The 144,179-nt window shown below is 42.7% G+C and overlaps 1 protein-coding gene across 3 annotated transcripts; it reads left to right on the top strand.

The window, feature by feature from the left end:
* Window positions 1-25,652: 25,652 nt before the first annotated feature.
* NPAS2 (neuronal PAS domain protein 2) lies at window positions 25,653-143,364 on the top strand. Of its 3 annotated transcripts, none has more exons than XM_068268269.1 (21): window positions 25,653-26,456; window positions 53,700-53,753; window positions 55,812-55,960; window positions 60,843-60,934; window positions 64,028-64,117; window positions 68,139-68,259; window positions 69,391-69,504; window positions 86,945-87,063; window positions 87,860-87,942; window positions 88,520-88,626; window positions 91,210-91,357; window positions 92,309-92,393; window positions 94,632-94,773; window positions 104,579-104,688; window positions 105,375-105,464; window positions 108,284-108,424; window positions 114,169-114,393; window positions 124,882-125,066; window positions 126,936-127,019; window positions 132,891-133,074; window positions 138,747-143,364. In XM_068268269.1, exons 1-21 carry the CDS (start codon window positions 26,221-26,223, stop codon window positions 138,891-138,893), a joined length of 2,706 nt encoding a protein of 901 aa, XP_068124370.1. In that variant the 5' UTR covers window positions 25,653-26,220; the 3' UTR covers window positions 138,894-143,364. The 3 variants fall into 3 exon arrangements, with proteins under 3 accessions (XP_068124370.1, XP_068124372.1, XP_068124371.1); XM_068268270.1 differs by lacking the exon at window positions 25,653-26,456 and adding an exon at window positions 46,384-46,443; XM_068268271.1 differs by lacking the exon at window positions 114,169-114,393.
* Window positions 143,365-144,179: the final 815 nt, after the last annotated feature.

Genomic DNA, 144,179 nt, shown 5'->3' with positions numbered 1-144,179 from the left:
CGAGGTTTAGGCTCATGACTATTGTATACTACAAGTAGTATAATTGGTGTGGATTGTAGGTTAACCAGTGGTTGTTCCCTCCATGTGTCCATTAATCTATATAAGTTTTTCTTTCAGAGAATATGCATTGCTAATGTTTCTACTGTGCTAAAAATCTAAGCCAGCTGAGAATATCGTCAGTCTTTTTAATGCCAATATTTCTTAGCACATTTCATTCTTTAGATAAATCAATATTTCTCATTTTGAATGCTCTGTAACATTCTTTGAACTTCATTACAAAGACATTCTTATGCGGCCAATATATCTCTAAGGAGTATTTGACCTAGTTTGTAGATCTCAGCAGTCTCCTGCTAAAATATAAAACCTGTTTGAAGTTCTGGGAATTTACACAATACGTTGTTATGGAATTGTTCTGTGACTGTATACTTAGTCAGAAAATACACTGTTATGCATCCTCATAATGTCCTTGAAGAAGAGTGAAAAACAACTTACGGTTCAGATTGCGAGTACTCCACATGCTAATAGATGTCTGCAGTGAAGAGCAACTCAAGTTAACATCTATTCATAACAACATCTGTGCACATGGTTTGATGTTTGCAGGTAATACAGCTACAATCCCCTTGTCACTCAGCAAATCATGCCAATGAATTACTGAGTCAGTATGATATTTATTTTTGAATTAATTTTAGAAGTAATAACCTCATTTTCTTGGGACAACCTGGTATTCATCAATTGTATTCTTTAATAATGTGCACCAGCATAAGAGCTCTAAGGATGGATAACAATCAATATGTATTAGTATTGCATACAGAAACTAAGCCTATAGGCAATTAACTTTTAGTCCTGAGTTTTCTCCTAGGTGATGTTTTCACACCTTGTCAATAAAATTCCCTTGAAACCATCAGCAAGCAAGAAAATACTCAAAATAATTTTGGCAGTATTTTTTCATCAACTTTTTAATACTTTTTCAACTGCACAGTGCTGAAAAGTTATTCTAAAGAAAAGATGAAAAATGATCTACTAGGAGAAAATGTTGGAGAACCCAGGCATGGAACCCAGTTTTTAAAGGGGCACTACAGCGAAAAACTGTAAAATTTTAAATATGTGCAAACATACAAATAAGAAGTACATTTTTTCCTGAGTAAATTGAGCTATAAATTACGTTTCTCCTATAATGCTTTCACAGTAGGTAGTAGAAATCTGACAGAAGCGACAAGTTTTGGACTAGTCCAGCTCTTCATAGGGGATTCTCAGCAAGGCTTTTATTCTTTATAAAGATATTCCCTAAAAAGGATTTAAACAATGATGCTGGCCAGCTTCCCTGCTTGCTACACAGTTTTTGGGCAGTTGGACAGAGCAACAGCAATTCACTAAGTGCTTTTGAAAATAAATATATCCCTGAGAATCCCCTATAAAGAGATGGACTAGTCCAAAACCTGTCGCTTCTGTCAGATTTCTACTACCTACTGTAAGTGACAGCAACATAGGAGAGAAGTAATTAATGGCTCATTTTACTCTGGAAAAATGTACTTTTTATTTGTATATGTTTGCACAAATTAAAAATTTTACAGTTTTTCGCTGTAGTGCCCCTAAGCACAGAAGCTCTCACAGTCTAAGAAGTTGACCTTCCCCACTTCCCCACCCCATTTGGTTGAGACTGCTGGTTATCGTAGTTGAGTTCCAGATAATCGGGACTCTACTGTATCTGTTGTTTTATATAAGCTGCAATCATTTTTTTTTTATTTTTTTTGCAACGAGGATGGAGGATATCACTACAGAGCCAGCTGTGCCCTAAATTGTTATTTATCCTAGACTGGTATTCACCTATGACTCTCCAAAATGTGGGAGCAAATGCTGCATAGATTGTTCTATACGGAATATCTTTGGAAGCTGTAAAAATGTGCACTTCTGGTAATGGGTATTTAGATTTATTTTTGCATTGACAAAGATGAGTGCTAAACTTCATCTCCAATTAGCTGTCCTAAATATTGATGTCATGTACAACAATATTATCCCGAACAATCCAAAGCTAAATGGAACTAAAATGTGCATGCACAATAACACACATGAATGCAGACAAATACATAGACATGCACTAATGTACACACATACACTGCTCACATGTAACAATGTTAGTGTACAATAGTCAATCTATTGGGAAAACTAGTATCTGCTCTTATTATACTGAAACTACAAAAGTAAGCAGATAATATTGGTATCTGCAGATAAGACCAGGGGCTTATTTATGAAAACATTGCTTTCATTTACTTGGATATTTGTAACAGCCGTAGTTCATAACAAAGCCTAGTGTAGTAAGAGTTCACTTTAATTCCAGGGCTGTCTCAAAATGAAAACATTTCCAGTGTGTTATAGATAATGTTTCACTTACACTGCACAGAAATAAAATCTAGGTCACTGGGTCAGGGAATGTAAGCAGAAACCTGATTGTTAGCAGCTTCTAAGAGCACGAGAGAAGCAGTGTCAGCATCTCCAGCCAAAGCAACTTATTTATGGTATCCTCATCATGTGACCTGCAGTTACTAATTATCTAAAAGCCCTTATGAATGTGTCCACCGTGGTGAATTATTAACTATTTATTTGCCAGCTAAAATATTTTAATTACTTATTTTTTTCCATGATCAAGTATTGAACTTTATGTTTCACAATAATGTTTTCACCTGTAAATTATTATCTGCAGAATATTAGCTTTCTATGTTTCATTTCTATTTACCAGAATTCAAATGAATCCTGAGTCCGACTTTGCCCCACCTTCTTGCCCCAAACTCACATGATCAGCATGAAGTTGTAGTCCCAGTTAATCCTCCCCTGTAGCATTAGCTTCCAAGGAGACATTTATAGTGCTATGACAGTCTAAAGCTTAGCTTATACTACATTATTTCTACTTTATCAGGTAAACAATATTTCCTGGTATCAACTGTTTACCTGGATTCCCACTCAATCACCTAAAAACAACTTGAGGACCACAGGCTTACACCCTCCTAGTGACCAGGCCATTTTTTACAATTCAGCACTCAACAGTTTATCATTTAGCAGCCAATTGAATCTTACCTCCTTTTCTGCCCACCAACATAGTTTTCTGTTGGTGGGATCTGATTGCAGCTCCGGTTTTTATTATTTTTTTTTAATTAATTTTATTTTATTTTTAAGAGATCCAATCCCGAGATCCAATCACAATGATAGCTTCTCATAGGCATCAGCCTATGAGAGGGATTTGTTTCTGTACCACTCCAGGGGACAACCAAGTGACCGGGCTGTCCCCAGTACAGCACTGCGATAGATCGCAGCGCTGTACAATTTAAATACCGGCTTTTCCCCTAACAGCCTGCCAGCCATGATCGCGGGCTGGCAGGCAGATTACAGAGCTCTACTCCATGTCTCGGCAGAGAATGATTGTGCATGCGTTCCCTGCTAATCTCCACCCCCAGGACGTAACGCAGAGGCGTTAGGCAGTCCTGGGGGAGCCACTCTGCGACCAGCTTGAGGAGGAGTTTTGATTAAATAACAGAGTAACCAAGCAGCTCAGGGTGACCCAAACTACTAGGAATGTATAGGGGGATGAAAGGAACCAAAAAGCCCTCCTACTAAAAAAGCAAAGCTTGGTGTAATTGCCTTCTTAAAACAGAAGGAAATTTGCAATAATTCAGTTATAAATGAACATTTGTGGTTACCCACAATGCACTACTACTAAATATGCAAATTATCCCTTTTCGCCCTTGTTAAGCCAAGCAAGCATCCAGAACCGCTGGTTTATAGCAAGCCTATAGCTTTAAGTTTTACACAGCCATATCAAACCCACATGTAGACAGCCTGTTTCGGACTTTTGGTCCTCATCAGTACATGGCAGGGATTGATAAAGCTGTATGAAATAGGGCTTGGATGAGTACAACAGAGTAACCAAGCAGCTCAGGGTGACCCAGACTACTAGGAATGTATAGGGGGATAAAAGGAACCAAAAAGCCCTCCTACTAAAAAAGCAAAACTTGGTGTAATTGCCTTCTTAAAACAGAAGGAAATTTGCAATAATTCAGTTATAAATGAACATTTGTGGTTACCCACAATGCACTACTACTAAATATGCAAATTATCCCTTTTCGCCCTTGTTAAGCCAAGGAAACATCCAAAACCGCTGGTTTATAGCAAGCCTATAGCTTTAAGTTTTACACAGCCATATCAAACCCACATGTAGACAGCCTGTTTCGGACTTTTGGTCCTCATCAGTACATGGTAGGGATTGATAAAGCTGTATGAAATAGGGCTTGGACGAGTACAACAGACAACCAAGCAGCTCAGGGTGATTAAATAAAAAGTCGAAATAACCATACACAGGTGATACTTACCTCCCGTGTAGTCTACTCATCAATCTCTTTCTCCCCTCCTGCATCCCATTTGTCCACTGTGGTCAATGGAATTCTCCATCCTTCATTTTCAAAATGGCCATTACCCCTAACAGCTTCCTGGTCAACACCCTGTGATATCACCCACTTGAGCCATAGGGAAACATGGACATTACCTTGCACATTCAGTTGTAACCGACAGCTGCTGATATATAACTGACAGCAACTGGTATATTTCAGTTCTGACAAAATATTTTCAGAACTGGAAGGGATCACTGTAAGAAGCAAATGGTGAGCTTCTAAGAGGAACTGCCAGTGAGGTTAGTATGTAATATTCATTTGCAGCTGCGTCATGTGTTTATTTTCAATAATTTTCCTCGCTTCAGGTTCCCTTTAACTGTAAACCCCTAACCACTCCCTGCCCCCAACAACCTTAACCAGTACTAATACTACTAAAAGCAATATTGAGATGGGGAGATATACTGTACATTGAATGGGCATCTGTTTCTACACATTTTAACCGAATTAGCGCTGAGGATTTAACTGCTGAAAATGCGTCAGTGCTACATACATGTATACCATTACTAACAATTATTATAATGTCTGAATATAATAGGTACGTCTTTTAAAACCTCATCACATTGGTCTCTTTGAAATGAAAATGTAGCAGAATGATGGGATTCAAACAGTACTCCAACAAAAACAAGTACCTAGCTCCAAGTGATGTCATTAGTAGGCCCAAAACTCTGTAATTCTGTAAGTGATTGGCATTATTTTACACAAATCACTGAATCAATTACATTTAACCAGCATTTATTTCTTAACTTGAAAAGAACATCAACCCCAAATGTATTCCATTTTAAATAAATCGCTCTAAGCATATTAAGACGATATGGTCACTCTAGATTCCACTAAAAATGACAAGTAGGTTAATTGAAAGAAATGACTATATGACCCTCTCTTCAGAGCCTGATAAGTTTAAGGGCATGAAGTTTAATTTAGTCATTGTACACTGCAAAATTGTGACGAGAGTCACAGCAATAACTGCAGGCTCTTTGTAACAACTGCAGAACAAAGCATTGTGCTGGATTAATTGTGATTAGAAGTGCTCTAAGCATCCTATTTCTGTAGCAGGCCTGTCACTGAACCGAATACACAAATGAGCACATCCCATGCATTGAAAAATGTGAAATTACTACGTTACATCATTGTGAGGCCCTCAAGTCACGTATATTTATGATGGACTTTATGCCTTCTTTTTGCACAAACTTTTGAACTCGCAAAGGGCTAATATTGGTGTGTTTTAATATGCCCACACCCTTTTAGCACATGCTCTTGTTTATTTATGGTTTCTGCAAGATAAGATAAGCATGGTTCCATTTGCGTGTGAGTTGGTGCATAGTCTGTCCGCAGTCTCAGTCACTGCCCTACTATATAGTCTGTTCTGTTAACATGAACAGTTATATACCTTCAGCTTATAACATTCAACCCAGAACTTGTTTTCTCCAAATCCACATAAATGATACCATTTTCTGTTTCTTATTCTGGCCAGCATACATCTAAATAACTTTTTCTGGTGACTTGCCATTGACCACTGTGGTGCACTGTTGGATTAGAGGATGGTGGAAGTGGATCTAGCAACCTAGAAGTGGTTCATAACTGTGACGCTGATTAGGGGGTGAAGTGTTGCTAGACTGAGATGATTACAACTGCTAAAGACAAAACTTAAAGGTGAGCTGTAACCAAGGATTGAACTTTATTGCAATCAGTAGCTGATACCCCTTTCCCATGAGAAATCTTTTCCTTTTCTTGAATAGATCATCAGGGTGGTCTGTATGGCTGATACTGTGGTGAAACCCCTCCCACAGTGTCATGTCAGGACCTAGGTTTCCTGTCTGTGAACCTGTAATGCTGGGGGGCATACTTTGACCACCCAGCGCAACAAGGCTAAGTAGCTGGATAATGGAAGAGACTCCACAGATGGACACAGGAGTAATAAACAAAGGAAGCAAGATTGCCCAGAGCAACTGCAGCTCTGGGCCGCCTATCAGGCTAGATGCTATGTGATACAATACACAACAGACGTAGTTGGTAACAGGCTTGGGTCATACACGTTAATTCAGATGTCAGTCGTATTGGAAGGATTAGGCAGATTCGTAGTCGAGAGGCAGGCAAAGGTTAGTATACAACACAATATTACAATAATACAATACTGACTGACTAGAGTACATATATATCATGCTGATGCGCAATATATGAAATGTAGCTCTCAAGTAACTCACTAGCTAAAGCACAAGTAATGACAATTAACAAGACAGACAACAGACGGAAAGCTCAGCCAATCTAGTCGCTGTTTTAGCGACGGCAACATTCACACTGAGATAGACAAGACTAACAAGTAGGAGTGAACAATGGTAACTGCTGCTATAGTTCGCCCTCAAGAACACGGCAAGAACAAGGCTAGAAGGAGTACTGCCAGTCACCAACGTGGTGCTGGCAGAATCCAAACTATCAGGATCAGAAGGACTTCACTGACCTCCACAGGTCAGCAAACGTCCAGCAGACATGACAGCAGACAGAGCAAGGCATTACAATAACAACTTTCACAGCATAGACCCAATGACAACTCAGAGAGCTGAACGCTATGGCGGGCGGGGTCTGAAATGGGAGGCAGACTTTTATGCTGCCATCAGCCAATGGATGCAGGTATGCCAATTCCCACACAGCTGAATGGTAATCATTCAAGCCTGAGCTGGATTGATTACCATTTGCTAGCTGAAAGACTAACATAACAAATGCATGCAGTACTATGCAACAACATGCATGCATGAAATCCAGGGCTATCTGGCTGGAGTTCAACTGCAGCAAGCCATACGAGGAATCCTGACAGCATCCTGAACTGCTCTGAACTGCAGAGTGACTGCAAATGACAATAAGACTCACTGCGAATGCGCAACCAATTGCAAGCAGACAAGTCAGAACTGCCCATTTGCAGTGACAGAACATGTTACAGGAGAGATCCTGACAGAACCTTGTTGCATTGTAGGAAATAACAGCTGTTTACAACTGCCAAGCTACCAGTATCTCCCTCTGCATATGTATAGCTATAAAAAAAACTTTTTAGCTAACTGTACTGTTAGTGGGTGTGGTTATAAATAATGGCAGTTGGGGCTTTCTAGGTTCTTTTCTTGTCTGCCAGCAGTAAAGATGATGATGTGCAGGCTCCTTGTGGATCAAACAACATGAACAAATTACATGGCGAGAATATCAATCATTTCTTGATCTTTCTTCTATTTTTTAACTTCTCAATTTGCATTGTATTGATTTTTATTTTCTCCTTTTCACTAAAGTACCTTTTTTAAGGTAATTGTACAACAATTTATAGTTTGAACCATCCAGAACTTAGGGCCCAACAGACAATAATATTCTTCTGTTTCAGATCGCTTTTGCCTGTTTCCTGGGTGTGAGGATATTGTTCATAGGTTTGTGATGTATATGAGAAGGTATAATGTTGACATTACTCCTGTCTGTGCTTCCTCTGTGAAGATCCTGTGTGCAGTACACAGTCAGCTAATGTGAAAAAAAAAATGACTTACGACACTAAATTCTGAACATCTTTGGACCTTACTGATTCTTACTGCTGACATTCAACCTCGAGTGTATGATCCTGGTAATGCTGCCCAATCAGCAAGGTAAGTAGTGTTGCCTAGGCAGGTGCTGCCAGGCCCACTGGACAGTGAGCAGTGCAAACAGTGCTGTCATATCAGGAATACAAGAATTCACAGAGATCTGGGCGAAAAATTACTAGATTATTGTTCCAAAATTGATAAAATACAATAATGGGATTATACTATGATTGCTGGTGTCTTACCAACCTGGGTAAATGAAGTATAACAACAACTGGCCATACAGGGTACTTATATTATTTATGATGAAAATAACTGCAGTGCAGGCAGGGACATCGTACTAGTTTGTAAATGTACCAAAACCGATCTGATTTGATAAATTTCAGTTCTGACTGTAAAACCAAAAATATTTTAGGAGTGATCTAGCACATGTGGAATGAAGGTGATATTTGTATAAAGGATTAAGCTTTAGAAAGTTGGGTAATATGCTGACGCTGGACTATAATTTTTAAGTCAAATGTATATCATACCACTATTTCTGTGCACATAAAATTTTATTAGCCTTAAAGTGTACCAGAGACGATTTAAGATAAAAGTTTTATACATACCTGGGGCTTTCTCTAGCCCCATGTGCACGGATTGCTCCCACGCCGCCGTTCTCAGCCTTCTGTGCCTGCAGCTGCCGGAGAGAAACGTAGAGAGCACACTTCTCTTGTGCAGACCCGGTAACGGCGGTACAGAAGGCTGAGGGTGGCGGTGTGGGAGTAATCCGTGTGCATGGGGCTGAAGTATGTATAAAACTTTTATTTTAAATAGTCTCTGGTGTTTCCTTTAAAGCAAACATGTACTAAAAATAGACTTAGGAGAAAATTAATGGTACATGTAGCACTATTAGTATAGTATTACACACTCTGTATTAAACTTTATGCAGTGTCAAAATTCTATTTTAAGTTATGGGTTTAAATATGGTCTTTGGAAGTTTGCATAGAAGCCTTGTCATTGTGATGTAAAATCTGGTTAATGCCGCTACCAGGAAAAATAAACTTTTAGCTGTTTCAGCTCTTTTGTTATCAGCAATATTAGCTCACCCAGATAAAACTAATTTGCTTCTGTTTCTTCTTCCTGGAGAGCTTTGTATTTCACTTGCTGTTGGACTGCTTCATTTGCATATAGAGAACACCACTCTCTTAACCCCTTTTCAGTAAAAACAAGTTTTCCTACTTTGTATTACCCATACAATTATCATATTTGCTTTTCACTGAGAGTAAGAATAGTCAGAACGAAGCAGAATCATACACAGATAATAAACAGTAAATGCACAAATCCTAACACTGTGTGAAATCCTCGGTTTCCTCTCGGATCAAATCGCACCAGTTCTAGGTAAGGTTTGAGCGCTAACACGAAGTGATCGCAACAGCAGACAAGTTGCCACTGAATCCGCCATGCTTAATAAGTGGAGGAGACCCCTGAGGCACGCCCACCGCACTTCAATCAGAAGCGGCGAGCGTGCCCTATGACGTCAGCCGACCAGCCGGTCAGCTGACGCGCCTCCTCCTGGCATAAAGATCCTGACGGTGAGCGCGTGCACGCGCTAATGCAACCGTGTGAGCAGCAGAGACACCCGTCCTCGGGGTTCTAGACGCCTGAGGTGCGGGAAGACTGGCAGCCAGAGTATCAGAAGCAGCTGCGGTGGTAATGCCATTCACCGCCGCTGCCATGTCACTATTCATTACAGTACCCCCCCCCCCCCCTTGAGGCGTGAACTCCGGACACGTACCACACGGCTTTTCAGGATGTAGTTCATGAAACTTCTGCCTTAATTCCTCAGCATGCATGCGATAACCTGGCACCCAGGATCTCTCTTCAGGCCCATACCCCTTCCAATGAACCAGGTACTGTATAGAGTTGCACACCCGACGAGAATCCAAAATCTGCTCAATCTCATACTCAGGCTCACCATCAATCACCACGGGGGGGGGGGGGGGGGGGGGGGAGGAATCCACATGCACAGCTGGCTTCAAAAGTGATACATGAGAAGACTTTCCGCATTTCATATTAGATGGTAGAACGATCACATAGGTCACATCATTAATCTTTTTGCACACATGGTATGGGCCTATAAATCTAGGGCCTAGCTTGGCTAAGGGCTGTTTCAGCGCTAGATGCCAGGTTGAAACCCACACCATATCCCCAGGAACAAATACCCATTCTGCAGATCGCTTCTTATCAGCTTGTCTTTTCTGGGGATATTCTGGGGATTAAAAAAGCCTTTTCCAGATTTCTATTAACCACAGTCCAGATCTCCCTAAAAGATCTCTGCCAATCTTCCATTGCAGGAAGAGAAGAAGACACCACTGGTAATGGGGAACATTTAGGAGATCTCCCCGAGACCACCTGGAAAGGAGAGAATCCTGAAGAGGTACTTTTAAGATTGTTATGAGCAAATTCCGCATATGGTAGGAATTTTGCCCATTCCAACTGAGCATCGGCCACATAGCACCTAAGGAACTGTTTAAGTGACTGATTGACTCTTTCGGTTTGCCCATTGGTCTTTGGGTGATAGCCTGATGAGAATGACAGGTTCATTCCCAGATGATGACAAAATGCTCTCCAGAACCTGACGCGCCTCCTCCTGGCATAAAGATCCTGACGGTAAGCGCGTGCACGCGCTAATGCAACCCTGTGAGCAGCAGAGACACCCGTCCTCGGCGTGCTAGACGCCCGAGGTACGGGAAGACTGGCAGGCAGAGAATCAGAAGCAGCTGCGGTGGTAACGCCATTCACCGCCGCTGCCATGTCACTATTCATTACACTTGGGTCTGCTAGTATATTATAATGTATCTATTATTTGTCTTCTATGTACACGTTCTACTTTTTCTACTTTCTACTCTCAGCTGAAGTACTGCTAGAAATGTTTAATCACTTTATAGTAGTATTACAATAGTGTAATCACTTCAACTTTGGATTCAGAGCCTAGCTTCCCACTGAAGAAGAAAGTGCTGTTCTGCTACCCAATTCCTTTATGGTAGCAAGTTTTATGCTGCAAAGAATCTTTTAGAGCAAAGAAGAAATGCAGAGTTTCATACCACTCTAAGTAGGAGAGGTTCTATATGTACCCATGTTTATCTCACCATGTCACGTCAGTACAGGTATGCTTTAAAATATCAGTGTGACAGCAGGAATAGGGAAGAGTTGAGGTTAGGGATAGTTATTGTTAGGGAACAGTTCGAAGGTCAGGGACAAGCATATCCACTTTCTCCTCCTGGACGTAGGGCTACGTCCAGGAGGCCATGTGCTCTCCCGCGGCCGATCGCGCATGTGCACGCTTCTGGCCGTGGATTGTTAGCCCAGGAATCAATGAATCGGTCCATGGTGCCCGATCACTGATTCCTCTCCCCCGCAGAAAAAGCGACAGCTTCTCTCGGAAGCCTTGCTTTTTCTGCCTCCTACGTCCCCCTCTGTCCCTCTAAGCGTACATGTTACGCTTAGATGACGTCATGTAAACAAACCTAAGGTTACCATCTTGTGGCCAAAAAGTAAAACTACATCTATATAAAAAAATAAAATAAACATATATTTACATTAAAAAAATTACTATTTACATCCTACCCTCCTGAAAATACCCAAATAAAATCTTTCATAATAAAAAAAAAACATTACAAGTAAAAAAAAAAAAAATATTTACCTAAGGGTCTAAAGTTTTTAAATATCTATGTAAAGATGAAATATTTCAATTTTTTTATTAGCTTGTAAATAGTGATGGATGCAAAATGGAAAAAATGCACTTTTATTTCCAAATAAAATATTGTCGCACACATACATTGTGATAGGGACATAATTTAAACGGTATAATAACCGGGACAAATGGGCAAATACAATACGTGGGTTTAAATTATGGAGGCATGTATTATTTTAAAACTATAATGGCCGAAAACTGAGAAATAATGATTTTTTTCAGTTTTTTCTAATTCTACTGTTAAAATGCATTCACAGTAAGGTAGCTCTTAGCAAAATGTACCACCCAAAGAAAGCCTAATTGGTGGCGGAGAAAACAAGCTATAAATCAGTTCATTGTGATAAGTAGTGATAAAGTTATAGGCTAATGAATGGGAGGTGAACATTGCTCGGATGCATAAAGTGAAAACGACTGAGGGCTGAAGTGGATATACACTATCAGAGCAGGCTAGTATTAGCCTATCCTTGGAAAAGGTTGGGCTTGGATGGTATTTTCATGCAACACAAGGAACGTTACGTGCTAAAATAAACTATCCAAAATCATGGTGCCAATACCACCACACTAAAATAAAGTGTGTCACACTCATAGTGACACGGTGTATTTTAAAACCATAACTGTTGTCAGGACTACATTTGGAACTGGATTTAATATATATATATATATATATATATATATATATATATATATATATATATATATATATATATATATCACACACACATGCGACTCATTAGTGTATTTTTATACACTACGTCAAAGTGACGATACATTTCCACTTCTTCAGTTATTCTATTTGACAAAGAACTCCCACAGCAAATAATTGATGTTATTTTATTGGAACAAAGGTTAACAAGGCTCATCATGTTCCCGTAGCCTCAGGAGAAGATGTGGATGAACCAGTTGCACTGCGATGCTACAGTATAATCCAATATCTTCTGGGCCAGTGTAAACGGCACCCTGACGTGCTTCTTCATGCAAGGAAACAGCTTGACGACTGCACGAGTCTGATCTGTTCAGCTGCTTGTGAGAAGGACAGGAAACCCCTGCAGTGACTGAAGGCTAAAGTTAATATTTAGCCAGGCACAGTATGAACGATTTCCCATGTTAAAGTAATTAAAATAAAGGAGATAAATGTTTGGGCACATGGTTTGCTACTTATGAGCATCTACAAGGACACAGCAACTGCACATCACTGTTTTGCTCAAGACAGGCCTGTATTTGGAGGACATGATGTTAACAAAACAAGGATGCAATTAAGGAAGCAAAAACAAATTCAGAGGCAAAATATAAAAAGGTACATAGTGTTCCACAGACAATAAATACATAAATGAAAACAAAAAACTTAAGAACAACTGCAATTCCTTGCAAAATATTTTGAAGTTTATGGTTCAGAGGGCAGGGTTGGAATATTCACCGTTTTTTTTGTTTTTTTGATTACTGTCATTTTTCCAATTTAAAGCCTGAAGATAGCAGATAGCAGAACTGCCCAGTATAGGGGACAGGAACTTGCCTTCATATACTGGAAGCCGCATGAGGGAGGCATTAAAGTGAAGCCAAGATGAGAGGGATATGGAGGATGCCACATTTATTTCCTTTTAAGAAATATCAGTTGCCTGGTTGTCCTGCTGATGCACCACCTCTAATACTTTCAGCCATAGACATAGAACAAGCATGCAGCAGATCAGATGTTTCTGACAATATTGTCAGAACTGAAAAGATTAGCTACATGCTTGTTTCTGGTGTTATTCAGTCAGAGTAATAGACAAGCAGAGCTGCCAGGCGACTGGAATTGTTTAAACACTTCACAGCCAAGGTTTTTTCCCTTAGCCTCCCTGGCGGTGCATTTCTGTCTGGAATTATGAGTCAAAAGCAGTAAATTTTTTTCTAGAATTTTCGGCCTCCAATTCTTAAGTCATAATTTACCAAAATATGACAGAAAAAAAAGCGTGGTAGAAATTCTGCATATAAATAAAAGACTAGAACACACATTTTGTGAATTAATTAAATTTATGAACACACTTAACATTTTTTTGAACTGTACAAATAAGAGAGTAGTCAAAATCAGGGCAGAGGTCGGTGCAGGCGGCAGGCAGAAAGTAGTCAAAGTCAAGGCAAAGATCTGTAACAGTATGGCAGAAGTACTTAACTCAGAAGCAGTTGGGAACCAAATGGCTATATTGTTACCATCCTGTGCTTTCAAATAAGCTTTTCTGCCATCTCTGCCATGGCAGTCAGGTGACACAGGGGAGAAATCAAATTACCACTTGTGATTAGAGACAAATGAGGCTAATGTATGTATGTACATGTATGTATTTATGTGCATGTATGTACATGCATGTACATACTGTAATATTCTGGGGGGTTTAACTCATTGGTAGAGTAGGTCAGCAACATCAAGGGTCACAGCCCGTGAGTCTTTTAGGGTAAAAATAAAACAATTCAGCTTTATTGTCAGTCAAACAATGTCCATAAACAGCAACAAAATAAACCACTCTGGGTATTCAGTAATCACACTGTAGGCACAGCTAGTGTTGGGCGAACATCTAGATGTTCGGGTTCGGGCCGAACAGGCCGAACATGTCCGCGATGTTCGGGTGTTCGACCCGAACTCCGAACATAATGGAAGTCAATGGGGACCCGAACTTTTGTGCTTTGTAAAGCCTCCTTACATGCTACATACCCCAAATTTACAGGGTATGTGCACCTTGGGAGTGGGTACAAGAGGAAAAAAAAATTTAGCAAAAAGAGCTTATAGTTTTTGAGAAAATCGATTTTAAAGTTTCAAAGGGAAAACTGTCTTTTAAATGCGGGAAATGTCTGTTTTCTTTGCACAGGTAACATGCTTTTTGTCGGCATGCAGTCATAAATGTAATACATATAAGAGGTTCCAGGAAAAGGGACCGGTAATGCTAACCCAGCAGCAGCACACGTGATGGAACAGGAGGAGGGTGGCGCAGGAGGAGAAGGCCACGCTTTGAGACACAACAACCCAGGCCTTGCATGAGGACAAGAAGCGTGCGGATAGCATGCTTTGTACCACCATGCAGTCATAAATGTAATAAAGATAAGTGGTTCAATAAACAGGGACCACGCGGCAACGCTAACCCAGCAGCAGCACACGTGATGGAACAGGAGGAGGCGCAGGAGGAGAAGGCCACGCTTTGTGAGACACAACAACCCAGGCCTTGCATGAGGACAAAAAGCGTGCGGAGAGCATGCTTTGTACCGCCATGTAGTCATAAATGTAATAAAGATAAGAGGTTCAATAAACAGGGACCACGCGGCAACGCTAACCCAGCAGCAGCAGCAGCAGCAGCACACGTGATGGAACAGGAGGAGGCGCAGGAGGAGAAGGCCACGCTTTGTGAGACACAACAACCCAGGCCTTGCATGAGGACAAAAAGCGTGCGGATAGCATGCTTTGTACCGCCATGTAGTCATAAATGTAATAAAGATAAGAGGTTCCATAAACAGGGACCGGCAACGGTAACCCAGCAGCAGCAGCAGCAGCAGCAGCACACGTGATGGAACAGGAGGAGGCGCAGGAGGAGAAGGCCACGCTTTGTGAGACACAACAACCCAGGCCTTGCATGAGGACAAAAAGCGTGCGGATAGCATGCTTTGTACCGCCATGTAGTCATAAATGTAATAAAGATAAGAGGTTCAATAAACAGGGACCACGCGGCAACGCTAACCCAGCAGCAGCAGCAGCAGCAGCACACGTGATGGAACAGGAGGAGGCGCAGGAGGAGAAGGCCACGCTTTGTGAGACACAACAACCCAGGCCTTGCATGAGGACAAAAAGCGTGCGGATAGCATGCTTTGTACCGCCATGTAGTCATAAATGTAATAAAGATAAGAGGTTCCATAAACAGGGACCACGCGGCAACGGTAACCCAGCAGCAGCAGCAGCAGCAGCAGCACACGTGATGGAACAGGAGGAGGCGCAGGAGGAGAAGGCCACGCTTTGTGAGACACAACAACCCAGGCCTTGCATGAGGACAAAAAGCGTGCGGATATAGCAGCAATGCTTTTTGCCGCCATGCAGTCATAAATGTAATACAGATGAGAGGTTCAATAAACAGGGACCGGAAACGCTAAACCATCCCAGATGTTCATCGGTCATGTTACTTGGTTGGGGTCCAGGAGTGTTGCGTAGTCGTTTCCAATCCAGGATTGATTCATTTTAATTTGAGTCAGACGGTCTGCATTTTCTGTGGAGAGGCGGATACGCCGATCTGTGATGATGCCTCCGGCAGCACTGAAACAGCGTTCCGACATAACGCTGGCTGCCGGGCAAGCCAGCACCTCTATTGCGTACATTGCCAGTTCGTGCCAGGTGTCTAGCTTCATGCCCGGTTTCAGGTCCAGCGGTGCCAGCCACAAATCCGTCTGTTCCTTTATTCCCCTCCAAATTTCCTCCCCTGTGTGCTGCTTATCCCCAAGGCAGATCAGCTTCAGCAACGCTTGCTGACGCATGCCAACAGCTGTGCTGCACTGCTTCCACGATCCTACTGCTGCTGGTGCTGGGTTAGCATTTCCGGATGAGGTACAGCTTTGAGATGCGTTGGAGGAGAAGGAGTCAGAGAGGTAGGTGCTGCTGTTGTTATCCAGCTGTTTGCGGCGTGGGCAACACCCGCGCCGTAGCAGGTGAGGAATCGCTGCCAGGCTCCACAAGGTTCACCCAGTGCGCGGTAAGGGAGATGTATCGACCCTGGCCGAACGCACTCGTCCAGGTGTCAGTGGTGAGGTGAACCTTGCAGGCAACGGCATTCTTCAAGCTTCGGGTTATTTAGCTGACCACGTGCTCATGCAACTCAGGCACTGCAGAGCGCGCAAAGTGGTAGCGGCTGGGAACAACGTAACGTGGGATGGCCACTGACATCATGCCCTTGAAGCTGTTTGTCTCCACCACTCGATATGGCAGCATTTCGCAGGCCAGAAGCTTGGCTATGCTGGCTGGCTGTTACTGCCACGGCCCGGGGGTCATTTGCTGGCAATTTCCTCTTGTGCTCAAACATCTCAGAGACAGACAACTCAACCGTAGCGCTGCACACCGAAGGGCTGTTGGTTGTTGTGTTTGATGAACACTGGGAGACCTCAAGAGCACTAGTCCGGAAAGTGACAGTGTCAGCATCGTCTGATGTTTGTGAATGTTGTGAACCACGCAATGGCTGGGCTACTGCTGCTGCTGAGGCGGGTCTGGTGGTGAGTCTGGTGAACCCAAGGGAGGCAGTGTTGCTGGTGGTACCCTGTCCTGCCGCGTTTGCCCACAGAGTGGGATGTTTGGATAGAATGTGGCGGCTCATGCTGGTGGTGGAGAGGTTGTTAATACTTTTCCCCCTGCTCAGGCGGGTCTTGCACACCTTGCAAATCGCCATGGTAACATCCTCAGTGCAGTCTTCAAAGAAAGCCCAGACTTTAACTGGCTGAGGACTCGGACCTCGTGCGTGATGTGCTGGTGCTGCTTAACCCACTGCTGGACGCTTGAGAGGTCATCCAAGTAATTATCTGGTCCTGTTCTTTTGGATCTGTGAGGGTTGTTGTCCTGGACAACATGGGCAGTATTGAGTGGGTTTTCTTGGGTGCTCCCCTGTGGCCTGTACGTGAACCGTCAGGGGAAACACCTCTTCCCTTGCCCCTCCCTCTTTCACCGGATTTCTTCCTCATTTCACTTATCCTTAAAGTACACGCTGACTGGCAGCAGTACAGTGGCAGTACAGAAATGCTATACAGTGGTGGGTGAGCGGTGTACCACTATTGTCAGCAGTGACACAGAGCACAATGCTATACAGTGGCGGGTGAGCGGTGTACTACTGTTCCCAGCAGACACAGAGTGGAAGTAAACACAATGCTATATAGTGTGGCTGAGCCGTGTACACAGAGTGGCATTAAACACAATGCTATATAGTCTGCTATATAGTCACCCCGAACAGGGTGATGTTCTGCAGAACCCGAACAGTGGCAAACACTGTTCGCCCAACACTACTGGGAGGGAACGCAGATTTTAGTACCTAAACACACGATACAACATGTTTTCCGGGGTCGGACTCTGAGGCACATACAGATGGTCCCGATCATCATCCTCATCATACAACTCTTCTCCTGAGTCTGACCCACCCACCACCTCTGCCACCCCAACATCCCCAGACACAGACCCCTCATCGTCCTCAACATTAACTTGGGATGCTGGCCTGAGCCAGACCTCCTCCTCCACATCAGGCCCCATCATCTCCTCAATGGCAGCCCTCATTAATCGCTCTGGCGACGGACTGATGGACACAACGTTCTCCTCCGGGGAGGGCTGCTGCTGACCACTGGCTGCTGGGGTGGATGTTATAGCTTGCGTGGGGCGTTGGCTGTTGCTGTTGTTGGGAGTGCTGCTCACAGCGGAGGTCTCTGGGGAACTCATGTTGAGCTCATATAGTGGTTGACGGTGAGTGGAGTATTACTGATCCCAGCAATATACACACTGACTGGCAGAGTACGCAATGCTATATAGTGTGGCTGAGCGGTGTACACAGAGTGGCAGTAAACACAATGCTATATAGTCTGGCTGAGCGAGCGGTGTACTACTGTTCCCAGCAGAATCAGAGTGGCAGTAAACAATGGTATATAGTCTGGCTGAGCGGTGTACACAGAGTGTCAGTAAACAATGGTATATAGTCTGGCTGAGCGAGCGGTGTACTACTGTTCCCAGCAGAATCAGAGTGGCAGTAAACAATGGTATATAGTCTGGCTGAGCGGTGTACACAGAGTGTCAGTAAACAATGGTATATAGTCTGGCTGAGCGAGCGGTGTACTACTGTTCCCAGCAGAATCAGAGTGGCAGTAAACAATGGTATATAGTCTGGCTGAGCGGTGTACACAGAGTGTCAGTAAACAATGGTATATAGTCTGGCTGAGCGAGCGGTGTACTACTGTTCCCAGCAGAATCAGAGTGGCAGTAAACAATGGTATATAGTCTGGCTGAGCGGTGTACACAGAGTGTCAGTAAACAATGGTATATAGTCTGGCTGAGCGGTGTACACACAATGCTATATAGTCTGCAATATAGTGTCAGTAAACAATGGTATATAGTCTGGCTGAGCGAGCGGTGTACTACTGTTCCCAGCAGAATCAGAGTGGCAGTAAACAATGGTATATAGTCTGGCTGAGCGGTGTACACAGAGTTTCAGTAAACAATGGTATATAGTCTGGCTGAGCGGTGTACACAGAGTGTCAGTAAACAATGGTATATAGTCTGGCTGAGCGGTGTACACAGAGTGGCAGTAAACACAATGCTATATAGTCTGGCTGAGCGAGCGGTGTACTACTGTTCCCAGCAGAATCAGAGTGGCAGTAAACAATGGTATATAGTCTGGCTGAGCGGTGTACACAGAGTGTCAGTAAACAATGGTATATAGTCTGGCTGAGCGGTGTACACAGAGTGTCAGTAAACAATGGTATATAGTCTGGCTGAGCGGTGTACACAGAGTGGCAGTAAACACAATGCTATATACTCTGGCTGAGCGAGCGGTGTACTACTGTTCCCAGCAGACACAGAACAGTGAACAGAATGCTATATAGTGTGGCTGAGCGAGCGGTGTACCACTATTCCCAGCAGACACAGAACAGTGAACAGAATGCTATATAGTGTGGCTGAGCGGGCGGTGTACCACTATTCCCAGCAGACACAGAACAGTGAACAGAATGCTATATAGTGTGGATGAGCGAGCGGTGTACCACTATTCCCAGCAGACACAGAACAGTAAACAGAATGCTATATAGTGTGGCTGAGCGAGCGGTGTACCACTATTCCCAGCAGACACAGAACAGTGAACAGAATGCTATATAGTGTGGCTGAGCGGGCGGTGTACCACTATTCCCAGCAGACACAGAACAGTGAACAGAATGCTATATAGTGTGGATGAGCGAGCGGTGTACCACTATTCCCAGCAGACACAGAACAGTAAACAGAATGCTATATAGTGTGGCTGAGCGAGCGGTGTACCACTATTCCAAGCAGACACAGAACAGTGAACAGAATGCTATATAGTGTGGCTGAGCGAGCGGTGTACCACTATTCCCAGCAGACACAGAGTGGCAGTAAACAGAATGCTATATAGTGTGGCTGAGCGAGGTACACAGAGTGGCAGTAAACAGAATGCTATATAGTGTGGCTGAGCAAGCGGTGTACTACTATTCCCAGCAGACACAGAGTGGCAGTAAACAGAATGCTATATAGTGTGGCTGAGCGAGGTACACAGAGTGGCAGTAAACAGAATGCTATATAGTGTGGCTGAGCAAGCGGTGTACTACTGTTCCCAGCAGTGACACAATGACAGGGGGGACCCTGGCTAGCGTGGCTGGAGCGCGAACTACCCTGCCTGCCTACCCAAAGCTAAACCCACAGACAAATGGCGGAGATATGACGTGGTTCGGGTATTTATTTACCCGAACCACGTGACCGTTCGGCCAATCAGAGCGCGTTCGGGTCCGAACCACGTGACCCGTTCGGCCAATCACAGCGCTAGCCGAACGTTCGGGGAACGTTCGGCCATGCGCTCTTAGTTCGGCCATATGGCCGAACGGTTTGGCCGAGCACCGTCAGGTGTTCGGCCGAACTCGAACATCACCCGAACAGGGTGATGTTCTGCAGAACCCGAACAGTGGCGAACACTGTTCGCCCAACACTAGGCACAGCACAAAAATATACAGCCTTCTTCAGCCACACTGGCTTTTCAGTGACACCCTGCCACGGGCTTAATGGCAGTCCTGGTTCCACTCACCGTTTTCCAGGCTTCTCCTGGTTTACCAGTTCTGGAGTCCAATAGGGCTGCTCAAATCCGGATACGGGAGAAACCCGGATAGTTGCTATCCGTATATCTCCCATTAAACCTGTGCGGGCTGGGCGGGGGGGTCAAGCTTACCTGTCTGACGTCTTCTTTGTCCGTCCCTGGCTCCTCCCACGATGCAGCCCACGCGGCGGTCATGTGACTTCCGGGTTGAAGGAGGAAGTGTTTGTAGTCACGTGATGCGCGTGGACCGCCAGGGACGGACGAGGAAGACGTCAGACAGGTAAGCTTGACCCCCCCGCCCAGGTTTACTGGGAGATATCCGGATAGCAACTATCCGGGTTTCTCCCGGATCCGGTTTTGAGCAGCCCTAGAGTCCAACTCCACACCAGCACTTCCGCATCAGCAGCTTCCCTGCTGCTACAAGCCTGGCAGCCCTCTCGGCTACACAGCCTTTCCTAAGCCTGCTTGCTCCACCTACAGCCCACTGCATACTGACTGATGCAGGTACTTATGCAAATTCCCACAGGTGAGTTCATTAACCCTCCGCCTGCCAGACTCAGGCCTGGACTTGGAGGAGTGGCATGTAAGGACCACCCTTCTCCCAATACACACCAGCCCTGGATCCCAAACTAATCTACAGGGAAGCGTTGTTGCAAATGTGCAACAACTATCATTATCCAGGACTTTTCCATCCAAAACCAGACCAGAATCAACCAGACATCTGCTCTGACCATCACAATACAATTTAAAAATTAGCCCCGCCTTTGCCGCGTGAAGTTACGACACCCGCGCCGCGCACTGATTGGGGACTTGGGGATTCTGGTGGCTAAAAAAAATGGAAAAAAAAGATTCAGGGGGAGAAGCCTGGGTCCCGCTGGCAGCGCTGATCGTGCGTGGGACCCAGTTCAGCAGAGCATGCGGAGGATTTTTGACAACCCGACCTGAGCACAGGCTTAATGCTGAGGTTGGGCTTATCGCCAGGGAGGTTAAACACCAAAGCAATAGCGCTCCTTCCACTCATTCACCTATAACTTTATTACTACTTATCACAACGAAACAATCTATATCTTGGTTTTTTTTCGCCACCAATTAGGATTTCTTTGGGTGGTACTTTTTGCTAAGAATTATTTTATTCTAAATGCATTTTAACGGGAATAAAAAGAAAAAATCATTAGTGCCTGTCATGTGCACTAGTGTTTGCATATTTTAAACTTCATTTGCAGCTCCTTATGCAGTTTACTTAGGAGGAAGGCGGATGAGGGAGTTTCCTCATCCGCCTTCCTCCTAAGGGTCATATAGCCCTTGTCTATATGCGACTCAAGCCCTCTCCAACAATTGGCTGAATTGCTCAGCCTCTGCTTAATTAAGTACTGCAGACTAGGTGTAATGTATTTGCCCTTCTTATTGACTGACTGACAGTCTGCAGACTATATAAGTGGCAGAGTGCTGTCTGGGAGTGAGCAATCTTTTTGTGTTTGATAAGTTGAAGGAGTGGTGGGGGTGAGTTCCTGGTGGTGGCAGCTCCGGGGCTCACCTGCACTCTCCTATTCTGTTACATGCTAATTTGTGGGTCCCGAGCAGTGGCAGTGCTCGAGGCCCCTGCCTGTCATGTGCACTAGTGTTTGAAAATTCATTATTTCTCAGTTTTCTGCCATTATAGTTTTAAAATAATACATGCTACCGTAATTAAAACCCACACATTTTATTTGCCCATTTGTCCCGGTTATTGCAACGTTTACAATATTTCCCTAGTACAATGTATGGTGCCAATATTTTATTTGGAAATAAAGGTGCATTTTTTTCAATTTTGCATCATCACCATTTACGAGCCCGTGATTTAAAAAATAACAGTAATATACTCTCTTGACATACATATTAAAAAAAAGTTCAGTCCCTAAGGTAACTATTTATGTTTTTTTAATGTTAATTTTTTTTGTGAGTGTGTGGGAGGGAAAAAGTTAATTTTTTAAATGTAAATGTCTTTTCATAAAAAAAATTGTATGTAGGTGTAACTTTACTATTTGGCCACAAGATGTCCTTGTGCATTCGTTTCTGTTGCGTACTATTACAGGAAGCAATGCATGGACGTGTAAGTATCGGCTTTTGTAAATGACGCGGCATCTAATTGATCGCCGGCGTTCATTCACACAGGGACTTGGATTAATGAATGGGACTTGCATTCCCTTTCATTCATTCCACCCTCTACGGATCGGTGGCAATAACGAGCGAGGGGGCACGAGGGGTGAGCAGGAGTGCACGGCGCAAGGGAGGAGTATCTATGTCCCTGCAAGGTAAAGCAGGGAAGTAGATACTCGTGCCTGGGGAGGGGAAGTGGTTAAAAGGAAATAAACATGGCAGCCTTCATATCACTCTCACATTGGGTTTACTTTAAATAGGATGTTCACAGAGGGGTGGAGCTGAAGATGGGCTACTAGATGCTAAAGGTGGTATATTTTTTTTAATATCTTTTCAATTCAAGAATTGCAATACATTTTTCTGACTGATTGTAGCATTTTAAAAATCTGACCAATGTACCACACACATATGTTCAGTTTTTCCCCAATTATGTAAAAAATGATTGAAAACTCAGAAAAAAAATTGCTTTGTTTCGAACATTAAGTAATTGAGAATCTACCAGACACCACAACATTTTCATAAAAATGTATCAGAAAAATCCAACACTCCTGATCTTCGTTTATCGAACAAAAAATGGGAAAATCAAACAGATTTCTCGAATGAATAAAAAAAAAAAAAATCTTTCAATTTTTGGGGACAAACAATCATAATAATCGAATTGGTGTAAAATTGGATCTATTAATTGTATCGTGTGTAGCCACCGTATATTAGGTGTGGGATTGGGAGCAATTTGTGGCAAACAGTAGAGACTGTGTGATTGATTCATATCTACTAGGACTATGCAGGTGGGTGGGTTTATTATAAATGGGGAGGGTGGGGTAGATAGTGAGGGAAACACATGGGGAGGTTTGTAGATATGGCTTTAGTGCACTGAGCATGGGTACTAGGCTCTATTATACTTGAGACTTATCGGCAGAGGTTAGGTAATTTAGGCAAGGGCACTGAAATCAAAGCAAAGAAAATAAAAGTTATTGGTTAGAGTTAGCTGTCCAAGTGTAAGGGCATAGGGTAAAATGTGATTTTTATGGAAGTTAGAGGTAGCAGGCAGGAAGGGAAATTACCAAATAAAATTGGTTTTGGAAAGAAAAACACATCCTAGGCTGACAAGAGGGTCCTGGGCAGGGGCAGGTGGTTTCAATGAGGACATGGGAAGCCTCTGGAGGAACCAGAGATGCCCCTCTTCCTAAAGTATACCAGAGCCCAACATCTAATGATTAAATAAAATTTGTTGGTGGGAGGGGTTCAGCCTTCATTTACTGCTCCCTCTGTTCAAAGATCTATCCCACCGTTCTCCAATTACAGCCTCCGTTTGTTGCACCCGACCAGCTGTCCACTATTCAAATATTATGTCAAATGCACCTTCTGACATCACTTACAGGTGCGCGCTTTAGTCTTGCTAGCGTCCCAGCATGCCCTCTCCGCAGCCCTCTGCAGTTTATGCTGTGGAGACGGGAGCATGCGCGTGCCTCTAAGTGATGTCAGAAGGCGCCGTATTTGAAAAGTGGACGGCTGGTCGGGAGCCGCAAACGGGGGGGGGGGGGGGGGGGGAGCCATACAGTGCTGTATTTACATTTTACATTTTCATTTAACACCAGGCATTGCATTGCCTAGTGGGCATGTTGCTCACATTTTTTATAAAAGAATTGAGTAATGGTCATGCAATGCACTTCAATGCCCAGCTGTGTTTTTCCCAAACTCTCTGCATGTGCACGCACACAAAAAAATTAATAGATACAAAAATAGATACAAAAGATACAAACACCCTATGAACCTTGTCAACCCTTTATCTTCTTAACAGGCTGGGTGGAGCAAGTAGGTATTGGGCTCTTACCCTGACCAATATTCGCCACCCCTTCTGCAAACCAACCATGACTCAATGTTGAAGCATAAGTACAGTCTGGCATAATATACAAAACCTGTCTCCCAACTCATAATTGACTACGTAGTTATCCTATCAGCCACAACCCAGAGTAGTATCACCTTTGTTAAAACCACAATTTCCTCTTGGCCACAGTAGCTACTGTGGGAACGGCCATTTTGCATAATAATGTGATCTCAATTTCAAAAACATCACCCTGCTATTTTTCAAAAATAGACTGAAGTGCAAATGAGTTAACTCCCCCTCACCCTGTCCATATTTCTAGGTGCTGAAGTGTGATGGGGAAATTCGGATTTCTGAATTTCAATACAGTACCAACAATACCCTTTAATATGAAGTAGTCCCCATATATCCAACCCCTCCCAGGTGAATAAGTAAAAGGGATCATAGAGTAAAAGTGAGGACATGTTTACTATATAGTCCCTTATTCAGTGTACCTCAAGTTTTCTCCTAGGAGACAATTTTTCACCTTTTGTTTAAAATAAATTTTAAGTACTCTGCAATTGAAAAAGTACCAAAAAACTGATTGGATTGCCAAAATTATTATAAGTATTTCCTTGCTTGCTGATGACTAAAAAGGCATTTTATTGATAAGGTTTGAAAATATCACCTAGGAGAAAAAGTGAATTGAATATGTGCCAAAGAGCCAATAAGTTAAAACCCACAGTGAAAAAATATATTTTTTTATAAAATATGTATATATTTTTAATAATTCCTAACATAACAACTGTCAAAACTGTCAGTGCTACATAAATGCATACAAAACAGACTGCAAACTGTTTTGCTCATGGACCTTCATCCATTTGCTTCAAACATTGTAGCAAAATGTTCCCCCTGCATCCTCTGACAGGCTGCTGTCATTGCATCTCAGTGCAGAATATAGTGATGTTGTCCCAGTCAGGCATCGAGACGTTCCTGCATTTAGCAGTGCTGTGCCTTGTCAGAGAGGTTGGAGAGCAGGATCCCCTATTCTCAGCTGATCAGTGTTGCAAAGCATAGGAGAAAGCAGGCTGTTCTCTGCCTGTCACTGGCTCCCTCGCATGGTATCCTCCCCGTCTCCTCCCACACACAGCAGAAAAAAAGGTCACGTATGTTTGGAAAAATATGTAGGTCAGTGGAACATTTCCTGCACTTGTGATTGAGAGCCAGCCAGCTTTCCTTTATCAATCTCCAGCAGAAATCCACCTACACTAACTAGATCCTTATCCATTTCTTTTTCCTCTCGTGCTATGAGAAAGTGCATCTCTTTATTGCAGACACCCCACACCCACCCTGACTGCAACCAACACCCTGGCGAGCTGCCACCTATGTTTCCAATGCCATAGGTGTCATTTTGACAGCCCTAAAGTAAAGGTGGCCACCCAGCTTCACTCTGCAGGGCATCCTTCATGAGTGACTCCTGACTGAGAGAAGCGAGCAGAGATTCCAGGCAGAATCAGAGAAGACCATGGAAGGGGAAGCGCTGGTGTGAGTCTATCATGCCCTTGGCTTTCAGCAGAGGGGCAGGAAGTGTGTGCCCGGCTCGAGATGCAGCCCTTATCTTGGCTCTGTGACTCTCAATACATCGCTAGATTAGAGAGGGCATTGTGGAGAGCTCCTGGATCGTGGCCATTGCTAGCCCTGCCTGAGCGCTCTAGCAGCCCGTCTTCAAGCATCGAGCTGGCACTGTGCAGCCTGCCGAGCCTGGCATGTGGTGCCCTCTCGCACCATGAGATATAGCGGCTCAGGTAGCAGAAGCGATACAGCCAAGGGCTCTCCCTCCAGCAGTGATATCGGGATTCTGCCAGCGGACTGTACTCAGCTGGACAGCCAGAGCGGCACTCGCAGGGATCCTCACTGCTCGCCGCTCACACAGCGCGCTTCAGCGGACAGCAGCAGCACTATAGCGAGTGGCAAGCGACGCGTCCGGAGCACAGCGCTGCCCCAGCGCCGGAGCGCTGCCAGGTAACACACAACTTCCATTATTATAGTACCAACCATATTAGGTGTGCATTGCTGCTGTTTGCACATTAATGTTCTGCATTGTGCCCGCACTGTGCAAACCCCAAGATTTAACAATGATAATAATACAGTGTGCCATATGGTTTTCCAGGCAGACTTACCTGTGGGATGGTCGGTGGTTTGATGTAGGTGTAGGGAAATAAGTGGAAAATTAATTTAGAGGCAGCTTTTCTATCATTGTTTTATATTTACCTAACGCGGGGAATGAACTGTAAGGAATGCCTTTTTCCTGGAAGGTGATCCAGCTGTGACCACATGGTAGATGACAAGTGGCTTAATTGGTGAATCTGCTCATTTTCCAAATTAATTTTTAGGAAAATTTGTGTTTTGGCCCATGGTGAAAGCAACATTATACAGAACACATACCACTTGTATGTAATATGAGGGACTACATAAACTATCCATACACAGTATATTCACTCGGTTTACCTTTTTACTACGTAAATTTGGTTAAGATTGTACAATCAGGATTGTATCATTAATAGGCACCTTTAGGCTTTGTTCACATTGTGTTCCGTCTGCGTGTCCATCCGTGTTGGCCATTTTTTTAAGCTTTTTTTTTTTTTCGATTTCTCTGTGTTGGACAGTTTTCTTAAGCATTTTTCTAAGTGTTTTGCATTCTATGTTTGCTATAGCATATATATACTGTATTTCATAAACTAGCCAGGATGTACTATAGAAGCTCTGTGAGGTAATTGCAGAAGGCTTATCCTCACCAGAGTGATTTTCCTAAGGAGTGTATACTTGTTTTCTATTTTTATGTTGTTTAGGGCTACTAAATGTTTTTCTTATTTGTTTTTTAGTTGACTTTGCTTTGCAATGCATTTTATGAGCACAACATGGCTTATTTGCAAAGAAAGGTGGAAGAGTTGTCCAGAGCATCTAAGCAGGCTACTGAAGTTATCTTGCAGTAAAACTTTGATTGGTTGCTCTTAACAACTGCATAGTTTTTTTTGTTCCAGCTTTCTTACCTCTGCATTGGTCATTCCGCCCCAGTATGTCCCTGTATGGTGTGTCAAGGTCAATAGTCATGCAGTGGAGTCACAAAGGTCAACACATAGTAGATACATTATTATAAGCGCATCTGTAAAATAATTCAATTAAGCTAAAAATATGATTTTTTTTTATGCTACATTAAACTTACTTGTGAGTCCTTCGGAACACTTGGACTTATTTTCATATTAGTGTTTCCATGTAGAGCTCAGGTACATTGCACATATAAAGAGGAGGTGTAGTGAAAATAACTTAAAAGACTTCTGCGGCGACGACTAAAATCTACATTTAATCTCCTGGGGCTTCTCCCAGCCCCTAGCAGTCATTTCAGTCCCTCAATGCAGCCATGTTCCTCCTCAGTGTCCCGCTGGCCACCTGTAATGATCGGCAATCTGCCGGCAGGTTGGCTCTTCTGGCAGAATGTGCCAGATGACCTGGATGCGCGGACACGCGACCGCAGGCACAGAAGAGCTGACCCTCCAGCGGTTCGCCGATCAGATGTACAGAGGGACACTGAGGAAGACTGGGGCTGCAGCGAGGGACTGAAACTGCTGCTAGAGTCTGGAAGAAGCCCCAGGTGAGTAAACATAGATTTTATTCGTCACCTCGGAAGTCCTTTAATGAATAAAATTGCTTATTTTTTTTACAATATACTTGAATAAATTCTTTCGTCAGTGTTTGCCTGTTTTAACCACTTCAGGATTCAGAAGTACGCCCCTGAATCCTGAAGCGGTTTCCATGGAAACTGCCGCGCGTATGAGCGGCCGTTCCATGTCAGTTCACGGACATGCATCTTCCCCGCTTTTTACATACATACAGCGCTGCTGCGCAGCAGCGCCGTAAAAAAGATCAGCGATCCCCGGCCTCTGATTGGCCGGGGATCGCCGGCATCTGATAGGCTGAAGCCTATCTGAGGCGGCGCAGGACGGATTTCCGTCCTGTGCAGCCCATAATGAAGAGGGGAGGGAGTAAAGGAGGCAGAGGGAGGAATAGCGCTGCGGAGAGGGGCTTTGAGGAGCCCCCCCCCCCCCCCCCCGCTAGGCACAGCAGCGCGGCGGCGATCAGACCCCCCCAGCAGGACATCCCCCTAGTGGAGAAAAAAGGGGGGAAGTCTGATCGCCCTGCCTGCTATTTGATCTGTGCTGCGGGCTGAAGAGCCCCCGCAGCACAGATCATGCAAACCACTCAAAACCCGGAAGTGGTTAAAATCTTTCCTCACCCTGATTTACATTTGAAATGTATCACAGGTGACAACAGCTTAAGTCCTGTCAGGCGCAGCTCTGTTGAATGTTTGTTTACTGAGAATTCTGAAGCCAGTGAAAATTATGCCTGGTCTCCCAGTTGCTCTAGGAGTAGAATTCTGCATAACTAATTAGCCTAGGCAAAACACCACTGGGAGGGCAGAGATAACATTAAAATATACAGTATAGTATATACAAATAGATAGTGTTTCTAATGCTGAAACCAGGAACATCACCACAAAAAGTGGGTATCCTGAATACTTTACTGCATCCTATTATTTAAGCATGATCGTGTTAATAACTTGTTGCACGGGGGCAGATACAGGCATACTCGATCGCTCTTATGATCAGATCTAATTGCACATAAGCCTTTTTCATATACATACCCCATGGCAGCAGAAGATGTTCAGTGATGGACACAAGTATTTCACAATCCCTTTAATGATTTTTTCACTCTGTGTATTTTCAGTACTTTGGGAACTGTACGCTTTCAGTACAGCAAACTTGTAGTGGGGGGAATATGGAGGCTGTCATTGCTGAGTCAGTCCCTCTTTAATATGCTCCTTTCTTGGTTGCTGTAATTGCACCATAGCTGCAGTAGTGCCAGACCCACTGGTCAGGAACAAGCATGCAGGCCAGAACCACTGGTCAGGAACAAGCATGCAGGCCAGAACCACTGGTCAGGAACAAACATGCAGGCAGTAGTGTCAGCTTCAAGGCAAACCGTTTGATCTGAACAATACTGCTGACAAGCAACTCTAGAAACTATTAACAGCAAAGAATCTGCATAGCAGCCACGTAACTAGCATTTTTATAAGGAATTTCACAGTTTTCACAAAATGTATTCATGATGAATACAGAAATACAGCGTGCAAAGTGCAGCAATCTACATCAGCCTATATAGAAACCACTCCCTAACTAAGGGTTGCTACAATGTGAAATCAAGTGATTACAATGGGTTAAGGTATGTACGCAGGTTATATTCTACTGTAGAATATAACCTGCGTACATACCTTAACCCTTCTACTTAGCTAAAATAATCCTTCATGATCATCTGAGCTGCAAATCTAAAGTGAGTACTGATGTTCTCCAACGTCACTGAGTGATTGTTGATTGGCATATCGCTTGTGCAGCAACCTTGATTGAACTCTACAGTGGGGCACCTCCTGCTCCTCCCCTCTCCATAGAGCTGCATGGCAGAAAGCTGAACAGCTCTGTCCCCTAAAACTGTTGCAAATAATTTTTACTGGCAATAGAAATTTGCAGTTAGGGATTGATTGGCCCAATAGGCTGCCTTTCATGACATGTCATGACAGGAAGCCTATTGGGCCAATCAAAGTGCAGGGATCACTTCCTTTCAAATTACTGGTTCCGAAGGGGTCCAGGGCAGGATGAATGAAATGCCCGCTATTGGCTAAGCGCTCGCTATGCCGTGAATAGCAAGCGCTCCTCTGACCAAAGCTAATAGTGCACACTATGCTGGCAATAGTGCACGCAGCGTGCATTAAGGTGTGCAAAGTTATATAGCAATGAGTAACAGGAGTTTACTTGCGCTATTTTATTAGTGAATGAACCTCTTTGTGTGCAATTAAACCATAGTTTACACATCTTTACTGTCCTTAAGGGACCACTATCACGCATTTCTAATAAAGCCTTTGCCAAAATCAGCAGCATTTTAGTGTTTTTTTATTTTATTTTATTAGGAATACAGATTTAACTAAAATGCATTCATCATAGGCATTCAGGAACAGCCCATAAAAAGGAATAGGGGTAAACAGTAGGGATAAGCAAGATTTGTAAGTTCGATCTTGCAGCGAAGCGGGCCTTTCTCGGTTACCAAAATTTCTCTCTAAACCATTCACAAGAAAGGCGCTGTGATTCGCCTTTTGACTTTAAAGGAATTCACAAATTTGCTTTGATAAAAATTGTGGTACCACTCAAAGTTCAAGGAGATGTTCATGTGACTGCCAGAGGCATTCCCTCTCATCCTAATGAACAGCAGCTGCAGGAGAAATAGAATTGTTGGATTCTATAAATAGATATTTCAGAGCTTTTTTAAGTGACCTGTGTGGGTGTCTTAACTGAGTTTATTACCTCTGAGCAGTGAATCCCTCGGTAGCCAGTAGAGTGTTAAGCATTGCATTGCTCTCCTCTGGATTCCTCTCTGTATAATTCATACTAAATAATCAGTTGTCAGAAGGCTGTAAAACAACTAGCTGATAAAAAAAAACCAAAGCCAGTGTAATGCTCGGAACACACAATGCAATTTACCATACGATCGATGGGTGATTGGACAGAAAGTTGTAGCGTATGTACATGTCCAAACTGCTCCCTATAGATAAATGTGTTTCCGATGATAACTTCACAAAGTTGTTTCCTTCCTTGATCGGAAACAGATCGGACTGGGAATTTGCATTGTGTGTTCCCAGCATAAGGCTCTGTTCCGACTAGTTCCCACATTTTGTCCGTTCTCCGCTCATCTCTAAACAGACAGTGAACATCTCCTATATTAGAAATTGGAGTCGTTTGAGAAATTGGAGCCGTTCACACTTGTCACGCTGCAACAAATCCGCGGGATCCATTACAGTAAGCAAACTGCACCTCTGCAGTCCTTGTTTATCCCGGGCAGGCGTATGCGTTCCCCCATATAGCTTACACTGTCCGCTCCCGCACCAAGTGGGAACAGAACTCCTTGTTCACTATATGTGTCTGGAAAAAAAAGACAGCAGAATAGCTTCTTTCCTGTTCTGCACATAAAGGAGTTCTCCTTAGCATCTTGGCTGTCACTTCAAGCAGGGAGTGCTGGGCTGATATAAGAAGCAAATATCCCCAGCATAAATATAAAATTATAATCCTGTATCTTAAGGATACTTAAAGGGAACCTTAACTGTAAAAAAAAATGAGTTTTACTTACCTGGGGCATCTACCAGCCCCCTGCAGCCATCCTGTGCCGTCGCAGTCACTCATGGCTCCTCTGGTCCCCCGCTGCCAGCTAGTTTCGTTTTTGCCGACTGGGAGTCGGCCGGCCGCCATGCGTAAGTTTTTACGCATTCCTGCTGGTGCAGGAAGCTATTGCAGACATCAACAAGTACATTTTTACGCGTTACGGGCGTAATACGTAAAATTTACACCCGTAACGCGTAAAAATGTACTTGTTGATGTCTCCAATAGCTTCCTGCACCAGCAGGAATGCGTAAAAACGTACGCATGGTGGCCGGCCGACTCCCAGTCGGCAAAAGCGAAGCTATTTGGCAGCGGGGGACCAGAGGAGCCATGAGTGACTGCGAGGGCACAGGATGGCTGCAGGGGGCTGGTAGATGCCCCAGGTAAGTAAAACTAATTTTTTTTTACAGTTAAGGTTCCCTTTAAAGCAAGAAGAGGAAGGAAAAGCTTTACTCACCTGGGACTTTTTCCAGCCCTTAGAAGTCTATGTGTCCCATGCTGAATTTCCGCTCTGCTTCAGGCCGTGGCTAGTCCCTCTGTAAGATCCTGAGTTGTGGTCTTCAGTGCTTGCGCATGTGTGCCACACGTCTCGCGTGATCGCGCTCCTGTGTCACAAAGGCTTGAATTGAGCAAGCAGTTGAGTGTCGATATATGTTATTTATTTATTTTTTATGAGTGTTGATAAAGGCCCTAACTGTTTGTATGTGCCCTCTCCCCCAGCTATTCCAGCAAACTACACATGGCTATCAACACTAGGAGGAGATAGACATAGTTGTATTTATTTTTTAATGACAGAGAACCCCCAAAATCCCCGGAGACAGCATTTTTTTGTTTGGCAACACTTTCAAGCAAACAACAAGTCCTGGGGCTGCATTTTGCAGGAGATCGCGCGCATGCTGCGCGCACATCTCCTGCTCGGGGTGGAGTTCCGCCCCGCCTTCAGTCTCCGAGCGGCGAAACCGCCGTCTTTACAGTTAGTACAGCGCTGCGATCAGCAGCAGCGCTGTACTGGGAACAGCCGTGTGACACGGCTGTCCCCCTGGGGGACAAGAGAGCAATCAGCTCTCATAGACAGCCGATCGCCAGGATTGGCTGGCTGGGGTGGAGGGAGGGGTTTAGGGGAAAAAAATGACATATAGTAAAAAAAATACACAGCATAAATATTTATTTAAAAAAAAAACACACAGGGGGGGGGGGGGGGGGGAGTGGGGTTGATCATACCCCACCAACAGAGAGCTCTGTTAGTGGGGAGAAAAGGGGGGGGGGGATCACTTGTGTGCTGTGTTGTGTGGCCCTGCAGCTTGGCCTTAAAGCTGCAGAGGCCAATTAACAATAAAAAGGCCTGGTCTTTAGGGGGGTTTAACACTGCGGTCCTCAAGTGGTAAAATGTTTTATAATGATAGTGGGAAATGATTTATGAGATATCTTTTGTGAATCAACTTTATGGGAATTTAATAATTACCAGGACACTTAAAGGGAATCTTAAGGGAAAAATGAGTTTTGGTTTTAATACATGAATATGTATGGTGGAAGCTACCGTATTTGACCTCCTTGGTTGAATAGCTCTTCAGCATGCCTCATGCGTCCCAAGTAGTTACGAAGATGAGCACATCCGTATTGTGCATGCACGAGTCTGAGCTTGCACATGCACAGTGGATGCGCTAGTCTTCAGCAAGGACTTCTGTAGGCTGCAGGATACTTATAAGAAACAGTAGCTCCCACCTGGGACAGTGCAGGAGTGACAGGTCAGACCGAGGAACTGGAATGCTCTGTGGTACCTTTCCTGTACATAGATGTGTATTAGAACTGAAAATACATTTTTGCTTGCTAGCCAACCAGGTCTTCCTTTCAAATAGTGAATATACGATATACTGCAAATTGTGTTTCCCGTTACAGTAATAAATCACATGGTATAAATCTCTTAGTGATGGTGAGTGTATCCAGGCTGATGATGTCACTGCAGGAATATAAATACAACCAGAGACGTGTATAGGCCATAAATATCAGCGATCCATATGCAGAATGGTGCTTACACTATGTATTAATGCCCTGCATATACATGACGTCTTCATCATTAATACAGATTTCACAGGACTATAGCTAAAAAGGATATCATTACATGATGACAAATTACGCTATAAATGGTGTTACATATCAAATAATGTTTAAGTTTGGCAGATTTTTTTTTGCATTTCCCATAAATGATGCTTTAGATAGCAACTAGGTGGTGGCTGGTTGCTCAGCAGTCTTGCAATAGGTATGGTAGTCTTGTATAGATATAGTTATAGGTATAAATATACGCAGCTATGCATTGCTTCTGCAGAAAACACAGCCACATCAAAAAAGAAATTTAAGCAAAAAGTGTATGGGAGGTTTAACTGTGTCATGTGTATTGTTAAAAATGTATTCTTTCATAGATGCACTGCTTTCTGCTCTTTGCAGCTAATAACTCATGCAGGAAAAGGGGAGTTACTGGGGCGTTACTCAGCAGAGTTCATCAACACTCCTTTCACACTATGGGCCTGATGCAGGAAAGTGTGGTTATATTGCCGTACACAGACATCGCATGGCAATATTACCTTTACTACTGGTGCTGTGTACCACGAGTTACACTATTAACGCGACCTGTGGTACTCGACTAGTGTGACCATTGTAAGGTAATGCGCATTACTAACAGTAATTCCCATGCCCATAATAATGGTCCATTTAGGCTACATTTTCACTAGCCGCCGCGCGTCCTATGAGATGCGCCACAGCAGAACGCGAGTACGCAGCCGAATCCTGGTAGCCGCTGCCACTTGCGCGAACACTTGCTGCAATGTCGGCCGAATTGTTATGGCAAGCGACATAGACTGCTGCAGCATTATTCCCTATGGCAGAAGATTCAGGCCCAATTTCCGCACTAGTGGAAACGGGCCCTAAAGGACAGCTGAGCTGGGGGAAAAAGTTGACTTTCACTTATTTGGGCCTTCTTCCGTAGGTTCCTACCATTGTTCAGCTGTCACCCCAATTAACAGTTTATCTCTCAATATTTTTGTAAAATTGGAATAATATCATGAAAATGGGAGACTATAGGGATAGTGTGTTTATAAAGTCTATCTTTGTATCACTTTGGAGTTTGATAAATTTGGTCCCGAGACCTCACCATGAGACAGACACAGTAATGGATTCCTGATCAGAAGATTCAAGAGTATGGAGACATCATTTGTATGATTTTTAATTAAATAATAAAAATTAAAAAAAAAACTGCTTCGAAAAAAAATCCCAAAACATTTGTATTGCAAATTTTGATACAGTCCACACAATATCCACAAAAGAACACTGTTATCTGCTAGCTTCCAATTCCTGCCTATGTTAAATTAGAACGTAGTGAGGGTTGCTGCAAAGTTTGAATTGCCATTAGTGTGACTGTAGTTGTGTGCTGGCACTCACAGTGAGAATTTTTTTTTTTTTTTCAATATATCCAGGCTTCCTGTTCAGGTCTTCAAAATACATGTACTGAATGGACTCATCTGCCATACATGACTGACTGGTCATGTATGGCAGGTCAGTGCTGACTGGTCTTCACAGTTTGTAAATAAACTCTGTAGAGGAGTTCCTGTGTGAGTATCCTGTGTAAGATGAAGGCTCGCCTCCAATCAGTACTAGTCTTTGAGTAAGAGGTAAAGCTGCTTTTGTTGGTAAATAGGATGCACACTGCCTAGAGGTCCTATGGCTCATCACCAACTCTTACATGGTGAGGAAGTTCCAGGTATAGGTCTTCTACATTCATTTGTAGAAAAATAATGATTTACCAGGTATGCATGAATAGCCATTATTTAAATTCTTCATAAAAAAACTGTGACTTATGCCCAGTACATACCTTTGATATTACTTTTCTTTTAAACATGTTTTATTAGTTTTTTCAGAATATTAACAACCCCCAAGCCAGTAATAAAACATTGTTGCAGACAATATAGCAACAGCTCAGGACACCCTCCAACCATCCTAACCCCTACCTCTCCCAACCCATCCCTCCCAGTCACGGTCTTCTACAAGTTAAGGAGTTTGACAAACCTTTAACCAATTTTATGTTTACCCAAAGTCCCAAGCAAATCTTTATTTGCACATCAAGAAGTATACTTGAAGTGATCCATCATAAATATAATTTTCTGTACAAACACACTGCCTGCCTATCGCAATATGCTCTGCTCTATTGGGGGGCAAGGAGGGTACATATGGGCAATAGCGGGCAGCAGTGATGGGCTTGGTTTTCCAGATTGCCTCACAGAACTTTTACTACCTTTTATGCTTTCCCGTAGTCATAAAACTTGCCATAGACATTAGAAAGCAGTCAGGCATGTGACCCATCTTAAACAACTAAAGGGTTTTTCAATAACAATTATCATTTAAAGGTGCAAGTCTAGGCCAATAACGCATGCATACGGTATTTATGCTAAGAGGAGGGAAGGGCAGAACGAGCAAAGGTTTTTCCCATCTGCCTAATTCAGAAGGAAATGAATAGTGTATAAACACCAAACATTATATACCGGAAGTATTAGTGTAATTATAAAGACCTTCAAGTACAGAAGAAAATGCATGCATGTTAAAGACAGTCACACTTACAGTAGCAGTGAGTGCTCTCAATCTTTAATGTTTGGATATGTAAATTTCATAGCAAATGCTATAACATAAAGGTTCCTTGTATTTCTGCTAGAAATATCTTTTCCATTGCATTTTCAATCAAACCATCAGTACTAGATCATCAGTGTCAGCAGGCACAAGGATTTCTAGTAACCATGGTAACATCTATTTTATTGAAACCTACAGATATAAAGCCATTTGGAGCCTTTCAATTCTTAGATATTTACTTGCTGCGTTCTCAATTTAATATACGTTACAAATTAACACAATAACATTCTGGAGCTGCTCTGAAGAATATCATAATTGATGTACCATAAACTTTTTTTGAACTCTATAGCTTTGTGCTTTCATAAAAACAGGCCTTCTGCAGAGCTGCCCACTGTCCCTCTATTGAAGGGACAGTCCCTCTTTTGGTCCCTCAAATTCCTAATTTGTCCCTCTGTCCCTCATCAGGACCAATGTAAAGATCTATATAAATATGTGTATATTTCTAATGAAAATGTATTTACCGTAATTATTCTCTTTTAAATTGATATATTTCTTTCAAATGTTCATATAAAGGAAAGGTAATTATGATAAAAAGGACCAGTGTGGTGTGAATGATAAAATGACATCTTTTGCTAAAGAATTTTTTATGGTATGACTGACTAGGGGTGTAGTGGGAACGTGAGTCTTGGTGTCCCTCAGTGTTGGGAGGTATGCATTTGAATAGTTGCATACATTTCTGTGGCTTCAACAAGTTTGTAAAGTCTACAGGAACAAGTTCATTTGACTTAAAAGACACTGAAGCGGAAAAAAAAAATGATATCATGAATTGGTTGTGTAGTACAGATAATTAATAGAACATTAGTAGCAAATAAATTAGTCTCATATTTTTATTTTCAGTTATATAGCTTTTTTATAACATTGCCTCATTCTCTAATATTTGCAGTTTACACACTACACTCAGCATTCTAAATAATTTCACAGAGCAAGCTAATGACCTTTTGAACCCTTCTCTGCAGAAAAAAAACAAAATACAGTGAGACAGTTGAGATGATAAGCTTCAGAAGACAGAGCTCTCTGCGACTTTAAAAGTCATGAAGCTCAATGAAGCTCTTTTGCACTGATAACAACTGGAGTTTCTTAACTCTTCCTGTACTGGAAACAATATTAGACTCAAATCTCTGCTGCTAATGTTTTATTTCTTAGCTGTGTTACACATACAAATCATTATATCATAAGTTTATTTTCACTTCAGATTCCCTTTAATATTTGAATTGCCTATCTGGAAATATTCATCCAGTACTGCAATGTTTAGATGGTGTGTCAAAAGGTCATTATTATAAGGATATATGGGCTCAAGAAAAGTGAGTAAAATTTCCAGGGATTAGGAAAAATATCATCATTTTACTACAGATACTTATTTGTAAGCTCACAAATATGGAAAACTATTATAGCAGCAGGAGTTGTTGAGGAGTACAGGAATTAGTATTTGATTGCAGTTGTGTGAAGCATCTATAGCAGGATTTATTTATTTTTGAATAAATCTAGGACATCTGGGTTTTGCACTGCAGAGATACATACCTCATGATGATTTATCTCGGGTCTAGTTGGTGCTTGCAATGTTTCCTCTACTGCCATTATTATACACACCCCCACTTCAGTCAACCTACTGAGGGTCCCCATTTGTCTAGGAGTTGTCATTTTTCTTGTGATTTTGATAATCTAATTCATAACAGCTTGGGGTAATTCTGTGAACTTTACCTCTATATTTGCCAAGTGAAAGAAACTATGTTATATGAAGTAATTCTAGTAATGGAGAAGTTATAGGTTCTGTGATTTGTGAAAAAAGGTGGCACTTTTGTCCCTTGAGAAAATATCCAATCTACCGTAACAGGAAGTTACAGTATCTTCTCAGCCGCTGGCTTTTTCTAGAAAAAAAAGTGTACTTTAGTCTCCACAGACAACATAAAACATATAGCTAATAGTCTAGTAGAAGGACAAAAAAGTAAAAACAATAAATAAAAAATATTTGGTATTCTATTGGAGATGCCAATAAAGTTCTCCTGTTGAGTGTGTTTATATTATTGACTAAAATCCTAGTGCTTTACATTTAGTAGGGTAATGTGGCCCCATTAAAACAAAGCTATCGAAGCCATGCATTGTAGTCACCTACCCCCTCACATCTCAAGAAAATACAATCTCTTCTCAGCAGCTTAGACTGTGGAGTTTGAACTTGTTCATGTTGGTTGGGCACCTGAAACCTATAACCTGTTAGTGAGGACCAGGAATAGATTCCCCCACAAGACCAGGATTTTTAATGGACAACTGTAGTGATATGGAGGCTGCCATATTTATTTCCTTTTAAACAACACCAGTTGCCTTGCAGCCCTGCTGCGCTGTTTGGCTGCAGTAGTGTCTGAATAATACCAGAAACATGCATGCAGCTAATGTTATCAGATCCTACAATAATGTCAGAAACACCTGCTCTTCATATGCTTGTTCAGGGTATATGGCTAAAAGTATTAGAGGCAGAGGATCAGCACAATAGCTAGGTAACTAGTATTGCTTAAATGGAAATAAATATGGCAGTTTCCATATCCTCCTTGCTACAGTTGGCTGTTAAGCATACATTGGCCTCAATTCACTAATCTTAACTCCTGTCTTTAATAACTCTTCTGAGCTGTTTTACAGTTATCACCATGGTGATATAATTATGATAACTGTAAAACAGCTCAGAAGAGTTATTAAAGACAGGAGTTAAGGTTAGTGAATTGAGGCCATTGCCTCTGTAAATTGGGGAAAAGTTTTACAACTGATTTTTAAGCATGATTTTTTACCAGGGGAGCCACTACACAATAAACTGGTTTACAACATATCCCTTTATAAAGTTAATAGTAGCTGAGGCATGTTGATAGCCTGTTTAATTCCTGTACTAACCTTGCAAGGACTGCAAGATAAATACTGCTGTAACCCTTGTTCCGCTTGAGTCATTCACCTCATATGCCCTCAAGAAACATGCTTGCTGGGAAAACAAGCGCAGTGGCAGTGCCTGCCAAAAGCCGAATTACCACATACTATCGTAATTCATAAAAGGATTGATGCGATTCTTAGCAAAAATGACCACCTATACTAATATAGTATATCACAGCAAATCAGAATAATCATATTTACAAGGACGTATTAGATTCATCAGGTATGCATATTTTGTCAGCCATGATCACAGCACTTTCCTCAACCAATTTATGTGGCAACACATCATCAATTTATCATTATTCTCAACAAGTGACAGGTTCTCACACACATGGCCAAATTGTGAGATTTCAAAGCATAGACTTTTGATTCTGCCAAGTAATGAACTTTCCACATGGATATCAAAGGCCAAGATGTTAGCCTGTCAGGGAGTTGTACAATGACCGCATGTCCAAACAATTGGCTAACTTGTAAAACGTTCATTTCATACTGGATGTGATTGGAAATTATCACAATCAACACTATGCTTGATTTGGTATTGCAAGATGCAGTACAAAACCACCAATCCTTTGCTCATTTTGCTGCCAAGTCACGGTACACATTTTGTACCCTTTCATGGTACAATTTTTATCAACATTTTTTTTATTTTGATCAATCTGATTGAATTGTATAAAAAAAAAGAATAAGCAATCGCTGACGATAGATTAAAAACGATCATATAGTCGATCGTACATAGCTGGTTTATCAGTTCGCCTAATGGATTTTTTTCTCATCAGATCTGTTCTGATCAAGTTGAAAATTGTCCTGTTGATGAATACGATCTATTAATTTATTTATTTTGATTTTTTTTAAAACAAATTTTTATTAAGGAAGCTTAATTGTTAACTATATATTTCCAACATTAATTAATGTATGTTAAATCAAAGTTTGTCCATATAAAATATGTTTAACTATTTATAGAAAACCTGTGCATTGCACAAAATATCATATGAATATAAATCAAATAGGACCACAATTGCGTTGAAAAAAACGTGTATTCAATACATCTCTTTCACACAAGACAGTCCCGAGCCAGCGTGGATGAGTGTCTCTTAACCGCTCTGGCCGTCACCTCAGAACACCGCTCCAGTCGATACCTTAAACCGATGCGCCGGGCTCTCCAAACGTGGCACCTGCACAGTCTTTCCACGGACAGTGGCTTTGGCTTCCCAGGACCAAAATAGGTATATGCGTTTTACCACTTTCAAGTGGGTTCTTCAGGACTCAGTTAAGAGACACTCCTCCACGCTGGCTCGGGACTGTCTTATACAATGCGGGGACGCCCGCTTACTACCCAGCAATCGACAGATGAGCAGCGCTGTTTAAACCGCAAGGCTGACACAGAACCGTATGCTACATCATGCTGCAACGAATTCCATATACTCCAAGTGCACATGGAGATGGACGGTGAAGCCCAGGATTTTGTTTAAAAGCACCTTATGGACACGTGAGTTTACTGGCCAGTAAAAAGCTGTAACTATGATCTTAAGCAACCCGGGTTGTCTAATCAGTATAAAATCCACATGAGGAGGCTACTGATCTGTTCCATAGACTTGCAGTTAGTTCTATTAATTGAATACAGCCTAATACTTAATGTGTCTTTTAAAGGGAAAGTGCAATAAGAGATTGTTGTGTGTAAAAGGGATGTTTTTCAACGCAATTGTGGTCCCGTTTGATTTATATTCATATAAAATATTTGTCATCAGTTATGATTGACTCTTGTTTTAATAAATATTTGTCTAAATATCCTAATTCACAGCTTACGAGATATGATGAATGATACTATCATTTCTTTGTAGAGATCAGGGGGACAAAATCCTGTTGTTGGCCACTAAGGATCATATCCAATTAATTATTTCCAATTTACAAATCAATCGTTTTTAGAATCTTTCATAAAAATTGTATCGTTAATGGGCACCTTTTGTGTTTGGCAAACAGTATTGATTGCACCCCATTTTCAAAAAAGTGTGTAAAATTTAAATAAAAAATAAATAGGCAGTGATTTGGGAATACAATTTTAAGCCTAATATTTAAATGGAAATAGCACAGACAACATAGTAAATGTGGAAGCTGCCAGAGAAATATTGTTTTTTTGAAAAATGTACGCTTATTTTTTAATTTGAAGGCCGCAAAATTTTTCAAAAAAGATGGGAGAGGAGCATGTTTACCGCTGTGCTATATTACCACTTCCTATAACAACACTGTACATGTTTGGGAACTAAGATTAGTTGCTGAAGTCCAATTTTTGCCTCTTATAGGACTTCAGCTGCTCAAATGCTTGAGGTCACTACTTTCCTATTTCTGTTTCATAATGCACAAAATGTTTTCAGTGGTTGACAGGTTCGGACTGCAGGCAGGACTGTGTACAACTCCTTTTCTACAGAGCCATGTTTTTGTAATATATACACCTACTGCATGGCATAGGCTTGTGTAAATATGCTAGGCCTTCCCTGAAAAATACATTTTCTAAAATTGATGTACATCATTCAGCATATATGATGGCTTGCTAAATGTTCACATCCATGCCACAACAGATGCTGCCTTTTGTATTGTATGCTGATAACAAGCTAGTTGGTCCTTGTTTGTTTTCACCCAGGGGGATGCACGATAAACTATACCATATGTGTCTCTCGGTGCATTACATCTTCTACCTGAAACTACTCCTAGCATTGTTGTATACAGGTAGTCCCCAGTTAACGAACGAGATAGGGACTGTAGGTTCGTTCTTAACCTGAATCTGTTCTTAAGTCGGAACATTGTGGCATCTCTGTCCCCTGTACATCCTCTGTGCCTCCAGTGCCCCCCTCTATGTCACCTTTGCCCTCTGTACCTGCTTATGCTAGTTTAAAAGCCATTTTTTCTTTGAATTTTTGAAAATTGATTTTCTCAAACACTACAAGCCCAATTTGAAAAAAAAAATTTGATTTGCTCCCATGGAAACACAGAATCCATGCCGTTCGTATCGGCGGGTCGTTTGTAAGTCGGGCGTTCATAAGTCAGGGACTACCTGTAAATCATTCAGTACACAAGGATGAAGACCTGCACTAGAGGAACCTTCTTATCTTTGTAGATAAGTGACTGTTATAAACTGGAAATATCTCATAGAGCATAGTGAAAAAAGTAGTTCTGTGTTATTGTTCCAGATTTGTTTGAAAATTCACTTAAATGAAAGCTATATTTTCTTGTTTAAAGAGTTGCAAGTCCAATACAGAAAATATATTTGTAGGTTTCATATCATGTATTTAACGTGTTTTCGGGCAATCTAAAAAATGTGTTTGAAAATATAAAAATGTTTCATTTAAAATATCTGTAAGATGGCCATAGAGACATAACAGTTTGGAAACTTATCCAACTGCAGTGAAACATAGTTTAATGACGTTTGTACAAAGCATGAGTAAGAGGATTTTTTTTACACATAGGTGTGGCCCTAACCATAGCTGGAGCATTAAGTCTATAAGACAATACAAAAACAACTCGATCAGTTCCAGCGTTTGCTAGCTGAGCTCTGGCACTGCTTCAGTGAGTCTACACCCTTTGCAAGATTTTAGTTTTGTGAATATTTTAGATGAACGACCACACGCTTTCAAGAATATGTTTTTTGTTAAAAAGTTTTATGACTGCAACGTTTTTATGTATTTTTTTTTGCAATTTCTGTGGAATATATATTGCAGTGAATAAAGTTTGAAATCCCAGCATTTGCATGAGTGGCGTGCACACAACCAGAATGCTCCCGTCTGCGGCTGTGGTGGCAGCACAGATAAACAGGGAGTGCAGAGTGGGACTGAGCATGTGCTGAAGAAGGAGAGCTCCTTCGGCTTTTGTTTGACTGTCTTCAGTTGGAACCACAAACGAGGGCAGAATGGTGGAAAAGAGGGCAGGCTGGCAAAGCCAGGGGATCTTTAGGATTCAGGACACCATCATAAACACTCTTTCATGTTTATTTTAGTATGGGGGGGGAGGGCAAAAATCTTGTATTCTCAAACTACAGGCTATCAAAAACTATTGGATCAAGTAAATTATCACTATTCACCTGGTATTGATTAGTTACCTCTGTTTGCTGCCTTATACCATTTGATATTAGATCAGATTTGAGCAATGATCTAATCTAATATTGATCTTGCTGCTGCGACTAGCTTTGTACTGCTCCCTTAAGTTGGCCACTAATGACACAATTTGACGAACAATCATTTACGAACAATATGAGCGATCCGAAATGACAGTTTATGACCACTAATGGCCAAAAATCTCCTAATCAATCCAACAGGATTGATCCTAAAATCAAATCGATTTCATTAGTCTGATTAGATTGGTTAGGGGATTTTTTCCCTTAGTGGTCACAAACGATCATTTCAGGTAATTTATACAAAGAATCGTTCATAAACGATCATACAGCAAATTGTATCGTTAGTGGCCACCTTTAGGGAATTTCACCTGGAAGGAGCAGCTGTGAAGCATTGTTTATATATACAGCTATGGGATACTGTAAATATTTTGAAATTACAAATGATGAAGGATGGTGATGATAGGAAGCAAGCTTAAGACACTTGTGAGCAGATTGCATATGGCGTGCTCTGGCCAATGTACAGCAGTCAATTGTAACAAATTAAGGAGAAAAGAAACACAGGCACTGCTAGCAATCAGTTGTAATCTAGCTGAATTGTGCAAAGAACTTGCATGCAATATTAAATTACAGACAGTTCATACCATGCTCAGGTGTACAAAGACGATATCGGTGGGTACTGGGCACAGATGCCTTACAACCATTTTGCGCTATGCCTGCACTTCTACAGAGGCTGTAAACCTCTATAGAAGTGCATAGCGTGAATCGGCCGTCAGGAATGCTGTATTTATTGTAATGGCATTGTGTGTGAATTCAGACATTTCAGTTTACAAGCTGATAAGCCAGGCGTTGTCCAGTTCCAATCTTGTCTGGCATTTTCCTCTGTAATTACAGCAGACTAAATGCTGCACATCATTTAAGTGATTGTTTAAATCAATGTGATGACACAGCACTTCATTTATCTACTTTCTGAACTTTTACTTTTTATCATTTGCAATTTTAGTGAAATAAAAGTGTTGCTTTTAATAAAGATTTTAACCCAGTGGTTAAGATGATCTAAATCTGTGTTAGGGTTTGGATAGTGGCAATACTAAGGTTTTGTAAAGTGGCGACACTAAGGGCCCGTTTCCACTTGTGCGGCGCGATTTCGACTGGAAAATTGCGGCAACTAATCCGCATGCGGTTGCGGTTTCGTTGCCATTTTTATGCGGCTTTTCACACGGAATCGCTCGCAGTTTGTGCAACGTGATTTTAACGATGTCAATGCCGGCAAGCTTTGACATGGGTTTTTAAGCGGAAATGCTGGGAAAACCGCAAGACTAAAATGCTTGCGGTTTTCCTATTTAGTTACATTACCGACGAATCGCGTGCGGGTGTGCGGCGTGCAAATTCTGATGGGTCTGCCGTGCAGATTTTTTCCGCACGACAAACCGCACAGAATCCCGCACAAGTGGAAACAGTCCCATTCACTTGTGTTGTCTATGTGAATCTGCATGCAGGAAACACATGCAGATTCACCCTAGTGAAAACGGGCCCTAAGGGTTTGGAAAGTGTCAATAGTAATGGGTAGGCCAACACTTCCATAGGAGCAAACTGGGCAATTGCAGTGCGAAGAGTCAGGAAGTGGGCACCATCAGTCTGTAAAGTTTCAGACAGTGGTGCATATAGGTGAGTAATGTGTATACACTGATGTCACCGTGCCACATACATGTATATGACAGGGTGACATTGGTGTATATGCATCACTGGACCTATATGTACCACTGTCTGGAACTTTGCTGAATGTCCAATAAGCTCCCCTCCCATCATCTGCTTCCCACTCTGTCAATGCCCGCACTTGTTTCTGGTGCACTTTAGATCAAAACTGAAACTACACGGTTTCTCCTGCAGATGACTTTCTGACTCGTGGCCTGCCTATATCTCATATGTTATCTCATACATGGAAACAACTGAAAGAGCTTCCTGTGCTTCTCCTGTCATCTTCAAATGTCTTCTTACACATAAGCATCTATTACTACTATGCATCTGCTGCTATGCTTCTCTAGGTCTGCCCCTTTTCAGTGGAATTTCCTTATCTTACAAGGCTTGAACCGATTAACTTTTAAGGGGAAAAAAATTATTTCCAACTCCAGGTGGCAGTCAGATAACATCCTTGGATCAACTCTGTTGGGAGCTACCTAGTAGTTACAGCCATGGATGTCATTCAATGCAAGGAAAGCATCCAAACCAGGTAGTTTCCATCACTACCGACTGCTGGTGTTTCTCTTGCTTGTTATAGGCAGAGTTCTCTCACATGACGTGAATGGGATAGGGTCCTTTTCCCCTTCTGTGTCAAGTTTTTTTGATTGTTTATTTTATGTTTTTAAACTGTACCCCTAATTCACTGGCTTGCAAACTGTTAAGCAGGCGTCAGCTGTTAGATTTTTGTGCCCAAAATAGATGCAAAATACATTTTTATACCATATTTTAGGTTGGCCAAGACTTATGTTTTTGCAATGTAAATCGGCAGCAGTGTAGCATAGATGATGCTTAAGTGTCATCTGAGAGAAGATGTGTGAGGCACTGGTCTAAAAAAAGGATCTGGATAGTTGAGGCATAGTGCACTGCTGGGTCATAAACAGTGACAGGATTTTCTGTCGTCCCATGTTTTTTTTCTATTCCTCAGCCTTTTGTACTGGAGCTCACTGATGTAGTTGATAATGGATTTTCCCTACATGTAATGAATGTTAAAGTTGTGATATGCACACCCCCTGGTTTGGTTGAAGGTGCAGAGAAGAGCTGTCATTGATTCGCTGTATGCTAATTGGTATATTGGCTATAAATTATGATTGCCAGCAGACTACTGCAATCACATCATCACTGAGCAACAATGTTTTTAAACTGACCTACTTTTGCTGTTAGCTGAGAGCAGGCTAATCCAGTTTAGCATGGCAAAAGGAGGATGGGCACACCAGAAATATTTCTGATGTAAGGAACTCAAAATGTTCCATGAGATGACATTCAACACTCTCTTCTGTGTGGTGATCAGAGGAGACTGAAACATGGTGGCTCTCCTCTTCTGGACAGGGTATCAAAGGTTTGTAGCATTTCTGACAGTTATCCATAATCAGCAGAATCAGATCACTAGCACTTCACAAACACATACCTGTGTACAAGACTAATAGAGAATAGTCACTGCTGTGGAACTAGTGTGTGGGTGTTTGAGTCAGGGAATGGCAGATTCCCAGGAGCCAGCTCCCAACTATGCTGAAACATGGTTAGGTTCAGGAGAAATTGACATACTTTGTCATCCACATATTTTACTACTGCACTTCTCACCAGTATAATGGGGGTGTGATGGCTCAGAGATGATGGACATCACCATTTGGATCATAAGCTAAGGTATAGGCAATTCAGATTTAATGTTTCAGGGACATGGAGGACCCCTTTCTCAAGGAAAACCTTACACATTAACGCAAACCTGAAGCAAACCCCCCCCCCCCACAAAAAAAAAGATTGATATGATGAATTGTATGATTAGTACGAATAGTTAATAGTACATTAGTATCAAAAACAGAGTCTCATATTTTTATTTTCAGTCATATAGTTTATTTTTTTAGAACATTGCATCATTCTGTCACATTTGCAGGTTTTAAACCACACTATGGCCCATATGCAATTCACTCAGGGGCGTATCTGGGTGACATAGCGCCTATGGCAAACACTGAAATTGCGCCCCCCCCTCCCCCATCAGACCACCTTGTCCCATAATAACAGCTTCTTTTCTTGCAATGATACAAGTCTCCCCAGTATAGGTTGCTAGAGTTAACCCCCAAGTAAAAGTAACCAGAGGTAGCACCCTAGTATAGATAGCCAGAGGTAGTTTACTCAGTATAAATAGACCCATGTTTACGTTGCCCTCCCAGTATATGTAGTTAGAGATGTCTCCCCAGTATAAGTAGCCTTCTTTAGCATAAGTGGCAAGAAGTATCGCCCCAATATAAGTAGTCCCCCAGTATAGGTAATGAGAGGTTTTCCTCAGTATAAGTAACCCGCTCCAGTATAGATTTGGCAGGTGTCCCCCAGTATAAGTAGACCCCCCCCCCCCCCCGCATAGGGAGTGAGAGTTGTCCTCCAGTACAAGAGTGGGTACAAATGCCTGAGAGGCATCCTTCAGTATGGTGGTGAAGCATGAGGGAGGAGGAGGCAGCCATGGCGCCCATGGTGCTGTGGCGCCCATGGCACAAGCCATGCATGCACCCCTCTAGATACGCTTCTGAATTCACTTTTTCACCTGAGTTTTCTCCTAGGTGAAGTTTTCAAACTTGTCAATAATATGCATTTTAAACCACCAACAAGCAAATAAATACTGAAAATAATTTTGATAGTACTTTTTCAAGTACTTTTTTGTACTTTTTCATTTGCAAAGTGCTAAAAAGTTATTATAAATCGAAGGTGTAAAATTATCTCCCGGAAGAAAAAAGTGAATTGCATATGGGCCTATGTCTTTTAAGAAATACAACAAAGCAGAAATAATGACCCTTTAAACTTTCCTGCAGTAAAATCTTATCTGAAGTTGTCTCTCACGACTTCTTGGCCGTTTAAGTGCTTCAGAAAACAGGACTGTATTTGACCCAAGTTGGGGCGAACAGTTTAGAGAAGCTCTTTTGCATAGATAACAACTGACGTTTTTTTTTAACTCTTCCTGTACTGTAAAACAATAGGAGACTCCTTTCTTTGCTACTAATGTTTTATTTCTTAGCTATACTACACATAGTTACAGTTCATTATCTCATAAGTTTATTTTCACTTCAGGTTTGCTTTAAGGCTGCTTTCACAGTGGGACGTTACAGGTGCACGTTAGTGCCGCCTGTAACGCTCCCCCAACGCACAACAATGTAACACAAGTGGACTGTTCACACTGCCCACGTTGCGTTACATGTAACGCTGCACGTTGTAGTGAAAGTGCAGCATGCTGTGCGTTCTAGCGGCTTTAGCCACGTAAGACTGTTTGCACATGCTCAGTGGGGGGCGGAGAGGAGGCGGGGAGATGCCGCTACAGTAGCCGCGCACATGGCTACTTAATATGCACTGCACTGGCGGTCGCTGATTGGCCGGCGGGACCACGTGATGCGGAGTGTCTCGTTTCGCATCACGTGGTCCCGCCGGCCAATCAGCGCCACTCTGGGAGACCTTATGCGGATAGAGCCGCCTGATGCGGCTCACTCTAGCGTCCTCTCCCGCACCACCATATGTTGCGTTAGGTGCACGTTATACGACCTTAACGTAGCATCTAACGCAACGTCTTAGTGTGTAAGTAGCCTAAGCCATGGGCCCTATGGCACTGCTGCAGCCTATACCTGGGCCCAATATTACTGTATACAGAGAGATTTGCCTATTTTCCCCTGCAATATCCATTAGGATAAAATTCTCTCATATCTCTTGTTTGATGTGAAAGGGGCTACATGAAAAATGCTCCTTTGACAGCATTAGACAGCGTTTGTTGCTCAGTGCAGTTTGAAGTCTTTAAAAGCTTATTTACACAGAAAGAATTGTACTTGCAATTAGACTTGAGGGCTATTTCCTATTATTCATGCTATCATACACAAGCTGTATATTCTCTTATAATATAATTTATTGTATTGTTTATTTATTTAAGTATTTATATAGTGCTGGCATATTATGCAGCGCTATACACAGGGCCGGATTTCTGGCAAGGCCACATAGGCCATGGCCTAGGGCACCAGAAATTTAGGGGCGGCTCAGTGAGGGACAGTAAAGCTGTTGCATGTAGCCATCCCTATCTACAAGGACAGCTTTAACCTTTGAACTCTCTGTCCTGTACTTGTGTCTTCCCTGCAAGACCTGTAAGCTCTATCCTGCAGTTATACTTCAGCCTAACTCTCATGGTGGCACAATGGGTCCATCATTAATGAGATGGCAAACATAACGTAAAAGTTCTTAAGGAAAATATAACTTATAATTTATACGCGTATTACTGAAATAGTTATTGTCTGTGACATCCAATAATGTAAGTAGGATTCTCATTGGGGCACAAGGAGATAACAACCATACAGACAGTATAATTGGCCTTGGGCGGTAAAAAGTACAAATCCGGCCCTGGCTATACAGAGTATATTGTCTTGTTACTATAAACACAATAAACATCACATCTAACAAAAATATGTAAATCCAAAAACAAGGGCACGTTGCTCAATGTTCCTTCAATTTATTGACTGAACTTTGATCTGACATGTCCATTTCTTTTTGCATTGCAAATGCCGGGGCCGCCAGGGAGAGCACAGGATAGTGGCAGCAGGAGATTGAAGTTCTGATACTTTTGCACTGCATTGTGCTCTCTCACTAATGCAAGTACTGATGTACTAATCTCATCAACTTGCATTCACCATTCCTACTGAAAATATCTGGGTGATGTCAGTTGTGGCAAAAAAATTCAAACTCAGCCAAGCTGAATTTTTATCTTCCATGGTTTAGGCCCAACTTTAGGTCCTACCAAATCTACTATTATTTCAAATGTTAGAGGAGGGAAGAACCAAGAAAAACATACAAACACATGCAGAACATATAGACACCATGCACATCAATTCTTCATCTGAGACACTCAGGTGCGGTAAAACAAGTATGTGTTTTTGAATGGATCTTAGAAAAGTAAGATTGTGCATGTAGGAGTTACAGTAACATCCATGAATCTGGGACATGGCTTATTCAAGGCTTTAGAAGTCAACTGATAGAACTTTAATGGATTCCCCATTTTTTTGGCAACCAAACTATGCTTAAAGAGGAACTTCAGCCTAAACAAACATACTGTCATTAAGTTACATTAGTTATGTTAATTAAAATAAGTAGGTAATATAATCTCTTACCCACCCTGTTTTAAAAGAACAGGCAAATGTTTTTGATTTCATGGGGGCAGCCATCTTTTTGGTTGAAAGGAGGTGACAAGGAGCATGAGACACAGTTCCAAGTGTCCTGTGTCCTGATCACCCATCCCAGCTGCGCGCGCAATGGCTTCAAATCTCAAATTCAAAATAAAATAAAAAAACGTTGCGCCAAAACAACAGAAGGAGGACAACAACATCAGAAATTCCATCATGCTTTGCACAGCCTCAGGGGAGAAATGCCCGGGCAGACTTGATGGGGCAGAACTTAGCTTCTGTGCAACTAAAAATGAGGGTTGGGTAAAAAAAAAACAAAGTTCTGATGCTGTGAAACTGTTAAAGAAACACCAAGCCTTTTCAGTGCTGCTGAGTAGATTTTTAGTCTGGAGGTTCACTTTCAGTGTGAATGAGAGCAGGAGGGCAAAGGGGAAACCTGGTCAGAGCATCATTGAGAGGGCGGCACAGACCAGTGTAGTATGCAAAGTGCTGAGTTCCTTTTTTACAAAAACAAATGTAGATTGCAAAAACAAGTTATTATTATCATTACTTATATGAAGAATAAATGCAGCACTACAGATATTTCACTGTTTCTCTTGCAGCATTGGTGATTTATTCTCTTGCAGCATTGGTGATTCCGTATGCTGGATCACTTATTTTCTCCACTGGTATTCCGTTCAGGGGAGCCTTAGGGCTCGTTTCCACTAGGGGTGATTTGCAGTGATTTCCTGCTGACAAATTCTGACTCTTAAAATTAAAAGGCTGCTTCTAACCTCACATGTTAGGAAAAAACCTGCACTGCTTCAGATTTTTGTACAACACATCTGAATCACATGCATGGCACGGCTAGAGGGATTCAGATGTGTAATAACAGAGCACAAGCACCATTGTCTATTTTGGAAAAACGCCCTTAGTAAGTCAACATCAGTATATTGCCACATTGCCATGCCAACATTATCAGATAAGGTGGTGTCACTTGTGTAGCTGTGCAGTGCAACACGGTTCTGGCAGTCAAAATGGTGACTAGACAGGATTACAAATCCTTTATCGGGTAAAAAAAAGTGCACATAAACTGTATTTCAGCATTTTGTTTACCTGTTGGGGTGGGGTTGTAGTTTTTATGGTATTGCTTTATAAATGCATGTTTTTAGAAGAGGAACTGAACTTAAGACGAACACAGCCGATGCTAGTAACAAGTAATTAAAAGTCTGACTTGATTTTGATAAAATTTACCCATTATACTGTATATATGCTTTGTTAAGATTCTGTATACTCCTGGGTGTTTTAATGTAGGCATAAATAGCGTATGTATAAGTATAAATGATAATTCAGCAGTAATGAATATTAAAAAGAGCAAATAGAGAGTGTATATTGTATGGGATAGATCATACATTGTAATGTACAAAGTTTTATGCATTTTTACATAAACCATTTTGAATTATGCATTTGCAGCACTGGCTTCCTATGCTAATAATCCCATTCTGCATGCTGTCCAAACCCCTCCCCCTATCTAAACATCACCCATATGGCATGTAGTCAGGGAGTATCTGGGAGGGGCCATCAGCACACAGCTGTTTACATGGCCACACACATTTCCTCCCACTGCTGCTGACAGATTAACACTTTTTGGTCAGCATTGCAGCTACAGCTTTGCAGAGTTCTATTTTCCATGCTCAGTGTGTAATGAAAAATTTAACCTTTTCTACTCTTTCCCTTCTGTCTTTCTCAATGGTTAAATAAAAGAGTAGTGAGGAATATCTTTTTTATTGGAGGCGGATCAAAGTGAGGTACACGTGGCTTTTTAAAACATGTATAAATATATTGGGGAGGGTATAGGAAGGGTTAAATGATTTAGTACTGCATGAACAAAAAGGAATAGAGCAAAACAGTTATGAGACTCTGCTTAGCTGTAGGTGCACTATTGGTCTAGAGGGTGAGATTACCTCATTTGTGGTTGAAAAAAGCCAGATAGTAAGAGCTAATGAAGAAAACGGAGGAACAGTCATGTCCTCTCTATTTGTTAGTATTTGTTAGGGATGAGACTATTGTTTCCTTTGTAAAAAGCTCCCAAGTAATCTTTAGGAAATTCAATAAAGGTATAAAGGTCCTCACACACCTTATGAAAGTCAGTTGAGGCGGACGATAAGGACCGCCACTGCCGAGAATTCAGCGTGTATACGGCAGCCTCCAATGCCACCCGAGCACTCGGTCAGTGGTCCGTCCTGACAAATCACTTTAGGCGAGCAACAACAGATTGTATCGTTCTCCCCACTTACCCCGCCAACCATGACACCTCACTCCTGCACCCCCCTTCCCCACCCCACTCGACGCTGATTTGCACCCCGTTACCCACAGCAACAATCCTATTACAAATTGTCAAAACACAGTACCCCCAGCCTTATTATGGGCATTATTAATATCAGTTATAAATATGACAAACCCCATAAATGCAATTTACAAAGTATTTATGTACTTTCCTCTTCAAGAGAAACTTTGTGGTGGGATGTTTATTTTCCACATTTTGGATTGTTTGTACACCAGGGGTGCCTGCTGGTACAGTTCCAAGCACCATGCAATTTGCAACAACATTTCCATCATGCTGAAAAAATTATCATTATATTGATCATTCCTACTCCTGCAGTATAGTGGGTGTTTCTTCACAGTCTCACAAGAAGACCCTTCGATTACATATGGTAGGCCTCCCAAGCTTGCAAAGAAGAACATGTTAACCTTCCTGACAGCTTTTGCAATTCCCAGTTGGCTACAGACTAAAGTGGAAAATAAACTTTAAACAAAATTAAACTGCAAAAAAGAATAGTGCAGCTGTGGCCTGTATTTACGGCAATTTTAAAGTGGAAACTCCCTTTAAAGAGATTATCATTTGCATGTTTGGGAGTCTTGACTAGATTTGTTTTTTTGAAGAGTGGTGCTATTACTATTTGACCCAGCCTTTCTGATTTCTTAATAGTGTGGTATACTGTTCCATTAGGTAGTGAGGCACAGAATGTTTGTTTGCTCCCCTAAGCAACAACTAATACATTTGCTTTAAAACTGACAGCTGAAACCTGACTACTTGTCAAAAATGTATGGTTTCTTTGTCAGTAATCACAGTTTGAGTGGTACTTTGTAATTCAAATGTTAGTAACCTAATTCTCCTCTCCTGGCGATTTATTTTGCTTTTTAGTATGTTAAGAACATTCACATCAGTAAAAACTTTGAAAATGCCTCTTGTCATAAAATAAAAAATCCTCCCAGGGCTAGCCTTCATTTTTCATTTAGTGGTAACTTCCACAGCCAATTTTCCATAAAAATGGGCGCCCAAGGTATACTATGAGAAATGGAATGGATTGCGAGGGAATCTAGTTCCAGTAATGCAATGACTCATTTTAAATTACACAAAAAAACAAAGTCTGAGTGTTTTTCTCATGTAAGCTGCATCTCCTGTCTCTCTCCACAGGAGTAGCTGCTTAGAGAAGCTAATGGATGGAGATGAGAAGGATAAAGCAAAGAGGTAAGGCAAACATACTTCATAGTGTGTATTTGGTTCTTCACAGTCATTAGTCCCCTAGCTACAGTGATACAATGTAAAATGAAATGAGTTGGAATTGTACTAAAACTCATTTATCAGGTTGTTTGAAAAAAGATTTTTGTTTTGCTCTCAAAAATATGCCCAAATATTTTTTGTGTTTCGAGTTACAAGCAACATATAAACGGCTGATCAGACAGATGCACTTTAGCAAGAGTGGAGCAGTTGTCAAGGCAACCAATGAGTTAAGCAGTTAAATAGGAACTTTACTGTAAGGTAGTAGTAAGGGGGGAAAATAAATCAATACATTGCAAAGTTAGAAGTTAAAAAATAGAAGATAGATCAAGAAAGGAATGATACTCGCTGTGTAATTTGGTAATGTTGTTTGCACCACAGTGAGTGTGTGGTAAATCATCTTTACTGCTGTCAGACAAGAAAAAAATCAAACAGCACCAACTGACATTATGCAACAAGGTTCACAGACAGCAATCTGTCATGACATCACACCGTGGAGGGGTTTCACCACAATAAAGGGTGTTTCTGCTACTGATTGGGATGACGTTCAATGCAAGGTTTAGGTTCCTCTTTAAGTGAAACAAGGATTGTGACTGGTTGCTCTCGCCTACAGCTCCAGTTTACTTTACACCAGAGTTATTTATTCAAAGATAATGATAAACAAGGTCATGTTTTGAGGTAATGTCTTAATGGGATAAAACTCTTGACGTAACATTCAATAAAAACGTGTTTTCCTACTTTTTATTACCCATACAGTTATCATATTTGTTTTTGTGCTAAAGTAATATCGTTCATTAACAAATTACAAGTTTTAAAAGTACAGTTTATCTGCTCTGAAAGCTGCATTTTATTGCATAGCTGCTGTATTTATATGTTACAAAGTATCTAGTGATCGTTTGTCTCCCTTTTTCCTGCTTCTGCTTAAGGCCCCGTTCACACTTGCGGTTTTGTAAAAACCGGAACGGATGTCCGGACAGCACCGGATCCGGACCGGACCTAATCCGTACGGTTCCTATCCGGATCAGGTCCGGATCCGGTCCGTTTGCATCCGTTTTCCGTGCGGTATAAACACGGTTGCGGTCCGGATCCGGTTTCTTAAAGAGATAACAACCTGTAAATACCTGGGGTCTGGGAGGTCAGCAGAAGCTCTGGGGTCATTGTTGGAGACAGGTGGACGTGTGGAGACCATCCGTGGATACAGAGACTGCAGTTGGGACCATGGATCCAGTCATTTTTTTACTCGTACCTGGGAATTCTCTCCTTCCTGTTGTTCACCTACTACTATGTGGGAAGAAGGCCTCACCTCCTCGTTATCAGACATATCATCAGACATGTTGCTGCTAAAGAGCTCCAGCATGAAATCCCTGCTGCTCCACTCTGTGAACGCTGGGCCCATGTGGTCCCCATCCAAAATGGCCACTAGAAAAAGCATAGGAAGTGGGGTAGAACGTCCGGTTTTTATAGCCAGTGTGTTGTGCGCTCTCCGGTTCTCATTGGTTTGTATTGGCCGGATGCAACAGTCCGGCTCCACTCCGGATACGTCTGCCGGAGGAGCCGGACCAAAAAATAGAGCATGTTGGATCTTATGCCAGAGTCCGGATCCGGTCCGGCTCCGGTCCGGACGAAACGGACGCATGTGAACGGACGCATAGACTTTCATTGCTATGCCGTGCGTCCGTTCCGTCCGTTCCGCATGCGGCCTGGCTCCGGCACGGCGATTCCGGACGGCGACCGCTAATGTGAACCGGGCCTAACTGCAACTGAATTTTAGCACAGCTAGCTAATGCTTACTAATTGTTGCTGATAAATGTTGCTGATAAATAAAATTGTAATCACCACTTAAGCATTGGTGCTAAGCTTCCCACTGAAGAAGAAAGTGCTATGTTTAACAGTTTGAAGGCTGTTCTGCTACCGATTTTTTTTTCTGGTAGTTAGTTGTATGCTATAAAAACCTTTACACCAAAGAAGAAATGCTGAGTTTCATACCCCTTTAATCTTATAGTTTCCTCCCACCATTTCTACCTACAGGGCTTCACGTAACAAATCTGAGAAAAAGAGACGGGACCAGTTCAATGTCCTTATCAAAGAGCTCAGCACCATGCTGCCTGGGAACACCCGCAAGATGGACAAAACCACCGTGCTGGAGAAGGTTATTGGCTTGCTGCAAAAGCACAATGGTAAATTTACTCAATTCTAAGTTGCCTGATTTTTTTCTATACCTGGTCGGCTGACGTGCCTGTCTTTGATAATAGTGCTTTAGTTCACTTACATTGAGCCTAAACATTATTGTGAATATTGATGTAAGAGTGCACCACTGACAAATGGCATATAGCAGTTCTGCGATAGACTGCTTTGAAATTATCCACATGGTAGCTTTTCCTAGAAGTGCTCTTTACAGTATAAACTTAATCACAGAAGAGGAATAGTACTGCTTTCAGTTGAGCCAGGCTGGAATCCAGTAGCATATAATTTCACTATTATAATTTAGTTCCATTAAATTGTGCTATTGTAGTTCACAAACTATTGTACAGATTTCCTGACTTCTGCTGCGTGACTTTGTTTCCTGCATGAATACCATGGAATTACTGTTAATAGTTAATGAGATATGTTGTTTGAGTAAGTTTACATAACTGCTTACTTTGCAAAGGCCTTCAACACTGTTCCACAAAAAAGTCTGGTGCAAAAGTTGAGGATGCAAGGACTGGGGAAGAGTCTGTGTGCATGGATAGGGAACGGGCTAATGGACAGAAAACAAAGAGTTGTGGTCAATGGATAATACTCAAAATGGGAGAGTGTTAGCAGTGGGGTCCCACAGGGGTCTGTACTGGGTCCAGTGCTCTTCAATTTATTTATTAATTACCTAGTAGATGCAGTAGTAAGCAATGTTGCTATTTTTGCAGATGATACAAAATTGTGCAGAATCATCAACTCTCAGGAAGATAGTGACATATTGCAACAGGATCTGGATAGGATGGCTATATGGGCACATAAATGGCAGATGAAATTCAATGTTGAAAAATGTAAAGTCATGCATTTTGGTCGTACCAGTGGTCTAGCACCATACAAAATACTGTAAATGGGACACAGTTGGGGACATCAAACTTGGAGAAGGACTTAGGAGTACTCATCGAAGGGGTGCTTTCCTTGCGTTGAAAGATATACATGGCTACAATTACTAGGTAATGTCCAATGATGTTGATCCAGGGATTTTATCTGATTGCCATCTGGAGTCGGGAAGGAATTTTTTCCCTTTTGGGGCTAATCGGACCATGCCTTGTAAGGGTTTTTCGACCTTCCTCTGGATCAACAGGGATAAGTGAGGAAGCAGGCTGGTACTTCGTTCTCTGGTTGAACTCGATGGACGTATGTCTTTTTTTCAACCCAAATAACTATGTAATTATGCTATAAAACTTCCTTGTTAAAAAGAAAAGATTGCATAACTTTTTGAATGGGACAGCGAGATAAGGGCAAAAATCAGTATATGGGAATTCTGAAAAATGTGAGATGTGAGAGGACCATCTCAATCAGAATCTTTTGTGAGTTCTGTTCAGGTCACATAACAGGGATCTGAGACCACAAAAAAGAAAAGGAGTTTGAACTTTGAATAGTGTTTTGTTCTTTAGATATGCTCTATTTCTCTTATGCAGGAGGAAGGAAGGGGACTTATAGAACTAGGCTTCATAGCGCTCATGTTAAATAATATATGGTAGGTTTTCTCCCTATATGCGTCATTATTAATGTATGTGCATGACTAATGACTTATATGACGTACATGGCAGACAAATCAGACATTATTTTCACATCTGAAGCACTGTGTGGGAGTTTCATTATTTTAGAAAATAAAAACACTATCTCTGAGTCATATTTTACAGGCTGTAAATAATGTATTTATCCTTACAGATAATTTAGATATCTCTGCAACTGGGCTATTTTAAGATTTCCAACATTAAATCAAGCACTTTATGCAGTGCAGGAGAATTTCATTGGAAAATCTAAGTTTAAAACAAAAGGGGGGGGGGGGGGTGGATTCGGAGATTCTTTGCCAGCCAAAGCTCCACTCTTAGTACAATGCAGGTCTGCATGTTGTCCAATCCTTGAAGTATATTAATCATTGTCATAACCATAATATCTTTCCCAAGTTTGGTTTGGGATACCAGAGGTATCATACCTATACATAATATCAGTATTCATATATCATATCTATACATAGCAGTAGTACATTATACTTACATTATTGTATTAGAATATGTTTTCTAGTAACACAAAGACCATTCTATCCAACACTGTAGAGAGAGTAGTAGATCGGCGCAAGATGCTAGGCAGACCTTCAGGGGGGTATATGGTCACTCACTGTGCCTCCGGATTAGTAGTCACATTCAACGTAGAGAGAGGAAGATATCCAGGCACCAGATGAGTTGCAAAGCACACCACTCTTTATTTCATCCCACCATCACAGACACAGCAAATGGCGGCCTGACAGCCGTTTCGCAAGAAAACTTGCTTCCTCTGAGGAAGCTGTTCTTGCGAAACGGCTGTCAGGCCGCCATTTGCTGTAGCTGTGTCTGTTATGGTGGGATGAAATAAAGTGTGGTGTGCTTTGCAACTCAACTGGTGCCCGGATATCTTCCTCTCTCTACGTTGAAAGACCATTCTATGATGGTTGAACACTTTTGATTCTCACCATGAAATAAAACAAAATTAAACAGCTAACAGTCAAGCAATGTTTTTAAACTTTCCCACTTTTTTCATCCGGATTGCTTTTTTAAAAATCATCTCATTTCTAAACATTTTTTCAATTCAAAAAGGAAAAAAAAGCAAACATTTATTTGAAAAAAATGTTATTTGTTTTTTTGAAATAATTTATTTTGTTGACTGCATGTAATAAAATGTTTGGCATAGAAAAAGGCCCATTTGTATAAAAAAAAAATACCAAAATTTGTATATACAGCAGAGTCCCAGTTATTAGGAATTAACTAACCAGCAATCTCAACTAACCAGCACAAATCATCAGCAGTACTCACAGGGCTCAAGGTCAACTGTTAGGCCCTTTGTGGTATCTGCAGTGCGTAAAGACAGTTCCACGGCTCCCAAAATGTTAATATACACTGAGTGGCCAAAAAATTATAGACACCACGTATTTGAAAGTAAACCAGTCCATTTAAGTGACTTTGAGGGATGATCGTTACTCTGCCAGGGGGCTAAACAAACGGAAAACTTCAGATGTAGGAACTTTCTATTTAGTATTAGTTGTTTTTCTCATCAGTTTATGTTTACTTCAGGTTCACTTTAAACAAATGAACTCATAGAGTAAAAATGAATAATGTAACAGTCATGTGAGAGGCCACATTGTCCCTGAGGCACTAAAGCCATTTACACAACTTAACATTTTTCTTGGCGAAAATGATTGTGATCACTTTGGTCAGAAATCTAAACTGTGTACAGATGTTCCCCTGTGTTGCTCTGTCCCCTGTAGCCATCTGTCCACTTGGCTCTTGGAGCCCCCCTCCAGCAGTACAGGGAGCAAAATAATTGTCTATTTACTGCTTTTGTTTCAAAACTTCCATCTGAAATTATTTGTACAAATCATTTTGGGCGACAATGATTTAGAGTGTCTAGATAGCTTTAGCTTTTCTCATGAGTTCTCTCACCTTATTGTTTTTTTCACCTGCACTATATAATAATGCCCATACATGGTACATTTTGTTTTATCCAATCTTACCATTTCTATGTAAAATAAGGGAACTGCCTAAATTATCCTTTCAGTATATTCACTTAATTTACCTTTTTTCTACATAGAAATGGTAAGATTGGATAAAAAAAATTGTACCATGTATGCGCACCATCAAGGTCTAGAAGCCCTAACAGACAATAGAAGCATTGGTTAGGAAAAATTAATTTGCCTGGGATCATGCACATTTTCTGTAGAATTTATTTTACTGAGCTAAAAGTTGTTACTAACTTTCCTTGTGTAACTTAGATCTATATTATTTCGGACCAGGGGGACTTGTGGTATGATTTAGCAGACATCACAAGGCCCGTGGCAGTCTGCCGTAACCCATTAAAGAGTAACTGTCAGGCTGCAAAAGCTAATTTAAACCTCTATTCTCCTGTGTTAAACAGTTTAGAAGGAAGCCAAAAAGACAATACTGCAGTTAAAAATCTCTCTTACTTTAGATGTTTGCTGACAGCAAGGCTTCGTATTCCCAGGCTCCTAAGGAGGACGCAAGCCGAATAACAGATACTGCAAAGCATTCTGGGGCCCTCCCCTGGCTGCTAGTGAGGCTCAAGTTTCAACAGCATGTAACAGTCTAGCTCACAGCACTAATAAATCTCGGGCAGAGTACACTGCAGGAGTCCGCTATTGTTCCTAGCCACATGGCTAATTAATATTCACTGCACAGTAGTGTTATTCATTACCAGCGTTTGTGAGAGTGGAATCATCAGGAAGCAGGCAGGACATGACGACACATTTGGCTTCATAGGAGACAGACAAACATGGAACCTGCCATGAGCTGTCAGGAGCATCATTCTCTGCAAATACTATATAAAAATTATGTGAAGTACAAACATGGACAGTGAAATGCATATGTAATGTAAGTACAGCCAATCTTTAGCTACTGATATATGTGTTTATTTTCTCTGAGACCTTATACCTAACAGCTCCTCTTTAAAGCAATATGGAAATCCACTGATCTGACTTCAGTGAAAACAAATCTGGTTGTTATGGGTTATGCAGAGGACAGTGTTACGCATCTTAGTGGAGAAACGCTAATATTGTAAGCTGCTCTACAATAAGGAAAGCACAATCGAGAAGTGGTCCAGGGTGTAGCAATATGCAGCAATAAGGAATGTGAAAACAGGTTGTGATATACAAGCCTGTATACAAGCCTGTTCTCCTCTCAGTGGATATTGCTGCATTTCTAAGTACACTTCTAACTTTGAAAAGCAGTTTACGTACTTATGTAAATTATTCTGAATATTTGTGGATATAAGCAAGACATTTAAGCATTGTAGCAACACACTGTAAGAAGCGATTACAATTCTATTCATTTTTAACAGAAGTTACAGCACAGACAGAGATTGGCGATATTCACCCGGACTGGAAGCCTTCATTCCTCAGTAATGAAGAATTCACCCAACTAATGTTGGAGGTAAGCAACCATGTAGCATATACTTGCTCCATTATTCCTTACTTGTGTGCAAATTGTATCCTGTTATGCAGTGTACTCATTATGGCCCTGATTCACAATACTACAGTAAGATTGCCATGTGTGGGGAGCACATGGTGATTTTACTGTTAACACCATAGTGCACGTTGCCTAATTAATGCAGCCCATGTCCCTAAGTAACCCGTGAGTGTTGCTAGGGTAACGTGGTACAACTATGGGAAATGCAAGTATAGCTAATTAGGCAATGTGCATTATGCTGCCATCGATAGTGACTGTAAAATTGACGTGCGCTGCCTGCGCACATTGTCTGTGTTGCACAATGTATGTGTTATATTGTCGAAAGGACACTGACTGCGCACGTTATAAAACATGCCAAATTTCAAAGCCTGGTGAATGTCAATGCAGTGTGCCCATATTCACGCGTTATCCAAACACACTGCATACACGGTGTTAGAATAACGCAGTCCCTTACAACCTATAATATAGCAGTTTCCAGATACAGTAAATTGGCCAACCTTCTAAGAGATGCAAAAGAAAAAGCAAATGAGGAATTTAGGGCCACAAAGTATATAAAGAATAACACGTAGCTTTTAATTATAATTTAAGATCATCTTTCAGATATGGTACACAATGTAAAAGTCCATATGTCACCTTATCCTGGCATGATTAGCTTAATGCACGTTTCACAGCCCTAACAATGTCCACTTCTTAGAGGAACAGGAAATTCCTCTATGCACTTTTGTGCATACTTAGCTAAAGCTAAAGACTGAAAGAAATTCTGATCAACTGCTTTTCAGCTTATCCTATTGAATTCATACCTAATAGGAGTTTATCTGCTAACCATTCTAGGATGACTTCAATAATTAGTTATCTACTTCAACAAAATTCCTTATTTTTAATTAAAGCTGTGATTTTAAAACGTGACCTGATTTGCAGTGTATGTTTTGCATGTACTGACAGATCCACTAGTAGAGTAATTAGCTTTTTTTGCTATGCGATTCAACTACTTAATCCATAAAGTCGTAACTATTGGTGGGAATAAGGACAGATCTGGGAAACCTGTTATTATATCTATTATATTCAGTGATGCATTATTATATCTATATCTACAGTATATATTATAGTAAGTGATGTCACAGATGTGGCAGTTTGCAGAGTTCATATTGAAAGTCTATATAAATTTGGCACAAAATCAACCATATGCATTTAAAGGGAGTCTGAAGTGAAAAAAAAATGCAGATACTTACATAAGGAGAGGGTCCTGAGTCCTATAGAACCTTCCCATTCCTCTCACGGTCCCCTTGTTCCAGCGGTGGCTCCCCCATTCAAATCTCTCATTGTGGAAGCCTTCAGAAGTCTTCGGGAGCCTGAGTACAGTGTGTTATAATGAACAAAAACACAGCAATGCATTGCAATGATCCCACAATGGGCCCATTTACATAAGCAAGTTGGCTCCGCAGTGTATTGGTTTCCATCATAAATATGCGTGCCGAGCTATCGGCCACCAAACAACATGCAAGTTACAAATGATTGGCAACAAGATAACGTTTGTTGAAACGCATGCATTACTGGGAGACGCCAATTTTGAAATCTGTTGCTATGTGCTGTGGTTCACCACAACTCACAAGATGTGCACTGCTTATACAACTGTATGGGCAGTGCGTTTACATGCAGCAGCACAGAGCAACATTAATTGTAGCGTAAATACACTCTTATGCTAGGTACACACTATGAGATTTTCTGTCAGATTTACTGTCAGACTGATTATTTCCAACATGTCCGATCGGATTTCCGATAGTTTTCTGCACGTTTTCTGTTCACATCAATAGTAAATCGATTGGGAAACGATTGGAAATAGATCGGAAATCAGATTGGACATGTTGGAAATAATCGATCTGGCAATAAATCTGCCAGAAAATCTCATAGTGTGTTCCTAGCATTAGAGAAACTCTGATACCCGTGCTAACAACAATTTTTTATCATTGGATGGTCAATGAGATGTAAATAATTCTTGATGCATTATGCAAATTTACGCAGCTTGAAAATAACCCAAATAAATCTCACCTTGGCTTTATTCGATTGGTCCATGTGACAATAAATTGCATATAATTTCCACAATGCTGCATCAACTCAAGATTATTTGCATCTCATTGACCATGTCTATGGCTTAGGCCCCATACACACATCAGACCATAGTCTTTTGAAAATGAAAGATCACAGACCAATCTTACCACCCTTCCTGTAGTATGAGAGCCATACTCTACACAGTCTATTCTATGGAGCTGAACTCCACATCAGAAAAAAATCTTTGCAAGATGCTGCACACACAGGTGCTGTACAGACACAAAAGATCAGTATCTGCAAAAGATCTGTTCCTGCCAAAAATCCATTCCTGCAAATTGCAATGATAGTCTATGAGATCTGCAGATCATCATACACACATGATTTAACTGACATTCATCTGCAGATTAGATCCACCAGGATGGATTTTCAGATCTGCAGATGATTGCTTGATCTGCAGATGAATGTCAGTTAAATCATGTGTGTATGATGATCTGCAGATCTCATAGACTATCATTGCAATTTGCAGGAATGGATTTTTGGCAGGAACAGATCTGTTGCAGATACTGATCTTTTGTGTCTGTACAGCATCTGTGTGTGCAGCATCTTGCAAAGATTTCTGTCTGATGTGGAGTTCAGCTCCATAGAATAGACTGTGTAGAGTATGGCTCTCATACTACAAGAAGAGTGGTAAGATTGGTCTGTGATCTTTCAGTTTCCAAAGACTATAGTCTGATGTGTGTATGAGCCTTTAGTTTTCAAACACATTTGGATTTAATACCTTTTCTGCTAAACACCTCTTACAATCCTAAAGCCAGGTAAAAGCTATGTAAATGAAATCATTGCACTAATATATTTCAGATTTATATTAACTGAAGATGCTGTAATTTTTTATTTATATTGCTCACATCCTTATGTAAAAGTGATAAATGAGCTAAACACCAAACTCACAAAATGAATGTACAGTAGAAGTAAACTGTATTCTTGTGAAGTAATTCTTAGCTATTTTAATAGGCTCTTGATGGCTTTATTATTGCGGTGACCACAGATGGAAGTATTATCTATGTGTCTGACAGTGTCACACCACTTCTTGGGCATTTACCTGTAAGTAAGCATCACATTTTGTACGGTCTACTTCTGTCTCGTTTTAGCAATCTCATCGTGCTAAAATTATGAATGTTCTCCTACTGAGGTTTGCACAACGCATAACCTATAAACATGGTACCCAATAAAAATAGCGCCAGAGTAGAAGATCAGTACAATTACCATAGTAAAATATTGGTAATGTTTACCGATACTTTACTATGTCCTAACCTAACCCTGCTCTCGCACAGAACCCTCCCTCTACCTATGCCTAACCCTAAACCTAGCCCCCCCCCCCCCCCCCCCCGGTGCTGCCAGTAGTGATTGACAGCGCCGCTCGCGCAGGCGCAGTACAGGCCGACCACCAGGTTGGCCTGACGTCATCGCCAGGGCTTGGGAGGGAGTTGCGACGAATGGATGCGGGGAGAGCTGCGTCAAGGGACATGCTGGGAGTTTGGAGCTGGAGGAAGCCCCCGGTAAGTAGCACTTATTTTATCCATGTTTCCCTGATGACTCCCATTCCCCTGGCTGTCTAAAGGTGGACACACACGATACAATAAAATGATCCGATTTTACGGCAATTCGATAAATATGATCATATCTCCCGAAAAAAATCAAAAGCTTTTTTTCATTCGACTGCAAAATCCGATCGGATTTCACGTTTTTTTCGATTTTTATCGAACTGGAATGCCAGATATTTTTCTTCAATCTTTCTAAAGATTGTATGGTGTGTGTTAGATTGTCAATTTAATAATATACACACCCTAGGAATTTTTTCTGATTTTCCAATCATTTTTATCATAATTGGGGACAAAACTGAACATACCGTATATACCGACGTATAAGACGACTTTTTAACCCTTAAAAATCTTCTGCAAAGTGGGGGGTCGTCTTATACGCCGAGTATCAGTCTGGAGGTAGCGTCAGTAGTTGGAGGTGTCAGGCTGTGGTGAAATTACCTGTCGTGCAGTCTTCCTGTGAATAGAAAAGTAGATTGCGCTCTGTGTTTAAAGAAAAGACTTGCTGTAATAGTTTCTTGCGAGCAGCCGCTCGCGCGGGTATCAGTGCGGCTTCCGGGGTCACCTGACTGGTGACTGACTGGTGACGTGTGCGCTCCACAATACAGCCCAGAAATCTCATCAGTAGAGCGCACACGTCACTACTTTTCGATTCACAGGAAGACTGCACGATTAGGTAATTTCACCACAGCCTGACACTGGGGTAGTCTTATACGGCGAGTATACGCCAACCTCTATATTTTAACTGGAAAGTTGGGGGGTCGTCTTATACGCCCAGTCGCCTTATAGGCCGGTATATACGGTATGTGTGTGGTACATTGGTCATATTTTTGAAATGTTACAATCAGTCAGAAACATTTATTGCAGTTCTAAAATTGAACAGATATTTTAAAAATGGTATGGTGTGTGGCCACCTTAACTTTAAGCAAACCCCCTGGTGTCTTATCTTAACCACCCCTGTGCCTAACCCTAATCCACCCTCACCCCCGCGTCTAGCCTTAACTTGTAAACTACCCCGCCGCCACCATAGGCCGCAATAGTGGCAATGAACAATAATTATGGCACCTGATAAATAGTAGGCGCTGGGTGTTCATTGTGATCACAGCTTTTACTATTGCCGCCTCCTGCGTTATTTTACCTGATCCATTGCAGCAAGGCCATCAACATTCATAGTATTAATCATTATTAATTGTTATTAATGAACATATGATTTTGATCACTGGTACATATCATAGAACACTTTATCCTTCTTCGATAAATAAAACCGTACACAGTTTTGGTAAATCATAACAGTCTAGTGCTCTTTGGAAAAGTAAGGCCGACCACCTACATATGAAGGAGTATAGACTAATGATGAGTAATTTCTAACTGTAAAAATGGCAGTGTCAGATCAGTATCTTAAAGAGAAACTCCAACCAAGAATTGAACTTTATCCCAATCAGTAGCTGATACCCCCTTTTACATGAGAATTCTATTCCTTTTCACAAACAGACCATCAGGGGGCGCTGTATAACTAATATTGTGGTGAAACCCCTCCCACAAGAAACAAGAAAAGTTCGTACTCTTGGCAGTTTTCTGTCTGTGAACCTTGCTACATTGTGGGAAATAGCTGTTTACAGCTGTTTCCAACTGCCAAAAAAAACATGCAGCAGCTACATCACCTGCCAACAGTAAAAATGTTCACTGGAGTTCCTCTTTAAAAGAGGGTTAGAATTTTAACCACAAGAGAGTGTAAGTACTATTTAACCTGAGGTTTAGAATTTTTTTAAGGGTTTTGGTATCATTTTTGTGTCCACAGTAAAAAAAAATAAAGGGCAACCAAGGTGACATGTGACATGATGAGTTAGACATGTGTATGCACATTGCCAAGCGCACAAATAACCAGGCTGTTTCCTTTTTTCTTTCTCTGCCTGAAAAAGTTAAACATCAGGTATGCAGGTGACAGTTTCTGTCCGGGTCAGACTGGGTCAGACTATAGCATAACACTCACTGATAAAGATTTCTGAGAGCAGGAAAGAGATAAAAAGGGGCAATAATTCATAGATTTGAGCTCTGCCATATTTCAATGAAGGTGTCATTGAGCTGAGACAATGACAAGTAAAAACTTAAAAACTAGACTTAAATATAAATAAAAACTGTGGGATAACTAAAAAAAAAAGTAATTTTTAGGAGAAGGAGGATAGATACAATTGTTTTTCTCATCAGTTTAGTTTTACCTCAGAAGTCCTTTAAGTAAATTGTAGACCTTATAAAATCACAAATTATTAGGTACAATACATGACAAATGTGATGCTCTGTAAGGGCCCATTCACACTAGAAGCGCTTCTCTGAGCATTTTGTGATTGATTAGCGGTTTTTAAAATCGATCTCATTCACTTTCATTAATATCGCGGTAAAAATCACGGAAAATCGCTGGGATTGCGTATGCAAAAATCTCAACGATTTTTCTGCAATTTTTTACCACGATTTTAATGAAAGTGAATGGGAGCGATTGAAAAAAAAACACTAATCAATCGCAAAACGCTCAAAAAAACGCTTCTAGTGTGAATGGCCCTAAAGCTTTTTAAAGTGAATCTGAAGTGAAAATAAACCTATGATATAATAGTTTATATGTGTAGTACATCTAAGAAATAGAACATTAGTAGCACAGTTATGTGTCTCATATTGTTTCCAGTACAGGAAGAGTTAAGCACAGACACAAGGAAAACATAACAGAAATGCACACTGTATGCATTTAAAGAGTTTAGCCTGTGTAATTCTCCCTCATTTGTGTCTAATCACTAGTTGTAATTTGATCTCTCCCCTGTGTCACCTGACTGCCTATGACAGATAAGCAGATAAGCCCATTTGAAAGTACAGGCTGTAAACAATATGTCTTCTTCCATGAATCAGGAAGTAGACACTGTGCAGATTTATTTTAGGATTGTATCAGCTGTAACTAAGAAATGTTTTTTGTTTTTGTTTTGTTTAAAGATTATTATGCTGTTGTGTATCTTTTAGAGCAGAGAAGAATTCTGAGTTCAGGTCCACTTTAAGAAACTTCATCTATGCAAAAAGCTTCTCTGAACTCTCCGACCAAGCTTGGTCGGCTAGTGATGTTTTCTGAAGCACTTATATCAACCTGTCTCTCGACCTTGTGTAAGGTTTTACTGCAGGAAGGTTCAAAGGGTCTTTAGCTCTGCTCTGTTTCATAGTTTAAAATACAGAGTGTAGTTTTTAAACTACAAATATTAGAGAATTGTGCAATGTTATAAAAAAAGCTATATAACTGAAAATAAAAATGAGAATCTTCTTTGCTGCTAATGTTCTATGAATTACCCGTACTACACATACAATTCATTATACCATAATTTTTGTTTGTTTGTTGCTTCAGTGTCACTTTAATACCCATATTATAAAAGAGAGAGCCCAGGAAATGCTCTGTTTCACCAAAACAATCATTTAAGAGGTTTACATTGTGGCAGAGGATGATGAGTGTCACATCCATTGTTCATGTTCCTGTCTGTGTTCTTTCTCCTGAACAGTCTGATATCATGGATCAAAACTTGTTGAATTTTCTGCCAGAACAAGAACATTCGGATATCTATAAAATCCTGTCATCGCATATGCTTGTAACAGATTCTGCAGCTCTCAGCTACTTGGGCTGTAAGTTATTTCTGGATTTGTTTTAACCTGTTGGAGGATGGGCTGTCATTAAAAAATAATAGTTTTGTGTATGTATTAAAGGAGAAGTCTAAAAAGTTTTATTGACTTGATATTTTAATAACAAAAACATAAAATGATAGTAATATGAAAACATTTTGGTCAAACTGGATGGACATTGCAATTGGTCAGACATGCTGAAGAAGTGATTTCTGGCAGATTCAAATAGAGGGATCCAATCTGCCAGAAATCAACTGGAGAATCCATACACAAGTACTGTAGCTATTGGGGGGATCAATAAGCATGTATGTGCTCACTATGTGCTCACACTCACGTGTTATGTTACACTACTGTATGTAAACTCACTGCCCATGCAATTGTATGAGCATGTTCACATCTCCGCATTGAGAAGGTTGTGTTATCCTATTTCACTGTGTGCAATGATTTTCTGAATAATGTGTCCCAGTATGTGCACATTGCATAGACATTGACTTGGCTCTGAAATAACGTGCACAGCACAGTGTGCAGTGCAGTACACGCACATTATTATACAACAGGGACCTTAGCCCGTTTCATAACGGGCTCTAGATCTGTCACTGCCGCCACCTATCAGCGCGCATGCCCGCCCGGCTGGTCCCCTGCCTGTCCTGCTCCTGTCCCAACAACGGCTGTCCCTGCAGCACACGCGCTGAAGCGCAGACGCAGGGACACATACACACGGACATGGGACGCAGAGACACAGGTTTTTTTATTAGGTAGGATGCACACATTGTACATCTAATTTATTCTGCGCTTTACAGAAAATGTTTTATCTGTTGCTGCTGTTTCTGCTCTTGTGACAGAGATGCAAGCATTTCCTTTCAGCGTAAATACTCCCAGATCTCCGAAGACAGGGACAGCTAAAACAGAACAAAATAAAAAACTAGTGCTTATCCTCTATTTCCAAGAGAAACTCTGTTAATAAATCCTGTGTGTATCTGGCTATAAATAGTAAAACTGACAATCTGCTCTATTGCATATAGTGTCTGTGAATGATGTGAAAGCAGCAGCAGTGTATTAAACAAATGCTGCTGTCATTTCAAGTTTTAATAGTCTTTTTATATTTCTTTTTCTGCTTTTCTTTCTCTTTTTAAGCCGACAATGACTTGGAATTTTGCTGTCATCTTCTCAGAGGCGCTTTAAACCCCAAAGAATACCCAACCTATGAATACATTAAATTTGTAGGAAACTTTCGCTCATGCAGCAATGGTAAGAATCTGGTAAAATATGTATCTTTGCTTGTACTGCAATTTTATGTTCAGTCTCAAAGCATGCCACATTGTTCCTGTGTTAATATTAAAAGTGGTTTTGAAGAATCAATGAACTTTGCCTGCCATGAGGTAAGTTCACATTGGATCCTTTGATGTATATTTTAAGGGTAAGTTCACATTGGCTTATACCCCCCTAGTGACCAGGCTATTTGTTACAATTCGGCACTTCATAAAGTTAACTGTTTATTGCTCGGTCATACAACTAAGCACCCCAATTAATTTTACCTCCTTTTCTTCTCACTAATAGAGCTTTCTTTTGGTGGTATTTGATTGCTGCTGCGATTTTTTTAAAAAAAGATTTATTCAAAAAGATCTTTTTTTTGAAAAAAAACCCCTATTTTTTTATCCCCCCTCCTCCCCCGTAAATTGGCCCTCGACAAAGATATATACACTACACTAAACATACATAGACATATGCCTATGATAGGGATTAGATTGTGAGGCCCTCCGAGGGACAGTTAAGTAACAAGGTATCCTCTGTGCAGCGCTGCGCAAGATGTCAGCGCTATATAAATATATTTTATTATATAGATAAAAAAAATTAGCCTGCCAGCACCGATCGCTGGCAGGCTGATCGCTGAGGCCTCCTGTGTACAGTGATGGAAGCTCGCGCTCGTGCGAGCTCCCATCAAATCACGCTCCTCACGAGATGACACCATATGGTGATGAAGATGAACAACAGAGCCACTCTGCCACTGCCAATCTGCGTTAGGTGGTCAGCGAGTGGTTAAGGGTAAGTTCACATTGAATCCGTTGCAATATGCATGTGGCACATTGCAGTGCATTTTAGTATCAGTGGTTTCTGGTAACGTGTGTTGCAACACACACTACGTTGTCGCCATAGATTTATAATGCCGGTGCAACGTTCACATTGGTAGTGCACAGCTCATCTCACATTATTATGATGGACCCCGATGCAGTGTGGAGCACCAAATTCTATAGGCACATTGTGGGGCCATTGTAGCACATTGCTGTGCGATTACATCTTACATTAACTGCTATATTAAAAAATAGGTCCTGGTATGACAATAATGATCCATTAAATTGGTGCAGGGTAATGCAAAAATGTGGCATTTTAGAGAAGAACATAGAGGCAACTGGAGCACAAATAGTGCAGGTTTGGGGAGAGAGAGTGTGAATGCCATTCACAAGATAAAATTGCTGATGGAAGCAACTAACCAGTCAAGGCAAGTGGAGATTATAAGCCCATCTCCACTCGGGTGCTTGGTCTTCATTAAGTACCTCTTTGGCTCCTCTGTGTCCTCTTCAGTCATTGTATGCTCGCCCCAAATGAAGTGGGGGGTGAGGTATTATAGAGCACGGTATTATAGAGGGTACTGCATAAAGAAACACTAAATTGGAGATCAGAAAAATAAGAAGCAATAGAATAGGGAGGTAGTATAAGAAGCAGCACCATAATAAGGGATAGTATAATAAAGAGTACTGTTATAGGGTAGAACTACAATTATGGGGTCTATAGCAAGAAATACAGACACACTACTATAATAGGAAGCAATGTAAGCAGGAAATGTAGAATGGGGCTAAACAACAAGGATGTTACAATGAACAAACACACCCACTTTTAAAGACCATGCATCCTGCAAAATAAATCCCCACTCCCCCCACTAATGCAGGAGTTTCTTGAGATACAAAAATTATTTAAAGTGTTCCTCCTTTGTTAAAAAGGTTGAAATAGGCTGATTTAGACAATGGCTGGTGTCGCGTTTCATGGGCTCTTGCCCACTATCTCAAAAGGCCAATATTCATGCCAGAGTAATAATAAGACCAAGCTCTGAGCATTAACCCCCCCTGCCCCCTTCCCACGGGCACACATACAGACACACACACTTGTGTGATAATAAATGGCTTCATGCAACCATTAATTACACATGAAAGAGAAACTTACTGTTTTTGTTAGTCTCCCTAATACAATATTTAGGATACTTTGGCTTTGGCTGTATGGCTGTATAACAAGTTTAATGAACCAGTATTTTCTCTATTCAGAACACTTATAATACACAACCATTAACAGATGGAAGTATAAAATGCGGCTCATGTAGAGTGACTCATGATGCATTTCTGCTTTTTGTGATATTACTAACATATTCATAGATATTCATAGATTACATAATATCAATTAATTAAAATCTAGTCACTGTGCAATATTATTAAACTAAACAGACAAACTATGGCAAAAAAAATCACTGTTACAAATAAAGCTGTCTTACAGAATTGAAGATCTTGGGGCTACTGTACAAACATGATTATAGTTAACATTGAGAGTTTGCCATCAGTTCATGTCTCAGCTATATTATTGACTGCTTCTTATGAACTTTAGCTGCTACTTACATAAATAAAGGGATGGCAAGCAGAGGGGTAACCAAAAGCCAAGGGCCACCCTAGCAAAATGTAGGAAAATAAGAGTCCATTTTAACCATAATACTCTTGCATTACGTAGCAAAGAGAGAAGAAAATGTGAGCCTTGCTTCAAAAGCAATCTATGCGAACAGTTAAAGGACCACTATGGTGAAAATTTTAAAATTTAAAATACATGTAAACATGCACAAATAAGAAGTACATTTTCTTCCAGAGTAAAATGAGCCATAAATTACTTTTCTCCTATCTTGCTGTCACTTTTAGTAGGTAGTATAAATCTGACAGAACCGACAGGTTTTGGACTAGCCCATCTACTCATGGGGGATTCCTGGAATATTTTTTTATTTTCAAAAGCACTTAGTGAATGGCAGTTGCTCCGTCCAACTGCTAAAAAAAAGTGTGCAGGGAGGCTGGTCAGCATCTTTGTATAAATCCTTTTCAAGGGGTATCTTTATAAAGAATAAAGGCCATGCTGAGAATTCCCAATGAAGAGATGGACCAGACCAAAACCTGTCAGAATTCCACTACCTACTGTAAATGCCAGCAACATAGGATAGAAGTAATGTATTGCTCATTTTAATCTGGAAGAAACGTTCTTATTTGTATGTGTTTACATTTGTTTGAAATTTTACTAATTTTTGTGGTAGTGGTCCTTTAAATATTGTTTACAAAAGAGAGTAATCTGTAATCTGGCACATATCACATACTTGTGGGGGTAAAAATGTCCAAAATGCTCAACCAATGGTGCTTTTAATGCTTAAAGAGGAACTGTTCAGTGTGGTGAACATCAGATGCTCAGTGCTGCGGTCGCACTGAGCAACCATTGTGTCTTGTTTATTGTGGCGGTTATCAGAAGCTGGCAAGCATTCCGTCTGTCTGTCGGTTGTCTGTCTTTGTTATTCAGTGTGGTGGACATCAGATGCTCAGTGCTGCGGTCGCACTTAGCAACCATTGTGTCTTGTTTATTGTGGCGGATATCGGAAGATCAGAGCTGCGGTCGCTCTGAGCACTCTTGCTCCCTTGTTCATAGCTCCTGGTGTGAACTGTGTAATCTCCTTCACAAGTGCATCCACTCTATTACATAATATCACCCAGCTGCATAGTCTTGCTTGCTCTGGTGGTACTCTGGTTTTATTGGCCTCAGTTGCTATACCTTGCACGTTAAGACCTGGGGGCAACCAAAGTCAGGAGACATATTCAATGCCCTGTTCAAGCGGGGGCTTGTCTATAGGTGAAGACTGTGTGCCGAGCTCAGAGCTACGGCACTAGATTGGGGTATAGTGGCTGAAGAAAAACGAGATCTGCCAGGCATTACAATTAGATACTGAAACCTTAGTGTAAAATGTAAGTTGGTGAATATGAGATACCACAATAAATTTAGGAGGTAATCATATTGGTAGAAATGACAGCATGGTTCATTACGTGGGAATCTAGTGAGAACATATATTAGTTGACAGTCAATAAAATGATGGTGATGAATGTTTTCATCCCTTTTCAGGTTTCTTATAACTTCATTATTTCCGTCCATCTTTTTTTCACCATATTTCTAATTTGTGGTGGTGGTGACTGTTTGCTGATATTTCACTGTGGAAGTAAGACAAATGCAGAAGTAGTGAAAAGGTGACAAACAGCAATCAGAAAGTAGTGTTTGTGAAGACTTTTGCAGTCTCTACTGGGGCTAGGGATATCTTGAAACACTTTACACTTTTTGTCCAAAGGAGTCCTGGGGAGGGGAAGTTCCACAAGCCAGCATGCTGCTTACAGTAACATTTCTTATTTTCCTAACTGGTCGCCCTTCAAAGAAGAACCAGGCAGCCAGAATAACACAAGTACAAACTAACTCTTGCTGGTAGACGTCCCTATGATGACCCTACCTTTGGCTGGTTGTAGGTCCAACTCCAAGAGATGCAGAAGGTTGTGGCCCCAGAGAATCCCGCAGTGAATCTGCATTAAAGCAAACCTGAACTGAAAATAAATGTACAAGATAATGAATTGAATGTGTATTAGTAGTATAAGTAAATAGGACTTTCCTGCAGTCTTACATTCATACTTTGAGTTTAAAGGTACACTGAGCATAGGCGCTGGGTATGCTTTTAGGCATAAATGAGGAGGGGTATACACTCACCAGCCCCTCCCTCTCTCACTAGTCCCGGTCTAAATTCTATTGAAACCACGACTCCTACAGAAGGTCACGATGTGACCCGGAAAATGACGTCTGCACAGGCTCCGTCTCCTCTAATTTCTTCCTCCCCTCTGCCGCACGGTATGCTTCATAGTTCTGTGCACAGAACTATGATGCGCGGCAGAGTGGAGCCCCTGCTCAGTGTCTCTTTAAGTGCTGCAGCTCAGACATGAAGTGTAAACAGCAGCCATGACTGTGTGAGTTAGAGTCTGGTCCGTTCTCCCACACAGAGAGAATTTATAACCATTTGAACATTTCAGCACTATGTTGTTATCAGAAGCCTTTGTGCAGACTGATAAAAGTGTTTTGTCTTTTATTTACATTTCAGGGGAGCCGTGACTGAATCTGACTGCTGTTTGACTGCCTCAATTGCATGTATAAAAGTACTGGTCTAATAAGTCTTGCAATGCAAAAAAATAGAAAGAGAACACAGGCAAGCACTAATTAGGATAGTTACTGCATGTGCCCATGTTCATCTTATCATGACACATGTCAGTTCAGGTACGTTTTAAGCCAGCAGATGTATGTTATTATTTATAAAGCACCATTTGCTGGTGAGAAAACATATCCACACTCTGGGGTAGAGCATTGGCTTCCTAACCTCTGCTGATTATCTGTGGCTGTGATGGATCAAAAAAAAACCTGAACTCTGCACACAATAAACTGGCTCATCAGTATGTCAATTTTTGGTTATTCTAATGCCAGAAGTTATGCACTGATCAGGATAGGTTACAGTTAAGTGCTCTGGCAAGAGAGCTTAGTGTTACTATATGGCTCTTAAAGTGTACCAAAGCTCCTGTAAATAAAAAGTTTTATACATACCTGGGTCTTCCTCCAGCCCCAGCCGGTCTGATCGCAATACGTAGAGGGCGCACTTCTCCTGTGTATATTGGCCCCGAATGGCTGAAGTGACGGAACCTGGTACCGGAGCTGCAGACATCGGAGGATGGCGGCGTGGGAGCGATCTGAGCTTATGGTGCTGGAGGAAGCCCCAGGTATGTATAAAACTTTTTATTACAGGAGCTCTGGTTTCCTTTAAAGTGACTCAGAGATGAAAAATCAAAAATATTTTATACATGCCTGGAGCTTCCTCCAGCCCCATCCGCCTGGATGGCTCTCACGCCACTGTCCTCCGATGCCCGCAGCTACGAAAACCGGGTCCCTGCACTTCCATCAGTCAGAAACAGTCTAGCATAAGCGAAGTGTGCTGTTTGCTTATCTCTCCAGCAGCCACACAGTTATGCGCTGATCAGGATAGATTACAGTTAAGCGCTCTGGCAAGAGAGCTTAGTGTTACTATATGGCTCTTAAAGTGTACCAAAGCTCCTGTAAATAAAAAGTTTTATACATACCTGGGGCTTCCTCCAGCCCCAGCCGCTCGAATCGCGATACGTAGAGGGCGCACTTCTCCTGCGTAGGCTGGCTCCAGTGACGTCAGTGACGGGACCCGGTTCTGGTAGCTGCGGGCAGCAGAGGACGGCGGCATAGGAGCGATCCAGGCAGATGGGGCTGTAGGAAGCCCCAGGTATGTATAAAAACTTTTTGATTTTTCATCTCTGGTACCCTTTAAGGGTAGGTGGGGTGGCATACATTGGAAAAGGATGCTTGTTGAAGCCACTTGTAGAATATTGGTAAAATTACTGATATTCTACTATTGGGCACTGGCTGTTGACAAGCTAATTTGGATGAATCACAGTCTTATTTTTTAATATTCACTGTTCAGGAAAACAGAAAGAGACTTTAGACAATGTCTTAGGGCTAGTACTATATGTACCTATGTTTATCTCATTTCTCTTGTCAGGTATGATTTAAGGTTAGGCATCAATTGAAGTTCGGGTACAAAATTATATACTTACCTAATGAGAGGGAAGTTTTAGGATCCTATTGAGGCTTCCCTCAGTGCTCAGAGCATGGCCCCAATCTGGAGAGGAGCCAGACTCAGCGACGGGGGACATTGGATCACCAAGGGAAGCCTCAGTAGGATCCTGAGGCTTCCCTCTCTTCAGGTTAATATCTTATTTTGATCCAGAGCTTCGGCTTGGGATCACTTTAAAGAGTTAAGGTTGGGTTAGGGTTATTTGGTGGATAAAGTCAAAAAATTACTTTGGTTAAGGTTCCATACAAGTGAGGGTTAGGTAAAGTGTGTAATTGTTAGGCTAGATAACAAGATTTAGGACTGGTTAAGGACCTCACATGGCCATTAAAACCTGTTATTGGGAGAAATCTTGGCTTTAGAACTCAGCACCTACTTTTTAATGTATTGGCGCCACAGTCTTGTGTACACAGTTCCACCAGTTCCATCTCTGGTGAAAGTTAGTGAGGACTGATTAAGTATACCCAAAGTACATGTGACATGATGAGACAGATATGTGCATGTACAGTTGCAAACATACTCTTCTTCTTTTTCTTCTTTTTTATGTGTGAAAGCGTTAACTATTCAGTTATGCAAATGCCAGTTTCTCTCTAGTCTGGACCTTTTCTAACTTTACAAAAATAGAAAATGGCACAGGTCCCAGATATGTGTACCAGATAATCAAACCATTTATTGAAAAAAAAATTTGGGGGGAATTTAGCATAATCTTCACTTTAGCCATAACTGTAGCCATAAAATTCTTGTCTGGCAAAAAACAGCTTCAGAGTGCAGGGGATATATAAAAAAAAGGTCAATAGGGCATATATTTTTTGCTGTAGGATACTGAGCCTGTGCGAAAAACTGTATCATTCATATGAGACAGTACAACACTAAAACTATGTTTTTAGCTTCAAAAAAGAAAATTAAACTGTGGGATTCTAAAAATAAATAAATTTAGAATTAGGAGGATAGATACAATTGTTAATTCACCTTGTTTTTTTTAAATTCAGAAATTTTGCTTAGAAGGATCAAATTGTTATTTACTTTGTAAACAGCACTTCAACTTTCTAAACACATTTGTAAAACACATTATTGGCATATCAGTGCTTACATCAGTTTATAAATAAGATGAATTTTGAGAAGTCACAAACCCGTTTTAGAGTTCAGCCATTGAAGAGAAGCTAAAACATTGGTCAGTTTTTCAGTTGTAGCAAATTTTAAAATGATGAAATCGTTGTCTGCTGTAGAGAAAACTCATATTTAACTATTTATAAATAGCAATGGAAAACAAACAAATGAGTATGTTTACAGTTTGTATTCTAGAAAATGTTACAGCAACTTTAGGGAATCCAAACTAAACAGGTTCAGCAACATTGATCTTTATTGCGGTATTAAAAAAAAGGTTTGGTTAAAGTTTTTACAATTTTTTACAGCTCTTTATTAGGCTTCTTTTAGAGTGAATGTATTAACAAAAGTTACAAGTTAGTGAAAACACGCACAAGACTGTCTGCACTTTATTTGCCTTCTTTATTCCAGAGACTAGCTATTGAAATGCTGCTGGTGTCTTTCCAAATAGGTCATCCTCAGCAGAAATTCCTCAGCCTGCCTTCCAGAAACCACACTGCGTTTCGTTCACATCCCTTACAGGCAGTGTGACTCAGTGCCCTTATTTCACCTCGGAGGCCCAAAGCATGTTTATAACATGTAGAAAACAGATCGGGGAGGGACGTACATAATTGTGTACTGACTTCACATGCCAAATGTATTTTAAAACACTTTTTGGTATGAAGGATTCAGAGGAACGCCAAGCCCTATTGCAGTTTATTGCCATTTACTTGGTTTTGATTCCCGTAAGAGTGGCTGAGGTTTTTTTTCTGTGTGACTAATTGTTTGAGACAATACAAATGACAGTGGGTTATTTGTACCTAAAAATACTATGATCAAGTATTTTATAAAGAATGTAAAAACTTTGTAAAGCCACAATTATCCCATATTATTATAGGAAATTTGTATCTATACACGTGTTATTACTTAGCAACATGAACTGAGACCCCTGGTAAAACACAAGTAACAGACATTTATTAGTGTTATATCTTGTATGTTGTTTTTACTTACTATAAAGCAGGAAACATTTTTAATAGATGGAAAAACTGTTTTTATTCCAAAATGTTATGAATTATTTTTCTAATGGTGCCCATACACTACAATTCAAATTTTCGATTTTCCTGTTTATTTCATCAAAACAATCGAATAGAGTGAACATTTAAAAGAATCCTTTTTTTTCAAACAAGAAAAAACGAACCATTCAATTTTTTCTATAAAAATCTAATCAAACATGTTGGAAAAATCTGGGTGATTGTTTGTGAAATTGTACTGTGTATGGTAGGTTGTATAAGAAAATGCTGGAAGATAAACCAACTTTTTAATTATATTCGATCAAACAAAATGAAAAATTGTACCATGTATGGGCACCATTAGAATGTTACTACTGTTTTATAAAAGCCCTTTGTGAAGGGAACCCATATACTTTGTTTGCAAAAGTGCTCCTGACTTCAAGTACACTTTAAGCAAAGATTTGTACAGTAAAAAACAGACTACTTTCATAGGCCAAATACTGGAAATTCAAGGATCGTCAGTCAGTAAAAATTAACCACTTCAGCCTTTAGGGTTGTTGCGACTTTATGCATCTGCAGTTGTCACATTTCTGTGTTCCTCCCATTCATTTGCCATTATCTTTATTACTGCTTATCGTACCTGGATGATCTACCCTATATCTTGTTTTTTTTTTCTGCCAAAAATTAGGATTTTGGGGGTGATGGTTTTTATTAATTATTTTATTCTCTATGCATTTTAAGGGGGGAGGGGGTGTGTGTGTGAAAAATACTCTATTTTCCATTTCCATTCACTATAGTTTTAAAATAAACAATGCTACCATAGATAACACCCACACATTTTATTTGTTCATTTATTCTGATTAACCCAACATTTAGATTATGTCGCTAGTGCAATGTATGGGTATAATATATTATTTAGAATTAAAGGTGTATTTTTTCTATATTGTGTTTTAGTAAATACCCTTGCAGCATACGTATTTAAAAAGCTGAGTCCCTAAGGTAACAATGTATGTATTATATTTAAAATTCTGTCACTATGTTTTCCTTTTTCTTTTAACAAGCTTTTTAGTTTGGTAAAGAATACATGAAAACAACATTTTATTGATTTTGATTTAATTTGTCATAGTTTGTCACTAAAAGAATTTACAAGACATAGGCCTCAGCCCTGAAACACCTTAAAATGTATTCTACAACTTATCACAGCTAAGATCATACCATATGTCTCTCAGTTGATAGCTAGTTTGGCATCTGGATTGAGTTTGTCCCCACCTAATTTTTATATGACCGGTGTCAAAGCTATTAGACACATCATATATGTAATAAACTCAATGCACAGCAGCCCAATATTCTCAAGGTGCGCCTAGGGCCTTTTTGCAGGCCTTTTTCTTTTTTTCGTACTCATTACATCGCCATTCTTTGTTTACATAGCCACAGAAGAGTCAGAACATTAGAAAACGGCCACAAATGTCACCATTAAGTAAGTGTAACAACTGTGTAACGATCGGTGTCAGCACACAGAGAGAATCTGATCATTGGTGATCTGCAGTATCACCAAGAATACAGATATATACCTCATTATTGATGATCTGCAGAATCACCAATAATACAGATATAGTACTAACCTCTGGACACCTGTATATTTCGTGAGTGTTTGGTGCAACAGTACTAACTTTAAGTAAACCACCTGATGAGCAGGTGGTCCTAGGCAGTATGGGAAATACTGCTCTTTAGAGAAGCACAAGAACCTTCCAGCAGCCTGAGACCTTCCAAGGGGTGGAGTCTCAGGCTGAAGTTAGGAAGGGCCAGTGAGTGAGTAACACCTGAAGGTGGATGTCACTAGCTGATCTGGAGACTATCTCCTAAAGGGGAGAGATAGCTCTCGAGGTCGGGCAAGCCAGGTCGGCAACACACGGACAGATAAAGTACAAAGACAGAAGGCTGATTCGGTATCCAAGGCAGGCAGGGTTGGCAACGGATAATCAGATATGCGTGGTACCGAATCAAATACCGGAGGGATAGTCAGGAAAGCTATAGGTCATAACAGATATCAAACAATGCCTAGTCTTGGGTGTGAGGTCCGTGGTCTCTACACCCTGGAACTAGTCTGAAGTAACACAGAATGATAACACAAGTTCCCTATTCTTGGGTGTAAGGTCCGTGGTCTCTACATCCTGGAACTAGTCTGAAGTATAACAGAATGATAACACAAGTAATCTGGCTCAGTGTGAATTCCCAGGTCCTCCTGGTTCAAACACACTGTTGGATCTGACTAAGGTCTGAGTGCTTCCACGTAGTGTTCGCAACGGCAGACAACTTGTGACTGGCCAGCAGCATCTATATATAGAGCAGCGCTCTTTGGCACCACCCTTAAGTGATAGACCAATAGTTACTAGCTCCGAGGTCAGCTGACCAGCCTGGTCAGCTGATCCCCCCTTGGCCGTCATAAAAGTTCTGCCTCTCAACGTATTCCTGAATCTGTGTGATCTAACAGACCCAGCCACACCAGACGCATGCTGCTGCGTGCAAACCACCACACTGGACGCGGAACCAGACGCCTTGCTATCAGTACATGCGGCGGCTTTTCCGCGTTCTCTCACAGTACCAGACGCATGCTCCTGCGTGCAAACCGCCGCGCTGGACGCGGAATCAGCCGCCTTGCTATCAGTACACGCGGCGGTTTTTCCGCGTTTCCTTACAGTGCACCCCCCCCCCCGAGGAGTGGACTCCGGACACTTCCCACCAGGCTTTCCAGGGTGCAAGTTATGGAATTCCTTTTTTAATTCCTCTGCGTGCATACGACAGTCTGGCACCCAAGTTCTCTCCTCTATGCCATACCCCTTCCAGTGAACCAAATACTGCGCAGAGTTCTGCACAAGCCGTGAGTCCAGAATCTTTTCAATTTCATACTCTGGTTGGTCATCAATCAACACGGGGGGGGGGGGGGGGGAGCGGAATCCACGTGTTCTGCCGGCTTGAGCAAGGACACATGAAATGATCTCACACCTTGCATGCTGGTAGGGAGATCAATGGCATAAGTGACATTATTGATCTTTCTGGTCACTGGAAAAGGACCCACAAATCTGGGACCTAACTTGGGTGACAGTTGCTTTAGAGCCAAATGTCGTGTGGACACCCAGACCAAGTCTCCTGGAAGAAATTCCCATTCTAAGGAACGTCTCCTGTCAGCCTGTTTCTTCTGGTTCTGAAAAGCCCTCCCCAGATTTCCTTTAACCATTCCCCACATCTGTTTCAAAGACCTCTGCCAATTCTCCAGGGCTGGAAACGGAGTAGAAGCCACTGGCAATGGGGTGAACTTAGGTGACCTTCCTGTCACCACCTGAAATGGGGAAAATCCTGAAGAGGAACTTTTCAGGTTGTTGTGTGCAAATTCTGCAAACGGCAAAAATTTGACCCAGTCGGTTTGTGCATCTGCAACATAACATCTCAGAAACTGTTCCAGGGACTGATTGCTTCTTTCGGTCTGGCCATTGGTCTGTGGGTGGTAGCCTGATGAGAAAGAAAGCTCCATGTCTAACTGATGGCAGAATGCCCTCCAAAACTTGGATACAAATTGGACTCCCCGATCTGACACTATATTTTCCGGAATGCCATGCAGCCGGAAAATGTGCTGGATGAAGAGATCAGCTAATTCCTGGGCCGAGGGGAGTCCTTTCAGGGGGACAAAATGAGCCATCTTACTGAATTGATCGACTGCCACCCAAATGACTGTCATGCCCTCAGACCTGGGGAGTTCGCCCACAAAATCCATGGACAAATTGGTCCACGGTTCACTCGGAACTGGTAAAGGCTGCAATGTTCCAACAGGTGCCTGACGGGAGGGTTTGCTCCTAGCACACACTGCACACTCTCTCACATACTCCTTACAGTCTGTTGCCAATGACGGCCACCAAGCACATCTAGCAATGAGATCCTGAGTTCTGGTGGCCCCAGGATGCCCAGCATTCTTGTGGGAATGGAACAGCTGCAACAGTTGTAGGCGAAAAGGCAATGGTACAAACATGACCCCCTCAGGCTTCCCCTCTGGAACATCTTGTTGGAACGGACTTAAAGTGACAGCCCAGTCTTTCCAGGTCTCAGTGGCTGCCAGGACCACTTTCTGAGGGACAATGGTCTCTGGGTCTGAGGGCTGTGTTGTCTCGGGCTCAAAACACCTGGATAAGGCATCAGCCTTGATGTTCTTATTACCAGGGGTATACGTGATTACAAATCTGAATCTTGAGAAAAATAACAACCACCGGGCCTGTCGGGGGCTAAGTCTCTTAGCACCCTCAATGTACTCCAAATTCTTGTGGTCAGTGTAAACAGTAATGGTATGTTCTGCCCCTTCTAGCCAACATCGCCATTCCTCAAAGGCCACTTTGATGGCTAGAAGTTTCCTATTGCCTATATCGTAGTTTTTCTCTGCGGGTGAAAACCTACGGGAGAAATAGGCACAAGGATGCAGTTTTCCCTGCAACCTGGAACGCTGAGACAGCACAGCTCCTACCCCTACCTCTGAGGCATCTACCTCCACAATAAAGGGAAAGGTGACGTCAACATGTCTCAGTATGGGTGCAGAACAGAACAATTTCTTCAGAGTGGAGAAAGCAGCATGGGCCTCTGGGGACCAGTGGTGAGTATCTGCCCCTTTCTTGGTGAGACCGGTGAGAGGTGAAATCACCGTAGAGTACCCCTTTATGAACCTCCTGTAGTAGTTGGCAACCCAGGAATCTCTGGAGAGCTTTCAGTCCTACGGGTTGAGACCACTCCAATACAGCTGAAACCTTTCCAGGGTCCATAGAGAGGCCAGAGTTTGAGATTATGTACCCCAGAAATGCGACAGAGGTCACTTCGAAAATGCACTTTTCCAACTTAGCATACAACATATTTTGTCTTAACTTCCGAAACACAAAGCCAACATGTTTCCTGTGTTCTGAGAGGTTGGATGAGAAAATTAGTATGTCGTCTAAGTACACTAAGACGAATTTGCCCAACACCTCTCTGAAGACCTCATTAATCAGCTCTTGGAAGACGGCCAGGGCGTTACACAACCCAAAGGGCATCACTAGGTACTCGTAATGCCCGTCGGGTGTGTTAAAGGCCGTCTTCCATTCATCACCGTCCCTGATACGCACAAAGTTGTATGCACCCCTTAAATCCAGCTTCGAGAAAATCTTAGCATTGGTGACCTGGGTAAACAAATCGTCTATTAAGGGCAGAAGATAACGATTTTTTACTGTAATTTTATTTAAGCCCCGATAATCAATGCATGGACGGAGGCCTCCATCCTTCTTTTTCACAAAAAAGAATCCTGCCCCTGCTGATGACCGAGAGGGACGAATAAAGCCTTTAGCTAAATTTTCTCGGATGTATTCTTGCATAGCTAATTTCTCTGGTCCAGACAAATTATAGAGATGACCTCTACCGGGTATACAACCAGACCTGAGATCAATGGGACAATCAAAAGGACGGTGCGGAGGAAGTTTATCTGCTGACTTGGGACAAAACACGTCCGCAAATTCTGAATACTGGTCTGGCAACCCTTCCATGTGAATCTTGGTTTTACCCAATGTTACCTTCGCTAGACAATGATGATAACAATGGTTAGACCAGCTCATTAGCTGACCTGAAGCCCAATTGATCTGAGGAGAGTGAAGTGGTAACCATGGCATACCAAGAATGATCGTGGAGGTTTTCATCCGTAAGACCAGAACTGTAAATTCTCTTTATATAACACCCCCACCGTAACCCTTAACTCTGGGGTCTGAGACAGAGGGTGTTTACTCTGCAGAGGAGAATCATCCACTGCTGTGAACAGAATCCGTTGATGCAACGGAAAAATGGGGATCCCCAATTTCTTAGCAAATTCGTAATCCATAAAATTGGCTGCTGAGCCAGAGTCAATGAAGGCCTCAGTGGTCTCTGTCCTATCTTTCCAAGATATAGTACAAGGGAGGAGCAAACATTTTATCATCTAGAGGTAACGACTGCGCGCCTAGGGTATTACCTCCGACTACACCTAGGCGGCAGCGTTTCCCGACTTCTTGGGACAATTCTGTACTCTATGACCTACCTCTGTACAGTACAGACAGAGCTGCTCTGTTTCTCTGTGTCTCCGCTCCACCCGGGATAATCTCGACCGACCAATCTGCATTGGTTCTGGTGGAGGTGAAATGGGTGGGGATGAAATAGATGGAGGCGCGGCGTAGGAAACATATTTCACATTGTTCCCACTTCGAGTCTGTCTTTGATAACGTAGGCGACGATCAATTCTGATTGCTAACGAAATGGCTTCATCAATAGACTTCAGCTCAGGATGACCCAGCATCAGATCAGAGACCGCATCTGACAACCCTGACAAAAAACAGTCTAGCCATGCGATGAGTCCCATGTAGTTGAAACTGCCCATTTCCTGAACTCCGCTGCCTAATTCTCCACCGGACCTTTGCCCTGCCGTAGTGTCTTGAGCTTCCGCTCCGCGGTAGAGGCAATGTCCGGATCATCATAAAGTATAGCCATAGCTTTAAAGAATTCCTCCACTGAGGTTAGAGCCTGATGCCCCGTCTGCAGACTATATGCCCAGGTCTGGGAATCCCCTGACAACAGAGTTTTAATGAATGTAACTCTCTGTGCCACGGTTCCTGATGCATTAGGCCTTAACTCAAAGTATGACAACTCTTTATTTCTAAAATTCTGGAAGTCAGATCTGTGACCAGAAAACCTTTCGGGTACAGGCATACGTATGTCTGTGCTAGGAGGAGATCGCACTGTATTCACAGCCGTCTGAAAGACTTGTATAGTCCCAGACAAAGCGTTGATCTGGGTCTGGTGACTGTCCAGCACTCGGATGTAATTCTCCACCGAAGTGGTGAGTGCATCAAGACGGCTGTTGAGTGTGTCCATTTGGTTTTGGTCTGTCGTTCTGTAACGATCGGTGTCAGCACACAGAGAGAATCTGATCATTGGTGATCTGCAGTATCACCAAGAATACAGATATATACCTGATTATTGATGATCTGCAGAATCACCAATAATACAGATATAGTACTAACCTCTGGACACCTGTATATATTGTGAGTGTTTGGTGCAACAGTAATAACTTTGAGTAAACCACCTGTTGAGCAGGTGGTCCTAGGCACCTATGGGAAATACTGCTCTTTAGAGAAGCACAAGAACCTTCCAGCAGCCTGAGACCTTTCAAGGGGTGGAGTCTCAGACTGAAGGTAGGAAGGGCCAGTGAGTAAGTGACACTTGAAGGTGGATGTCACTAGCTGATCTGGAGACTATCTCCTAAAGGGGAGAGATAGCTCTCGAGTTCGGGCAAGCCAGGTCGGCAACACACGGACAGATAAAGTACAAAGACAGAAGGCTGATTCGGTATCCAAGGCAGGCAGGGTTGGCAACGGATAATCAGATATGCGTGGTACCGATAGCGGAGGGATAGTCAGGAAAGCAATAGGTCATAACAGATATCAAACAATACCTAGTCTTGGGTGTGAGGTCCGTGGTCTCTACACCCTGGAACTAGTCTGAAGTAACACAGAATGATAACACAAGTTTCCTAATCTTGGGTGTGAGGTCCGTGGTCTCTACACCCTGGAACTAGTCTGAAGTATAACAGAATGATAACACAAGTTCCCTAATCTTGGGTGTGAGGTCCGTGGTCTCGACACCCTGGAACTAGTCTGAAGTATAACAGAATGATAACACAAGTTCCCTAATCTTGGGTGTGAGGTCCGTGGTCTCGACACCCTGGAACTAGTCTGAAGTATTATTATTATTATTATTATTTATTTATAAAGCGCCAACATATTCCGTGGCGCTGTACAATGTAAGAAAACAAACAAGGGATACATAACGATACAGACAATGATCTACATCAAATATGAACACTGATACAAAATACAGCACTGCTGATTACAATTTGATTTAACATGATGACTAAAATGTATAAATGTCTAACAGTGTGCAAGCAATTAAATTAATAACAGTCCATGACACAAAAGGATGAGAGCCCTGCCCTTGCGAGCTTACAATCTAAAGGAATGGGGTGAAGTATAACAGAATGATAACACAAGTTCCCTAATCTTGGGTGTGAGGTCCGTGGTCTCTACACCCTGGAACTAGTCTGAAGTATAACAGAATGATAACACAAGTAATCTGGCTCAGTGTGAATTCCCAGGTCCTCCTCGTTCAAACACACTGTTGGATCTGACTAAGGTCTGAGTGCTTCCACGTAGTGTTCGCAACGGCAGACAACTTGTGACTGGCCAGCAGCAACTATATATAGAGCAACGCTCTCTGACGCCACCCTTAAGTGATAGACCAATAGTTACTAGCTCCGAGGTCAGCTGACCAGCCTGGTCAGCTGATCCCCCCTTGGCCGTCATAAAAGTTCTGCCTCTCAACGCGCGCGCGCGTATTCCTGAATCTGTGTGATCTAACAGACCCAGCCACACCAGACGCATGCTGCTGCGTGCAAACCGCCGCACTGGACGCGGAACCAGCCGCCTTGCTATCAGTACATGCGGCGGCTTTTCCGCGTTTCCTTACAAACTGTAACAACTTTTCCCCCCAATTTATAATAACCTTTTTTTGCACTTATTGCCTGCTTTGATCTGACTACACAGACACTTGTTATACTTTTGAAAGACACATTTTTTTCTTCTCATTCAGAACTCAGTCTACTTAAACTTTATGACATTCTTTAATAGGCTTTGATCAGAGCCACAAATCATATAATACTGTGAAAATATATGTTACATCTTACCATATATATTGTGCCAATCATACTTCTTGAATATGATATACTGTAATTCCCTGCAATGAAATGACAGTGACTTTATCATTGTAGTGCCCATGCCTTCATGTAATGGCTATGAAGGCGCTGTTTCAAGAACATACAGATCTCAGCTCAACAAGCAGGTTTGCTTTATCGCTACAGTCCGGCTAGCGACACCACAATTTTTAAAGGTAAGTACAGACGCCTTTCTGTTATTTGCTTTAGGCCTCTTGCACGCTATATGCGATTCTGATTTTTTTATACGATCTGATTTTTGATTCCGATTAAGAAACACGGCAGCATGCGGTACTTTTTTTAATCGGAGTCAAAAATTGGATCGCATAAAAAAATCGGAATCGTATGTAGTGTGCAAGAGGCCTCAATAAGCTTTCTGTAAGATATTTGCAACAATAGATTTGTGTTTTCTGTTATTATAGTAATTCTACATTAATTATCAATGCGCTCAAGATTTTGAGCATTGCACAGCTGTACCTTCTGCAAGATATATATTTTAAATAGTTGGCTGCTGGTATTTATTACTTAATTTCCTTTTGAGATGACAGTGCAATTTTATTCGAGACAGTTGCCCAAGTTCCTTCCCTACCCCATCAACACCCCCATGAGGTAGTCAGGGAGGAGCTGGAAGCTGTACCAAGCAGTCTTTTTCTGTCATCACATATCATCTGACCTTGTCCTCCTCCTAACTAAAGGCTGTTATCTCCCAGTTCCTACTTGCTGTCTGTAAGTCCATTCAATTACATCATGACTGAAATCACAGCTTATAGGAATTTCTATTGCTCTACAGACAATGAATTTAATGTTCAGCTTATTCTAGCTCAGCTAAAACTTGCTCAGGGTGCTGGCCAGTCAAAAGAGACCCCCCTACATGCAAGTAGGCAGGCAATGCGTTTTGTTACAGTTTATGTCTTGTGGCACATTAAAACATGTAGGAATTCTTTAAAATGTTTCTAATGTTTGCATTTGCAGGAAATGTGTATTGTTGATGAGTCTTTTGAAGAATTCACATCACGACATAGTCTGGAATGGAAATTCCTATCTCTAGATCACAGGTATGGAAAAAGTATATCATGAGTATCACTGTGATTAAAGTGTACCAGCAAACCATTGCAAATGAATTATAATGAATAGTCAATGTCTTAATGTAGGCCGTAATGTTCCAATTCACAATATTGGGGGAGGTGCCTTGTCTGGGGCACCAAAATGGCCAAAAAATGGCCATGGTAGTCATTGAGATCTATAAAAAACAGATTCCCTTATCTTGATCTACTTCTGCTTTCCATGACAACAATAACCAGTCATTTAAAAGGAAGACTGTATTGTGAGCAGCAAAGGCTGATTGCTGTTGGGTGAACAATGGAATAGTGGTTTTGTACTCTGCTGGGAATTAAAGTTATTTTTTTCAGCAAAAGTATTGATTGATTCTGAAGCTTTGTAGTAGCTTTGTACTGTGCATCGATTGTTATTTTACCATCAGGTATACTAATTTGTTTATATAAATCCTGACATTCTCTGTCCATTCTCAATAAATGCATAGTCACTTATACCTGTAGATCATCTATTAGTTCTCTTCTTTCACATGGATTCTGAAATTGCATAAACAATGACTGTGTTGTTTTATTAATGCAGAGCTCCACCAATAATTGGATACTTGCCATTTGAAGTTCTTGGTACCTCTGGATATGACTACTATCATGTAGATGACCTTGAGATTATAGCCAGGTGCCATGAACACTGTAAGTACTCAAATTAATTGTGTAAAGTAGCAAAACTAGTACAGTTTTACTTTGGACTACCCAAAGACAAACGATAGAGGACTGAACAGCTATGATCATTCTAGCCTTTAAAGAGAAACTCCGACCAAGAATTGAACTTTATCCCAATCAGTAGCTGATACCCACTTTTACATGAAAAATATAATGATTTTTACAAACAGACCATCAGGGGGCGCTGTATGACTGATTTTGTGCTGAAACCCCTCCCACAAGAGGCTCTGGTACCGTACGGTACTCTGGGCAAACTGCCACAATGTAACAATGACACACACAGGAAATGGCTGTTTATAGCTGTCTGTTAAAGCCAGAACAGCTACATAATCTGCCCACAGTAACAATGTCACCATGTAATACATGTCAGAATGTGAATCAGGGAGAGGAAAGATTTTACAATGAGCAAACTCTGACTAAATCATGTATACATAATTATTGTAAAAATTAAGCACCTTTTTATATTAAATTATTTTCACTGGAGTTCCTCTTTAAGGTGTTGTTTAGGTATTAGCTTTTTACTAAGGCTTTTCAAATTTGGTATATTATTAAGGTATACAGCTATTCATTGACGCTGATATTGAGTGCAATAGGACTCCTGTGGAATTGCAATCATGCTGCCTGTTGCATTTCCTCTGTGATTGTGTTTCTGTGCCATTTAGTACAATTATGCATTTTGCAGTCGCAGTCATACCAAAAATGGCTTAGTAAACCCAGAGTAAATACAACTGCATTTTTTCCTCTGTGTTTTGTGATTTGCGGTGGTAAAAAGGCCCCAAGGCATTCCTTATTAGCAGTGATGAGCAAGAGATGCTCCTAACATGCAAATCACTAAGGAAGCAATTAAGGGCCCTTTTCCAAGGGTGGCTGAAATGCACTCTCAGTAAGCAGTTACTAAGCAGTAGTGGGCAGTTACAAGGCAGCAGCAGGCAGTTACCAGGCAGCAGTAAACAGTTGTGAGAGTTTGAGAGTCTTTTCACTGCCTATCAGCTGCCCGTGGAAAAGGGCCCTAAATGTAAATCAAAGCATTGAGCTGATGGATAATTAATAAGCTACCTAACAAGCACATTTGGCTAGCTTTACCAGGGAGGGGGTGGGGCTACCTAATACTGGGGGGACATCTGGCTACCTATACTGGAGTGGGCACAATTGGGGGGGAACGTCACATTTTGGAAACCTTGCCTCTGGTTTTGGAGAAACTTGGCCACCTGCATTCTATAGTGGAAACAAAGATGCCTTAATAAAAAGTAAAAGCAATACAGTATTTACTGAAAATACATAAAGTGGTCTGAAAGTCATAATTTCTACATAGCTCTAAAATATTCCTTACAGCTTTAAAGCTACTATCTCAGAAAAAAATCTAGCAGAACATCACTGATATGATTAAACAGAGCACTTTGTCCTTCTATTCAGCTTCAAATCCGCATCCAAACTTATCTTTTTTACTTGTTAAACACAAATGTATCAACACTGGAATGTAAACAAACACTCTGAGAAACTGTCTCTGCTTCAGGCACACACAGAGTTCAGAATAGCTCATTAGAAGATTTTAAAGAGACACTGAAGCGAAAAAAATATATGATATAATGAATTGGTTGTGTACTATGAATAATTACTAGAAGATTAGCAGCAAAGAAAATATTCTCATACTTTTATTTTCAGGTATATAGTGTTTTTTCTAACATTGCATTATTCTATAATATGTGCAGATTACACAACACTCACCATTCAAAATGAGTCTTTCAGAGCAGCCTGTGAAGTAATGAACTCTCCTCTAGCAGAGAGACAGTAAACAGTTCACTTACAGTTGAGATAATAAAAGTCAGATAACAGCCCTCTCCACGACTAAGTTAGTTGGAGAGCTTAATAGCTTTTTTGCATAGAGATAACAACTGGAGTTTCTCAACTCTTCCTGTACTGGAAACAATTAAACTGATGTATCTGATCTTAATGTTTTATTTCTTAGCTGTACTACACATACAAATCATAATATCATCTTTTTTTTTGCTTCAGTGTCTCTTTAATATATAATAAAAAGCAGTTATATTAGAAAAAGAATAAAATGCAATGACAGCTTTTAGGGCAATAAAAATGACACTTTGGAAACTTGTAATTTGTAAACAGACAATATTTCTTGTGGACAAAAGCAAATGTGATAATTGTATGAGTAATACAAAGTAGGAAAACACATTTTTATTGAATGTTATGTTTTTATTGAATGGTACAGTTTAGAGGTTTTTTTTAACTTTAGGTCTTTATCTAGTGTTGCAACACTCACTGTTCCCTCATAGAGTGACTTCGGAGGGGGATTTACTAAAGAAATGTAAAGGTGCAATTGCACATTTACAAAGCAAAAATTGAGCACTTGATGTTGGTTGCTTAATATCTCGATGGAAAATCGAGTAATGTATAGCGCCTTTATTTATGACTCCCGGTTTGTCTTCAAATTTGCAGGAGGTGGGCATTGTGTTAATAATCAGATTGCACTCCATTATAATTAACCCCCTTCATAAAAAATGTTATGCTATAACAGTTTGTTCTTTTGTTTAACAGTAATGCAGTTTGGAAAGGGAAAGTCTTGCTGCTATCGGTTTCTAACCAAAGGTCAACAATGGATCTGGCTACAGACTCATTACTATATCACATATCATCAGTGGAACTCCAAGCCAGAGTTTATTGTATGCACACACTCTGTTGTAAGGTTTGTCATGGTCCTCTGTTTCTGTGCATAGTTGTGTCTGCCTGCAGTACTTTTATTCTGAACTTACATGCCAGCAAATGATTTATTTAGTGCTGAAAATAGTGAGCACTAACTAGATATGAGGAATCTTTTTTTTCTTCATCTCCTCTCATTATTGTGTCTTGTGTACGACACAGCACATGACATGAAAAGTGAATGACAGCTGTCCTGCATGTGACAAAGGCACAAAATATGCCTCAAAATTCTTGTAAAATTTGTGCAAATAATTTGAAGTATGGTCTGGTGTTTGTGGAGCAGATATGCTGACAAAACCAACAAATGTTGATTTGGGTAATACCTGTGCTGTATAATGCCTGAAGAAAAAACGTAACGTTTCGAAAGCTTGTAATAAATCATGTACAGTTAGTCATTAAAGGTATTACCGGAATCAGCATTTGTTGGTTTGATATCAGGATATCTGCAAATCATTAAGTATTTTAAAATGCTTATGTACGAAAATTAATTAAACGTTGTTTCACGACGCAGGCCACCCGCGACAGTTGTTTGTTTTACAACAACCGCCATGTTGGACTCTATAGCGGAGGATCGTTCCAATCCCTGTTGACTTTTGCAGTAATTTGCTGCAATTGTGTAAAAGATTCATTTACACAATCATTCCTTTCCATGGTTGCTAACGGCGCTGGCAAATTCAGCCAAATAGAATGGCGGAAGGAACGTTCGTTGACAGTGATCCCCAATCCATCTGGTCATCAGTAGATAGTTTTAGTCTCACTATTTATTTCAAAATGTTTTCAAATCCCTTGCACATATTTGACAAGCATTTTGTAACATTTCCATTTACTTATACGGACACTTATATGGACCTTCCCACTGCTCTAAAAAATGTTTGAAAGCATCGTCTTATGCTTTACCATGTCCTGTTTTTCATCTCTTTTCTTTTCCTATTATTAGTTATGCAGATGTGAGAGTGGAGAGGAGGCAGGACTCTGGTTTAAATGAAACCTCAGCAGAAGCAATTGTCACATCTGCACTAAAGGTAAACCATATTTATATTTGAAATGTTATTTTTATTTACAGTGACCTTAGGTTGTATCTGTGTTTTGGGTAGAAAAACAGTTTGCCAGGATTATTTATATTCATATCTTACACTAGACAAAACAGAGCCAGAGGGCACTAAAAGCTTACTTTATTACCAACTGTTTGGTATTTATAGGGTACTTGAAGTAACAACAAACTGAGTTATACCTTCCCTATCCTACAGAGAAGAAGCCTGTAATTTTTGCACAGTAAGGGTTAAGAATTTAGGTCTCTGTATTATATTTTGACTACAGTTGGAAATATGTAATTTTCACAGGTTGCAAAACTTCTGTGTGTGCCTGAAAAGACAACATCTGAGTACTTAAAGAAGATATAAACTTTAAACATTTGAAAAATTATGTTGAAAAAAAAACTTCTTGTATGGGAACTGACTACACAGTATTATTCACCTAAGCCAGTCAAAATTTTAACTTCTTAAATCAAAAGAAGAATATGGCATGTCAGTCCTATGTAGGAATAGGACTATAGATGATGTTTATTTCATTAGTTTCTTTTCACTTCAGGTTTGCTTTAAATAGTAGCTTGTTAGTATATTAACATAACAGAAGGCACATAGTGTGCTTTGCTAGGCTGAGATGTGTTGGGTGTGCAGAAAATAGAAATTACTTGATTTTGCTTAAACTATTCTGACACCATTGGCTGTCTTTGATTATCCTTGTGCTTTTCCTGTGCATAGTGTGGTGATCCTGTCTTCTAGCATTGGCCATCAATTGTCTCTACAGGCACTGATGATAAATACAGAGATCAGCTAATTTCACATCCTTGTATAAAAAGCTGATTTATACACTTTATTTCACAATACAGCAGTAGTAAAGACGAGCAAAACTCGTGCTTTTTGTTTCACCGCTGTTTTTGAGAAAACAGAAACATTTTTACTAACCAGCTGGGCGTTACGGACGAGCTCAGCTCGTCCAGTGCCGCCGCGCTGGATTGCTCAGGCCTTGGTGAGCCGATTTGCATAATGATCATCGCTGCCAATCCGCCGCTACCCGCCGCGAAAGAGGGCCCCCCCCCCGCAGACCCCTTGTGCAGCCTGGCCAATCACCGCCAGGCTGCGCTATGGGGTGGATCGGGACTCCCCCTGACATCAGTCCGATCGTCGCCATGGTGACGGGGGAAGCCTATACAGGAAATCCCGTTCAGAACGGGATTTCCTGTTGGGTATTTGCGCCGGCGGTGATCGGAGGGGTGGGTGGGATAGCGAAGCGAGGGGGGAAGCATGTAGCTAGCGCTAGGCTAGCTACATGTTAAAAAAAAATTAGCCAAAAAAAACCCTACCTCGTCCGTGTGCCGCATATAATCAGAACGCTAGGGAGGCTAAAATGCATATTTATTTCTGCAAATGCAAAATGCATTGATCTCTGCAAGAGAGCATAAATCCCTAATCAAGGACCACCACATGGGGTCACCACCACCTTTAAATATACCACAAAATATAGGTGAGGAAAGAACAGGTTTTTTTTTTCACATTTATAACCACAAAATCTGGAGGCCTTAAAGAGAATCTGTATTGTTAAAATCGCACAAAAGTAAACATACCAGTGCGTTAGGGGACATCTCCTATTACCCTCTGTCACAATTTCGCCGCTCCCCGCCGCATTAAAAGTGGTTAAAAACAGTTTTAAAAAGTTTGTTTATAAACAAACAAAATGGCCACCAAACAGGAAGTAGGTTAATGTACAGTATGTCCACACATAGAAAATACATCCATACACAAGCAGGCTGTATACAGACTTCCTTTTGAATCTCAAGAGATCATTTGTGTGTTTCTTTCCCCCCTGAGGGGGGAGTGCATAGCAGAACCACAACACTGAAGAACTTGGCAGCCTTCCAGACACAGGCTGACAAGTCTGACAGGGGAAAGATACATTGATTTATTACAGAGACTGTGATAGTAGAAAGTGCTGCAGTTAGCCAGAACACATTAGAATAGCTTTTGGAACTTGTAGGATGATAAAAAACAGGATGCAATTTTTGTTACGGAGTCTCTTTAAGGGGGGCACTGAGTATGCTATCAAAGCAGCTGGCAAAAAACTGCAGAAAGCACTGCCTCCAATTCCTTATTTGTATGAACATGAACAATGGAAAACAAGTTGTTTATTTTCTTTATTTTTTAATAATTACATGTTTTATGTAGCAGTGTGTTCTGAACATCCCTTCCCTTGTGTGCATCTAGGACAAGGACATGAGTGTGGACAGCGATCAGCACTACAATGTGCTAGAAGTTAGTGCCTCTCTTCTCAGTCCCAGCCGTTCTCCATCAGTCTCTTCAAGGAGTTCACATAAATCATCTCAGACCCCAGTCTCAGAACCTGCCGGTGAGTACTCATATGCTCTTCACGCCTGACTTACAACATGACTTCTGATCTTGCAAACAATGATCTCCTGGCTGGAAATATGTTGGAGAGTATCACTTATTCTAGTGGTATCAAGTTACCTCAGAAACATCAAAATAATAAAATTTTGTACTACAGAGAAATGGTTTGATAAGGATAGTTTTATTTATTTTATAATGGTTTTCTCCAATGTCTTAGAAAAATACTGGTAAGTTAATTGGCTTATGACTATGGAAGGAATTAGATCAGAAAATGCATGAAACAATATCTAAAAGGAAATTAACATATAACAAATATGATTTTTTTTTCACTGGAATATGATTGTGATTGCTACTATCAAACGCAATGCAATGTCCCCTACTGCTTTCATAGCTCCTTCCTGCCAGACTGCTTCCTGATGGTGTGTGGCAGGTGAACTGCAGTGGTGCTCAGCAGAGCTCGAATATTCGAGTAGTTCGAATATTCGAGCTCTTTTTCAGCTATTCGAGCTCGGTATTCGAGCTCCGAATAGCTGGAGCTATTCGAATGGGCTATCCGAGTACACTCGAATAGCCTATTCACTATTCGAGCTATTCGAGCCACCCGGCGCTATTCGAGCTCGGTACCGAGCTCGAATAGCGTCATAGCCCAGATTGATGTCCTTAGAGCCAATCAGAGGGCTCCCAGGCCCTCTGACGACAGCCAATCACAGAGGGGGACCCTGGCCAGCCCCTACCCTATAAATAGCGGCCGCCATGTTAGGTTTTTCCATGCTTGCCTGAGACTTGTACAGAGAGAGAGTTGCTCCTTTGTGCTTTGGCTTAGCAAGTGCTCTATTGTGGTCATTTACCTAGCGTTTTTGCTCACCTACACCTGCCATATACACCTATATTGTTGTTAGTTAGATAGACATTGTATTTTAGTTAGTAGCTTGTGTGTTACATTAGAGAACTGCAGGCAGCTGCTGCAAGCTTACAGGTTTAGGCCTCAGGGGGGCCTTGCCTCTGTGGGCAGCTGTCCTCTGTTTATTTCTCTCATATTCTATACCAGTATTTCTGCTGTCCTTTACTAATAGTATTGTAGTTATACTGTACTAGGAGTAGGACACTCACTGACTGTCACTGTTTATAGGCTACTAGCTAGCTCCTGCGTGTGTGCACTCACTCACTGTCTGTGTGTACACACACTCTATTTCCTTCTCATTACTGTTTGATTATTGTTAGTTGTACTTACTTACTACTTACTCTTACTGTACCCGTAGGGACACTCACTGTCACTGTTCATATAGGCTACTACTACCTCCTGCGTGTGCGCACTCACTGTCTGAGTGTACACACACAACACACACTCTATTTCCTTCTGATCGCTGATTGATTATTGTAATTAGTTAGTTCTACTTACTGTTACTACTTGTACTTACTCACTCTTACTGTACTAGGAGTCTAGGACACTGAGTCACTGTGTTCATAGGCTACTAGCTCCTGCCTGCGTGCACTCACTGTCTGAGTGTACACACACCCACACTCCATTTCCTTCTGATCGCTGATTGATTATTGTAATTAGTTAGTTCTACTTACTGGTGTTACTACTTACTCTTACTGTACTAGGAGTCTAGGACACTCAGTCACTGTGTTCATAGGCTACTAGCTCCTGCCTGCGTGCACTCACTGTCTGAGTGTTCACACACCCACACTCCATTTCCTTCTGATCGCTGATTGATTATTGTAATTAGTTAGTTCTTCTTACTGTTACTACTTACTCTTACTGTACTAGGAGTCTAGGACACTCAGTCACTGTGTTCATAGGCTACTAGCTCCTGCGTGCGTGCACTCACTGTCTGAGTGTACACACACCCACACTCCATTTCCTTCTGATCGCTGATTGATTATTGTAATTAGTTAGTTCTACTTACTGTTATTACTTACTCTTACTGTACTAGGAGTCTAGGACACTCAGTCACTGTGTTCATAGGCTACTAGCTGCTGCGTGCGTGCACTCACTGTCTGAGTGTACACACACCCACACTCCATTTCCTTCTGATCGCTAATTGATTATTGTAATTAGTTAGTTCTTCTTACTGTTACTACTTACTCTTACTGTACTAGGAGTCTAGGACACTCAGTCACTGTGTTCATAGGCTACTAGCTCCTGCGTGCGTGCACTCACTGTCTGAGTGTACACACACCCACACTCCATTTCCTTCTGATCGCTGATTGATTATTGTAATTATTTAGTTCTACTTACTGTTATTACTTACTCTTACTGTACTAGGAGTCTAGGACACTCAGTCACTGTGTTCATAGGCTACTAGCTCCTGCGTGCGTGCACTCACTGTCTGAGTGTACACACACCCACACTCCATTTCCTTCTGATCGCTGATTGATTATTGTAATTAGTTAGTTCTACTTACTGTTATTACTTACTCTTACTGTACTAGGAGTCTAGGACACTCAGTCACTGTGTTCATAGGCTACTAGCTCCTGCGTGCGTGCACTCAGTGTCTGAGTGTACACACACCCACACTCCATTTCCTTCTGATCGCTGATTGATTATTGTAATTAGTTAGTTCTTCTTACTGTTACTACTTACTCTTACTGTACTAGGAGTCTAGGACACTCAGTCACTGTGTTCATAGGCTACTAGCTCCTGCGTGCGTGCACTCACTGTCTGAGTGTACACACACCCACACTCCATTTCCTTCTGATCGCTGATTGATTATTGTAATTAGTTAGTTCTACTTACTGTTATTACTTACTCTTACTGTACTAGGAGTCTAGGACACTCAGTCACTGTGTTCATAGGCTACTAGCTGCTGCGTGCGTGCACTCACTGTCTGAGTGTACACACACCCACACTCCATTTCCTTCTGATCGCTGATTGATTATTGTAATTAGTTAGTTCTACTTACTGTTATTACTTACTCTTACTGTACTAGGAGTCTAGGACACTCAGTCACTGTGTTCATAGGCTACTAGCTCCTGCGTGCGTGCACTCAGTGTCTGAGTGTACACACACCCACACTCCATTTCCTTCTGATCGCTGATTGATTATTGTAATTAGTTAGTTCTTCTTACTGCTACTACTTACTCTTACTGTACTAGGAGTCTAGGACACTCAGTCACTGTGTTCATAGGCTACTAGCTCCTGCCTGCGTGCACTCACTGTCTGAGTGTACACACACTAAATTTACTTGTGATTACTACTGATTATTGTAACTGCTAGTTGTACTTCCTGACTGTTACTACTTACTTACTGTACTAGGGGACACTCACTCAGTCACCTCACCAACCAACCCACTCCATTAAAGTACCCCACTTTTCACCCGCCCTTTTAAAAAACTTTTGTCTATACGCCCAAAACATTGAAGATGTCTGGAAGTGGCAGCCAGCGCGGTTTGGGCAAGGGGAAGGGCAGCAAGGGAATCAGGAGGAGAGGGAGCAGCATTGTGGCAAGCCGCGGCCGCGGGCGCGCCACCATGCACAGTTCCGCAGCAGCAGCAGCAGCGTCAGTGGCTAACATTCCTCCCATAGCCACTGGCCGTGGACGCCTTGGGCGCCGCCCAGCAGGAGCATCTGCAACTCACGCTGCAGAGACACAGCAGCAGCAGCGTGTAGCACCTGCTCCGATTTTCCTCCAGCCGGGTCGGAAACGTCCCATTGAGGAAAAGGATGCAGACACTGTGGTGCAACTCATGACGGAGGATGAGCAGCCCGCCATCAGCTCTGCATCCGAGGCCTCCACCCTCACCACCACCACCACCACCACCCCTGTTCGCAGCAGCCGCCCAGCAGGGTCTGGGGAGGAGGCCAGTTCACCGTCAGTCGCCGACCTCTCATTCAGCACTCTTTTGACCCCAGGCATGATGAGTCAATTGTCTGCTGTTGTTGGCGATTTTGAGGAGGAGATGCTGATGGGCACTTTGGGGGATGAGGGATTGGACAGCAAGACTGTGGCGACAGTCAAGCAGCCCATCCATGCATCAGGAGAGGAGTTTGGGGGGTCATCATCCCAGCAGGACATGTTTGAGGAGGGGGAGGATGATGTTGATGACCCGGTGACAGACAGAGACTGGGTGCCACCACCTCCAGGGGATGTCGTCCTCAGCAGCTCGGAGGAGGAGGAGGATGCGCTTGTGGGCCTTGCAAGGAGGCGCATCATTGCAAGCATTGGCAGCGACCCACAGCCTGCTGGTGTCTCAGGCTCAGCAGCAGCAGCAGCAGCATCAGCCAGTACCACCACCAGCCGCACCCAAGCCCCCCCCCCAACCACCACAGGGAGACAGGCAGCAGCGCTTCCATGCCGTAGGGGGATGTTTCTGTCACCAATCTGGCGCTTTTTCACCATGCCCACTGTGTACAGCAAGTACGCCACTTGCAACCACTGTCAGCGGAAGTTGAGCAGAGGTGCAGACCCCTTAAAGTTCAGCACCAGCTCGCTGATCAACCACCTTGCGGCTAAACATTTCCACCAGCATGAGGAGTTCCAGAGGCTGAAGGCATCTGGTGCTGGCAGTGGCACCACACCCATCACTGCACAGCCTTCAGCAGCAGCAACAGCAGCCACCCGCCCTCCTGCTCCTCCAGCAGCACCAGCAGGAGTGCGGAAACGCACTGCTCCTCCCCCCTCTGCAACTCCTGCCGCCGACACTGAGGCCTGTTCTGGCAGCCAGTCCTCAGTGGCCTCCTCCGCTGTGTCTGGTGATTCCCGTGTCAGCAAAAGGCCACGCCAGAGCCTTTTGAGCGAGTCCTTCCAGGGGGTGGTTAGGGCTCTGCCTCCCAGCAGCCGTCGCGTGCGGCAGCTGAACGGCTTGCTGGCACGGGCCATGTGCTCCCAACTCCTGCCGTACACGCTCGTGCAGGAGGGGAGCGACATGCGGGCGCTGCTTGCTTGTGCAGCCCCAGACTGGCAGCTCCCCAGCAGACACTTTTTCTCCCGCAAGGCCATTCCAGCACTGCACCGCTTTGTGATGGCCAATGTGGAGCGAGGGCTGGAGCACGCGGTTGGTGAAAGGGTCCACGTCACCATGGACTCCTGGAGCAGCCGCTTCGGGACAGGCCGCTACCTGTCCTTCACTGTCCACTGGGTCAGCTTGGTGGAAGGGGGTGAGGATGGGAGAGCAGCAGCGGGCACAGCAGCAGCAGCAGCAGCAACACAGTGGGTGGTGCCACCCCGCAGGGTCAGGGGAACTGCAGCGGGTTCCTCCGATCCTCTGCCATCCTCCGCCACACCTGGCCAAACCCCCCGCCTCAGCAGCAGCGTGAAGGCCCGCCACTGCCAAGCGCTGCTGCACTTGGTCAGCCTTGGCAAGACCAAGCTGACGGCAGCCCACGTGTTGGCCAAACTCCAGGAGCAGGAGAGGATTTGGCTGACCCCCAGAGGCCTCAGAGTCGGAGAGGTGGTGTCCGACAATGGGGCCAATCTGGTTGCTGCCATAGACAGGGGAAACCTGACCCACATCCCCTGTCTTGCCCACGTGCTGAACCTGGTGGTGCAGAAGTTCCTGCGCACCTACCAGGGGATGGGCGAACTGCTGGAAACGGCAAGGAATGTTGTGCGTCACTTCCGGCGCTCGGCTGCAGCCTGTGCGAGCCTGGAAGACGTGCAAAAGGAGCTGGATCTGCCACGCCATCGGCTGATCATTGACGTTCCGACTCGCTGGAACTCCACCCTGGCGATGTTGGAGCGTCTGGTTGAACAGAGGCACGCTGTCAACCAGTACCTTGCCCTGGCCACTGTTTCCGCAGCTCGGAGAAGGGACAAGACCAGCAACATCCCGTCCATCGTCCCCGATGATGACTGGAGGCACATGCAGCAGGTGTGCTTTGTGCTGGCTCCCTTCCTGCAGGCCACAAACATGGTGAGCAGGGACCATGCTATGGTCTGCGAGTGGGTGCCCCTGGTTTCTCTGCTGAACAGGGCCCTCGATGGTTTGCTGGAACAGGGAGCGGCAGCCTTGGACCAGCAGGAGCGGCAACCAGCTGCGCAGTCCACCTCTGAGGGGGAGGAGGAGGAGGACTTGGTGGAGGTCCCTGACCTGGCTGCTGATGAGGGGGATCAGCACAGCGCAGCTGAGTTGGTGCGGGGGTGGAGAGAGGATGAGGCGGCAGAGGAGGAGGATGAGGACAGCACTGACGTCGATGTGCCAGCAGACGTGGCCCGCCTCTTCCCAATGGCAGCGCACATGCTGGCGTGCCTGCGCAGGGACCCCAGGGTGATCCAGATGAAGCAGAGGGAGGACATCTGGATCAGCATGATGTTGGACCCACGCCTCAAGGGGAAGTTGAGCCAGTTCCTGCCGCCTGCAGGAGGAGACCCAGCGCAACAAATAAGGAGCTTGCAGCAGGCCCTTGTTGAGCGCTTGGAGGAAGCCTTCCCCCAGCCTTCCACCCCCACTGTCCAGCAGCCAGCACAGAGGCAGCAGCAGGTGCCTGCATCCAGCAGCAGCAAGCGCCCCACAGACCTGCTGTCTCTCAGCCACGAGCTCTACAGGACTGTAGAGGCTCCGGCAGCAGTGACTAGAGAGGAGATGCATGCAGCAGCATCCTCCTCCGGTCACAGCCAGCGCCTGACCCGCATGGTGGCTGACTACATGGGGTCGTACAGCGGGCTTGACAGCGATGCCCCTGTTGATCCCATGGAGTATTAGGTCAAGCGCATGGAGATCTGGAGCGAGCTAGCGCAGTACGCCCTGGAAGTGCTGTCCTGCCCCCCTTCCAGCGTGCTGTCCGAGCGCTGCTTCAGTGCAGCTGGTGGCGTGGTCACCGAGAAACGCTCACGTCTGTCTCACAAGTCTGTGGACAGACTGACGTTTCTCAAGATGAACCAGGCGTGGGTGGAAGGCGAGTTCCTGGCCCCTGTTGTCGGCGAGAGGGGGACATGAACTGGCTGCCGGAACCATCGTTAATGTGCCTTACCACCCTTTACCACCTCCTGGCTCCTGCTCACTAAGCCAGCCTGGTTCACTTTGACTATTACGTCGCCTGCAGCCACACATTTTACACCTACAGTGGGCTGCTGTGTACTGCCCTTCTGCTGTCTGTCTGTGTTTCCCACTGCCAGGGTACACAGAATGACCTTCTTCTGCTGCCACTCTGCCACCAGCTATTACGTCAAACAATAGCTATATTGGTTGCAAAACCGAAACCAAACAAACCATTAAAAAAAAAAAAGGTTTAATTTTTCTGAGGTGCCCGGGTTGAAAACTGTGTTGTTCCAGTTGTGTATTGGACACAATGTGGGCTGCACGACCGCTGTCTGGGACCTCCTGTTGTGTTTATTTACGGCCCTGGTATCACCGCTAGGTACCAGGGCTATTATGTCACGCTGCCTACCTGCTGCCACACTCACACTGCTCCTCCATACCTCCTCCTGCTGCTGCTGCTGCTGTCTGTCTGTGTTTCCCACTGCCAGGGTACACAGATGATTTACCTTCTGCTGCCACTCTGCCACCAGCTATTACGTCAAACAATAGCTGCTCGCCTACTCCTCCATTCCTCCTCCTGCTGCTGCTGTCTGTCTGTGTTTCCCACTGCCAGGGTACACAGAATTACCTTCTTCTGCTGCCACTCTGCCACCAGCTATTACGTCCAAAAATAGCTAAATTGGTTGTAAAACCAAAAACCAAAAAACCATTAAAAAAAAAAAAAGGTTTAATTTTTCTGAGGTGCCCGGGTTGAAAACTGTGTTGTCCCAGTTGTGTATTGGACACAATGTGGGCTGCACGACCGCTGTCTGGGACCTCCTGTTGTGTTTATTTACGGCCCTGGTATCACCGCTAGGTACCAGGGCTATTATGTCACGCTGCCTACCTGCTGCCACACTCACACTACTCCTCCATTCCTCCTGCTGCTGCTGTCTGTCTGTGTTTCCCACTGCCAGGGTACACAGAATTACCTTCTGCTGCCACACTGCCACCAGCTATTACGTCAAACAATAGCTGCTCACATAATTACTCTCCTCCATTCCTCCTCCTGCTGCTGCTGCTGTCTGTCTGTGTTTCCCACCGCCAGGGTACACAGATTTACCTTCTGCTGCCACTCTGCCACCAGCTATTACGTCAAAAAATAGCTATATATCTGTGTAATTGGTTGTAAAACCAAAACTACAAAACCATTACAAAAAAAGGTTTAATTTTTCTGAGGTGCCCGGGTTGAAAACTGTGTTGTCCCAGTTGTGTATTGGACACAATGTGGGCTGCACGACCGCTGTCTGGGACCTCCTGTTGTGTTTATTTACAGCCATGGTATCACCGCTAGGTACCAGGGCTATTATGTCACGCTGCCTGCCTCATTGACTGCATGCTGCCACACACTCATCCTCCTCCTCCTGCTGCTAAATTTACCTCCTGCTGTCTGTGTGTTTCCACTGCCAGGGAGCACATACAATGGCGCTTCCAACATGCGTGCGCCACCAGCTATTTGTTGTTACGCTCAAAAATAGCTGCATTTCTTTAAAAAAAAAAAAAATGAAAAGAGAAATAAGTGACGAAGAAGACGATATAGAAGAAGATGAAGATGAAGAAGATGAAGAAGAAGAAGAAGAAGATGAAGAAGATGAATAAGAAGAAGAAGAAGAAGATGAAGAAGATGAAGAAGAAGATGAAGAAGATGAAGATGAAGAAGATGAAGAAGAAGATGAAGAAGATGAAGAAGAAGATGAAGAAGAAGAAGAAGAAGAAGAAGAAGAAGAAGAAGATGAAGAAGATGAAGATGAAGAAGATGAAGAAGAAGATGAAGAAGATGAAGATGAAGAAGATGAAGAAGATGAAGAAGAAGATGAAGAAGATGAAGATGAAGAAGATGAAGAAGATGAAGATGAAGAAGATGAAGATGAAGAAGATGAAGAAGATGAAGAAGAAGATGAAGAAGATGAAGATGAAGAAGATGAAGAAGATGAAGATGAAGAAGATGAAGATGAAGAAGATGAAGAAGAAGAAGAAGAAGATGAAGAAGAAGAAGAAGATATAGAAGAAGAAGAAGATATAGAAGATAAAGAAGAAGAAGAAGAAGAAGTATATACAGTACTGAACAAAATTCTGGACACAACTTCTCTTTTCACCTTTTTTTTTTTTTAAAGGAACATCCCCACATAATCACTTGCTGTTGTCACTTGGAAAAAAATATGTTTCTTGCATCATTAACCCTCAAAACAAGTGTTGGGAAGCTATTTAAGGCCAATTCGAATAGTCAGCTCGAATAATGAGCTCGAATACCGACTCGAATAGTGAGCTCGAAGTCCGAGGTCGAATCGAATAGTAAAATTTATTCGACTCGAATATTCGACTGACCTCGAATAATTTACTATTCGAATTCGACCAAACTCGAATTTTAAAAAGGGGTATTTGAGCACCACTAGTGAACTGTTCTGTGCAGGGTTGTGGAGTCGGTACAAAAATCATCCGACTCCTCAGTTTATGAAACCACAGACTCCAGGAACCCTAAATTGCTCCAACTCCTCGACTCTTTAGTCTAATACCAGGACAGTCGAGTTGGTAAAAAAATCATCCAACTCCGACTCCTCAGTTTATGAAACCGCAGACACCGACTCCAGGTACTCAAAAATAGTTTTGACTCCTCTACTCGGACCCCACAGTCCTGGATCTGTGGCTTAACGCCATCATCAGCTTTATGGCTAATGTCTTTCAGATAAATCATGAAAAAAACCCTTTTTCTATCACTGGCTTTAACTAAAATCACTATGCTCTTTATTAATGATGTTCACAGAAGATTGCTTACTTTCATAGTTGTCCTTTAAGAATGCAATCTTGTACAATCAAACTTTATGATAATTTAATCATATTTTTTTTCAGCTGCCCCCATGAAACTGACTGCAGACTCGAATCCTCAGTCCCTACAAAGCGTTCCCAGTAGACCACCTGACTTGTCATTGCAATTAATGAATCAACCAAGCTCAACACAGGTATGAAGTCCCAAATATCTATAATTCTAACATTCAAAATTAAATACAACTTTGCCAATAAAAATATGTTTCTGTCAGCTCAGCTTATTAACAAGAAAAAGGGTTTGCTTGTGAGTCAGTGAGTGTTGAGGGTTTTGGGGTGTATAGAGTAGATGTATTACCAGCAGCAGTCAGTAGTAGTGCAAATTATTTTTTGTTATGCTATACAAAATTACTTGCTACTAAGTGCCTGTTTCCACTAGCGCTGTGGATACGAGGCGATCGCCACATCACCACGCATCTTTCCGCAGGTACTTCCAGTTGTCGTCCGTACAACCGGATACGGCGTCATGCGGCTTCCCATCGGTGGCTATTGGGAATTGGATGCGTGCTGCGGAAAACTGCAGCATGCTATCCATAAATTCCCCCGCGTCGCATCGTGCATGATCACGTAGGTCAATTTGCGTCAATGGAAACTACTTCATTGACATGAATTGGTTGCAGTTTCTTTGTGTTACGATGCGGTGCGGTTTCCGCATAGCAACGCGTGTAGTGGAAACGGGCCCTAAGGCTTTTGCCTTTACCTTTCCCACCTACTAGAGCCCAAATTATTAGATCTGATACCACTTAATAACCTGCTGTATGACATATCTCCTTATTCTGTGATTTATGTGTAGAATTGATGTCAATGTTTTGAATATGTGTAGGTTACAGCACAGTCACAGCAGTGTGAAATCATTCAGCAACAGTTTGTACCACAAAATCAGCTACAAAATGAGCCTTCATCTATGAACCAGGTAGGTCTTCATCCACTGACATCATGATCACGATGATGAGCCATTCTGCAGAATAATCAACACTGTAATTTATGGGGTTTTTTTTGTTTGTTTTGTGTGTGTGGCTGGGGTCATTTTTCTTATTTTTGAGGTTCGTAAAAGTGACACTGAAGTGAAAAAAAATAAATGATATTATGAATTGTATGTCTACTACGGATAATTGATAGAACATTAGTAGCAAAGAAAAGAATATCATTTTTTTTCTAGTTATATAGCTTTTTTTTATAACATTGCATCATTCTCTAATATTTGCAGTTTACAAACTACACTCTGCATTTTAAACTATGCCAGAGCTACTAACAGAGCAGAGCTAATGACTCTTTGAACTCCTCTGCAGTAAAATCTTATCTACATCTGTCTCTGTTTCTTTGATGTACAAGTGTTTCAGAAAATATAAGTGAAAGCAAGTCGGTGGAGGCGCCCAGGACTATTAGTATATGCAATATTATATTAATAATAAAGGAGGTCTCTTACCTCCAAAGAAGACTCACGTGGGTGGAAAAATGGAGTCTTTATTAAAACTTAGCCCGCTTCCTCAGGTCAATAAAACAGATAACCTTAACTAACAGCCGTGCAGTACGGGGGCGTTTGGTCTATGTGCCCCCGCACTGCACGGCTGTTAGTTAAGGTTATCTGTTTTATTGACCTGAGGAAGCGGGCTAAGTCCCATGAAACGCATTGTCTACAGTATAACCGTTTTCGTTTTTTTAATAAAGACTCCTTTTTTCCACCCATGTGAGTCTTCTTTGGCGGTAAGAGACCACTTTTATTATTAATATAATATTGCCTATACTAATACTCCTGGGCACCTCCACTGACTTACTTTCACTTGTGTACCCCACACCTCTTTGAGATACCATCCTCACCACTGGGCAGCTTCGTCAACCAGTGGACAGGACCATAGGACGAGAGCGACCACCCAGCTCCAGAGGGATTCCGGGTTACCGAGCGGAAACGGGTGTTTTTCTGCATGCACCTGCGGTGGTTGCAGAATTGCAACCCATCTTTGTGAGTATAATTACCCACATTAATGTCCTCATAATTATCCAAACGATACTGCACCATAAGGGCTCCCGGTCTCACCCTCTCTATAGGCCAAGGACGATCCTGTCCCTTGTGAAGAGATCACATGTAACCTGCACAGATACACTTCAGAAAATATGACTGTCTCCAACCCAAGTTGAGTTGGAGAGCTCACAGAAGCTATTTTGCATAGATAACAACTGAAGTTTCTTAACGCTTCTTGTACTGGAAACAATATGAGACTCATATCTGTGCTATTAATGTCCTATTTCTTAGCTATACTACACATACAAGTCATTATATCATAAGTTTATTTTCACTTCAGATTCCCTTTAACAACTTGAGTGGGAGATGGCTCTTTTTATATTGATATATAACAAAACATGAAAACAAATTTGTAATATGGGAGTTACCAGTTCTGGCTACCTGGCCTTAGTGTATACTGTGGTATGAAACATTAAAAATTGGTGATAAATGATTTTGCTGCTGTGGTAAATTGGGTGCTCAAATCTATTGTTTCCATGAACCTAATTAGGTATTACAATGTTGAAGGGTAAGTAATGCCATGGAAAGTTACATTTAGGTGACTTTAATGTGAAGCTTTTCAGTGAGCTTTAGAGGACGGTCTTTGGTTAAGCTAAGGTCAAAGCAACACACAGCGTGATGTAATGCACATAGTGCGAACTCACCCTTAAAGCCCTTCTACAAATTGCTGTAATTGGCGGATTGCAAGGCCACTGCGATTAACATGATAATCACGGTGTCCCTACTCTACCAGTGCGTTTAGATTTTTTGCTGATTTAAAAGGCGCTGCACGCTGCATTTTCTGTGCAATTGTGAACAGCCTTATCAGGTTTTAAAATAGCCATTACTAATTGCTGGTAAAAACACACAAAGTTGATAAATCGTGCGCTGTCAATTGAGATTTTTGGACACCAAACAAAATGGACAAGCACCATCAATTGTCCATAAGGCTAATTAGCATAATGGGTATTAATGCTTATAGTGTGCAGAATGGGCCAATAGGTACAAAAGTCATTAAGCAGGAGAAAAAGAACTGGCCCCCAATGAACCACTCCACAACAAAAATAGCAATATAACTAAGCCTTTATTAAATCCATAACATATTTGAAACCATAAAAACAATTGCACAATGATGTACGGCCCAATGTTAAACATGATTAATACAATCTCCATATCAATAAATATGAACATGTAAATAAATGAAACAAAGTCCTATAATTCCTGGAAGGCACTAGAGTGTAGTGCAATGAGAGACGCCCACTGGGGGCTGCAATAAACGTGCATAAGTACCCTGCATGAAGGTATGTATGGGTATAGGAAAGAGTGCACGGGTGCAGAGGAAGGAAATATGAAAGATGGTAGTGTGTGGTGACTGGTGCTCCGCACCATAAAAAGAGCCACAGAGATGGAAAAAGGAAGTGTGGAAGGGCATGAACGCCGGTGAGGCGCAGTGAGTGATAGAGACCCGACCAGAGCAAGACTCCAACCTAAATAGAGAAACACCGCGGCAGATGCCAGTGAGTGGAAGTGGCTTACCAGGAGCGGTCTGTGAACAGGGCACGAGCGTGCAAAGCCGTCGTGACTCGCCGCAACTGTGGATGCCCGGAAGAAGCCGCCGCAATAGCTTTTCAGTGATTAAGTAATAGTTTCTTCCATGCAGTATATTGTATTGTGACAGATAAAATCAAGGGAACCTCCTCAAATCTTACTTCCATCCATGTCCCTTTTATTAGTTTTCTGCACACATGTTCCAAACCTTCAGGGATCAGCTGGAGCAACGGAGACTTGACATCCAAGCCAACATTATATGGCAGCAGAAAGAACTACAAAAGATCCAGGAGACACTCAACATGGTCCAGGATTCCAGTCTACAGGTGAGCTAGCTGTGGTCAATGAAGTAAAAATACCCATAGATACACCATTTCATAAGCTGAAATAGCTGGTGGCTTTTTGTCTGACCATCTGCTGCAAAAAATCTATTTTATTATAAGCTCCAGCACAGTGTTTTATACTCTTGGTACTATAGTTTAATTTTCTGGTGAATACTCTACAGCATCTACAGCATCATCACCCTTCCAGTTCGTTACAGCAGAGATAGTTCTTCAAAGGCTGTGGGCTAGCCTGCAGATGGTAGATCAGCAATAGCTGCTTGCCAACCTACCATCTGCGGTTAACATTTTACGTCTTTAGGCACTTTACTTATAGTGAATACAGTGGTTCATTTGTCATTTAGGAATGGCAGATAGCTTCATATGTAGTATTTTTTCAATAGTGCATGCCCTGCCTCATTGAATCGCAGTTTAGCATGCTATAACAAGGTGATGTGCAGGGAGAGGGACAGTGGAATAGTAAATGTGAAGTATGCCACTTTGTCTTGAGTGTATACGTTTTGGTAGCTACAGTTTAAAAATCACAGAGCAACGTAGTCACGCTGTATGTAGCTTGAGTGTCAGAGAAATGCATGAGTCTTGCAAACCTGTGATGTTTGCTACAGGGATATTGGAATATTTACCTTGGGAGGGTGAAGCCTCTGGAGAGCTCAAGAGATTGCTCAAGTGGCTTCCCCTGCTCTCCTCAGCCAAGCCGATTCAGTGATGGGACTCCCGTAGCGAACTTAGCACGGCTTTACCCGCTGGGAGCCCGAATGCTAGTGTGCATGTGCAAGCTGTCGACAAGCAGCTTTTCAGGAGTCCCAGCACTGGAATGGGACAGAATCTAGAGGCTTCCCCCAACTGAGGTGAGTACCCCATAGGGGCACTTGTTTTCCCTACAGGTACACTTTAATAAAGAACACATCTAGACAATGTGTACATCTTAGGATCTAACACTCAAGTAGTTCATGCATGACCCACATAGATAAAGCTGTCCCTCTCAGTAACACTTCCCAGTGCATATGCTGCACCTGAAGGGAGACCGGTGGTGGCAGGGTTGGTTGGAAAAGACAAAAAAAGTCCATTGTGCAGTAAGTGCATTACAGAGAGGCTAGTGACTGTTGCAGGAGTAGGTGGTAGTAGTCTGTGTACTATGGGGGGGGGGGTTTGAGGTTCGTTGAGAAAGTGTACTGTCTCTGTTCTGCACTCCTCTCTGCATTGACCCTAATATAATCCAGGATTTCATATGAAGCCATTGTTTGGGACAAAATAATTTCTTTGAGTGTACACAATGTGTGTGGGTGTAAATATTTGTAAAGAAATGTAATAATAAGACTGAATAACGGAGGCAGACTTGTACAGGGTAGCACAGTTATAACAAACAGCTGCAGACATTATAACAAGCATCAGCTGTAGAAATACTGAAGCTAAGGCAGCTGTGGATCTCCAGCATGGTAGCAAAGACTACCTGTCTATTCCAGGAATCTGTGGTTGTGAACTGCCACTGACAAATGGGACTACAAAGCTTGTTTAATTTAATCTTTTGAGTTAGCCAATACATTGTAGCATTCTTTCTACAACATTGTTTTTATATCTTAGCTGAAAACATACAAGTTTTAGTAAAAGAGTTCTGTGCAAGGCAATCCACAGAGTCAGAGATGGCCATTTTAGATATATTATTCTTCTGTGTGGTGCACTGAAATCACTGTGCTCATTTCAAATATAAAGAAAGTATCAAGGCCATTTCTGTCCATTTTGGCACCCCAGACAAGGCACCTTTTGTTCGCGCTTCCCAAGTCTAATGCTGAGAATACACAATGAGTTTTTTCCTGCACATTTACTGGTCGATCGATTTTCTGATAGTTTTTCTGATAGATTTCCATTCACTTGAGAAAATTGATCAGAAAAACTATCAAAATCAGATCAGATCTGTCAGAAGTTATCTATCGAGCCATCTATCTGCCCAAAAAAAAAAAACGCATGGTGGATTCCCAGCATAAAAGTACACCTGAACTGAGAGGGATATGGTGATGGCTATATTTATTTTCTTTTAATCAATATCAGTTGCCTGGCTGTCTTTCTGAACTCGTTGGCTGCAGTAGTCTCTAAATTACACACCTGAAACAAGATGAAACAAGCATCCAGCTAATCTTATTAGACTTTAGTCAGAAATACCTGATCTGCTTGCTTGTTCAGGGTCTCTGGCTAAGTATGCTTAGCAGGAGAGCCAGGCAATCTGTATTTTTAAAAGAAAACTATAATGTCGGCCTCTATATCCCTCTCAGTTCAGGTGTGTTTTAACCTCCCTGGCAGTCTATTAAAACCGCCAGGGGACAGCGCAGCACTTACGTTTTTTTTCTTTCAAATCATGTAGCTAGCCTAGCGTTAGCTACATGATAGCCGCTTTGCAGCGGCATCCCCCTACCCCTTCCGATCGCCTCCGGCGATCAGAGCAAACAGGGAATCCCGTTCAGAACGGGATTTCCTGTTTGGCTTCACCCGTCGCCATGGCGATGATCGGGATGACGTCACCGACGTCATCGACGTTGTGGCGTCAGAGGGAGTCCCGATCCACCCCTCAGCGCTGCCTGGCACTGATTGGCCAGGCTGCATACGGGGTCGGGGGGGGCCCATCTAACGCGGCGGGTAGCGGCGAATCGGCGGTGAGCGGCGGCGATCGAGTTATGCATGCAGCTAGCAAAGTGCTAGCTGCGTGCAACAAAAATAAAGTGTGCAAATTGGCTCACCAGGGCCTGAGCAATCCTCCTCGGCGGCTTTGCCCATGCTCAGCACGGGCTTACCGCTAGGGAGGTTAATGTGTTTAATATGTTTTGCAGGCAGGTACCAATAGCAAATTGATAGCTTACATAGAGAAGTTATTTTGTTACTCAAAATAAGTTACTAATGTACAGTATGTACAGCGCTAAGATGTTGGCACTATATAAATAATAAATAAAAATAATAATAATAAAGGATGCACACATTATTACCTGGTCAGATGCACCTAAATGGCCAAACACTCACTACACCTATATAACAAACCCTTCTGATCATTCTTATCAGGGGAGTGTAGCCACTTTATTGTTCTAAAAATACAGAAGAGTTGCAATCACTAGAGACGTAACAAGACAATTACAGTTTAATAAGCAAATTAATAGCAACTGCCATATCTTTGTTATGCTATTCAGGTATCCTTTGTTATGGCAATCAGCAGGACCTAGTAAGGTGCTAAATTTACCATCCTTGCCTTGATACTCAGGGTTTTCTTTGTTTTCAACTGCATTTCCTGAACAGCAGTTTAACAGCCAAAGTAGTAAGATACCAGCCAGTCTCCCTACTAACTTGCACGTTATTTTGTCAGTTTGCAACTGCTGTTCGGGAAATGCTGTTAAAAACAAAGCTTAGAATCCCCCATGAAGAGATGGACTAGTCCAAAACCTGTCGGTTCTGTCAGATTTTAACTCCCTACTTTTTTCGTGATAGTGGTCCTTTAAGGGCAACGTTACCTGAGCTTGTGTTCATAGATTCAAACCTTGAAGGTACATCTGATCAGCAACAGGTGGAGGATGGAACCTAATATGTGGTCATACTACAAGAGACCTAAAGTCATTGGTACGCACATTTAACATTTGTGGAGCTCCTTTCTATAACAATTTTTATTTCAAAAGTAGGCTTGAGCTTCTTAAAACGAAATACATATTTTAGAAGTCACTTTGGAGAGCTGAAGCATCCCCAGGTCCTAACTAGTTGCAGGGCAATAACATCACCAGCAGTGACATGATCATGGGTTAGGCAACACTCTACTAGCCTGGAAAAGAGTATATACCCTGTGAGCCAGAGGCTTTTGAGATTTGGTTTCTTTTTAAAGAGAATCTGTATTGTTAAAATCGCACAAAAGTAAACATACCAGTGTGTTAGGGGACATCTCCTATTCCCCTCTGTCACAATTTCGCCGCTCCCCGCCGCATTAAAAGTAGTCAAAAACAGTTTTAAAAAGTTGGTTTATAAATAAACAAAATGGCCACCAAAACAGGAAGTAGGTTGATGTACAGTATATCCACACATAGAAAATACATCCATACACAAGCAGGCTGTATACAGCCTTCCTTTTGAATCTCAAGAGATCATTTGTGTGTTTACCTTCTGTCCCCTGCAGCTCTCACACACTGAAGTGACAGGCTTCCAGCAGACAGCTCTGCCTGTGCCTGTGTTTGTAATTCCACAGTATGTGTCAGCCAGCTCCTTTCACAGCCTAACAGAGGAGGATTTTTATCCAGCTCTCTTTCACTGATAAGCAGAGACGCTGCTGGCTTATGTAAATAACACACACACTGGAGTGTGCATAGAGAGGCCGGGAGGGGGCATGCATAGCAGAACCACAACACTGAAGAACTTGGCAGCCTTCCAGACACAGGACGACAAGTCCGACAGGGGAAAGATAAGCTGATTTATTACAGAGATGGTGATAGTAGAAAGTGCTGCAGTAAGCCAGAGTACATTAGAATAGGTTTAGGAACTTGTAGGATGGTAGAACAAAGCATGAAATTTTTGTTACAGAGTCTCTTTAAATACAGACACAAAGAGACCTATATAGCGTTAAAGAGTAACTGTCGGGCATAAAATAAAAAATCAATTCTTTATTTTTATCTGGTAAACAAGTAATAAGGATGCTAACCAGGCAATCCAAAAGTTAAAATCTCTATTAATTTTCTTTTTGATAAATTATCATTCCCCAGTTTACATGACTTTTATTTGGTACACAGACAATTTGGTACACAAAAGAGAAGTTGCAGGGCATGCTGGGTTTACTTTTTTTGCTTCTCTACTTCCCCCTCAGACTTAACTAATGCAGCCTGATTGGCTGAAGCCTCTTTCCCTCCTGCTTTCCCCTCCCACACTTCTGTTCCTCTCTGATTGGCCAATATTTCTCATGCTGAGACAATGCACTTTCTATAGTGAAGGGCGGACAAATCAGACAGAGGAGACTAAGGGCGGATATTACATCACGACTGGCTTCAAGATAGCCACAGTAAATATGGAAACTGTCTAGAATAGGATTCTCTACTCTTCCTTTATAAAATTCACAGGAATCATAACGTGGAGAGTGCAATACATATGTTATGTAAGTAGAGCAAGTATTTATTTACTTATATATTTGTTTCTTTTTCCTGAGATAGTATGGCTGACAGCTCCTCTTTAAAGGATACCCGAGGTGACATGTGACATGATGAGATAGACATGGATATGTACAGTGCCTAGCACACAAATAACTATGCTGTGTTCCTTTTTTTTCTTTCTCTGTCTGAAAGAGTTAAATATCAGGTATGTAAGTAGCTGACTCAGGCCTGACTCAGACAGGAAGTGACTACAGTGTGACCCTCACTGATAAGAAATTCCAACTATAAAACACTTTCCTAGCAGAAAATGGCTTCTGAGAGCAGGAAAGAGATAAAAATGGTCAATAGTTCATAGATTTTAGCTCTGGCATACTTCAATGAATGTGTCATTGAGCAAAAACAATAAAACACTTAATACTTAAAAAAGTAGATTTAAACATAAAATAAAACTGTGGAATATCTTAAAAAGTCATTTTAGGAGAATAAAGATAGATACAATAGTTTTTTTCATTCGTTTATTTTCGCCTCGGTTGTCCTTTAACATATCATTTACCTTATATTTTATAGAAAGTTTCTTTATTTCTAATTTGTACTTAACTTGTTATTTGGATTTTCTTTTAATTTGACCAGATGTTTTACCAGCCCCAGATTGTTTCCATGAGCTTTAACAATGTGCAGCAAACAGAGCCTCAGCAGCTGCAGCAAGTGCCCAAACATTCTGCCACGCTTTCCCAGCAACAACCGATGATATCTAGTTCTTCAGCTCAAGGACAAATGACACCTTCCCAAACTGCAAGCCAGCCTCCAGTATCATCTGCACCAGTACGCAGAGACACCAATGCCATGTCCAACAAGGTATGACTCCTTATGGAGCTGTTACCTGCAGCATTGAGTGGCTTAGAGCAAACATGCTCTTTTAAGGATAAAACAGCCTGTCCTGCAACTTTACTGGGCTCATTTTCATAAATGAGGCTGTAGAGATATTTTGTAGTCTTCACATGTACTTCCTGGCAAAGGAGTGCAGCCATGGCCCCACCCGCCCTCCTGGCCATACATCAGCTATGCACTGGAGCATGGGCTGGCTTATTGTCAGATGGCTGAAAAGAAGCATACATTTTTTTAAAAAAGATGCAGCGGTAATTTGGCCACTTGAGAAAGCTGCTAGTGGAATATCTGTAAAATAACTGATAATCCACTACTTAATTCCAGTAGTAAAATATTGGTAATCTTTAACAATATTTTTCTATGGCCTAAAATAACCTTACTTTTAAGCGAGCCCTCCCTCTCAATGCCTAACCATAACTAATCCCTCCACCCATGCCTAAAGGTGGCCACACACGATACAATAAAATGATCCTGTTTTACAGTAATTCGATAAAAACGATCGTATCTCTCGAAAAAAATCGAAAGATTTTTTTTCATTCGACTGAAAAATCCGATCGGATTTCCCGGTTTTTTTTTTTATTTAAATTGATCCAGAATGCCAGCTATTTCCCTTCAATTTCTACTAAAGATTGTATGGTGTGTGTTGGATTGTTAATTTATTAATATACACACCCTAGCAATTTTCTCTGAGTTTCCAATCATTTTTATCATAATTGAGGAAAAAAATTGAACATAGGTGTGTGGTACATTGGTCATATTTTTGAAATGTCACAATCAGTCAGAAAAATTGATTGCAATTCTTAAATTGAACAGATATTTAAAAAATTGTATGGTGTGTGGCCACCTTAACTCTAAGATTCCCCCGCCAATGCCTTTACCTATCTGCGGATAAAATGGGCACTGCCATAAGCACCTATGTTAATAGCCGCAATTAGCATGCACATGACTATAAGCCAGCCTCAGCTCCAATGCAGAGCCAGTGTATGGTCACATGGGGGAGAGTATATGTGCCCGCGGTCACGTTAGTGGTCAGACACCATTGTCAGGAAGTGCTTACTGTGGAGTGGCTTCCACATCTATTCACAGTGCTTGTCTTTCCAAATGGGCACTAGAGGGAGAAAAGCAAAGTTTTATGCAATACGGCCTTACCCTTAGTGACCACTATATCAGGTTTGATGTGGCTTATATCCCAAGAGAAGCCTTTGCTGACCTCCCTTTAAAGGACTCTCGAGGCGAACAATCTACTCTATCTTTACCTACCCGAGGCTTCTTCCAGCCCCTAGAAGTCATTTTGGTCCCTCACCGCAGCTCCAGTTCTCCTCGGTGTCCCGCTGGCCGCCCACAAATCATGTGGTAGATTCTGTGCACACACATCCATGTCACTGGGCGTGGACTGCACCTGCGCAGTAGTACTGCTGGGAGTGGATGCTTGTGCAACCGCGCTTGCGGAGAACTGCTGATGAGGAGGACCACAGCTGTGGGGAGGCAACAAAATGACTTCTAGGGGCTGGAAGAAGCCCCAGGTAAGTAAAGATAGATTAGATTGTTCGCCTCGGGAGTCCTATAAACTTGCTACCATAGTAGCCTGGTTGTAATACACACTCTTCCAGAGTCTTACTTGCAGGCAAACAGCATTACAGTTACACAATCACCATTACAGTCCAAAACTTTGTTTCTGAAGATCAGCAATGATAGTTTATATATTTCCATCATGAAAGCTAATCAGTGAACGTATAGTTCAAGAATATATAGTATCTCATAAAGCATGGGTTAATAGTGGAATATATTTCATTTAGTTTTGGATAGAATAGTGAATGGTTAGAACCATGTGGATGTGAGGACCCCTCAGATACTCTACCAAAAGTCACAGGCAGATGCAATCAAAAGAGAGGAGAGCGGGCACACACATCCAATGCAAAAAAATTCAATTTATTCCACCATTAAATTCAATTGGTTACAGTACCGTTGTGCTGGAGAGGAGTACAAGTCAGTGAGGGAATGGTCAACAGCTGTTTCACGCCTATAGTGTGTGGCGCATCATCAGGACATTTGAACAAATGCATATCCCCCTCTTATTTACGTAATTACATCATTGATTAGGTGAATCAAACAATCAGAGCAATTACCTTGTGATTACAGTTCATGCTACAAGTGACTGTCCTCCAATCAAAACTCCCCGTTGTACCCTTTGAGCCAATAGGACAGAGAATAGGCACGAGAATGGCCCCATCCCTCCAAACGCGAGCGGCAAACCCACTTACTTCCGCATGTCTGAACCAAGTGCGACCAACCGGTCGCAAGTATCAGTAAACTTACGTCACTTCCCGTCTGTACCGGAAGTGATGAGTATCCTTGCATGGAACGCAGTAGGAAGGAAGATTCCTATTATACGGCTGAAAGAGCGTCACTATATGCTAATTAGCAGGAAGTGACCTCACTGCCTATTTCCGTAAGGCTCACTAGTGCAGAATCAGGGCATTTATGTAAAAGACATAGATCCAAAGGGCAGTGGTCATGCCAAGTCAGCCGTGAATTGTACCATAGAGTATGACAGCTATATTTAAGGTGAAAGGAAAGGTACCAACCATGACACAGTTCCAAATTCAAATTGGCAGGGACAGCCATCTGCACTTATGATTAACCAAATCAAATGTCACTATAATACTAAAGGAATTAGGAAAATACATTAAAAACATATCAAGGGGAGAATTTGACAATAAAGCTGCAGTTTTGAGATCTACAAAAATACTGATAGATTATTCTTTTCATTGAGACCCAAAGGTGCAGTCGCATCAAAGAAGGAGATCCAATAGGATTCTCTATGAAGCATTTTTTTATGCCAATCACCTCCTCGTCTGTCCCTATTCACTAATTCTAACCCAAAAAAGCGTAAACAGGTGACATCGCCATGGTGTACGGATCGCAAATGCTCGATAACTCGGGGGCTCCCTACACCACTATGGACAGATCTGCAGTGAGCTTGGTAGCTGTCTTTTAGAGGTCTAGTAGTCTCACCCTAATTCTGTCACACGGACAGGTGAGAGCATAGACTTTGATTGACTTTGATTGACAGTTAATGAACTGTCTAAACCTGCGAATTTTTCAAAATCTAGTGAAGGAGCTACCCCTGGTAATAAAATTGCAACACGAGCATCGACCACAACGGTAATTACCCACCGGGCGATTGCCACCTAACCATGATAGGGTCTGGGGGCTGACAAATTCGCTGCGAGTCAATTTGTCCTTTAAATTTGGGCTACGTCTATAAGAGGCACAGGGTAGCAAATCACAGGCAGAGGAACAGGATGTGAGGACCCCTCAGGTACTTTGCCAACAGTCACAGGCAGAGGGACATAATGTGAGGACCCCTCAGATACGCTATCAAAAGTCACAGGCAGAGGGACAGGATGTGAGGACCCCTCAGACACCCTACCAGCAGTCACAAGCAGAGAAACAGGATGTGAGGACCCCTCATATACCCAACCAGCAGTCACAGCAGAGAGACAGGATGTGAGGACCCCTCAGATACTCTACCAACAGTCACAGGCAGAGAGACAGAGTGTGAGGACCCCTCAGATACCCTACCAGCAGTCACAGGCAGAGAGACAGGATAAGGACACCTCAGATATTTTACCAACAGTCACAGGCAGAGGGATAGGCTGTGAGGACCCCACAGATAACCCACCAACAGTCACAGGCAGAGGGATAGGCTGTAAGGAACCCACAGACAGTGGCGTAGCTAAAGAGCTGTGGGCCCCGGTGCAAGTTTTACATGGGGCCCCCCCAAGCACTCTATACATAACAATTGATACGGCGCACCAAAACCTGCCAAAGACAACCCCAGTGTCAGAGGTGCAAGAAGGGGTTGGGGAACAGTGTGTTAAGGATTACTACTATTCAAAGCATCTGTAGAAGTGATTATTACCAGCACAGGACCAATAGAGAGCTAATACTGTGATAGAGGGTGGACCCTTCGGGGCCCCTCTGGCCCAAGGGCCCCGATGCGGTCGCTACCTCTGCACCCCCTATTGCTACGCCCCTGCCCACAGATAACCTACCAACAGTCACAGGCAGTGGGACATGATGTGAGGACCCCTCAGATACCCTACCAGCAGTCACAGGCAGAGGAACAGGATTTGAGGATCCCCTCAGATACTCTACCAAAAGTCACAGGCAGAGGGACAGGATGTGAAGACCCCTCAGATACCCAACCAGCAGTCACAGGCAGAGGGAAAGGATGTGAGGACCCCACAGATACTCTACCAACAGTCACAGGCAGAGAGACAGGGTGTGAGGACCCCTCAGATACTCTACCAACAGTCACAGGCAGAGAGACAGGGTGTGAGGACCCCCCAGATACTCTACCAACAGTCACAGGCAGAGAGACATGGTGTGAGGACCCCTCAGATACTCTACCAAAAGTCACAGGCAGAGAGACAGGGTGTGAGGACCCTTCAGATACTCTACCAAAAGTCACAGGCAGAGAGACAGGGTGTGAGGACCCCTCAGATACCCTACCAGCAGTCACAGGCAGAGAGACAGGATATAAGAACACCTCAGATATTCTACCAACAGTCACTGGCAGAGGGATAGGCTGTGAGGACCCCACAGATAACCTACCAACAGTCACAGGCAGAGGGACATGATGTGAGGACCCCTCAGATACCCTACCAGCAGTCACAGGCAGAGGAACAGGATGTGAGGACTCCCTCAGATACTCTACCAAAAGTCACAGGCAGAGGGACAGGATGTGAAGACCCCTCAGATACCCAACCAGCAGTCACAGGCAGAGGGACAGGATGTGAGGGCCCCACAGATACTCTACCAACAGTCACAGGCAGAGAGACAGGGTGTGAGGACCCCTCAGATACTCTACCAACAGTCACAGGCAGAGAGGCAGGGTGTGAGGACCCCCCAGATACTCTACCAACAGTCACAGGCAGAGGGACAGGATGTGAAGACCCCTCAGATACCCAACCAGCAGTCACAGGCAGAGGGACAGGATGTGAGGACCCCACAGATACTCTACCAACAGTCACAGGCAGAGAGACAGGGTGTGAGGACCCTTCAGATACTCTACCAAAAGTCACAGGCAGAGAGACAGGGTGTGAGGACCCCTCAGATACCCTACCAGCAGTCACAGGCAGAGAGACAGGATATAAGGACACCTCAGATATTCTACCAACAGTCACAGGCAGAGGGATAGGCTGTGAGGACCCCACAGATAACCTACCAACAGTCACAGGCAGAGGGACATGATGTGAGGACCCCTCAGATACCCTACCAGCAGTCACAGGCAGAGGAACAGGATGTGAGGACTCCCTCAGATACTCTACCAAAAGTCACAGGCAGTGGGACAGGATGTGAAGACCCCTCAGATACCCAACCAGCAGTCACAGGCAGAGGGACAGGATGTGAGGACCCCACAGATACTCTACCAACAGTCACAGGCAGAGAGACAGGGTGTGAGGACCCCTCAGATACCCTACCAGCAGTCACAGGCAGAGAGACAGGATATAAGAACACCTCAGATATTCTACCAACAGTCACTGGCAGAGGGATAGGCTGTGAGGACCCCACAGATAACCTACCAACAGTCACAGGCAGAGGGACATGATGTGAGGACCCCTCAGATACCCTACCAGCAGTCACAGGCAGAGGAACAGGATGTGAGGACTCCCTCAGATACTCTACCAAAAGTCACAGGCAGAGGGACAGGATGTGAAGACCCCTCAGATACCCAACCAGCAGTCACAGGCAGAGGGACAGGATGTGAGGGCCCCACAGATACTCTACCAACAGTCACAGGCAGAGAGACAGGGTGTGAGGACCCCTCAGATACTCTACCAACAGTCACAGGCAGAGAGGCAGGGTGTGAGGACCCCCCAGATACTCTACCAACAGTCACAGGCAGAGGGACAGGATGTGAAGACCCCTCAGATACCCAACCAGCAGTCACAGGCAGAGGGACAGGATGTGAGGACCCCACAGATACTCTACCAACAGTCACAGGCAGAGAGACAGGGTGTGAGGACCCTTCAGATACTCTACCAAAAGTCACAGGCAGAGAGACAGGGTGTGAGGACCCCTCAGATACCCTACCAGCAGTCACAGGCAGAGAGACAGGATATAAGGACACCTCAGATATTCTACCAACAGTCACAGGCAGAGGGATAGGCTGTGAGGACCCCACAGATAACCTACCAACAGTCACAGGCAGAGGGACATGATGTGAGGACCCCTCAGATACCCTACCCGCAGTCACAGGCAGAGGAACAGGATGTGAGGACTCCCTCAGATACTCTACCAAAAGTCACAGGCAGAGGGACAGGATGTGAAGACCCCTCAGATACCCAACCAGCAGTCACAGGCAGAGGGACAGGATGTGAGGACCCCACAGATACTCTACCAACAGTCACAGGCAGAGAGACAGGGTGTGAGGACCCCTCAGATACTCTACCAACAGTCACAGGCAGAGAGGCAGGGTGTGAGGACCCCCCAGATACTCTACCAACAGTCACAGGCAGAGAGACAGGGTGTGAGGACCCCTCAGATACTCTACCAACAGTCACAGGCAGAGAGACAGGGTGTGAGGACCCCCCAGATACTCTACCAACAGTCACAGGCAGAGAGACATGGTGTGAGGACCCCTCAGATACTCTACCAAAAGTCACAGGCAGAGAGACAGGGTGTGAGGACCCCTCAGATACCCTACCAGCAGTCACAGGCAGAGAGACAGGGTGTGAGGACCCCTCAGATACCCTACCAACAGTCACAGGCAGAGGAATAGGCTGTGAGGACCCCACATATAACCTACCAACAGTCACAGGCAGAGGGACATGATGTGAGGACCCCTCAGATACTCTACCAGCAGTCACAGGCAGAGAGACAGGGTGTGAGGATCCTTCAGATACTCTACCAGCAATCACAAGCAGAGAGAAAGGATGTGACAATCCTTCAGATACACTACCAGCAGTCACAGGCAGAGAGACAGGATGTGAGGACCCCTCAGATACGCTACCAGCAGTCACATGCAGAGGGACATGATGTGAGGACCCTCAGATACGCTACCAACAGTCACATGCAGAAAGACAGGATGTGAGGACCCCTCAGATACTCTGCCAACAGTCACAGGCAGAGGGACAGGATGTAAGGACCCCTCAAATACCCTGACAACAGTCACAGGCAGAGGGACAGGATGTAAGGACCCCTCAAATACCCTGACAACAGTCACAGGCAGAGGGACAGGATGTGAGGACCCCTCAGATACCCTACCAGCAGTCACAGGCAGAGAGACAGGGTGTGAGGACCCCTCAGATACCCTACCAGCAGTTACAGGCAGAGGGACAGGATGTGAGGACCCCTCAGATACCCTGCAAACAGTTACAGGCAGAGGGACAGGATGTGAGGACCTCTCAGATACTCTACCAGCAGTCACAGGCCGAGGGACAGGTTGTGAGGACCCCTCAGATACCTTATCAGCAGTCACAGGCAGAGAGACAGGTTGTGAGGACCCCTCAGATACCTTATCAGCAGTCACAGGCAGAGAGACAGGTTGTGAGGACCCCTCAGATACTCTACCAACAGTCACAGGCAGAGAGACAGGGTGTGATGACCCCTCAGATACCCTACTAACAGTCACAGGCAGAGAGACAGGGTGTGAGGACCCCTCAGATACCCTATCAGCAGCCATAGGCAGAGAGACAGGGTGTGAGGACCCCTCAGATACGCTACCAACAGTCACAGGCAGAGGGACAGGATGTGAGGACCTCTTCAGATAAGCTACCAGAAGTCACAGGCAGAGGGACAGGGTGTGAGGACCCCTCAGATACCCTACCAGCAGTCACAAGCAGAGAGACAGGGTGTGAGGACCCCTCAGATACTCTGCCAACAGTTACAGGCAGAGGGATAGGATGTGAAGACCCCACAGACACCCTACCAGCAGTCACAGGCAGAGAGACCGGGTGTGAGGACCCCTCAGATACCTCTACCAGCAGTCACAGGCAGAGGAACAGGATGTTAGGATCCCTCAGATACCCTGCCAACAATTACAGGCAGAGAAACAGGATTTGAGGACCCCGCAGATACTCTACCAACAGTTACAGGCAGAGGGACAGGATGTGAGGACCCCTCAGATACCCTGCCAACAGTCACAGGCAGAGGGACAGGATGTGAGGACCCCTCAGATGCCCTACCAGCAGTCACAGGCAGAGGGACAGGATGTGAGGACCCCTCAGATACCCTGCAAATAGTTACAGGCAGAGAAACAGGATGTGAGGACCCCTCAGATACTCTACCAGCAGTCACAGGCAGAGAGACAGGTTTTGAGGACCCCTCAGATACCTTATCAGCAGTCACAGGCAGAGAGACAGGGTGTGAGGACCCCTCAGATACTCTACCAATAGTCACAGGCAGAAAGACAGGGTGTGAGGACCTCTTCAGATACCCTACCAGCAGTCACAGGCAGAGGGACAGGGTGTGAGGACCCCTCAGATACCCTACCAGCAGTCACAAGCAGAAGGACAGGGTGTAAGGACCCCTCAGATACTCTGCCAACAGTTACAGGCAGAGGGACAGGATGTTAGGATCCCTCAGATACCCTGCCAACAATTACAGGCAGAGAAACAGGATGTGAGGACCCCGCAGATACTCTACCAACAGTTACAGGCAGAGGGACAGGATGTGAGGACCCCTCAGATACCCTGCCAACAGTCACAGGCAGAGGGACAGGATGTGAGGACCCCTCAGATACCCTACCAGCAGTCACAAGCAGAAGGACAGGGTGTAAGGACCCCTCAGATACTCTGCCAACAGTTACAGGCAGAGGGACAGGATGTTAGGATCCCTCAGATACCCTGCCAACAATTACAGGCAGAGAAACAGGATGTGAGGACCCCTCAGATACCCTGCAAACAGTTACAGGCAGAGGGACAGGATGTGAGGACCCCTCAGATACTCTACCAGCAGTCACAGGCAGAGAGACAGTTTGTGAGGACCCCTCAGATACTCTACCAACAGTCACAGGCAGAGAGACAGGGTGTGAGGACCCCTCAGATACTCTACCAACAGTCACAGGCAGAGAGACAGGGTGTGAGGACCCCTCAGATACTCTACCAACAGTCACAGGCAGAGAGACAGAGTGTGAGGACCATACAGATACCCTATCAGCAGTCATAGGCAGAGAGACAGGGTGTGAGGACCCCTCAGATACTCTACCAACAGTCACAGGGACAGGATGTGAGGACCTCTTCAGATACTCTACCAGCAGTCACAAGCAGAGAGACAGGGTGTAAGGACCCCTCAGATACTCTGCCAACAGTTACAGGCAGAGGGATGGGATGTGAAGACCCCACAGACACCCTGCCAGCAGTCACAGGCAGAGAGACCGGGTGTGAGGACCCCTCAGATACCTCTACCAGCAGTCACAGGCAGAGGAACAGGATGTGAGGATCCCTCAGATACCCTGCCAACAATTACAGGCAAAGAAACTGGATTTGAGGACCCCTCAGATACTCTACCAACAGTTACAGGCAGAGGGACAGGATGTGAGGACCCCTCAGATACCCTGCCAACAGTCACAGGCAGAGGGACAGGATGTGAGGACCCCTCAGATACCCTACCAGCAGTCACAAACAGAGGGACAGGGTGTGAGGACCCCTCAGATACCCAACCAGCAGTCACAGGCAGAGGGACAGGATGTGAGGACCCCACAGATACTCTACCAACAGTCACAGGCAGAGAGACGAGGTGTGAGGACCCCTCAGATACTCTACCAACAGTCACAGGCAGAGAGGCAGGGTGTGAGGACCCCCCAGATACTCTACCAACAGTCACAGGCAGAGAGACAGGGTGTGAGGACCCCTCAGATACTCTACCAACAGTTACAGGCAGAGGGACAGGATGTGAGGACCCCTCAGATACCCTGCCAACAGTCACAGGCAGAGGGACAGGATGTGAGGACCCCTCAGATACCCTACCAGCAGTCACAAACAGAGGGACAGGGTGTGAGGACCCTCTCAGATACTCTGCCAACAGTCACAGGCAGAGGGATAGGATGTGAAGACCCCACAGACACCCTACCAGCAGTCACAGGCAGAATGACAGGGTGAGAGGACTCCTCAGATACATAGATAAAAGAAAACTAGTGAACAGAGGCTGTAAACCTTCTCCATGCTATCCAAAACTAAAACATATTTTTATTGTTTCTATACATACATTCCATGGACTACTCTTGTAATTGCGCCAAATATTCCTTTATACAGTATGACAAGAATTTTGAAGGTGACTCTGATGCATTGTGCGGTGCATGATCTCCAGTAGACCGCACTGACCAATGAGGTTATTACTTTCAAAAAACAAAGAGGTTGCAAACAACCATTTGGAAAGTATTTTAGAATCTACAAATTTAATTTTGTACAGTCTTTTTAAAGAGATTTACATTCCTGGGTTGTGTTTTAGAGACAGAAACCTATGAGTGGCATGCAAGGAATAGCAAACAGAAGCCACGCAACCAGTGGTGCCTCTCAGCTCAGCAGTTCTATAGGCTTATCACAAGATATGAGACCGGCTTCTTCTGGTGACTCACAGCAACATGCCATGCAGTGCCAAAGTTCTCCTGATTTCACACATGACAGGCAATTAAGGTAAGAGTTGTAATATAACTAGCATGTCATTTGAATTGTGTTTTTTTTTAATACTATTTACATACCGGTATATTTAGGTGATCTGTGTAAAATTTGGTGACCTGTGTAAAAGAGTGCAGTACTTGTGTAATTATCTTGCAGTATAATTGGACACCAGCACTCAGCTAGAACCAGGTTTTTGATTGTAGGAGGCAAGATCAAGCACTGGCACTTAGCTACAGGCTGCTTTTGATTATAGGTGCAAAGATTAAGCAAAGAGACTGGAGCCGAAATGAGAAATGAAAGATAAGTATTGGTTAGGGTTAGGCATAGATTAGGAGGGTTTGTGTCAGATGACGAAGGAAGGTTAGCTTTAATTGCTATAGTTATAAGGGTAGAGTTAAACATGAGCAGGGGATAATGTTGAAGGAGGAGGTTATGGGTAGACATTAAGAAGAGGTTAACATTAGGGGGAGAATAGGATTAAAAGTCAGGAAGGGGTTAGCATTAAGGGGGGATGTTAGGGATAGGCATCAGGAAAGGGTTAATAAGGGGAAGGTTAATGTTAGGCATCAGGAGGGGGGTTTACACACTAAGAGGAGGTTAAACGTAGGCATTTAAGCATGTTGGGGAACTGGATACGGTTAGACAGTGTAGAACCATAAAAATCAGCAGCAAACTTCAGACGTACAAGACAGTATCCAATCAAGTTGTTTATACCTGGCAGCGGTGGCCAAACCATAATTAAAACATGTATACAGCTGGAAAACTGATGACATAAGGAAAAGAAGGAGTGGTGTTTCCAGAATTGCTGTATTTCTGCATCATATATCGGGAAAGTCATATTAAAAGGTGCTTTTGGCTCCTGAGAATAAGTGGTCTCTTTGACCTACATAAATTCTTCTAGAAGATAATACATAGAGAAGCATGTTATTGATTTGATAATGTGTATCACTGGTCACAACCATGTGATCATGTTTTATGCTGGGAACACATGATGCAACTTCTAGTCCGATCGACGAGAATCAGACGATTATTTCCGACCTGTCTGATCTAATTCTGATCAATAAAGGGATCGATTTTGTGAAGTTACAGTCGTAAAATCAATCCTTTTATTGATCAGGAGCAGTTTGGACATGTAAACACGATACAACTTCCTGTCCGATAGCCTGCAGATTGGACGAGAAATTGCATCACGTGTCCCCAGCATTACATCAGTTTCCTGTTTTAGCATTCACAAAGGGCAGAAGTGATAAATGATTGCAGCCAGCCAAATAATCACACATGGGGCCTGATTCACAAAGTGGTGCTAACTCTTAGCACGTCCGGTTTTGCGCGAATTTTCACGCCAAACGAAAACGTTTTTGTGCGCAAACTCGAATTTTTGTGCGAAAACGATATCGATTTCCCACGAAAATGCGCGTTTGCGCACGAAAATGTTATTGTTTCACGTGAAAATTTGCGAAAACCGCCGTGCTAAGGGTTAGCACTGCTTTGTGAATCAGGCCCATGCTCTTTGATGTATTATCCTTCAGGGATGTATGTAGGAAATGGAGACTATCTCTGCTGCTGAGGCACATAGACTTTTCGTGGGACCACTGTGGTGTTGAACTGGGGATGGGGGAATTTTGTGAGCTCCTGTTGAGCTGAGCAAAGGAAACCCTGAAATTTCCAGGAACAGTCTACTGCTGAGCCAACAAGTATTTTTTTTCAGAGGCTCTGTAGTGTTGACAAGAAAAATATATAGGAAAGAAAAAATAAAAGTTTTTAGTCCACTTTTTTTCTCTTCTGTTTTACACAGCTTACAGAACAGGCACAGATCTGCTAGTTTAAACCTGAATATACTTAGCTGTACCACAGTATGTAAAAATATATGTTCTTATTTAATAGACTTCTGCTCAGCCAACCTATCCAGCCAATGATGCCAAGCCCATGTAGCGCAAGGCGGTACTCTGACAGTGGACATCAGCTCAAGTATGTCAAAATATTTTTTAGATCTCTGTTTTCATGTTGTGTCTTCGTAATGAGATGTGCATTCCAGCTAATCCTACTGACAAATATTCTCTAAGGAAAGAGATGGCAAAAATATGGGAGCTATACATCAGAGACATCATATATGATATTTGAAAGAAAAATCGCTTGCGATGAAATTGTAATAGAAATGGCTGTAAGAAAATGAGTAGTTATGCAGCAACATTTAATTATTTGTATGTATGTACAAACTACAGTGGGGACCACAAGCACATATCACACACATCCAACACAAGCACAAAATACATACAGTATCTCACTAAAGTGAGTACACCTCTCACATTTTTTATACACATTTTGATACGGAGGGCAACTGAATTCAGGACTGAAGGGAGACTACAATGGGCTCTATTCATAAAAAAGTTGTGGCGAAAAAACTCCTGGAGGGAAAATACCGCAGCGGTATTTTACACTTCTGGGTGGTCATTCAAAAAAATCTTGCCAGCTGCGATGCAAGAGCGGAAATCTCCCGCTGAAAGCTGGCGGTAAGCTGTCGGAAGGCATGCGGAAACACTTCAGCCGGCAGAGTCCCTCTGTGCACTGCTCTCTCTGGGAGGTCTGTCCCATTCACTTGTATGTAATCCGCAAAATCAGAGGAAGCGGTATTTCCCGTCCACATACCGCTTCCTCTAAACTTCATGAATGGCCATTTTGTTACTTTTTTCTAGATAAATCTAGAAAAACACTGGAGAGGGCGGAAATTTCTCGCTCTGCTGGGGGATTGTAGATTTTCATGCGGGAACAGCTTTTATGAATGCCCACTTTGCTAAATGGACGTGAAAATCCGCTGTTTTGAGCGGAAAACTTGCGGTAAGGTTTTATGAATAGAGCCCAATGTAGCAGTCTCAGGGTCTTGTTGTCCCAGGATCAGTGTAGGAGGAGTGGTAAAAGGTTGCAGTATTTCCTATTTGTGATCAAGGTTGCTATTTCCTATGCAAGAAAATACAGCACAGCGCTAGGGGAGATGGAGACAAAAAAAAGAACACATTGTGAAAGTTACAAGGTGGTGGTCCAAGAGACAGGGCCGGGTCTCTCATGAAGCAAGGTGAAACACTGGCATCTAGTGTAGGGATTACAGGGGCAGCATGCTTGTACTGTGTGCTTACACTTACAGCATGCAGTCAGAGTAGGAGGAGAAGTGAGAGGAGACAGTCCGTTTAAAATTAGTGGCCGTGGGTGGGAGGGCCGCCATGCTGGAGGGGGTAGCAGGCAGGAAGGGGGGCAGCGGGCACAGCAGAGGGGAGGGGGTCACCCCCCCTCACCTGGGACCCCCTTCCCTGCTCCTCTCCAGCTAGTTTCTTTTAAAACGTATCTAGCAGTGAGCTGGGAACTCACTCACTTCCTTGCGTTCCACCGCTCGCCGCGTAACTTCCTGCAATGCCGCCCTCTGTACTTCAGATTTCAAAAGCGGATCCCCGGATCGCCACACGGATCCATTTTTGGAGTGGGTGAAGACGGCCCCTATTTTTAACATTTTTATCTGTGGCTCTGGTTTTGGTCCGGGCCCAAAAACGGAGCCACGGATACGTTTTTAAAAAATATATGAAACGTGCCTAAAGGAGAGGTGGTGTTATATTTAACAGAAGCTGAGCAGGTTTTTGTGAGTAGATAAATAAGAGTACTCAAGACTAGAAAAAAGGAAAGCTGATAAGTGAGTGAGTGAGTGAGTGAGTGAGTGAGTGAGTGAGTGAGTGAGTGAGTAATGTAAATAGAGTTGTTGATAGTGTGTGTAGTGTTTAGTGGAAGTGAAGAGTGTTATCTATCTTAAAGGGAACCTAAACTGAGAAGGATATGGATTTTACTTTTAAAATAATACCAGTTGCCTGGCAGTCCTGCTGATCCTCTGCCTCTAATACTTTTATCTACAGCCCTGAACAAGCATGCAGATCAGGTGCTCTGACTGAAGTCAGACTGGATTAGCTGCATGCATGTTTCAGGTGTGTGATTCAGCCACTGCTGCAACTATTGACATTAGCAGGAGAGTCAGGCAACTGGTATTGTTTAAATGCAAACAGCCATATCCCTCTCAGTTTAGGTTCCCTTTAAGCATAAAGGATAAAGAATAAATGGCTGCGAGGAGACCAAACATTGTAGTGGAGATAGATGTAATATCAGTAAACCTCAAAGCTTGATGAGCAAGAAGAGTATTATGGTAATTTCCCCGGGTTCTCATTCATCACTAACTTTACACCTATGAGATGTACTACAGACCATGGTGGCACTCTGACCTCCCAAGCTAGCAGTGCAAAGTATGGGGTGGATTCTTAACACAGCTGGGAGCTTGGAACAGATGAATGTAAACCAATAAATGGAACAAAATAATCAAGCAGGCTCAGAAAGCTGATTCCTAGAAAATATAAATTTAGCAGATAATAGACCAGTAATTTGCACACAACACACAGCAATGTTACTGGTCCTAACATCAGGGGTGCACCGCCCCGTTACAGTATTAGTGCCAAGTGTGTTGCTATGGTAATACATGTTACACCGCACATTACTATAGCAACGTGCACATTATCCCAGTATGGTGCTTCCATGCCGTTGAGACTGGTAAAATTGCCATGCGCTGGCTATACATGGCAAAATGACCAGACTTTCATGCATCAGGCCCTAGGTCACACCTGGTTGATTCATTCTCTATCATAATCCACAGAGGTGAGCAAGTAAGTTGTAGTACAGTGACAAAACACAACTAGTTCATGGGACAGGTATTCTGTCCACCACTTTGCTTAATACACGGTTTTGTTTTGAGTTGACTTACCATAATGATTTCTAATATAATTTGCCTGGTTTGATTCTGGGTTTAATAGATAAAATAGATTGCTTCAGAGTACTTTCACACTATATCAATATGGTAAGGTAAGGTAAGGTTGCCAAAAAAGTGACTCACCAGATTGCAATGTAAAGCAGAAATTTGCCTTCTTAAAACACAAGGTATTTGTGATTATTAAGGTTCCCTGAAAGCTAGACACACCTCCAGAACCGCCTAAATGCAATGATGTCAGCTTGTTAATTTGTACAGAGCCACAACAATCCAACATGCATACAGACTGTTTCAGACAGGTTGGTCCTCATCAGTGCATGGCATGGATTAATATGGTTCTATGTGGTAGGACTTCAAACACCCAGAGTTACAGATTTCCCAGCAAGCTCATGGTGAAATAGAACATCTAAGAGTGTGTGCGGGACTAACCCCCCTTACACACTTTGGAAAGTGGGTGATAACCTTACTGAAAATGCCATGCAAAACAGAATTTTGCCTTCTTAAAAACACAATGTATTTGTAATAATTCAGCTTGGAGTGATCAAATGAGGTTTCCTACAATGCATCACTGCTGAATATGCAAATGATCCCTTTGTTGTCCCTGAAAGTTAAACACACTTTCAGAACTGTTAGAATACAATGATGTGTCAGCTTGTTATTTGTATAGAGCCATTCTAGACCTACAGATTGCAATGCCTATCATTGGGTTAAAAAGCATTCCTGAAATCATTTATTGATAGGATTAAGAATCTATACAAAAAACAAAATGCCCAAGTCATAACCAATTCTCATATAGGAAACGTGTTTCCTATATCTAATGGGGTAAGACAGGGCTGTCCCCTGTCACCGGGACTTTTCAACATATGCCTTGAGCCTCTGATTCAAAAGATTCACAATGAAGGTTTAATAAAGGGAATACAGACAGGGGAAGAGGATATAAAAATCCTGGCATATGCAGATGACACACTACTGACATTAAGAGAACCTATAACTTCACTGCAAAAATGTCAGGAGATTATGGATAAATTTGGAGCCTGTTCAGATTTCAAAATAAATAAAGAAAAAAGCATAATCTTAGATTTAGGCTGTTCGACCGAAACTAAGGAAAAAATTAAAGATCTTAGTAATTTCAGATTGAAACATGTGGTTAAATATCTAGGTATCCACCTAAGTCAAGAAATAAACTATCTGTTTGTTCTGAATTTTAAGAATATGATTAAGGAAAGCAAGGGAAAATTGAATGGGTGGGACCGTCCATATTTTAGCCCTTTGGGAAGGGTGGCCATTATAAAAATGTTAATACTGCCAAAAATTTTGTTTGTTATGCAGTGCCTCCCTATTATCCTTCCTAGCACATGGTTTAAAGACTGGCATAGGCTGTTCCAAGAATTCATCTGGGCAAAATCCAACCGTAGGATTAGTTACAAAACCATTAGTAGAGACAAAAAAAGAGGAGGTGTGTCTGCTCCGGATATTTTGGATTACTATAAAAGCATACTACTATCTAGAGTTTTAGACTGGAAAATAGAAATATCTTCAAAAATAAGAAATAAAGTTTGGCCCCTACTAGAAAAGGAGGAAATTGACCTGGAGATGTTTTTTTCCTGGCACCCGACAAATATAAATAATCTGATTCACTCTACGACTCACCCTCTCATAAAGCCTACATTAAAAACCTTATATGCTTTAATTATACAGTGGCAGAAAAAGACAGGGCTCTCCCCCTTCACCACTTTGAGGGATAATCCAGATTTCCCACCCGCATCCACCCCTCGCTGGCTTGTAGTTAACAGCCTTGCACAGGACACACGTGTGGTGCATATGCTGGGAAATAAGGAGTTAAAGATCTCTGGTGTGTTGAACGAACCTAAAAATATAGAAGCATGGTGGCAGAAACAAGTCAAAAGCTACTTAAACAAGAATAAGCCCATTAGGAGAGAACTTAATGATATAGAGAAACTCCTCTTTTTCTGTAAAAGACCTCCAAAAACAATATCCGTATTGCATGACTTTTTGGCACTCTCAAAATATGATGAACCTCCACCATATTGTAATAAATGGGAAATAATGTTAAATACCCCCCTTGGAAAAAAATGGCCCCAAATCTGGTCTAACATCTGGAAGATTCCTGACAGTGACTTACAAATGCTTCAATATAAAATAATAGTAAGGTGGTATTTTACACCTGCACGGGCAGGGAAGCTGTCTAGCTCAACTGATATTAAATGCTGGAGATGTGGATTGGGACATGGTAGGGAGGTTCACATGTGGTGGGATTGTCCAATAGCCGAAAGTCTTTGGAGAGAATTTATCCAATTTGGTAGGAGTGTTATAGACCATAGCTTTTGCATTTCTGCCACCACTGCCATACTGGGTATAACAGACCAAGAAGAAAACAGGGAGAGCAGATTTTTGAAGGAAATAGGCACTTTAGTGGTTAAAAACATATTAGCGAAATATTGGAAAAGCTCAGAAGCCCCAGTCTTTTCTGAATGGCTTATGAGAATGGAAGTGCTGTGTGAAAGCCCAGGGATGGATGTGGATGAGATAGTTTCAAATCAACTCATAGCTATGAGAGAAATTTGGAGGGCGTTGAAACCCTAGAGAGGAGAGAGGAAAAATCAAAAGAGGGAGACCGAAGAGTAGCGTAGTGTATGTGTGTATATGACTGTGATCTAAGTTTGAATGAAAAGTTGAATGTAGAATGCATGGATGTGTGGATGTGTATCAGTTGGAATTGGCAAAAAAATAAGTGTGTGGTGCTGCTCGTGAAGAATAATAAAGAAAAGAGCCAATGATGCAAAGTTTTACGTATACCTTGATGGTATAAAAGGGCGAGGACTCAATGCATGATGCCTGGGGTGTCAGTATTTGAGTGGTTTCAGCTGAGGCTAAAAGAAAAAAAAAAAAAAAAAAAAAAGCATTCCTGAAAACTGTTTTCTATTGGATTACTTGTGGTAAGCCATAATTGAGTGCGCAGAGGCTGAAAATCTCACTGAATGGAAATAATAGGATCTATAAATTTTTACTGTATTTTCTGCACACAACAGATACTCGCAAAGTCAACAAATATTTCGGGGTCTAGAGATGCAAACCACGGTCAACAATACATCCATTGTACTCATGGGCCAAGCAATCTTACACCCAGGATTTACACCAGCACATTCCTCCCAACAACAGAACCTTCAGCCTATGCAAGTCCAGCAACAACAGCAGCAGCAGCAGTTTGTCCAGGTGAGGTATCCTGTGAAGTTGGTGAGGTTTGTTTTTGTCAGAGATGGCTCTAGTAGTATAATGGTGTAAATGGAAACAAGACTTTATATCTGCTTACTGATGACTGTTCGAATTGGGAACATGGATCAGAGAACGTTCGTAGTGCCGTTGTTGCGTTGGGTACTCAGATTTACTCCCCATTCACTGTGGTTGTGCAGGGTAACGGTCACTTTGCTTACCGCACTACAATGCACTACCTATTTGACGTTCACAGTGCTGTAGTAACATTGCGGTTTAACGTGTTGCGGTATGGTAGTGCACTACATGCAGGTACAGTGAAGAATACTTTTCATTGACTGTATGCTTCACTGGTTATATGCTCGACACCATGGAGGTGTTGAAAGGTGTGGAGGGGTACACTTGGACGTCTGGGGACATCTTGGCATTTATTGATGTCGAGAGCTTGTATAGCCGCATTCCACACAATTTGGGTGTGGAAGCGGTTCGATGGTTTCTGAGGCGCAAGTGGAATGATACTGACCAAATTAATTACATTTGCGATTGTCTCCTATTTGTACTCACCCACAATGCATTTCGATTCGACGGTAAGTGGTTTAGACAGGTGTCCGGCACTGCCATGGGCACGGCGGTGGCATGTGTCTATGCTAATCTATTCCTAGCGGCTTGGGAGGAGGATTGTGTATATCACGTATCCAACTCATTTAGGTCTCTCATTAGGAGGTGGTCCAGATACGTGGACGACGTCCTGGTGTTTTAGTCTGGGACAGAGCAGTATTTTATTCACTTTGTTGATTATTTAAACATCAACCAGGTGAACATGGCATTTACGTATGAAATTGGCCTAAAAAATTGGCCTTTCTTGATCTGGAGCTGGAGGTTTGCGGTGACCGCCTAATCACTAAGGGCCATCGCAAACCTACGGCTACTAATGCAAGGACAGCTTTCATCCCTCACATGTTGTGAATTCCATGCCCTACGGCCAATTTCTTCACCTCAGGAGGAATAATTCGGACTTTGAGGACTTCCAGTCACAGAGCGAGGATTTAAAACAGAGATTGACGAGTAGGGGTTATCTCACAAGAGAAGTAAACTTAGCGTTCGAAAAGGCCAAAAGTAGAACGAGAGAGGACCTTTTATGGAAACCTCAAGGCCCCAAGAAGGATAATACAGTACCCTTTACATTTGATTTCACTCATATGTCACAACACATAAGGGGGGTTATTGAGAAGAATTGGTCCTTACTAACTAGAGATCCCATCCTAAAGGAGATATTGCCCGCATCCATTTTAGTTGCCTTTAGACGCGCACCTACCATTGGTGACCAAGTCACCAGTAGCAAGTTTAGGACCAGAAGGGTGGAGAACTGGCTGCAGAGGGGACGGCGGAGGGGGAACCACAGGTGCAAATGCTGCTCCCTCTGCCTGTACATGCAAACGGGTAAACAGTATCGCCTGGGTGCAATTGATTGGACCGTACGGGAACTTATAATATGCAGCACAGTATTTGTTGTATATGCCCTGTGGTGCCCCTGCGGCCGTTTCTATGTAGGCAAGACCACCCCTCCCCTAAAAGAAAGAATTCAGGAGCATTGGCGCTCCATTGATAATGGGAGGCGTGCCCCAAGGTTGATTGAGCATGTACGTGAAAAGCATGCAAGTGATCCTGCAGTTTTGAGGTTCTGCGGACTAACTCAGGTTAACATCCCATCAAGGGGTGAGGATCGGGCACGACTCCTTTTGCGAAGGGGGTCCCTTATTATCATTAGGAGTGAAGCAATGGGACCCTTGGGGTTCAATGATCATAATGACCTGGCATGTTTTTTGGAACCCTAGCTGTACTAGAATTTGATACTTGATATGCATTATAGTCGTAACCTTTTACCATTTTTGTCCCCTTAAGTGTATGAATATTACTTGTTTTAGATTTACTGTCTGACATACAGTGGTGGTCATCCAGATCAATTTATTATGTAAGAGAATTTAACCTGCTGTGCGTTTCAATTCCCGCGGCCGCATGAGGATTTTTTTCGCCCGATTTTTTTTTTTCATATCATGTAGCTAGCCTAGCGCTAGCTACATGATTCTCCCCTTCCTCCTCTCTCCCTCCAACCCTTCTGATCACCGCCGGCGATCACGCCCATAAGGAAATCCCGTTCTGAACGGGATTTCCTTTAGGGCTTCCCCCGTCGCCATGGCGACGAACGGAGTGATGTCATCGACGTCGTGACGTCACTGGGACTCCCGATCCACCCCAAAGCGCAGCCTGGTGGCGATTGGCCAGGCTGCGCATGGGGTCTGCTGGGGGGGGGGCCCTCTTTCGCATCGGGTAGAGGCGGATCGGTGGCGAGCGGGGCAAAGCACTTTGCTAGCTGCGTGTTTGAAAAAAAAAATTATCAAAATAGGCCCAGAAGGGCCTGAGCGGTGCCCTCTAGCGTCTCTGGATGAGGCCAGCTCATCCAGAACGCTAGGTTAATTAAGCCGTGATGCTATCTCTAATCAGGGAGACCCCACAGTAGTAGCACTTAGTGCAATCAGTAAGACTTCCCTCGGGCTACTGCTATTGCAGTGCCTGAACGCTTAGCCACCCCAGCTAATTGCAAGACTTCCTTCTTATTCTTGCATTTTACTTCCTTCTTCACTAATCTTATTTCACCACTATCTTCCCTCACTTGTACACTTTCCCTCCACTTAACTTCACCACATGTTTCTTTGCAAGCCTGGCTGTGGCGTTCCTTGTTACGAGCATTGCGCTCAGTATTGCCGGGGAATACACCAGCTTTGTTGACGCCCGCCGAAGACGATAGGCCCGGCTGAGCACCAGTAGGCGGGGTATCAAAGGGTGGAATTACGTGTCTGTCCACCGGCCCCCATAGATCAGGAAATAAAGCCCGATTTACACTGTGTGCCAGCGTGGATTAGCCTCAGAATAAGCACCGCCGTGCGAAACGGCCGTTAGGCTGCCCATACTGCACCCTGCACCCGCTGCCATTTAATCCACGGTAGTACTGTATTGTTCATTTTTTGATAATCCTGCTGACTGTTTTGCTGCACGCATTGTATGAACACAGTCTGAACACCAAAAAACATGCAATATGCTCATTGCAGTGCCGGATGTTTTTCTCCTTTTTTGCCTATGACTTGTAATGTTTTGATGGCATTTTTCAATTGACAGAGTGACTGTCCGTGTGATATCAGACTAAATCTTGGTACACACTTTTAATTATGATTGGCCAATCAGTGACCATTTTTACCACCTCCATGTAGTACAGTATAAGGAATTGCCTGCACAATCTGCTCATAGTATTCAATATCTTTTGATCCCCCATACTACATGGAGGTGGTTAAATTGGTCACTGATTGGCCAATCATAATTTAAGGTATAATTAAATAATAATAATAATAATCATAATTAAAGGACCACTATCGCGAATCATTTCATGTTCAATTACCTCACAGTAGATATATCAAGTATACAGAAGCCTCGCTGTGTCTTTTTTTTTTATTTTTTGTCATGGCCCTTTTATTTACCATATATCACTGTAGCCTGTGTCCGTCAGTCCCTGAAGTAAGGCTGCCGGACTTTTGTAACTAAAAAGTAATAGCAGAGGGAGCCTTGTCAGGTATTAAAAACAAAAACAGTTGGTTTAGCCCTTCCCTACCTAACTGCCAAAACTGTACAATGCGGGCTCACCTGCTGCTCATCTTCCCCATCATCAGCAGTTACCCCAGAAGGACCCCCGCACTCAGGCATCCCGCTGTCATTGAGGGAGGCAGCTGTCAGCGCAATGAGCCGCTCTCCCTCTCCATCCATTACCTGCAGGTCTGCCCATGATGGCCTTCCAGAGTAATGAGCCTCTTTGTAATGAGCCAGTTCTCCTCTCCATTTATGTGGTGTAATGAGCTGCTTTGTAATGAGCCGGTTCTCCCCTCTATTCATATATACTGTATATATATATATAAATAGAGGGGAGAACCGGCCCATTACAAATCAGCTCATTACACTGCATGAATGGAGAGGAGAACCGGCTCATTACAAAGCGACTCATTACTCCGCACCTCATCACTGGCAGACCCACGGTGAATGGATGGAGAGGGAGAGCGTCTCATTGCGCTGACAGCTGCCTCCCTCAATGCCTCAGTGCGGGGGGGGGGGGTCCTTCTGGGGTAACAGCTGATGATGGGGGAAGACGGGCAGCAGGTGAGCCCGCATTGTACAGTTTTGGCAGATAGATAGGGAATGGCTAAACCAACTTTTTTTTTCCTTCAATACTTGACAAGGCTCCCCCGGCTATTACTTTTTAGTTCTGTACACTAAGGCTAAGATTTCTGTCAGATGCCTGTCAAGTCGAATCTGACAGGAATCTATCTGATGTGCGCTACACACTAGGAACAGTTCTGAAATCTATTGGAAATCTATCTAAATGCATTATTGGACCAATAGATCCAATGCAACTCTATGGGCCATGGATATACTACCAGCAGCAGATCGACCTAGATTTTGCATCCTGTCAGATAGATCAATTCAATCGAAGTCGGCTGCAAACCGATCAGTCAAAAGAGAAAAGTTGTGTAGTTTAACAGGGATTGCGTGAGGATAAAGGCTCATACACACGTCGGATTTTTGCAATCCACCAAGCGGATCGTTCAAGCCCAGTCTTATCAGCTGCACGACCAACCGTACACAAGCCCGATTTGACGTCCAAACGTCCAAGTGACGGTCGTTTGCAAAAATCCGACGTGTGTATATACCTTAAGTCTCTGTACCAGGGTCAAAAAGACAAGGACATACTGCAGAACATTTACAAAGTACTCACATGCCTTGGCTGCAGGCAGCTGATAAAACTATTTAGGTGGCCACTAACGGTCCAATTTCTAGCGAAAAATCGTTCAAGCGATCAGAAATTTTGATCGGATTGGTTGTAAATAATCTCAGTTGGTGGGCACAATTGATTATGAATGAGTGAAAAAAAATGTCGGCCGAATGAATTTTCGTCGAACCAAAATTTGGATTTTCTTGTTGGTTGTGATAGATAGGAAGCAAAGATTGGTTCGTTGATGGTGTAGTGAACGATGTATTACAATATTTCACTTCCAATCAGAATTTCTTATCGCTCGAACGATTTTTCGCTAGAAATTGGATTGTTAGTGGCCACCTTTAGGTTTTTCCTGTGCTGTGTTCCAGCTTTCACACTATCAGATAGATGTTATCTGCCGTTCTCTGACTCCTGGCTGCATATACTTGTGTCCAGGTCAGTAAAACTAGACCTAGCCATTAGCATACCACCTAATAATCAGAGAATGGCAGCTTCATCCTGAGGCTTTTCACACAGGTATTTTGCTTAAAAGGTCACTTATTAAGAAGCTATGTTCTCTGTAAAAAAAAAAAACATCCCAGCTTTTGTGTACTCTTAGCTCTGTGTCAGTAACAAGCGCAACTGATGATGCACAAGTTGCCAAGGGAACCAGATATATTTAGGCCAGGTCAATGTTAAACACTGAAACCTTTTATTATGTGTTTCACTGACATTGGTACATGTCTTGGTTTATTTGGCTCACGCTGGTAATAGGATGCGTTCATTTTGTTGGATTTGCAATAAAGAAAATGGTGTCGACTGTGATGCATCTAAAAAAGAAATCACTTGAAGTTGTTTTCTAATTGTTTCCATTCACTAGGTGGCGACAACAAGCACTTTACAGAAGGAACACACAGATCCATTGATTCTGCCTGCTTACAACCAGCATCAAGTCTCAATGGGATTACAGCAGCATGTCTCACCAAGAAGAACTAACAGCCTGTCAGAGTCATCAAGTATTCAGTAGAAAACTGGCCAATCAGATTTCTTACTTCACCAGCTGGTCAGAGCCCCTCTGATGTCAGCTCCATGGTACACTTCAGGATGTGATCAGCAGGTGGTATTCTGTATTTGCCGACAGCTGAACCTGTTTACTGCAGGTAGTAGTAATAGTTTGTCTGGGAGGGCAGGACTGCAAAAAAGCACTAATTATATAGTAAAGAGTATTTTGTTTGGCATTTTTTAACAAATCAATGTGGCCAGTGAGACGGACATAACGGACAATCTAGAACACTTCAAAAACATGTATGGTCAGGCTTTCTGCCTATGCTGTGCGCAGGGACCTTATACATGTCACAGGCAGCCTGCCCTCTGCTGCTCTAGGATTACTCTTCTATCATTTAATTTGTATTGTTTCACTTTTGGGATCTCCTCTTACTTGTCCACAACGTTGCAGTCAGTTCTTTTTCTACCTGACAAAACTTATAATGGAGATATAGGGACTTTTTTTAATGTTCATGTACATAAGATCTCTCTCTACATATATATATATATCTAACTGTGTTCCATTTGTGGAGGAGATCAGGGCATGTATCAGAGGACTGAGTACAGTATATACTACACAGAGGGCAGCAGCTATTGTGCCATGGACGTGGAATCTGAGAAATAGGGCAGCTGAGTTGGAATAATAAGTAATGGGGCCCTATGCAAGGTAGTAGATTTGGGCCCCCCGTGTGGTCCTTTTGGTAAGCTGAAGTGAAGAGAGGTCAGAAAAGGTGGCAGGTGGGCCCCTTGACACCCACTAGGCCCCAATCACCTGCCTAGGTTGCCTGGTGGATGATCCTGTTCTGCAGAGCAGCAAGCAGACATGAGTCAGTTCTGTTCTTCTTGAGTCAGATGGAACAGGGGAAGACACAGATTATTTTTATTTATTTATAAAGCACCAACATGTTTCACTGCATTGTACAGAGTAAGAGATAAACATGGGGTACCTAATAATACAATGGTATACAAAACGTATAAACAGTAGTACATAATACAGAATTGGTAGACAATAATTACAGTGACAAATGTAACATGATGAACAAAATGTATAGCAAATTCCAAGACACAAAAGGATAAGGGGCCCTTGTGAGCTTGCAATATAAAGATCATATCATGTCTCAATGATGCCACTGCTTCTCTGTGTATTCACTGTATGTATTCTCACTATTGGCTATGGCCACACTCCCTTTGCTGCTCTAGTTACTAAGAACTAATAGTGGTTCTACACTGAAAGCGCTACACATGAAGCTAAATTGTTATAGCAGTCATTTCACTGCTGGCTTCCAATGAAAGATATGTTTTACCCTCCAAAACAGAAATGGAAGAAAACAGACAGTGCCCTCCTAATGTGCAATATACGTTGTCTGATAGAGTGTACTGATTCCTGGCAAGTAATGGCAGCTCTGTACTGTAACGAAGACGCAACCAATGGGAGATTTGAATAGCAATTTTCACAGTGTTTTTGATTTATACAAATCATAAATGCTGCAGTGAGAATAATTTCTTAGGGATATATAGTCACAGCACTTTGCTGATTGCCCCAGTGTGAACTAGTCCTAAGTAAAGTTCCATATTTAGACCAGCTACAGTGATTTTCAAGGAGACATCACACAGGCTCTACTTCAGTATTACTTAGGAAACCATAAGTGAGATAACTATGGAGGTTGCAATCATCCATTTTAAAACTGCCTGTTGCCTGGCTGTTATGCTGATCCTAAAGATTACCTGACCTGAGGCAAAGCCACCTAAGGTGAGCACAGAGGCATGTTATGCTGGATTCACATACCTCTGTGCATTGCCCATTCCTCTCCTTATTTCCCCTGGTCCATAAAATCACTCCTTGAAAAAATGTATTTTCTGCCAATGTCAAATGTCTAGACAGGAAGAGGACATCTTTCCCTTAAAGTGAACCTGAAGGGACATTTTGAAAGAGTTAGATACCTAACCTTAGTAGAGGGGAGCCCTGAGGCTTCCCCTATAATCCTCAACCCCACTGATCCAGCACTGGGACAATGTGGAATTTGCTTCAGTAGCGGTGCTCTCCTCCCAGTACAAATAAAGCTGCACAGGCCCTGGCTGCAGCTGCAGCAGAGCCAGATTAACCATAAGGCACTGTAGGCATGTGCCTACAGGCACCTGATGATGAAAAGGCAGTTCCCTCCCCTAGTGCTTCCCTCTACTTCCCTATGTAGAGTCCCGACCAGAGCATAAGGTTACTTACCCAGCTCTCTGCATTCCATCGATAAGATCTCCCTTCAGTCGTTTCAGTTTTGTAAAATTTGGTGGGGGCTAGCGTTAACTAGGCCCTTAGTCTCTCTTCAGGTCCTAGGCAAGTGCCAAAGTTTGCCTTGTGGATGATCCGGCTTTGCTAAAGGGCATCTGTAGCTTCCTATGATGGGTAAAGGTGAAGTGACAGCTGAACCTGCCAGCACTTTTGCGGTGCAGTTCGGTGGGTGTTTGTAGGTTCATGGAAGGTGAAGTCTAGGGTGCCAATACATCTGTGCCTATATACTCCTGTGATGTAAATCCGGGCCTAAGCTGCACAGAGCTGCTTGTGCAAGGCTTTTCTCTCCATACACGAGGAGAGTGTGGCCACAAAGAAGAAGGTCCCAGCGAGCTGCAGTGGTGTGGAGGAGGACACGGGAAGCCTGTGGATTCTGGATCATCCAGAGGCTCCTCTCTGCCTTGGCAAGTATCTCACTTTTTTTGCCCACAGGAAGTAAATGGGGAGGAGAAAAGGATGGAATTGGAGGATGATAGGAGGGGACATGACGACAAGTCTCCCTATTCTTAGCTGAAAATGTTACTTTAACTTAAGTCAGATTTTTCAAGGAGTGATTTGTAGAGACCGGGGGAACAAGGCGAAGAACTAACAATGCACAGAGGTATATGGATCCTGCATGAGCCCTCCTCTGTACTTACCTTAGGTAGCTTTGCCTGGGGTCCCGTATCCTTTAAACTTCAGCACTTTCTGGAAAAAAACATGCAAGTGGAGTTAGAGTGAGTCAGATCCCCTGATCTGCATACTTGTTCTGAGCCAATGTTTCAGAAAGCAATGGGGGCAAGGGATAAGTTTGAGAGAAAGGCAAATATCATTTTTAACAACAAAGATGGCATCTTCTATCTCTTTTACTACAAGTTTCCATTGAACTACCTAGTTGTACAAGCCGCACACAACATAGTTAGCAAAATAGGTTTCTATAATACTATTGTATTCAATGTAATATGTACAAATACATTTCAAATTTATTTTTTTAATGTTTATAGTGCAGATTTATATTGTTTTCAAATGTATGTAAAATATTTAGATACCACTGTTACTACTGTCCCCAGTGAAGGGGAGTGGGGGTAGGATTCTGTAAAGTGCCCCAAAGAAACTAAGAAACAGCTTTATATAACTGATAGTAGAATATGCTGCCATAGACGGGGTAATAAATACTCTACGACTTCTGTTAATCGAGAGTCAAGGATGCACACCTCTGCTAGCCGTAGCACAGAGGCAGTGCTAAGGCCCCAGTTATCACTTCAAACTAGACCATAGTCACAGGGGGGTGAGGGTACACCAAGTACCTTGTGTATTGAGAAGGTGAATGGCTAGTGGGATTCGGAGGGGGTGCAAACAATGTTATTAGATATGAAAAACCCCTTACTCCTTGCAATGCACTATAGTTATGCTTTGAAGAAATACGAGTAAATTGTTAAGATAAAGTACATTTATGCTGCTGATTGATGTCATTGTAGACATTAAGAATTATTTTGATGGCAGAGCTTTTATGTGGAATGAAGAGTATGCAGAGTAATCAATTGTATATGTAGATTAAAAGAAACTGTAATTTCATTGGGCATTTTAAACATGCTTCCTTTATGTATAATATTGTTTTTTTTAAAATATGTAATATATAGTATGGGGTTTGCACCATAGCTGGTTTAGTACATGATGATCATTGCTGATGTGTTTATAATTGTGGAAATGTTAAAGGCACCAAATTGTTGCTTAAGGCTCCTACACGCTCAACAAAAGTCTTTTAAATGATTTGCTAGGATGGAGGACAGTTAGAAATGCTTTCAGAAGTGTCTAATTTATACAATAGAATCTCGTTATAGTAAACTCAGTCTTCAGGTCCCAGCAAATGCATCTGTATGATCAATTCTGATATAGTAAACTTGATGACAATCAGTAGATTTCCCAGTAGTTAGTTTTTTCAAGTAAATAACCCAAAGGTGTACAATTATACATTTAATCCTTAGTCTAATCAAGGGGTCCTCAAACATTATAACCATTCTTGAGACTGTTGAGGGGCTGGAATCTGCATGACATGAAATAGTGAAACACAGCTTTAGCTGACTGTACCTAGCTAACCCATACGCCTTATATTCCGACAAATAAGACATTTCCTACATTAAATAAACCAGGTACCACATAATACAGGATCTTCTCAAAAAATTAGCATATTGTGATAAAGTTCATTATTTTCTGTAATGTACTGATAAACATTACACTTTCATATAGTTTAGATTCATTACACACAACTGAAGTAGTTCCAAGACTTTTATTGTTTTAATATTGATGATTTTGGCATACAGCTCATGAAAACCCAAAATTCCTATCTCAAAAAATTAGCATATTTCATCCGACCAATAAAAGAAAAGTGTTTTTAAAACAAAAAAAATCAACCTTCAAATAATTATGTTCAGTTATGCACTCAATACTTGGTCAGGAATCCTTTTGCAGAAATGACTGCTTCAATGCGGCGTGGCATGGAGGCAATCAGCCTGTGGCACTGCTCAGGTGTTATGGAGGCCCAGGATGCTTCGATAGCGGCCTTCAGCTCATCCAGAGTGTTGGGTCTTGCGTCTCTCAACTTTCTCTTCACAATATCCCACATATTCTCTATGGGGTTCAGGTCAGGAGAGTTGGCAGGCCAATTTGAGCACAGTAATACCATGGTCAGTAACCCATTTACTAGTGGTTTTGGCACTGTGAGCAGGTGCCAGGCCATGCTGAAAAAGGAAATCTTCATCTCCATAAAGCTTTTCAGCAGATGGAAGCATGAAGTGCTCTAAAATCTCCTGATAGCTAGCTGCATTGACCCTGCCCTTGATAAAACACAATGGACCAACACCAGCAGCTGACATGGCACCCCAGACCATCACTGACTGTGGGTACTTGACACTGGACTTCAGGCATTTTGGCATTTCCCTCTCCCCAGTCTTCCTCCAGATTTTGGCACCTTGATTTCTGAATGACATGTAAAAGTTGCTTTCATCC

The sequence above is a fragment of the Hyperolius riggenbachi genome, chromosome 2, assembly GCF_040937935.1.
Source record: "Hyperolius riggenbachi isolate aHypRig1 chromosome 2, aHypRig1.pri, whole genome shotgun sequence".
NCBI classification, from domain to species: Eukaryota; Metazoa; Chordata; class Amphibia; order Anura; family Hyperoliidae; genus Hyperolius; species Hyperolius riggenbachi.
The sequence above is the reverse complement of the archived record's forward strand: the minus strand, read 5'-3'. Positions and strand labels throughout refer to the sequence as shown.

What these genes read in the sequence shown, in the direction of transcription:
- NPAS2 (XM_068268269.1), top strand. Translation starts at nt 26,221, where the DNA reads ATGAGATATAGCGGCTCAGGTAGCAGAAGCGATACAGCCAAGGGCTCT. An exon ending in GAGAAGGATAAAGCAAAGAG is followed by an intron (nt 53,754 to 55,811) that starts GTAAGGCAAACA and finishes TTCTACCTACAG; the next exon opens with GGCTTCACGTAACAAATCTG. An exon ending in CTTGCTGCAAAAGCACAATG is followed by an intron (nt 55,961 to 60,842) that starts GTAAATTTACTC and finishes CATTTTTAACAG; the next exon opens with AAGTTACAGCACAGACAGAG.